General features: G+C 43.2%; 1 protein-coding gene across 1 annotated transcript; it reads left to right on the top strand.

Annotated features, from left to right (window-relative positions):
* Positions 1 to 30,005: 30,005 nt before the first annotated feature.
* CDH9 (cadherin 9) lies at positions 30,006 to 113,329 on the top strand. The gene is made up of 11 exons (XM_033154403.1): positions 30,006 to 30,301; positions 55,145 to 55,439; positions 73,671 to 73,790; positions 77,049 to 77,216; positions 89,151 to 89,338; positions 94,836 to 95,089; positions 95,965 to 96,101; positions 98,133 to 98,254; positions 106,271 to 106,388; positions 106,485 to 106,736; positions 112,161 to 113,329. The coding sequence occupies exons 1-11, from the start codon at positions 30,074 to 30,076 to the stop codon at positions 112,649 to 112,651; spliced, it is 2,373 nt and encodes a 790-aa protein (XP_033010294.1). The 5' UTR covers positions 30,006 to 30,073; the 3' UTR covers positions 112,652 to 113,329.
* Positions 113,330 to 144,179: the final 30,850 nt, after the last annotated feature.

Genomic DNA, 144,179 nt, shown 5'->3' with positions numbered 1-144,179 from the left:
GGATTTCATCCCAGAATGTCCCACTTTTCCTTAGGATGCTCCTATTTTCATTGGAGAAATGTTGGAGGGTATGGAGTTATCTGACCCCTGAGCCATCTGAAGGCAATCCTGTAAAGGGAAGGTTTTTAATGTTTTATTATATATTTATATATATGTTGGAAGCTGCCCAGAGTGGCTGGGGCAACCCAACCAGATGGGTGGGGTATAAATTATTATGTGTACCGTTTTATAATGAATTGTTGGGTCTCTGGACCGTAATAAAGATTTTATTATAAATTATTATTATTATTATTATTATTATTATTATTATTATTGAATAGGACATCCCTATTTTCATCAGATAAATGTTTCCTACAACACTGACAGATTGTTACTTCCTGCAAGGCAAACCACAGATCAGAAATAATATGTTGTGGGATGACAGGCTAGCCTAGCAAGTGTTGCAATACAGTACACAATTGTACACCACAATGCACAAAAATGGAACACAGGCAAACTCTCTCACTCACATGGACCTGAGCTTTTATTCTTGCTGTTTCAGCCTTGCCCTTTCCCATGTTAATGAGCACAAAGGGGTCGGGGAAGTGCAATGGCCCTGCTGCATCTGCAAATGAAAACAGTTTGTGGTGGTTAGGGTGGAATTGAAAGGCTGCATTGTTTTCAACTCAGCAGGGTGTTCAAAAGATGACCCACACTTTCACTGAATGTTTGGCCCTAATAAGGAAGACACGGCCCCTTCCTTCTTCAATTGAGGACATTCCTGCTGCAACTGGGCACCAAGGCTTGCTTTTCACCAAAGGACCAAGTAGGAGGGAGAACAGTTACAGAGAGTTTACAGGAAAGATACCGTCAATTCCAGATACTCACAAAGACATCGTCAATGCTAGTCCTCCTCAGAGTTAATAGACAGGACTGAGGGAGCAATCCTAGCTATGGGTGTCACACAAATTTGGCCTACTTAAAGAGGACACAATGGACAATGCCCTCTTATCATATGGTACTATGTAGCCATAGTGGGGGCGAGCACGTGTAATTGTTATGCAAGCCAGGATCAACAGCCAAATTAGTATATGGCACTCAGGGCACAGAAACGTTTTCCCTCACAAAACAAATAATAAAGTTCTGGAACCCACCGTCACAAAAGCAGACCCTCCAAGTGTCCCTATTTTCGAGGGATAGCCCCGGATTTACAGAAGACGTTTCTGATTTGATCCCAAAATACCCAGCTTTTCCTTAGGGCATCCCTATGTTCACCAGAGAACTGTTGGAGGGTATGAGAGGACCAGAGGAAGGTGCGCACAAGGGGCAGGGAGAGAAACCGTGGCTCAGGTGTGCTGCGGGCCCAGAGCCGATTGTGGGGCCAGCGTGTGCCAGCTGCATCCTTCTCAGCTGCCCTCTGGCAGCCAGGGAGAACGCAGCAGCTCAGTGCCCTGTAAGCACAGCCCCAGGTCGTGCTGCTTTGGGGAACATGCCATGCTCTGGGGCACCAGGACTGTGGGCATCACCTTGGGCTCTGGCGTGCTGCCCCCAAGGTAAGTGGCAGCCCTCAGCTACGCGACTGGATAGGAAGTCCTTATTTTTATCAGAGAAATGTTGGAGGACATGCCATGGTCACTAACTCAGATAGTTTCTAATTCCTCTTTCTAAAATAATCATAATAATAATTCTTTTAGAAGGGATATAGTAATAGGTTTTAGTTTTTGTAGTTGAATGGACCTCCCTGTTCAGTGGTGATATACATTTGAATATCAAATGCAGGAGGAGACAAGCAACAGAAAAAGGGGTTTTGCTTCCATGTTCTGCTTGCTAGTTTCACAAAGGTATTGAACTGCTTGCTGCTTGAGACATAGTGATGAACCAGAGGCAGTTTTGGTTTTATCTAGTAGGATTATTTATGATTTTTTTTTAAAGCAGGAACCAGGAGCATGTAAGGATGTTCCCTCCCACCCATAAACACCTACAGCTTTATGAGGTAAACAGTGCTATAAGTGCACCTGCAGCCAACTTAGGAAACAAAGCTATTTCTCAGAGCTATCACAGGGAAGTGCGACAGCTACGTGGCTTTCTCCTCCACTGCACAATTAGTGTTTAAATTATGGGTTTGTGAAGTATCGAAAGGCTCCAATACAAAACATATTCTATTTTATTAAGGGACATAATTGGGGAGAGGTTGCTGTAAAAATGTAACATAAAATGAGACCCATTAATTTTCTGCTCCCCTCACCTCAAGTTGATTAGCACAAATTAAATTTCATGCTAGTCAGCCTGGGCACTTAGCAGGCGTTAAAAGGAATCCTGAATTTCAAAAGAGATTGTAGCAAAGCACACACATCGGAAGCGCCCGTTGTGACAGCATAAGAAATGTGCACATCTTAACAACAATCAATGAAATGAGGGATTCATTCCAGTGGGTATCATATAATGAGCCATCCTTATGACTCTTTTTAATCAATGCACCTATCACTTAATGGCAGAGAAGGCTGGCATTACACCCTGAGCACAACATTCTTATTTACTCACATTTTGATGTGCCCTTGAAAGATAGCATCGGTAAGGTTAAGGATAGTGCTCACTGCAGGGGGTTGGAATAGATGACTATTGGGGTCCCTTCCAACTCTCATATTTTATGATTCTATAAACCTACAAGAACTGTGATTCATTCTCTCTCTCTCTCTCTCTCTCTCTCTCTCTCTCTCTCTCTCTCTCACACACACACACACACACACACACACACACACACACACACACAGTGATGTCTACAAAACATTCTATATACCAGGGTGGCTAGTATTTTTTAGCTTGACGGCTACACCACATATACAGCACACAAACCTACACAGACAGTTTACACACTCGCCAAGCATGCAGTCACACAACTTTCTCTTTCACTCTCACACACACAAACATGTTCCTCAGTCAGGAGAAATGGCAGGATATAAACTCAATCAGTCAATCAATCAATCAATCAATCAAATGCATGCATGCATGCAGTCATATACTTGTACACGAAATATACTTGTACAGTCATATACTTGTAGATGAAAAACTCGCTAGACAAAAGGCATTCGCTAATGAAAGGGTGACTCGCAAGACTAATTTCCCTATGGCCGTGACTCGCAAAATGAAAGCATTTTGCGGTTTTTCTTTTTTTCTTTTCATTAAACCGCGCTTCCTCCGACCGTGCTTCGCAAGACGAAATTTCTGCTATACGACAGCACTCGTGGAACGAATTAATTTCGTCTTGCGAGGCACCACTGTATTCACTCACACTGTAGTGTGATGCATACAACTTCCAAAGGGGGAGTGTGTAGTGTTGTGGTATAAACCACTGAGCCTCTTGGGCTTGCTGATTGGAAAGTTGACGATTTGAATCCATGTGACAGGCTGAACTCCCGTTGCTCTGTCCCAGCTTCTGCCAACCTGGCAGTTTGCAAGCACACCAGTGCAAGTAGATAAATAGGTGCTGCCACAGCTCGAAGGTAATTGACGCTTCTGTGCATTCAGGCACTTATCACGGTGTCCCGTTGGGCCAGAAGCAGTTTAGTCATGCTGGCCACATGACCTGAAAAGCTGTCTGCAGACAAATACCAGCTCCCTCGGCCTGAAATGAGATGAGCGCTGCAACCCCATAGTCACTGTTGACTGGACTTAACCATCCAGGGGTCCTATGCCTTTACCTTTTACCTATAACTTCCAAAGGTGCCACTTCCTGACTTTGTGCTCCTTCCTGTTCCTGGGCCCCTCTGACCTAGCAGTGGCAACACACAAGAAGAAAAAGAGCTTATTGCAAGGTCAGAAAGAGGTGCGTTTGGAAAGTATCAGATTGGCTGGGGGGTTCACAGGTCACCTGACAAAGCTTGGTGGGCCTGATCCAGTCTGTTGTCCATGGATTCACCACCTTGCCAGATAATTTTGCCTACCAAACAACAGAAGTAGAAATATGTTCAAAAGCCACATGCACTGTCAGCATTTTGCTAAAAAGTGATGCTCATATTTTCATTTCTATTCTGATGAACGGGCTCAGTTATCAACATCTGCGAAAATGTGTACAGGAAGAGCTTCAATGTATTAATAGGTACTGACATAGCTGTACGATACTTGTTTTGGTATTATAGTGGTGAGTCTCACAGTTCGTATATATTTCCTTCAGTAAACACGATGCCCATCTATTGATAGGGCTAATGATGGTTTCTGTGGATAGCATTTTTGACACAGGACATGAATGACAAGATTATAATTATTTACATAATAATGAAGGGTGGCTATTCCCTCTGACAAATTTCTTAGCATGTAGCAAAGGGATCTGGAGGAAAGCCACTCCAAAATTAAGCCTGAGGAAAAAATGTGCTTAAAGAATGACAGAAGAGTATCATGTTTCATTCATTGGAACACACATGGAAAACATGGTGAATTAAATATCAGTGTATCTATTGATACAGATATACACGCCAATACTCATTTAGCTCCTTCTACTGCCAATATCACTCTAGCCATTGTGGTGCTGACTTGCCCCCCCCACATTGTGGGGACGCATCATGTGATGTGTCATGTTACACATCACACAACATGTCCCACCCCCCACCTAGTGCACAAGTGTTCAAGCACCAGGCCAGGGTGTGCAGGTGTCCTGCGGCCGTGATGCCAGCACTCATGCACTGGGTGGGGAATGGGGAACATGGAGGGCCTACTCCTCCCCTTGTAAATTTGGGAGAGTAGAAGGAGGCGGAGCGGGGCCCCAGGATTTGGGGGGCACCCAGCCCCCTCATTGAAAAATGGGGGGTGAAGACTCTTTAGCCCCCACCACTTGGCATGCCCGCTAGCCATTAATATTTGCACTGGGTTATTGCATTCCACATTTGTAGCACAAAGAGCTCAATGGCCGCATTGATCTTGACACTAAACATGACAAGGCCCATTTGCAAATGGGGAAAAGGGGAGGAACAAGTTCTTTCATAATCGATTAATCTGTAAAGGGGTGTGTGGATATATGTACACCACTGATGCAGAAAGCTAATAAAGATTAGATCTAAGACTCCAGCGAAGTGAGTGTAAAGGTAAAGGGACCCCTGACTGTTAGGTCCAGTTATGGACAACTCTGGGGTTGCAGCGCTCATCTCACTTTACTGGCTGAGGGAGCTGGCGTACAGCTTCCGGGTCATGTGGCCACCATGACTAAGCTGCTTCTGGCAAACCAGAGCAGCACACGGGAATGCTGTTTACCTTCCCGTCGGAGCGGTACCAGGGGTCCTATGCCTTTACCAGGAGCAGGGACTGAGCAACAGGAGCTCATCCCATCGCGGGGATTCAAACCACTGACCTTCTGATCAGCAAGCCCTAGGCTCTGTGGTTTAACCCACAGCGCCATAGCTGGCAGCAAAACAGGACATAATCAGTGCATCCTGGACACGTGTGCAATGGGTTGCTGCTATCACAAAATCAGTGTTGGGGGAGGGAGGAACCAATCGGACGGCCTACATAAAATGGAGACGGTCTGCATAGATTAGAAGCTGGAGTATTTTGCGGCATTTTGCTGGCTTGACCACTGTTACTCAAACCAACCAACCAACCAACCTGATCTTTACTGAGAGTTAGCTGGTTGGTCACTGTGAGAAATGAAATGGTGAACTAGAGATAGCTGATTCAGTGTGGTGAAATACGTTCTGTTGTGAGAACTGGGGGCAATAGTATGTTGGTCATCACCATGTACTGTAGTGATCATGCTGGAGACATGAAAATAGGAGTCAGATGTTGCTACAGCAGCAGCAGCAGCTATCTCCAAATGGAGCCTGAAATGGCAGCAAGCTCCACCTCCGCTAAGAGTTGCTTCTGCATTTAGAAGGGCCCAGCCAGTTTTTTAGTGGTTGTTAGCTCTGATGGAGGAGGGGAACTGTCTAGGGTGTCAAATGTGAGAGAACATTATGTTCTTGAGCCAGAGAGGTGCTCGCTCCACAAACTCTTATTCCTGTCAGTTAGGTGTTGTGAGGGCCATTTCCTCTCCCACTCTGAATTGCCAGCTTCATCCTCTTTGAAAAGGGGGCATTTGACTTCAGGGTCAGAACAAAACCAGCATCAGCATCACATGCAGGGCTCTTTTTCCCAGCTGGAATTCATTGGAATTCAGTTCCGGCACATCTCAGTTTGTTGCCATTGCCATTATAAAAGAACAAGGGTTCATGGTGAGTTCTGGCACATCTTTTTCTAGAAAAATAGCACTGAACGTATGTATATATTGAACCTACTCCAAGGGGCCCAGAGCAGCATATATGGGTTGTTCCACTTTTTCCACACAACAATAAAAACCACTATTCCTGAGGAAGATTTTCAGGGTCTGACGTGATGTGGATAATGAAGGATAAACTGGATCAGTAGGTTTGCTTCTTCTGCAATTCATGGCGCCCTCTCTCTAACTTGGCTTGGTCAGATTCTGACAGCAACTTTGGGACTGTACTACCAGAATCTGTTTGGAAGATGTTCCACACTTTAGATCCCCACAAAAGAGCCTATTTACTGCAACATGCTGAACAATTCAGAATGTTGGGGTTTTTTTTTGGGGGGGGGGGGGAGTTAGCTGATGCCCATACTGATCTGTTCTGTGTAGCCTGCAGGAGTTTATTATCCGTAAGCAATATGTTAAGCAATAAACAAACATGCTTTTCTTAAACGACACATTAAAAATATATGCTGAGGGTGTAAATTAAGGCAAAGAAAAGAAGAAAAACTGAAAATGACTGATCTGCATTAGATGCCGTGAACTCAATGGGAATCTCTCTAATAAGCCCACCTGGTGTTCCATGAATGCCTAAGGACTGGTTTTCAAAGGTGTCGTGCTCACAAGCATAAATAAAACAGTGCTGCTCCTATTTACCAACCAACTGAACTGTTCTGTAAATGCGAGCAAAGGTGATTCAATTAAAACAACACTCACTGCTCAGCACTTTTGAGAGTCCAGCTCTCATATTGGATGCCAAAAACCTGGCCGTTTGCTCTAAGTCTTCTAAAGCTGGGAAACATCAAAATACATCACAAGAAGAAGCCATAGCACACCCCTGGAAAAACAAAGTCCAAAAACAACACAATGAGAGGCAGTTCTGGCATTGCTCATTCCAAATACAACCAGCAGGAAGACCCTTACTTGCAGCCATCTTTACCCAGGGGTGCCAGACGCCCACCACTGAAGCCATATAAGCTCTTCACTCTCTACCTGTTATGAAATAATAAATAATTTTGATCATGCTAGAAAAAACAAAATACTGCTGTTTCACTAAAGGACTTTCGACTTTGTGCGCTCATTATCAAAGATGCGCCACACTAGTCATTCACAGCAGCGGGCGCTTGTCAGACTCAACGACGGCACTTGTCATTCACAATGGCGCCGTGCATGCGAAATTAACTCTTACATCAAAATTTGGGGGTGCTGGGTGGATCTTTGCACCCCGGAGGTGCATATGCTAAAGACAGCGCTGTATACAGTCCACATGGTCAGGATGAGGAGAAACATTTCAGAGATCTGTATCTCATGCACAGTCCCCAAGACTACGCATCCCGCCAAGAACTGTGTGCAAATGGCACCTCTAAATTCTCTTACCTTATTTGTGTCCAGAGAAATTGGGGGAAACATTTCCTCTAATTTCTCCAGGGAGAGCAGCATTTCTTCCAGAGAGGCTTGCAATTAGAAGTGGCACAGCAGTCCTTTCTTTCCCGCTGCTGCAAGAAACCTTCTTTGGGCATTCTGAATAGGGGTTATTTAAGCCTGTGAGGAGTGGGGATCATGCCCGAGTAGGATCACGCAACATCCATCCCTGTAGCTCACTGCATGGTTCAGCTGAGAAGACTCCTGTACCTGTGAAAGCTTTTGCATGTTCGGGTTTTCCAGGATTTTGAAACACACGGGATCCTCCCCAGCCTTCCCCATTGCATAGAGTCAGGGAATCATAGATTTGCAGAGTTGGACGGGATCCCAAGGATCATCTAGTCCAACTCCCTGAAATGCAGGAATCTCAGCTAAAGCATCCATGATGGAGGGCCATCCAACCTCTGCTTAAAAACCTCCAAGGAAGGAGAGTCCTCAGTGTAGGCCACCATTTTGCAATCTACACAATGTCTCGAATCTAGCATCGTTCTGGAACATTAGGCAGGGAGAGGGTTTCCACACACAGGAGTATTCTTTGTAGAAGCACCATAGTGAAAAAATCCAAGTTAAGTTGGCCCTTATCATAATTCCCAAACTTATGTGGAATAATAGGAATTGTGCTGGCCCCAAGGGTTGTCCGTGAAGCGAGGTCCAAGTCCAGTCCTGGGTCTAGGGGTCCAAAGGAGGTCAGTCCGGCGGGGAGCGAGGCAGGGAGCAGGTCGAGGTCCAAGGCAGGTTCAGGCACAAGGTTGCAGGTTGAGCACACGCTTGCAACTAAGTTGCTCACGCAAACTGGGCTGGGTCTGGCTGGCTTTTATCTGACCCTATGCTTAGGGCGGCCCCGATCCTCCGGAGATTCGCCTCTCCTCCGGGCCTGGAGGCGAGCACTCCTCCTGTAGGCACTTAACTCCCTTCGCCTCTCTGCCCTGAGCCTCTGTAGCTCAGGAGAGGCTGGTGGGTTACTGGACCCAGGGGCTGCCTCAGCTTCCTCTGAAGAGGCTGGGAGTGGAGCACCTGCAGGCAATGGGTCCTCCCTCCCATCAGGAGCCAGAGCAGACTCTGCTGATGCCTGCACCTGGGGATCCAGCACAGGTGGGGATCCTTCAGGCTCAAGCCCTGGCCCCGGCTCAGCTGGTTCTGGAGGCGGGGAATCCTGTGCAGGCTGGGATCCCTCAGGTTCAGCATCAGAGTCTGACTCCCAGGCCATCACAGGAATGCAGTTTTTGCTTCCTCGTGTTACATTCTTTAAAGCGTAGGTACTATACAAATGAGACAAACAGGAGGCCCACAGATGAGTGACAATGAAGATGATTAGTACTGTAACTTATCAAATTTATTAGACAACTTCTCTCAGCACAGGCAACTCAAAGTGTCTTTACAAAAGAGCCCATCTGGCTCCTTATGCAGTCAGTGGGTTGCTACTGCCAGAACCATCCCTGTATTCCTCTTGGCATAGGGTCACCCTATCCATTTCTATATAAGAATATTGTTCAGGCTTGTTTATATAGTTACATGCTCGGATGCTTCCTTGTTACCTTTTAAACCAAGAAATAAATTTCACAAGGCAAAAAGGAAAGAAAGAAACCTTGCCAACCAAATGTTGTTATTTTCTTTCCTTTGCCAAAAAAGCAAAACCACTAAGGCTTCATTACCACAAGGTAATCATAAGGACTGACTCATTAAATCAGAGCAAGGTTCATCGAAATTGAGTCTTTCATCTCCAGCCAGAAGCTCCAGGGAAATTCACATACGGGACATAAGGGCCACCCACATTTTGTTTCCAGTGCCTGGAACTCAAAAATATACAGTGAATAAGAAGGGTCCCTTCAGTTGTCATGGGTGGCTCATAACCATTGACTAGCCAGTCCTTCATTAATTTGTCTTCAAAGAAATCTTTAGGGCTTGCAGTATCTGTAATAGAGGAATACAGTGGTGCCTCACAAGACGAAATTAATTTGTTCTGTGAGTACTGTCGTTTAGCGAAAATTTCGTCTTGCGAAGCACCAATGGGGGAAGAGCAGTTTGACGGGGAAAAAGAAAAAAAATCGGAAATTTTTTCATCTTGCGAGGCAAGCCCATTCAAAAATTCGTCTTGCGAGACAGCCTTCCGCTAGCAAATGCCTTTCGTCTAGCGAGTTTTTTGTCTAGCGAGGCATTCGTCTAGCAGGGCACCACTGTAGTTGTGCAAAGGATTTTTTAAAAATAATATATATATATATAAATACTGTTGTGTTGCTTTAATGCAGAAGCTGACCCACTGAGTTCAATGAGACTGAAGCATTCTACAGGTACAGTAGAATGAGGTGCTGAAGTCCTGGCCAAACAGACCAACCAGCGGGTAGAGAAATCACATTTTGAATGCTGCCTTACATAAACGATGGGATGGTGGAATCTAGCACAGGAGGGAGAGGGTTTGGTCAACCACTCACCCTACTTTGCTAATCTTCCATTGCAGCGAGTTTTGTTAAATACAAGAACATTTGAAATCACATCTCACACCTGCAGTCTGACATGACACAGGCCATTCCAGGGCTCGGCCATCTCATTCTGCTACCTGCAGAGCCAGAGCTGGTCCAAGACATTTTGCCACCTGTGGCAGACCCCAAAATGGTGCTTCCAGGGAAGAAGGAAGATCTACATCGTGAACAATGGGGGAAGAAAGATCAACATCAGGATGTGCTGCCCCAGTGAATCCTGCTGGTTGACCAAACCCTAAATAGTAAAGTCCTTCTTCTTATTATGGAATAGGGTGTCCTTATTTCCATCAGAGAAATGTTGGAGGGTATGATGGACATGTGGAATTCAGACACAAGAATAACTTGAGTCCTTAAACCAGTAGGTCTCTCCACAAGTTTACATGAGTTTGAGGTGGCCTTTGTGGCACATAAATGAAACAAGCGGTTGCCATACAAGATCTTTTTGTAACTTGATTGTACACCACATAGAAACCACAGTGTTGTGCATTGCTGAAATAGATGGGGCCTGGAGCCTGGCACGTATGCCAGCTTGGCACACTGCCCCTTCATTCTGCTGCATATGTAGATCCAGCTTTGATTCCTCGTAGGGACTGCAGCCATCAGACAAACACAAGGTCAAAATCATGGCCTCTTAAAGCGTGTGTACATTGCCCAAGCCTATAAATACAGACAGAATCAGAAAGGGAAGGGATTCAGCCTCTCTTAAATGGGCTCTGTATTATTCAAAGGGAGATCAGAGGAAATTTATCGTTAAGCTAATATGAACATATGGATTATAGAATTATTTATGAAAAACATTCAGTCAGATGTATTGATCAGAGCAGCTTAAAGAACCACTGCCTTTTCAGCAAGCGCTACAAAGCCCTGCGGTTTATGTTCTACAAGATTCCATCGGTAAACAATGATTTGTTGCAAATGTGAACATTTGCAACATGGAATGCCTAATCAAGTGTCTTCAGAATATTGGCTCCTTAGACGAACGTTGACACTTCAGAAGCAAATGACTACAAAGCAAAACAGCAACGCCGTTTCTCCTTCTGAATATTAATACCCAAGCGAGAATGTGGTGGAAGCAACAGAGAAATATATGAAAGGAAAATCCTCATAAGTCCTGATCAGAAAAAGAAGGCTCCCTAGACATACTAAACAGCCGCGTCAAATTTTAAGAAAGACAGGGAAAATTCACTTGCCGTTGGTCTCCAAATTAAAGAATGAAAAGCAAGAACTTTATATTGCATACCCTCCAACATTTCTCTGATGAAAATAGGGACATCCTATTCCATGGGTGGTGGTGGTGAAAATAATAATAATAATAATAATAATAATAATAATAATAATAATAATGCTATTTATACCCCACCCATCTGACTGGGTTGCCCCAGCCAATCTAGGTGGTTTCCAAAATATATAAAAACATAATAAAACATTTAACTTATTTTTAATCCCTTTACAGGAATGCCTTCTGTTGTCTTCTAAAGGTTGTATCTCTTTATATCCTTGGCTTGGAGAGGGGTGTCACATAATTCCGTACCCTCCAACATTTTCCCAATGAAAATAGGGACATCCTACCATACCCTCCAATATTTCCCCAATTAAAATAGGGATGCCCTAGGGAAAAGCTGTGGTGCTGTGGGTTAAACTGCAGGGCCTAGGGCTTGCTGATCAGCAGATCGGCGGTTTCAATCCCTGTGACGGGGTGAGCTCCCATTGCTCAGTCCCTGCTTCTGCCAACCTAGCAGTTCAAAAGCATGAAGTGCAAGTAGATAAATAGGTACCGCTCCAGCGGGAAGGTAAACAGCATTTCCGTGTGCTGCTCTGGTTCATCATGCTGGCTGTACGCCGGCTCCCTCAGCCAGTAATGCAAGATGAGCACCGCAACCCCAGACTCATCCGTGACTAGACCTAACAGTCAGGGGTCCTTTTACCTTTACCTTTAAGGAAAAGCAGGAATTTCTGGAATCAAATCAGAAACCGGGATGGCTTCTGTAAATCCAGGACTGTCCCTGGAAAATAGGGACACTTTCAGGGTATGCAAACATAGCAGTTGCTTCTCAGATTTAATGATGGATTTTGATTGTTTGGCTTGGGCTTCCATGGATTTTTATGCAGTTAAGCTCTTTGCAAACATTGCACCAGCATGTGGGTTTTGCTGAGTTACAAGGGTGGGACAGGGATCTCTTATGAGCACATAGGGACATCCTAAGGAAAAGCGGGACATTCTGAGATCAAAGCAGAAACCAGGACGGCTTCTGCAAATCCAGATTGTCCCTGGGAAATAGGGACCCTTGGAGGGTCTGATACTGCAGTATGCATTCTGTTTACCGGTATGTGGCTAGAATCAGCTAGGGCCAGATGGACATATCAAACTGTTTTATGCTGACCACCTTACTGACAGAGGCTCTCCAAGTCCTCAGAAAATGGTCTGCCCATCTCTGCTAACTGAAAATGCCAGGGATTCAGTCTGGGACTTTGCATGCAGAGATTGTTCCTCACTCCTGAACTGTGAGCCCTGTCTGGTGCTCCTCGGTGAGGCACCCCACGGGATTTGAATCAGTGCCTCGTTGCAAGGCACTGAGGCATGCCTTCATTCTGTCCCTTGCTGCCCAGTTTTCTACTGTCACTTTCTGTTCCACATCCATTTATTTATGTGTGATACCGCAGGAGCAGCCACATATATGCTCAGTGTGTTCCTATTTCTCATGCCATTAATTCTCAGTTTACAAGGGCGAGTGGCACAAATGTAAGTCTGTGCAATAAGGATGGCGCAGAAATGTTGGTTCCTCTGGCTCTTGAATGATGTCGCCTACTTCATACCTCACAAGCTACTACACAGATTGGAATTTAAATATCCATCAGATTCTGAATTTTATAATATAGTTCTTGGCTCAAAAAAAAAATATAACAGCAGCAGCAGCAATAACAACAACAACATTTTTATTTATTGCCCCCAATCTGGCTGGGTTCCCCCAGGCACTCTGAGCACCTTTGAATACATATAAAAACATAATAAAACATCAAACATTAATAGTAACAATCTGATACAATGTAAAAAAAATCACAATAACTTTAAAATAAACAACTTATATAAAATAAAGCAACATCCAGTAATCGATTATAATCTAATCCTGAACAGTAAAATTAAACAACAGCAAATGAGAAACAGTTTACACATATCAATTACAATAAAAAATTGCTAATCTATAATCAATAAAAATAACAGCAAATGCATAAAATGTGTGGGGTGGGGGGAGAGACACCACAATATATTAGTGTAAAATGCATTAATCAGTGCATAACTCTGGCTGCCCAACAACAGTGGCCATTTCTGTTCTTCTCTTTAAAAGAAATATTTCTGTTTAACTTAGTTTTTGCTCTGCTGCCACAGTCAGCTGTAGAATTCTCCTCAACAATTGTCTTAAAAAGAAAGAAAGAAAGAAAGAAACCAGAATGCCCTGGATGGAGAGAGAGAGAGAGAGAGAGAGAGAGAGAGAGAGAGAGAGAGAGAGAGAGAGAGAGAGAGAGAGCTGCCATCCATAAACTTTTGAGTAATTTTATCTCCCCCACCAAAATAATAATAATAATAATAATAATAATAATAATAATAATAATAATAATAATTTAAAAATCACTCTAGATTGGAGAGACCTTAGCAATGCCACACCCCACCTTTTTGAGCTGAAAATCCTCACTTGAAACCTTTCAACAATATATGGCTTATAAGGCCATTTTCAACCCCCCCCCCAAAGTTTTATTCATATTAATTCCTGATTCCTAACTTAATATTTTTCCCCTCCGCTGTACAAAATAGGTTAAGGTTACTTATCTTTAACAGAAGGTTAAATATCTTCATACCAGCTCAGCGCAATAATAAATAACAAAGTGCCCCAAACATTGGTTCTAGCCATACGTCATTTTGCTCCTTCTTGCAGCAGAGCAATAGAAAACTCAACTGCGTGTTCTTACAGTTACAAATGGGATGGGATTAAAAAAGAAAAGAAGCTATGGAAAGTAACCTAAAATTCAAGGCCTAGCAAAGTCCTGTGGCTCCCTCTTTTGGACGACACATATTTTGAATCCAGCAATAAAAAAATAAAAAAGGGGAAAAAAAACGCACAAAAGTGACATTTCCTTAGCATCGCAAAAATGAACTTCTGTTTGTCTAAAGTGGTAAACAGAGTGAATAAAACATGTTTTTCTATAACAGATTCTTGTAAAGTATAATCATTCTGTACACAGAAAATCTGTAGCCTGTATAAAAATAGACATCCTTTTGCCATTTACTGTTGTGACAAGATTTTCCCAGGCAGGCAGGGTCTTGCGAGAAGAGTTCACTGCACATAAAGAGTGCAGGATGCAGGGAGAAAGAAAAAGGGAGATTGCATTGGCTGACACCTTGTTTTTAAGCGGATCAGCGCTTACTTTTTTAAAAAATGAGGCCGAAAGAAATTGCACATGCCCGGCACAAATTAAAAGCCACTTGCGTGTGGGCTGCTTTTCACACCTATCAAAAGAGGCATATTCTGGTGCTCCCAACTGACTCGCTCTGCATCTGTAAGGGAAGAGGAAGCGAAAATGGCCAAACTACTTTTGGAAAAAGAATGGAGGAAAGAGGATCAAAGGATTTCAGTGCATCCCTTTTGAAATGCTATTAATAAATATTTGCATTAGGTACACAAGGATGGATAGATCTGTCTATTTCAAGCTTGTGCTACTTTCACGGGCATTCGTTTGTTTGGAAGTCTGTTCCATTCATTTCTGCATTAACTTGCATTTTAAAAAATCCATGTGAAAATTCATATTTATGTACTCCTTTCAATACATATTTAATTGTGTGAAGCTTTTAGTACGTACTTTTGAGCGAAGAACCGAATTGCAAAAACCAGATAAGTGTGAAACATGCATTGTAATATGTGCAATAGTCTAGGAGGTGCTGATCAGATCAGTGCACACAAATTCACAAAGGAGACAGAACACATCTCTATCATCTCTTAGACCTGCCTGCTACCCAATCTATTTGAGTATTGTTGTCTACTCTGACTTTCCAGAACCCAGCCAGAGATGGGTTCCTTCCCATCACCTGCTACTTTTAAGCGAGGATGGCTTTAGAAGAGGATTAGACAAATTCAAGGAGGACAAGGATATGACTACTAGCCATAATGACTATCCTCTGCCTCCACAGTCTAGAAGAAGCAATGCTTCTGAGTACCAGCTGCTGGAAACCATAGGAAGGGAGAATACTCTTGTGCTCAGGTCCTGGCCTGATCCAGGGGTTTGGGGATTGAACCTGGGAAGAAAGAAGAAGAAGAAGAAGAGGAGGAGGAGTTTGGACTTGATATCCCGCCTTTCACTCCCCTTAAGGAGTCTCAAAGCGGCTAACAATCTCCCTTCCCTCCCCCCCCCAAACAAACACTCTGTGAGTTGACTAAGGCTGAGAGACTTCAGAAAAGTGTGACTACCCCAAAGTCACCCAGCAGCTGCATGTGGAGGAGCGGGGAAGAAGAGTTTGGATTTGATATCCCATTTTTCACTACCCGAAGGAGTCTCAAAGCGGCTAACATTCTCCTTCCCCTTCCTCCCCCACAACAAACACTCTGTGAGGTGAGTGGGGCTGAGAGACATCAAAGAAGTGTGACTAGCCCAAGGTCACCCAGCAGCTGCATGTGGAGGAGTGGAGACACGAACCCGGTTCCCCAGATTACGAGTCTACCGCTCTTAACCACTACACCACACTGGAGGACCTTCTAACTCCAAAGCAATTTGATCTGCCCACCCCATATACAGATAAACCATTTCACATTTCAGTGGGTGTGTGGAAAGAAAGTCTGCAGCAGTGCCCAAAGGTATGTGTATACGTTCAAGCTTAAATCCCGAAGCACTGATGCCTTTTAAAGAGCCTTTGTTTTCATAGCTCTTTATATTTCATGTTAATGACACTCTTACCAATAAACAACAAAGACAACAGAGGGACTAGCTCTAAATGAAATTCAAAATCTGAATCTGCAGTGATTCCTCTGAAGATCAAAAGCTCATGCCACAATAAATCTGTAGGTTCTTCAGATTGCGTGACTCTCTCTTTTTTTTTTTTTTACTCTAGAGTCTAGAGTAATAGATGTCAAAGAAACAAACTCCAAATGATATCCAACTGAGATTCACTTTGAGCTTTTATATATGGTAGTACTCTGTTATAATGCAGAGTGGTAGAATACTGGAGCCAGGGCTATAATTCACTGACGAACAACGAGCAATGCACACATAGAAAATATATAACCTTTGCTCGTAAACCAAAAAGAAAAAAAATTCCACCCACAATAGGGAGAAGAGAAGCACTTGACATGATTGTCTTGAGATAAATGAGAGCACATCCTTGGAGGCAGATGACTTGCAGAACAAAGGTTTGGATGTGCTCTGAAAAGTTGATTTAAAACCCGCTCTTGTAAACTCAGCACGCTTCCATAGCTTCTGTGCAGGATTACCGTATTTTTCACTCCATAAGACGCACTTTTTTCCTCCTGAAAAGGGGAAATATCTGTGCGTCTTACGGAGCGAATGGTGGTCCCTGCAGCTGAATTGCCCAGGGGCCAAAAGAGGATCGTGCTTTTTTTATTTTACAAAGAGAAAAGGGGGTGTTGAAAGGACCCCGCTCAGCAGCTGATCAGCAAGAGATCGGGAGAGAGATAAGAGTCCCGGCTCCCTTTCAGCCCCGCCCTCCGTTGTTGAATGTGCTGCAGAGGGAGGTTGTTTGTTTCCCCAGCGACATGGGACTGGCGGATTAGATTATCTGTCTGGAAACTGTAGAAAAGGCTCCCTTTCCTTTAACAGCTGCAGAAATGTGAGTTAAACCCCATAAAAATGGGGCTTTTCCTCTTTGCTTTTCCCCTTTTGCAAAAGGAGCTTTGCTTTTCCCCCTTTGCAAAAAAAGCTGCAAAACATTTAGCTGATCCTCAAAAAACCAGGGCTTTTCCCTATGCAAAAAAGCTGCAAAACCTTTAGCTGATCCTCAAAAAAAAAAAAAAAAAAAAAAAAAAAAAAAAAAAAAACGCACACACACACACACACACACACAACAGGGCTTTTAGAGGAGGAAAACCAGAAAAAATATTTTTTCCCCTAGTTTCCTCCTCTAAAAACGAGGTGCGCCCTATGGTCCGGTGCGCCCTATGGAGCGAAAAATACGGTAATTCTTAAAAGGGATATTAGAACACACCAACAGGGCCAAATAAGATCAGCTAAGCTGACCACTGTGATTGATAGTTCCAGCATTCAAAGTACCAACGAGGTCTTAGCAACACCGAAATAATGCAGCCATGCTGTTTAGGGAACTTTTTAATGTTTGGTGTTTTATTCTGTTTTTAATCTGTTGGGAGTCACCCAGAGTGGCTGGGGAAACCAGATGGGCTGGGTATGTATAAATAAATAAATAAATAAATAAATAAATAAATAAATAAATAAATAAATAAATAAATAATATCCTGGATAAATTGGGACTTCTTTCTGATTTTCCTTTAAGCAAGGCTGCCATGGGACACTAATTTGGGACTCCTCATATGTGACCTCAGACACTTAGTGTTTGGGACTCATTGTAGCAGTCCCCATGTAACTAGAAGTAGCACTGGAAGAGTGAGTTTTTCAAACACCACTACTTGAAACACTTCTTTTCATGGAAGCCACTGCTAGATCATAGACTCTTCCATGAACAGAAGGGCAACCCTGGTTACAGCCCAAATGTCTTTCAGATTTTGCTCTGTGTAAAGTTTACTCACAATTTCAACACTCCTGTGGTGGTGATGGCTTTGCATGCTTTGGATAATTTCCCATTTGCTTTTCCTTCCGGCATCCTTCATTTTGCCTTTATGGAAATGGTTACATAAAGGAGAATGGAGAAGGATCCACTTGCTCCTGTCCAATAAAGTTCATAGCACTTGTGTAAGATTCTACAGTATTTTTGCACTGATTTCTTAATTTTAAGCACTGCCCTTCCCCATTACAGAATTATCAGGGTGCCATGCAAGGACTAATATTTAGAACATATTACCTGGTTAATTTAGGAAAAGGGGGAGGGCAATGCTAGGTAAAATAAAATGAGAGTTCTCTGGATGCCTAGATCCTGGTTTGGAGCAAGTACTCTTTTGTGAGAAAGCCCCAGCAGAGATTTAAAATCACAAAGCATGCAGCAAAGTAAAGCATGGAAATATAGGCTGTTAGGCGTTTAGAATATCCCCTTCTAAGTTGCTTGCAAAGCTCCCCACTTCCCTTAGCGTAGAAAGAGACTGCACATTTGGTAAGATAAAAATATGGTTTGCTTGCAAACTCTTCAAAGCTCAGATTCCTGTACTTTTCCATACAGCTGGAAGAAAAGACAGGCAATGTAATTTAGGAATCAAAATGGTAAATGCTTTTAAATTATTTGTATAGAAACACAAAGATGGCTTGCTTATGCCACGTGGTCTAAACTGGGAGAATCCAGCTTAGACCTTCTTACTGGTAGGGTTCACATGGTGGAATGGAAGAACAAAGGCTTGATCACCCTTCCTACGAAGGTGAGGGGAAGTGACCTAGCTAAGCCAGGCAGAACAGCTTACTTTGAGCCAGTGTGGTGTAGTGGTTAAGAGCGGTAGACTCGTTATCTGGGGAACCGGGTTCGCGTCTCCACTCCTCCACATGCAGCTGCTGCGTGACCTTGGGCTAGTCACACTTCTCTGAAGTCTCTCAGCCCCACTCACCTCACAGAGTGTTTGTTGTGGAGGAGGAAGGGAAAGGAGAATGTTAGCCGCTTTGAGACTCCTTCGGGTAGTGAAAAGCGGGATATCAAATCCAAACTCTTCTTCTTCTTCTTTGTGGTCTTAACCCCTCCAAGCAATGCTGGTTATATGAGGCTGGATATTCCACATATTCTTCATCACTAGCAAAATGTTGGTAATTAGGCGGATGTGGAACGATGCCTTGTATATGGAGGGCTTATATATGGAGAAAGGGACTATAAATGGGATCCAGAAGCAGTTTGTCTTTCACTTTCTCTGCAGACAGACATCATTCCCCATTTATTCTGGATACATTGTCTTCAGGAGCAGACCATCTAATTGCTCTCACAGCAGAGTTCTTCTCAGGTGCACTTATTTCATGGCTGTGGGGGGAACGTAATGGAAAATATTCGCTTTTAAGGACAGAATGGATGGGCTAAGGAAAAGGGATGTTAAATTTGTCACCAGCCCCCTGCAAAGCTAAGGATCAAGACATGAAAGTTCCATCTCAGTTTTTCCATCTTCATCTCACTAGTGTGATGAAGCACGCACACACACACACACACACACACACTCCGAGCTACTTAGACTAAGGGACAGATTATATGCATCCGTAGACATAAGGTTGTTGCAACAATCTAAATTTCCCCAATGGTATTATCTCCCCACACACCCCAACTCAAGGAAGACAAAAGAAGTAACAAAGATCTATTATCTAGGAGAAGACACTGTGTTTTCCCTCCGGAGGACTTTCTTAGAACTATTCCTCCTGCCATGTTGAACAGCAGATATAGACAGACACTGGTTTCCCAAAGGATTTGCATCTGTAATTTAAAACAGTTGGAGAATGTAACCCACATTGTATTGCAATATCATTTGTATGATCGCCCAAGGGAAAAATGCTTGAGAAATATATATTTTTTTCTAGTTACCAACCTATTCCGACCAAGAAATTATCTGTTTTGTCTTAAAATATGTTTATTCATAGACTGGTTGTTGACATCCCTCTGTCTTAAGAGACAATGGTGTGCGCCTCCAGAGGTGAAGACTAGTACTGCATGCTTTAGGGACAAAGTAACTCCAAGCAGAAGTGAACTAGTGCAAAGTAGGAAGTTTTAAGAGTGTGCTCAGTTTAACTTTACTTTAAATTGGGTTTTACTCCATGGTATTTTATGTTTCATATAATCATCTTATTGTTAATTCTTTAATGTACTGTACTGTTTACTTCTCTTGTCTTCTCTATAGATTAGAAATTTTCAGATTGTGTACTAAAGTTAGCACGGCCAATGGCTAGTACAAGAAAAAAATATGAGGATGATGATGATGAATAGAGAATGTGCAAAAATACCAGCCATTCTGTACATTCACTGGGTATTGCAGGGAATGTGCACAAATTAACAGCATCAATGGAGGGTTTTGCATTTTGCCAGTCAGGATGCATAGTCCCCATGTAATGTTTAGGATTGGAGAAGATCAGTCTACATCCCAATCCCAAAGAAGGGCAGTGCCAAAGAATGCTCCAACTACCGCACAATTGCACTCATTTCACACGCTAGCAAGGTTATGCTTAAAATTCTACAAGGCAGGCTTAAGCAGTATGTGGACCGAGAACTCCCAGAAGTGCAAGCTGGATTTCGAAGGGGCAGAGGAACCAGAGACCAAATTGCAAACATGCGCTGGATTATGGAGAAAGCCAGAGAGTTCCAGAAAAACATCTACTTCTGCTTCATTGATTATGCAAAAGCATTTGACTGTGTCGACCACAGCAAACTATGGCAAGTTCTTAAAGAAATGGGAGTGCCGGATCACCTCATTTGCCTCCTGAGAAATCTGTATGTGGGACAAGAAGCTACAGTTAGAACTGGATATGGAACAACTGATTGGTTCAAAATTGGGAAAGGAGTACGACAAGGCTGTATATTGTCTCCCTGCTTATTTAACTTATATGCAGAATACATCATGCGAAAGGCTGGACTGGATGAATCCCCAACCGGAATTAAGATTGCCGGAAAAAATATCAACAACCTCAGATATGCTGATGATACTACCTTGATGGCAGAAAGTGAGGAAGAATTGAAGAACCTTTTAATGAGGGTGAAAGAAGAGAGCGCAAAATATGGTCTGAAGCTCAACATCAAAAAAACTAAGATCATGGCCACTGGTCCCATCACCTCCTGGCAAATAGAAGGGGAAGAAATGGAGGCAGTGAGAGATTTCACTTTCTTGGGTTCCATGATCACTGCAGATGGTGACAGCAGTCACAAAATCAGAAGACGCCTGCTTCTTGGGAGAAAAGCAATGACAAAGCTAGACAGCATCTTAAAAAGCAAAGACATCACCTTGCCGACAAAGGTCCGTATAGTTAAAGCTATGGTTTTCCCAGTAGTAATGTACGGAAGTGAGAGCTGGACCATAAAGAAGGCTGATCGCCGTAGAATTGATGCTTTTGAATTATGGTGCTGGAGGAGACTCTTGAGAGTCCCGTGGACTGCAAGAAGATCAAACCTATCCATTCTCAAAGAAATCAGCCCTGAGTACTCACTAGAAGGACAGATCCTGAAGTTGAGGCTCCAGTACTTTGGCCACCTCATGAGAAGAGAAGAATCCCTAGAAAAGACCCTGATGTTGGGAAAGATGGAGGGCACAAGGAGAAGGGGACGACAGAGGATGAGATGGTTGGACAGTGTTCTTGAAGCTACTAACATGAGTTTGGCCAAACTGCGAGAGGCAGTGAAGGATAGGCGTGCCTGGCGTACTCTGGTCCATGGGGTCACGAAGAGTCGGACACAACTGAACGACTGAACAACAACAACAATGTTTAGGAAAGATACACAATCTGACAGATAAATAAGGTTATTCTTTCATTGCACGGTCACTATGCATATTGTCTGTCAGGACATTTTGCACATGTGCTGGTCAGTGCATATATCCTACAGCATTGCTTGGAGATTATTCACACTGACAGGGCAATGTGCAAAAATCATGTCTTTTCCCTAAACTTGTGCACACTGTCCATGAGGTCTCTCAAATGTAGACAACCAGTTTTTTATGCACAGACTCTTTTCAATTCACATTAAAGCCAACATATACTTATATTATATTGAGCATGGACCAGCCAAATTGTTCAAAGGGAGAGTTAAGCACCTGCCTTTTTAATTTAAATGATCTGCCACCACAGTGTTACTTTGCTTTTCTCCATTTTAAACTGATCTGCTTCCATCTGTTATTATTTTGGCATCATAATACTTTTAGACTGCACATAGGTTATTTAGTTAATTTTGTTGTTATAGTTCTCAGTATAAAGCTGATCAGTCTGACAATCTTCAGTGATCAATGTTTTTTTCCCCATGATTCCTGAACCACTGATCAGATTTGCCAATTTTATGCTGTTGTTTTTAGCTGGTTGTCTGCAGATTTACTGGCGGTCTGCAACTGCAACTGGTTAAGACAGCATTTGAGCATCCATAAAGAATTGAGGAATAAAGAAACTTAGTATCACCACCATGAGGTCTGGAAAAATTACATGTCACAATGTTGCTGGAGGTGACCCCCATCCATTTCATGGAGAGATGCTCATAATATCAGACAGTTGTAGAAAAATAATGCTGCACACCCCTCTGTGCTGTTCTGCTTAGCATTTGGCAGACAGAAGGTTACAGTGTTTGTGAAACACCAAAATGCCTTAAATAACGCTGAGTATCAATATCGTACTTCAGACAAGCTGTTTATGAGTCAGAGGGCTTGTCACATTGGATAAAAGCAGCATTTCTACAAGGGAAATAATAATCTGCAGGAAGAAGAGGTGATACTCTTGTTGTTTATGAGGCAATTTGGTTTTTTTCCTCCCTCAGCCTCTTTTGGGAGCTTTGAGGAACTGAAAACCTCAACCAAGGATAGGCAGAACTTCTAACATATGCACAGTTCAGGCAATGGAAGAGCAACTATCCAATTTGGTCAATTGAGTCGACTGCTGCCAAATGCCCCATCAGTCCCTGCCCCCCAAATACCATTACTGCATTATGTGCTTCTGCTTTCTGCTCAAGATTTTGAGAGAGGTGGTCTAGAAATTCAAAACAGGTAACTTTAGACAAACAAAACAAAAACCTACTCAGTTACTGTACATTATAATAGCCCATTCACTGCTGCCAGTAAAAAGATTGGCTCACATCTGCAAGGCATCTCTATTCAATCTGTTTAAGAGCTTAGGTATGTGTGTATATATATATATATATATATATATATATATATATATATATATCTCTTAAATAGCTGTTGCAGCAAAATCAACAGTTTCAAGTGGAACCCTCAAATTAATCTTTAAGGGGCCCCAAGAAAATGTTTTGTTTGTTTGTTTGTTTGTTTGAGAGTCTTTAGGGCACCAATGTCCTCTATAAGCTTATCCCCTTTCCTCAGTCCCATGGAGTAGTTTTTAATCTTTTCTTTTTATTCTTTTCTTTTTTTATTCTTTTAGCATGGCTTGATGGAAATTGAGTTCTTGAAGCTAAGGTTTTTGTCATAAAATAGGCTCCTAGCTATATTGACTACCTCCCCCTTCCCAACCCTTTCTGATTTGCCAGCAGGCTACACTTAGAATCATAGAAGCATGGAATTGTAGAGTTGGAATGGGCTCAGAGGGCCAGCTAGTCCAAACCACTACAATGCAGGAATCTCAACTAAGGCATCCATGACAGACGGCCATCCAATATCTGCTTTAAAACTTCCGAGGAAGGGCACTCTACCACCTTCTGAGGGAGTCTGTCCACTGTCAAAATCCACCCACCCCCCCAATGTTTAGTTAGAATCTCCCTTATTATAACTTGAACCCATTGCTTCAGGTCCTTGACTATGGAACACTAGAAAACAAGTTTGCTCCATCTTGCATGTGACAGCCCTTAAGATTTTTGGGTACCCAACTCATTCAACTGTTGAGGAAGGTTTGAATATGTTTAGCCTGGAAAAGAGACTTATGCGGATAAGATTTGGTTTCCAGACCCTTGATCATCTTGGTCACCCTCATCTTAGTGTGCTCATCTTGGTTTTAGGGCAGTGTCACCTATGCGACCACCACACACTGGGCACTGCCCTGCAAGGGACACTAAAACAATGGAGTGCAAAGGGGGGGGACTGAGTTTCAGCATCACACAGGGCACCACTGAAATTTGAGAGCCCCAAGTTTGCTGCTACTAGTTCTCACTAAAGTGGCATTGTCTGGGTATAATTCATACCCAGATTGAGGGAGAGTCTTTCTTTAAAAAACAAACAAACAGATGTTTCAATGTCAGAGATAACATTGCAAAGCACATGCATCTAACACAACCCACTGGGTGATCTTGAATGTCACCATCCCTCAGTCTGCTTTTCTTCAGAGAAATCCTTATGGCATAATAGCATTTTGCAATGTGCAGTGAGCCCGCAAAATGAAATGATAGAAACATCCAAATTAATAAATGGTATTTTTGTGGGGGATTTTGCTGTCTTCTAATAATGTGTGGGCTGAGTTTTATTTTTTGTCATCCTTGTTAGAAAAGCAAGAGAACAGTTCAGCAAAATATAGGGAAACAGCTCAGTGGCTTCCTGCAGTGACAAGATGCTGAGCTCTAAAGCATGCTGCAGAGTTAAACAACAGGAAGTAGAATGTGGTTCGTTTTCATTGTCAGCTGACTGTGAGGGTCAAAAGGGATTGTTGCTAGAGGTTAGCGTGAACTCTGTATCAGGCTTGTGTATGACACTGCATAACTAATTAAGCACATTACCATGGTGATTGCTATAGTAACATTTAAACTGACATAATTGCTAGCAAATCCCCACGACTGATCTCAGCAGGGCTTGCTACATCTTGGTGCACCTCCAGAATCTGAAGAGAACCTTTTGCACTAAAATACCTTTGAAAGATGTAGCACCACAAATATATATGTATGCCTAACCCTAAGCAATTTTACTTGGCTGAAATCCACCCTTCACTACTCAGAAAATAAATGTTGAATTTATTCATTGTTAATATAATTACCCAATTTAAATCATCCCTCCAGAATGACTGACACATTAGAGTGATGGCTGATCTCCAAAATTAAAGAAAAGACCTGTTCAAGCTTCTGCGGAAAAACCACAACCACCTTTCATTATGAGAACAAAATGTTTCGCTCAAAGTTATTTCCTGCTGAAAAACCCATTGTCAGGATGAGACCATAAGAAATAGCAGGAGCAAGTGGCAAATATATTCCTGGACTGTATCTCTAGAGACTGTATCTCTAGAAGCATAGGTGAGCCCTTAGTCTCTCAGACTTTAGCCTCATCCAGGCATTCTTAAATTGCATCCATTGAAGGGTCTGCAGCATTCCTTACAGCCCTTAGGTAGACCTAAAGAAAATATGGAAACTATAGTCAGGAGGAAGAATGGGTGGCTGTTTGTTGTTTTCCTAATAGCTGGAAGCAATATGATAGAGGTATTCTTTACTCTTCTTGAGCTCACTCATTCTGTTGTGTTCTTTTAAGTAAAACAGTTATTTTCAAATCTGGGTAGTGCTTTGATCAGGAACGACAGTGGGAGAAATTCTCCTGCTAATTTGAGTTCTTTGTTTACAGCTTTTTATATAGTGAAATGAGGTGCCGTTTGAAATTGCTATTTTATAGCCATAGATCTTTATGTGTCATATATGTTCTTTTGGCCACGAAAAAGAAACTAGCATCTCTCAAATACTGCCGTTATGTAGAGGCACCGGTTGAAATACATTGCACTTCCTTTTAAAAATAAATAAATTAAAATAAAGCTACAGCATGATCCGCCTTCATACACTCTCAAGACACCAGCAAGCACCAATTGGCTCCTTGACCATTACCACTGTTATTCCAACAGTGACATAGAATGGCCACAGTCATCTATGGAAATGAACAAAACAAAGGACTTAGTATCATTTGCTTCTGAAATGAAAATTCACTGAGTGAACTGTGCCCCTAACAAGCAAAATAAAGAAAAAGGTCAGGAGATGGGTTGAGACTAGCAGTGCAAACCTAACCATGCCTATTTTTTGGGGGGGGGGGGAGGGAGGGAGATATTTATCGGATTCAACAGCGTGGAGTGCTGTTGGCAACACTCTTTTTACAGCCTTGTTGCTTGCACACATAGGGTGGAATGTGGGAGCAGTGGCGGAGATTCATGCTCCAGCACCGGGGGGGGGGGCAGAGAGCAGGCGGGGGCGGGGCTGGTGTGCATCCTGGGGGCGTGGCAAGCTGCCCTCAGGGGCATGGTGGGGCAGCCACTATGGCACCCCATCGGGATCGCGCTGCCGGGGGCTGTGCGCTCCCCCCGCACTCCTCTTCCTCCGCCACTGTGTGGGAATTGAGATTAGAATGTCTGTTCACTTTGCCAGTGTTAGCAATTTCACTCCTCTGATGCTGCATTTGTGATTGGTGCAAATCACATGCCTATCTGAGAAGAGTGTGGGAAACGGAAGACAGTCTTATCTCTTCTGCTGTATGTACTCTGTAATGTTGGCAGTTTGAATCCCCGCGACGGGGTGAGCTTCTGCCCACCTAGCAGTTCGTAAGCACGTAAAAGTGCAAGTAGATAAATAGGTACTGCTCCGGTGGGAAGGTAAACGGTGTTTTCGTGTGCTGCTCTGGTTCGCCAGAAGCAGCTTTGTCATGCTGGCCACATGACCCAGAAGCTGTACGCTGGCTCCCTCGGCCAGTAACGCGAGATGAGCGCCACAACCCCAGAGTCAGACACGACTGGACCTAATGGTCAGGGGTCCCTTTACCTTTAGTATGTAAATAAATAGCAGATTAGCTCTAGGATATCTCACACTTCTTGCTGTGTTCTGCCAGAAGCTTAGTGTGCATATATCATTATGATGTATGTCCCTAGAAGCACACTGGAAGAGAAGAGAGGTGCCTTTTTCAGAGCTGCGCATACCAGAGGAAGCTCAGAGTCCTGGGGGTTTGCAGGCATCCCCAGGGCGTTTTTTTCCCAACAGCCAGCTCCCAAGCTATTTACACCAGGGTGGCACAACCAAAAAGACTTGGATTGGGCTCGTTGCAATCATGTGCTGGTTTGACCCCACCATGCCTTCCAAACTACCCATTTCGGCAGTTTCTGTTGGCACCATTTGCAGAGGTGCATTGAGGTGTTCCTCTGTTGACAGCTGAGCTCCCTAGATGACAGAAGCCAGTAGAGCTGTCACCCCAGGCAAACCCCTTCCAGCATGGCAGGTCAGAGGTCTGGCTTACTCTGCATCAATCCATCCTCAAGAATTATTCATTGTTCAGCCTTTAAGTCTCTTCCTCCAACTCTTTACCAAACCATCATCCCACACAATATGTTTTCATCTGCTGCCATTGCTCATGTCAGACAAAAGCACATGAATTTACACCTGCAATCAGATGCACTGCTATCCAATATAATCTTTGCCTGTTGTACAGATTCTTTAGGGAGGAGTTCGAGCCACCCATGGTCAAAATGTTGGAGACGGATATCTAGCAACCATCAAAGGAGGGACCCCCCCCCCAATCTAAGTAATTTTGATTTATCCCTGCACGGAAGACTTTTCTAGCTGTCACTCCTACAGGAGATAACACCCACGCTCAGGAAAAATAACTGCCTAACGGTTCAAGCCGGATAAGCAAACACAATCAGCATATGTTACGCTGTGTGGATTGTATAATACTGTAAAGTATGCAAACATGACTAAATTAATACTCTTCAGTGATCTCTAATTAAAGTCTTTGTGGTGTTTTTCTTTAACTCTGTGTATACAACCACATTCTTGTTTGCTATTGTCCCAACCTGCATTCTTTTAGACAAAACGTAACAGGATGCACAGATTTTGACACTTTCAACAAACCAAAAAATTCAACATGCAGAGAAGTACAATGTGCTATGGAGAGGTAAACAACACTTATAATAAAAGTGTTGTTTACCTCTCCATAGCACATTGTACTTTGATTTCTAAACAGGAATGCTAGTAGTAACATCATTTACAGTGCAGCTTCTTATGTGCAAGAATCAATATGCATATTTATTTTTAAATAGTCCCCATGAGATTGTGGATTCATCGAGAACATGAACCGTTAGACTACACAATCTTCTTTTAATAACAAGAGGATTTACAGGTTTAAGCTAACAACAGAAGGGCTCCCCGGTTGAAACAGCAATTCTCTGAAGCAGGAAACACAACAGCTACGGGTTATTTAGTACAAAGCCCCTAATATCTATGATTGCTAGGGTTTCCTAAACTTGGTCTCCAGCTGTTTTTGGACCACAGCTCCCATCACCCCTAGCTAGCAGAACCAATGGTCAAGGATGATGGGAATTGTAGTCCAAAAACAACTGGAGACCCACCACTGCTGTCCAAATTTGTGAGAGGAGACTGTGAGAGAAGTTGGGAAACAGTCCATTGAGGTAGCATTATTGTAAAATATCTCTGTGCATGCTAATTCTAAAAAAGAATATACTTCTCAAAATATGCTCACGCTACAGTAATCAAACACAGCTTCTCGGTGTTACCCCTAAACATTTTGTCAATCTAAGTTTGGCCTCATTGAGGGGCAGTATTTCAATATGAGTAGGAAAATGAGAGTTCCCCTAATTTTTTTTTAGAAAAAAGCACAGCATGTAGGGATCTTTTCCTCCAAACAAGCCAGGAAACCACAATGCACACATCGGCAACATATTCACATCAGATAATTAAAACAAAAATAAGCTTCCAGCAGAATATAAATAAAACATAATAAAACATCAAATGTTAAAAACTTTCCAACACAGGGCTGCTTCCAGATGTCCTCTAAAAAATTGTGTAGTTCTTTATCTCCTTGACATCTGATAGGAGACGTTCCACAGGGAAGGTGCTACAGCTAAGAAGGCCCTCTGCCTGGTTCCCTGTAACTTTACTTCTCGCAGTGAGGGAACTGCCAGAGGACCCTTGGGCTGAATGATGGGGGTGGAGATGCTCCTTTAGATATACAGGGCCTAGGATGTTTAGGGCTTTAAAGGTCAGCACCAACACTTTGAATTTTCATGAGGACCCTAGTAAATAGTGGTGGAAAGACTCTATTGAAATATACTCGGAGTCAAGTGTGAATTTCATGCTCTTTATTCAGCTCATAGTAGTGAGGAATGCAGTTCCTCCAAAAACGTTTGCTTTATATACACTATTTACACAATGGGCCCCACGTGATTGGCTAATTCCGGGATACTCCTGTATGCCAATCGGAGTGCGGATTCACTTCCACCTGGAGCTGGATTGGGTGGCTCCTGCGGACCAATCAGACTGCTGCAATCTCAATCCTATTGTTCTGGGACCAGTCAGACTGCTGCAATCTCAATCCTATTGTTCTAGGACCAATCAGACTGCTGCAGTTTGGATCCTATTCAACTCAGTACATAACATCTATCCTTCCCTCCCCACCTGTGATCCTGATGGGAAAGGTTAAATCTTCCTCATACTACAGTCCCAATGGAAAATGGTGTGGGAGGCACACATCGTTTTTTTTTAAAAAAAAATCCCCTGACATGGTTGCCATCCATGCTAGGTATGGCTATCCTGTGGACCTCTAAATGCTGTTGGTCTACAACATCCATCAAAACCTGCCAGCATGGCCAATGGTCAAGGGTGGTAGCAGTTGCCATCCAGCATAATCTGTAGGCTAGCTACCCATGCCCTCAGCAACTGTATTACAAAGAGTTGGAATATTTGTCATGCACAGCCATCTTGATTTTGCTCAGACTATATTTGTAAGACAGTGTTTTTCAAGCACTGATCTGCGAAACACAGGGAATTGATGGAAACTTAGCAGGAGCTTCTGTGTGAGAGAATCATTAACTGGTCCAGAAAGAACAAACTCGCCCTGCAAACTGAGCTGCAGGAAAATCTTGCATTTTCATTCACTTTGTTCAATGGTGAGGCCTAGCAAACCTGGCCAACATTTTGTATAAGAAGTTGCAGCCTTGAAGATGAATCAGAATCCACAGCAGCTCATTACATTTCTTGGGCAGATGCACTTTGGCCCATAAATCAATTTAGGAATGGTTCCCCGAAGACAGACAAGTCTGAAAACAACTTAGGTTGTACATTTGGACTGTTTCTTTTAAAAGTTGTTCTTAAATTCACCCAAACTTTTATCTGTTTCACAGATCGTTTGAAAAAGGAATACAACATTATTTGCTCAGGATTTTCCTGGCTAAAACAAGAGACGTATTGAGCCTAGAGGACTCTTTGCAGAAGGAGTAAACGATGAGAACTAGCTATTGCTTGTCATTTCTAATCTGGACTTGTATGATTCACGAAGTCCACACTTCACCATCGCCGAAAAGGACTAACATGTACTTGCAAACTGAACGGATAATGGGCTTGTCTAAGGACCACGGAAAAGCACTTCATCGAACCAAGCGAGGATGGATGTGGAATCAGTTTTTTTTGCTGGAAGAATACACCGGTCCAGATACTCAGTATGTGGGCAAGGTAAGCACTGTGATCAAAAAACGATTTGATGAGATGACAGAATTCTATAATAAATGTAATAGAATTTTTGTTTCTCGGCAGCAGCATTGAAGCAAGGCAGATTGAATGTAGCTTTCTACTGGAGGGGGAAAAGGAATTTACACCTCTGTTTATGGAATGTGCCTGATTTTTGGAAGAAGACAGATAACGTGGAGGCATTCCCCACAGAGGAGGGGGAAATGCTCCTCTGCTACCACAGCACATTTTTGTAGGAGAGGACCATAACAGTCACATAACTTTTCCATGATTATAAAGAACAATCACACCAATTAGATTCTGAGCGAGCGGATGCTTAATTGAAGCATGGTATATAGAATAAATGCTTCTCCGTGCAAAAAAAAGAGAGAGAAATCGTTTTACCAAAAAAAAAAAAAACAGGAAAAGCTTAATCATTTTTTGAGAAAAGAAAAAGGATAGGTAGATAATTCAATTGTGTATGGAATGATAATTGAGTATCCATGAGATAAGTGACAAATAGTAATTAACAACAGTATAATTTGAACAAAATTATGGACAAGATGATAAACAATGTAACAAGATATAAAATAATGCCAAGATATAAATCCTTCTCCATCAGCAGGATGGCTCACGTGATCTTCCTGAGTTGGGGGGGGGGGGTGGAATGGATCTTCCTATAGTGCTCATAAGAAATCCACACACACACCCCTTATAACTCAGCAAATCCCGCATTTTGGTGCAATGCTTGCAAAGAGCCTAACTGCATAAAACCCCATGCAGCCCCAAACCAAACAATCAACATCCAAAATTAAACCTGAGAAGCAATTGCTGTGTTTGCAGGCCTTCCAAGTGCCCCTATTTTCCAGTGACAATCCCGGATTTACAGAAGCTATCCCAGTTTTCGGTTTGATCCTGGAATGTCCTGCTTTCTCCTTAGGGCATCCCTATTTTCACTGGGGAAATGTTGGAGGGTATGTCCCTATTTTCACCAGGACCTGAGCCAAGGAGATAAGTAATTATTCAACCTTTAGAAGACATCTGAAGGCAGCCCTGTATAGGGAAGTTTTTTTTAGTGTTTAATGTTTTATTATGTTTTTATATTTGTTGGAAGTCACCTAGAGTGGCTGGAGCAACCCAGTCAGATGGGTGGGGTATAAATAATAAAATCATTGTTATTTTTAGAGAATAAAGGTAAAGGGACCCCTGACCATTAGGTCCAATCGTGTCTGAATCTGGGGTTGCGGCACTCATCTCGCTTTACTGGCTGAGGAAGCCGGCGTACAGCTTCTGGGTCATGTAGCCAGCATGACAAAGCCGCTTCTGGTGAACCAGAGCAGCACACAGAAAAGCCATTTACCTTCCTGCCAGAGCGGTACCTATTTATCTACTTGCACTTTGACGTGCTTTCGAACTGCTAGGTGGGCAGGAGCTGGGACTGAGCAATAGGAGCTCACCCCGTTGCGGGGATTCGAAACACCGACCTTCTGATCAGCAAGCCCTAGGCTCTGTGGTTTAACCCACAGCGCCACCCGCGTCCCACCCGTGTCTATTTTTAAATACAATGTACCTATTTTCATCAGAGAAATGCTGGAGGACATGTGTTTAGTCCTATATGAAGTGAAAGTTACATACATGTGTGGACATTTAGTAGCCTCAGGTATGTGATACATATATGTGGTGGGTGGGGCAGGAAAATATGATCTTGCCTTCACTCCAAGTAGTAGCCTCTACCAGTGACATCTGCTGCCCATTGGGAATGGTAGGGAGAGACAGAACCAACGAAGGGCAGAACCAACTACTTCTACTTTTGTCCCCATCCTCCTCCCTACATGGGTAATACTGAGGCGAAGGAAAGCTTCATCTTTTTCCAGGAAACGTCCTCTTTTTCATAGGTTGATTCGTCTTAACAATCCATAGTCAGAAGTAGAAGTTGGCAAATGTGTCCTCTTATTTGCTCTTCAAAATATGCCTAGCCTAAGAAAGAAGGCAGGTCAGGTTGTGAGATATGAGCTTCCAAAATGCTAAGTAAAAGGTTAATACTCACAGGGGCTGCATCATTCTAAGAAATAATATTTTGAGGTAATATACCTTGCGCCTGAAGCAGCTGTGTAAATTGGCACAGTTAATAACTGTCTTTTTGTACTTTAGTCGGTTTGGAGTAAGCTCAGCAGTTATAGTTTATAACGAGAAGAATTTGAAATTTTAAATAGTTAGAGGAAAAAATAGAATATGCAGCAGGAATGGGAAACTTTAGGGAATCATGGAAGGATGGAGGGGAAGCTGATGGAATAGAAATATGGTTTGATGTAATCAATGTCTAATTTTTTTTATTTTGTTTCTTCCTTTTCTTTCACTTTCTTCTTTTATTTTTCAGTTCTGTATATTGTACGCTTATACAGTGGTGCCCCGCTAGACGGAAATAATTCGTCCTGCGAAAATTTTCGTCTAGCGGGTTTTTCGTCTAGCGAAGCGGCAATGCAAGCCACGTTTTTGCTAGACGAAAAAAAAGACGAACATTTTTCGTCTTGCGAGGCAGCCCCATAGACTTTTTCGTCTTGTGGGGCTGCCTTCCGCTAGACGAATGCCTTCGTCTAGCGAGTTTTTTGTCTAGCGAGGCATTCGTCTAGCGGGGCACCACTGTAAATTTATAATTTTTTATTTTTTTTTTTAAAAAAGTGTTTTTGTGTTGTCAGAGCAGCTGAGCAGTGGTTCTGTTCAGTTCTGCTGCTGCCTGCCTCACAGTTAGTCAGAGTCTGTAAGAGTTTTAGTCTTAATGATAAATTTATGTAATACATTAGTAAGCTAAGTAATACCTGCCTGCCTTGTACATATATATTTAATCGAACAAGTGCAAGGGCGATGTGAGTTAAAGTTATTGTTATTTAAACTTTAAAAGGGGTTTTATAGGAGGGAAAATGGATCAAATACAAGAGTTAAACAGCACAGCCTCAAGTTTCTGCATAAGCTCTGTTAATGGGAATTAAATATAATTGCTAAATAAACTAATATGTATTAAGCTTTGCAAGTGTGAAACAGGAAAGATAACATTAAGCTAATTTATTTTCCCTAATTGAAATCTAATTCCCACACAGGTAAGGACTGACTAAGGGCAGAGTGAGGTTAGTGGGGCAAAGTCTCATTTGCCCTACTGGATTCTTCTCAGTGAGAAGATATTACAAACCGGCTGCATATGAACAAACTGTGGCAAATGACAGTATCTCATATAGAAACCATGTTCATCATACAACGTAGCCTTTTGCACAGACTAAGAATCAGGTTTGGTTCTCAACCAAATGGTTGCTTTTGTGCCACTCTCGGTAATGTATGGATGAACATGGGCAGGGACAACATCAAAGGTATTTTCCATTAAGGAAGGACAACACTGGGCTGGGGGGGGGAGTTACTGAAACAAGAATATTGAGGGGTCCCTTCATGGGGTTCAGCTTCTTAAGGAAGACTGGACCTTCAGAGAGAGCATACCTTTTAAGGCTAAAACCCGGTCAGGAAGTGAACAGAGACCAGACCAGGATATACAAAAGCAAAGCATCTATAAGCCTGATCTTTATTAACTGTTGCAACAGGGTGCTCACTGCCACACGCAGGAGGCTGGGGGGACCCAGGACAAAGGTGTGAAAGCCCTTATATAGACTTTTGAACCGCCCACCCTGGAGCCCAAGACCACCCCTCCATACATCATACGTACATCAGAGAAGTGGTAGACTACAACAGAAATCTGAGTGCGTTGTTTTTATCCTGTCTGCCAGGTTACCTGATTGGATTACCCGCCCTCCCTGGTGATATATTGTGATGTTGAAAATCAGATATCACCCAGTCATAACGCACACACGTGCACACATATCCTGATGCAACCATATGTATAATCACATTATGCATGTGATTCCACCAGAATTCATTTCTTATAGTGTTTTACTGATACACCCATGCACTTCTACACATTTACTAAAATGTGAAGCAAAAATAATCTTGAAGCAACTATATGATTGTGTGAATTGAACACTGAAAGCTGTGGAAAATTGTACAAACTCCGGTTCTGGGATTTAATTTTAATTTTAGAAAGTTTGCTAATTAACCCAGAATTCAGGGATTGTGGAATGCAGAATGACCCATAGAACAATGGAGAAATGGAGTAGGCTGGTCTAAATGGGAGGCACCGGTGATGCCTGTCACTTACATCAGAAGGCAACGAATGATCAACTGACCTCTATTTTGCAGATGTTCCCAGATGCCGATCTTTTATTAAATGGGAAGTACCAAAGAGTCATTTACTGACTTCCTTTGGTTTAGCTGGTACGAGAACAAAGGTTGTTCAGAAACCTCTTCTGTAGTTTTAGCTCGTGGACCATTTTTGTTTTAATGATATTTTACTTTTGCTCTCTGGGAAGAGAAAGCTGTTTTATAGGTGTCTTGCTATTGAAAAACTGTTTCATATGTGTCCATTTTATGTGGGGGTTCCCCCCCCCAGTTTCAAATGTGTGATATTTTGCTAATTTAACTTTCTGCAATGGTATGTGGTATGTGAGGGTTATACACCTGAGGGCAATTGCCAGGGCTGATGCGCATTGCAGTCCGGCAACATTGGAAGGGAACCAGGTCATCCATCCCTATGCTAGATCAAGACACCTCAAATATCCACAAGAATTTCTTAATGCCATGCAGGGAAGCAAGGAACACAGAAATGCATTGCTTATCCGCACTCCCAGGATTATGCAATGCCTTTTTGCTCTTCCACTTCATTGCAACAAATGCTATTTTGCTTGTAGAGGAAACACAGAAAGCCCAACAACTTTTATGTACTATAGTACTGTTGAAAGTTAGGTTGGCTTCATCCGTGTAAATAAGTGGTGATGGAATAATGGCAATGTTCCTTAATGACTGCTGATGATTCACCCAAATTGACAATTTAGCAGGAGGGTTTTTCTCTCAGACCAATGGTGAACATCACATGTGGTAGTGTGAGAGAGGAAAACATCAGCTTGAATGGAGAGAAACGATAGTGTGTGTTGTGTGTGCGCGCACACAGTGTCTCTAGCAATATAGGTGCAGTATAGGCGAGAGTGACTGCACAGGTTGTTCTCTTGTGGGATCTGCTGAAGGAGTGCTGACTTGCTTTCAGTTCATTCTGCTTTTATATTTGTAAATAGAGCAAACATTGCAAAGATGCCATATGATTCCAGTCAAGGGAGCCAGCGTGGTGTAGTGGTTAAGAGCAGTGGACTCGTAATCTGGTGAACCAGGTTCAATTCCCTGCTCCTCCACATGCAGCTGCTGGGTGACCTTGGGCTAGTCACCCTTCTTTGAAGTCTCTCAGCCCCACTCACCTCACAGAGTGTTTGTTGTGGGGGAGGAAGGGAAAAGGAGATTGTTAGCCGCTTTGAGACTCCTTAGGGTAGTGATAAAGCGGGATATCAAATCCAAACTCCTCCTCCTCCTCCTCCTCTTCTTCTTCTTCTTCTTCTTCTTCGGGCAGAAGGTGCTTCAGTCCCATTAATATTGGTGGGCAGAGGGCTGGGTCCCCTCCACGTGCCCCAGACCAGAAGCCTGGGAGCCCAGGAGCAGGACTGGGGTTGGGATGAGTGAGGGCAATGATGAGGGCAAGGAGAAGCCAGGAGGAGGGAAGGAGGGAGGGAGGAGGCGCTGCCGCGGTGTGTATGAGGGAGAGGGGGGAATGGCATAGCCCAAACGATCAGAATCCCCACGCCAATCCATGCGGCATTTCCGGACTGTCCATGGGCCAGATCCAGAAGGCAATTGGGCCGGATCTGGCCTTTGGGCCCTAGGTTGCCAACCCATGTCCTAGGCTGTCCAGAGAACAAGACCCTGCTCTTGGTCTTGTTGATTTGGTCCAAAGGAAAGCAAAACAGTATTTCTGGCACCAGCTTGGCTGCAGGAGTTGCTGGAAGGAGGCATACAAGATGCAATCAAACTACCTTAAGGACTCCACTCTGGGTTTGTGTAGGGCTTACTCCTTGGCTTCTGCTGCTCCCAAAGATGTCCTGCAAGGCAACCGATAGATATTTTCCCTCAGGTTTTACTCCTGAAGCTTTTCCCATGAATGAGCTGCAAAGCAGTGGAAGTTTAAGGCCAGAGTTTTGTTTCTCCTAGATGGGCTGCCTTCCCAGGTTAACAAACCCCATCTGTTTCTCACTTCCCTCTACAGTGTGTGCAGAAACTGCCTTCTTGGTTGTTGGACCCACTATTGGTCTCGTCTGCTCAGTGTGCTGGACCCTGTCTTTGTGTGCAAGTGGTAAACAAATCCCTAACTCACCAAGGATTTAAGACTCATCGGTTACCCTCACCTGGTTTAGCCAACCAGTCAAAGCCATTTCCTGCAGTTGCAGTGCCGACATGGTTGCATGATGTCAGGGACCGTGCTGAGGAGGGCTGCACTGAGGAAGAATGGTGGGAGCCACCCCCTCCCCCTGATCCTGAATCTTCCCAGGAGGAGGAGGACAGTATAGATTTGGAAGAGTGGTTTGCAGAGGGGCATAGTTCAGAAGGCAGAAGCTCGGAATACTGGATGGAAAACAGCTAGCAGAAGAAACACTAGAAGAGAGAGAGCTAACAGATTCACAGCCTCTGGACAGCATTCACACCTACCCCTTCCCAAAAGACATGGAGAGCTCAGAAAGTGTTAGAACTGAAAGCACAGAGGCTACAAGCTCATATTACAAAATGTAGGAGTGATGTAGATTTAATGGGGAGGGAGGGAGTGAACGTTAATTTCTAGGTAGGTGTGTTCTTTTCTCTCTCACTGTGATTATTAAAGAATCTAACTGGTAAGACATTCCTTTCATTTGATCTTCTTATTTACTGCCATGGGGGAGGAAAACAATTCCCCAAAGCCTGACACATGATGACAGATTCTAGGAGCCACAGGTGAGAGCTGAGTGCAGAGCAGGGACCAAAGGGGGATGAGCTACCCCAGAAGGAACATGGCGTGTTCCCCTACCAGACGTTCTGCCCCTCCCCTAACACCCCATACAACGTGTTATTGTTATACAAAAAGAGATGCCAGAACACACCAAGAATGCATCTTTCATGGCGCCCACCTGAGAGGTGCTGGAACTGAGTTTTTGCTGGGGGAAAAGCCCTGCCCATATATACACTGCGGATCAAACTTGATACATAGCTGTCTGAAAATGCATGCCACACAAAATGCATAGCTATTAAACATGGCATGTTATGTACTGTCCTTGCGCCATCTAACAACTTACTATATGGGCCATCATGGTGCCATGGCATCCCAAACTTTCCCACCACCATCAGCCCATAATGTGGCTCGGGCAGAGCAATGTCTGCAGAAATACAAGTTCTGCAGCAGCCACACTTGCTTAGAAGAACACCTGGTTTCACTCTCAGCAAGCCTCCCTGACTACATTGCAATATCAGCTAAAGTATTGCAGCTATTATGGTGGCATATTATTTGCCAGCCGAATGCAAATCAGGTAATGGGAAGCCTGCAAGAGCAAATACCAGTACATAACTGACTTTGCAGAACCTTCTTCAGAGGGTGCTTATTTTTTCCAGTGACTTGCTTGTCTATGTAAGGCCTTCTGTTTCGTCACCTTGAAGAAGAAAAAGAAACGCTGTCAACAAGCAATTGTCACAAATATCTTTACAAATGCCTGGTACGTCTGATGTGGCTCTTTTTCTGAGGGTGATTTTTTTTTTGTTGCAAGAAATGCTATGGCAAAACTGAAAGACAAGTGCAGTTCATTCTCAATAGTAAAGAGCAAAAATGCTATTATGTGTTTATCCATCTATGTGTGTTGACCTGTGTCACTTTCACATACACTAAGTCCCTAAGCCTATTCTACTCCTTCTCTCTCTCTCTCTCTCTCTCTCTCTCTCTCTCTCTCTCTCTCTCTTATATGAACATGCATACATATATAAAGACACACTCCAAAATGTGCATTTAAATACCTATTTCAACACATGCCTTAAATAGATTCTCTCTTAAAACATGCATTTCCTCTTAAAATGCACATTTTAAAATGTTTTGGATGGTTGTTTTTTTATATAAAAAAAACACGCCGAACTGCATTGAAATGTTTGGGAACTGCAAACACCCCAAGTGTCCCTATTTTCCAGGGACAGTCCTGGATTTACAGAAGCCATCCCAGTTTCTGATTTGATCCTGGAATGTCCCACTTTCCCTTAGGATGTCCCTATTTTAATCAGATAAATGTTGGATGGTATGGGGTTGTCTGACCCCTGAGCCATATGAAGGCAGTCCTCTATAGGGAAGTTATTTTTAATGTTTAATGATGCTTTTGTATATGCTGGAAGCAGCCAGAGTGGATGGGGCAACACAATCAGATGGACAGGTAATAACAATAACAATAATTGACTAGGACGTCCCTAATTGACTAGGATCACTGAAAAATTGATGCTTTTGAATTATCATGCTGGAGGAGACTCTTGAGAGTCCCATGGACTGCAAGAAGATTAAACCTATCCATTCTGAAGGAAATTAGCCCCAAGTGCTCACTGGAAGGACAGATCCTGAAGCTGAGGCTCCAATGCTTTGGCCACCTCATGAGAAGAGAAGACTCCCTGAAAAAGACCCTGATGTTGGGAAAGATGGAGGGCACAAGGAGAAGGGGACGACAGAGGATGAGATGGTTGGACGGTGTTCTCGAAGCTACCAACATGAGTCTGACCAAACTGCGGGAGGCAGTGGAAGACAGGAGTACCTAGCGTGCTCTGGTCCATGGGGTCATGAAGAGTCGGACACGACTAAACAACTAAACAACAACAACAAAGGCCATCCCTATTCTCATCAGAAAAAATGATGGAGGGTATAAAACTGCAAAAGACGATGGATTAGTTTCAACCTGAACATTATTCCAGAAAGGATCAGGTCAGCTCATCACAAAATTCACAAAGATTAAATTCCACAGTCATTCCAACTATGTTCATGACCACATGCATGTGCCTGTTTTTAAGACTAAAAAAGAAATTCTATAAAACACCTCATTGCAACAAATGTATCTTACAATTTAGCATACCAGAATTATTACAGTGATTGCATTGACCACCTTAAGTATGTTGTCATGCAGTTTAACAGAGGGCCAAATCCTGATTTCAGTTTCACTTTTTAGACCAAAGATGTTGGCAATGGAGCCAGAACAAGAGCGTTTCAAACATTTCATAAGTTTTATTTCCAAACATTTCCTTGGGCAGGGGGGATGAAACAAAATCTACATGAAAATTTGGACTTAATTGGAGGGGAAATAAATGTATCTGTCATTTTGAAGAGGGAGCTTGCTGCTTACCTAACCAGGTGGCCCAAGGTTTTGCATTTCTTTTTGAACTTGAGAAAAGCCCTATGCTTGGGATGCTTGGGATGTCTCCACAAGCTCTTCCAGCTGTATTTCCTTATGAGAGTAAGTAAGCCAAGTGCCAATATTAGCACCCTGCTCCAAATAGGGGATTAAGATAGAACAGAGGCGCCCAAACTTATTTGGCCTAACGCCCCCTTTTTAGCAGAAAAAAAAATTACTCAGCACCCCCCTGAAAATCTACCTTCTTTAAAGCAAACAAACAGAAAAATGCAGTGACAAATTTGCTTTATGTATCTATATTTCTGCATATGTCCTACAACATAGTAAAGAAAGATTTTGCAAATAAGACAGCTTGAAGCTTGAAATTATAGAAAATTTATTAAAATAATTTCATACATATTGCCTATTTATAGTATCGTATTGTGAACATGCATTTTCCTTCTGGTGCATGCTAGCCTTCCCCACAATGCACAACGTGCTCGCCTGCCAACACTTGCTTGTTAAGACCTGCCAGCGGACCTGACCGCTGATCAGTTATAAATTGCACTTTGTGCGTCTATTTGGAAAATAATCACTATGACTTTCACTCCATGTTACACTGGCAAGTGTCATTACACAACAGATGAAACATGTACGAATGGTTCTTTTTCAAAATTTTCTTCTTTCTTTATGCTTCCACCACCACTGGATCGTTCCAGTGCCCCCCAGGGAAATACTGAGAGGGATAGTGGCTGCCCCAAGGCCACCCAGTGATTTTTTTTATAGTGGCAAGACTGGAAATCCTTTCTCCCTGGTTCACAGTTCCAAGACCAGCTCCAAATCTGAGATACCCTTGATGTCAGGGTGGTGTCAGCGGCTCCCAGCTGGTTGCCCAGGAAAATATAAAGACAAGGAAAAGTTTCTTACCATCCTTTTTTATTTCAATCTTTACAGAGAGAGGCTATAGAACCCATCCTCTTGGATAATGGTGTTGTCCTGAGTGAATCTCCACCTCCTTTCTCTCCCACTTCCTCATTCATCATTCTCATCATCTCTTCTACGGGTGCTGCTCTGTCTTTCAGCTCTTTGGTCTCCTACTTTAAAGGCTTGCCGGGTTCTGGGAAATGGTGTGTCTGGAATGCTTTCTAATGAAAACGTGTCAGCCAGGTGTTGTTCTGATTCCCATGATTTTCCAACTTTCCCCCTCATCTGCCTCTGAGCTGCTACCTCCCTCAACCCCCTGTTGTAAATCTAAACGGTATTCCTCTTCCTGGAATGGTCAGGATGGGGAGAAGATATCCACTGTTCCTCCTCTGCCCAGCCCCTGATGATTAGTTTTCTTTAACAGTGGAAGCAGATTTTCAGATTATACACAGCTCTTCTTCAGGCTTTGATTATGAGAGCAAAAAAATGAACATCTAATAGTCTAGATAGAAACAACTGGGTAGTCAGGCTGATGGTTACTTGGTTTCAGAGGTTTACTAGACATTGCTGTTGGCATGGAGATAGTCTAGGTTGAATGCAAACATGCCATTCTGATGTCATGTGTGATGTCACAAAGAGGATATGCTTCAAGTCTTGGTAAAGTAAAAAACAGTTAACAGTCAGACTGCATCTCAGCACTGTCAATATGGATCTTCATAACAGGTGATGAATAGTTTTATTTGGGGGATATATTAACTTTTACTATTGGGAAAAAGTTTTAGATTGGTTTGCCAGTTTGTAAGCCATCAAGTTGAGGCCAATGAATATACAGTCACAACCCTGTAACCATCAAATAATCGACTTTATGTGTGAATTTGGGACTGATTCATACAACCACATTTCCTTTCTCAACTTTATAGCAGCTTTTTCTCTGTATTTGAAAAATAATAATCAAGAAGCAGAAGATAAGTAACCAGGAATACATACCCACTGTCTTTGAGCTCTTTGCTCTCCTACTTTTAAGGCTCACCAGGTTCTGGGAGATGGGGGGGGGTCTGGAATGCTTTATAATGACAATGCATCTGCTGGGTGTTTTTTCTGGCTCTCTCATGAATTCCCAGCTTTTCCCATCATCTGCCTCTGAGCTGTCACCTCCCACAAACCACTGTTGAAAATTTATACTGTCTTCTTCTTCTTCCACCCTGGAAGGGTCAGGATGGGGAGGCAGTCAATGGAGGCAGGCAGGGCTGGCAGCAGTGCAACAGGGGGGCAGCTGAGGAGCTAGGGTCACAGGTCACGGTGTTAACCACTACACTTCACAAATGGCATTCAGCCTATGAATAAGACTGAAGGCAATTCCAGTGCGGAGCAGTCACATTAAGATATCTCGGGATCTTTATGGTTTTATATGTTGAACTCGGTGAGCATGAAAGCTGAATGCAAGACCTTTTCAAATATGTTGTGTGGAAGAAAATGGAGTGGCTTTTTTATATTATTAATGCTGTAGCTGTCTACATTTTTATTTACTGACCTCAGCAAGCAATCCCGTTTGAAACAGCTTCCAACTATGTTGCGTGAAAGACTTTATCAGTTAAAAGAATTATCTTTCAGAACTTCATCGGTGCAACTTGATTAGTATTGGAACCATCCTACGGAGCTGTTTAAAATGTTTCATACACAGTAGTAAGTAATAAAAATGATGACTTACTGATAACAGTTATTTGATTCCTTTGACAGTTTACAAATGAATGTGGATTTTCTCCTGTTTCAAATTAGCATTTGTGATGGATAAACACCATAGAGCACCGGGTGGTTAAATGCCTTTAAAAGCTCTCATTTACCCAGGGAGGGAACCTGTGATCATATGACCAAATTAGCAACTGAAAGAGGGAAGAAATGTACATGAATTTACCAGGAAGGATTTTTATCACATCTTTCGTGAAAATTAAAATGCTGGCACATATCAATAGAAGCCACAAGGCACAGAAAATAGACCAAGAGGTGATGCCCATGCCTTTAGCCTTTCTCCAAAACCATGTGAGCATCTCCTATGCAGCTGGGAGAACATTTAAATGACCCAAGCACATGGGCATTTGTTTTACTGGGTTCTTTCCCACTAATGAACTCCTCCTGCATTTCCTAATAATGCAACAGTACCTCTGGATTTTACTTTCTTGGGCTCCATGATCACTGCAGATGGTGACAGCAGTCACGAAATTAAAAGACACCTGCTTCTTGGGAGGAAAGCAATTACAAACCTAGACAGCATCTTAAAAAGCTGAGACATCACCTTGCCGACAAAGGTCCGTATAGTTAAAGCTATGGTTTTCCCAGTAGTGATGTACGGAAGTGAGAGCTGGACCATCAAGAAGGCTGATCACCGAAGAATTGATGCTTTTGAATTATGGTGCTGGAGGAGACTCTTGAGAGTCCCATGGACTGCAAGAAGATCAAACCTATCCGTTCTTAAAGAAATCAGCCCTGAGTGTTCACTGGAAGGGCAGACCCTGAAGTTGAGGCTCCAATACTTTGGCCACCTCATGAGAAGGGAAGACTCCCTGGAAAAGACCCTGATGTTGGGAAAGATGGAGGGCACAAGGAGAAGGGGACGACAGAGGATGAGATGGTTGGACAGTGTTCTCAAAGTTACTAACATGAGTTTGGCCAAACAGTGAGAGGCAGTGAAGGATAGGCGTGCCTGGCATGCTCTGGTCCATGGGGTCACGAAGAGTCAGACAGAAGAGTCAGACATGACTGAACGACTGAACAACAAACCTATGGATTGTGGTGGTTAGCATGGCCTCCTCTATTGTGCACTTCAAGCACTGCATCCTACACATGGCAGCTCTGTTTACACCCCAAAACTGAATGTGGGTGAGCAGTGCTGTACAAAATCCTTGTTTCCAGAGCAGTCCCACTGACTTGGAAGGAGATTGAGAAGTTTAATGGAAGCTTTAGCCTCTAAGGACCAGGGAATTTAATGTGCCCTTCAAAAAGTTGTTTGGACATTTAGAATTTAACTTTTCTGAAAGGAAAGAAAGGAAAGGCAAAGGTCCGTTAGCTTTAAATCAATGTCAAATGATATGATAGAAACAGACAAAGTAGCGACTCTCTTAAACCTTCTGCCCTTGCACTCCAAATCTGCTCCCAGAAGCTATAATTTTACCAGATGGGCCAACAGCAGATACTAACAGCTTCAAGGCCTAACTTGAAAGGATTGGACTTCTAAGTATTTGGACTAGTTCAGCTTGAGGTTCATTGTCATGCTTCACACCGCTGCCCTTTCCCTCAGATTTCATGAAAACAGTCAAAGCCTATTTTATTTCTGCCTGTTTTATCCCCACAACAACAAACTATTGAGTGGTACAAATGCTACTGATTACTCTTTCAGAAACAAATATACTTCTTGCTGTAGGTACTCCACTTGCCAAGAAAGCTAAAAGGAGAGAGAGAGAGAGAGAGAGAGAGAGAGAGAGAGAGAGAGAGATTTCCATATGCCCTGTTCTAGGTTCCACTCACATAGCAGCTTTCACCGCTTCCTGATCCTTATTTTCATGTAAATATTTATCACATTTTATATCCTAAACCTTCTCCAAGGAGCCTCAGGTGAATATGCATGAGGTCATTTCCATTTTCTCTTCGTAATAGCCCTGCAAGCTTGGTTGGCCTGAGCTAGGTTATCTGCACTGTGTGTTGCTCTCCGAAAGGGAAAAGGGCCTAGATTTCCCTCAGCACTGGGGCAACGTCACAGTTTCTTGACCTGGGGAAATTTAAAACTGGAAAACCTGAGAAGCTGGGCCAGAAACAAAAGGTAGTATCTGGTAGCATGAGTCTGTGCAGATATCTCCCCCGTGACTGGACTGCGCAATCTGCATGTCCCTCAGCAACCCCAAAATTCTGTGAGGAGGGCAGGGGATCAGCATAGGTTGTGTGAAAGTAGCTTGCAGGACCTAAAGTACGGAATCAGAGAACGATTCCCATTCAAAAGAGTGTGGGCACACCTTTTGCTGTTTATGCGGCTAAAAGACCTGTAAGGAGAATGACGCATGAAACAGCATGCCCTCATAAAGGCAACATCCGTTACAAACCCAGATAAACTACTTACTAACTCCTGATTGGAAATTTAATCCTAATCGACCGTTATGCTTTTCTTTAGAGAAATACCCCCCTCCCACGGCCCCTGACAGAATGAAATGCCAATATTCTATGCCTCTGGTGTTATTTCACAGTCAATGTAAGCTTACCCATCCATTAATAACTTTATACTTGGATAGATCTGAAAGCAAGAGTGGAATGTAAGACGGTCCAATTGTTGTTATCAGGGATGGTTCCTGCTGTTCTTGCCTTCAATCTCTGCTGGAGTGTGTGTGTGTGTGTGTGTGTGTGTGTGTGTATACTGTATGCGTTTTTCAGGTGGGCCACAAGGATTCAATCCATAGAGTGGATGTCTAGAGCAATTCCTACTCTTACAGCTTCTCCACTTCATGAAATTTGTCAGACTCCCCAAAGTGTGCACATGTGCATTATATTACACATTTATTTATTTTTATTGTTTTCATTTAACATGTTACCCTGCTCAATAACATGTCCCTGTTTACTAAGGACAGTCTTTTTTTGCCCCCACCCCCCCCCCATTTTTTTGCCTCCTGGGGATGCATTTCTAAAATGATTTCGTTGAACATGTGCTAGAGATGTTTGAGCTTCAAATCCTTCCCTGGGTCTCTGTAACAATAAAAATATCTGAAAGGGGTTGGAAGGCTAGATACATCTTGGCACCTGGCTATTAAATGCCAGTGGAAGGGGGTGGAGCTGTGGTCTAAATCACTGAGTCTCTTGGGCTTGCCGATCAGAAGGTCAGCGGTTCAAATCCCCATGATGGGGTGAGCTCCTGTTGATCTGACCCAGCTCCTGCCAAGCTAGCAGTTCAAAAGCACACCAGTGCAAGTAGATAAATAGGTACTGCTCCAGCAGGAAGGTAAATGGCACTTAGTCATGCTGGCCACATGACCCGGAAGCTGGCAGGAAGGTAAACAGCATTTCCATGCTCTCTGGCAACATATATTTTGTCATTTCCTCAGTATTATATAAATCACAAGTCTACTGCACAGCAGTAATGCATGCCGATGGGTTTGCCTTCAGAACAGGAGCGCCAACTTGACCCCACGGCCATGAGTGCCATGCAGTGGGTGCCAGCCCCTTCTTGGGGAATTTTGTGGGTGTTCAGGGTCCCATGGAGCTGGCACCTATGCCTCGGAACTATTCAGTCCAGCAAGGGAAATGCACACATTGAAGCAGATTTCTATGAACAGAACAGCTGAGGATATTTATCTGAATATGGACAGCCATGTGCATCATGGATGGGTTCAGACAATGAGATGAACCCTTCTAATATCAACACATATATATTCAAGTTAAAACAGCTGGTAACTATTTTGCAATATATTTAGATATAAATCACTTCTATCACCCTGACTGGTAAGAATCCTTAGTTTCACAATCATTCAGAAATTTATGAATATAATGAATGTTGCTATCTGCATAAGAATCCCCAGGTGTGTAATTGTTCAGAAACTTATGGAAATACTGAATGTGATCAGTTTAATAAGGGGAAAATCTAATGGCAAGGTCCACTGGGATGAGCAGATTAGGATGCAGCAGAGCTCTGACATAGTTGTCTCATTCCTGGTGCGGTCAAAGCTACACTTGCTGAGCCCAGTTTAGCTGGGTCAAGGACAGTGCAAGTCCCAAGAAGGAGCATTATGGAGGTGAGACCAGAGAAGAGGGATTTAAGATGGAGCATAAACTCATCTAGCTCAGTCATGTGACATGGCAATCAAACATAGAACGCGATTGTAAACACTATTGCCATGTTCAGGCAGATCAGCAGCAGCCCTAAAGCTGAACAGGGTTTGGATCTGCCGTAACTTTATGTTGGGTTAATTTACACCCGCTTCCTTTACATCAGCTTCTTGTGCAGAGGATTGCTCCCTAAGCAGACATCTAACCTGGTAATGGGACAATGAATGGTACCATAACTCCAAATGTCACCACCGTATTACCACTTTGCCCACTGTTAAGGACTCTTGCCTGTTGTGGGCCCTTCATTGCTTCCTTAATAACATTCATCCTCATCTGCCAGAAAATGTTCACCTTGAGTCAATTTAAAGTGAACTCTGTGTGTGTGTGTGTGTGTGTGTGTGTGTGTTAATCTCTCCTCGGGTAAACATCAGAGGAATTTTGAGGAGAGTCAAGGGTTTTGATAAAATTGATCACTTTTCTTACAAGGTTTCCCCAGCTCTTGAAACATGAGAGCATTTTGTCCTTTCTTCATCCTTTGAGGTAGAATTATGTGCATTAAGATGGCTCTGGAAATGGCAATTTCCTTTCATTTGCTGCAGTTGTAGAAATATGGCCCTGTACAAAACATTACCCGGGGCTGGCCTTGAGAGAAGTGAAACACTATTCTCTGGGACTCGTTTTAGTTTAATGTAGTTTGCCATTTTACTCTCTCCTAAAGTTCATATGAAATAAAATACGGCCATCCTTTCTGGAGCCTGAAATCTGAGCTCCCACCCCCCGCCCCAAAATTTGGTTAACAGACTTGAATAGTCCTAGTTATTTTATTTTTATTTTGTGGAGTAGGGGCTGATTAGGACTAGAAAAAAAACTGTTCCTTGTTATATTATGGGTATTGTAAAGAACAACAAGATAGACTCATAGAGTCATAGAACTATAAAATTGGAAGGAACGTGCATATAACGGAAGAAGAGTGAGGAAATCAAGCAGTCTCTGATGGTGCTCTTTACTAAGGCTTAAATTATGAAACCACTTACCAACACATGGCTCCCTTGGAGCCAACCAACTAAAAAAAGAAAGTAGTTAATTTGCAGCCTGCTTTCCAGTCAGTTCTGCTTCATCAAACCCTGACAAATACAGATCTTCAGCAGTATCACTAAAACTCCTTATTTGCCATGCAGAATGAAAGTTATTGCTTGGTGTGCAACAAAATAATTCATTGGGTTCAGCTTTTGGCTCCAGCAATCTCTGAATTCATAAAGTCTGAAAGCTTCATAACCAAAGTTGGATGGGAAGGTAACAACGAGGAGTTTCGGCAGCTTTACTTCACCACAGAGTATTTGTTTCCTACATTGGTTTCTACATACCACTGAACACTGCTTCAGAGCCCAGGTTGTAGTAATGGGCTGAGGTGGGATTTCAGGGCAGGATTAAACAGGGGATAATTTTTCATGCATGGGCACATGCACACAGGGGCGTAGCAAGGTAAATTGGTACCAGGGGGCAAAAAAAAATTGTCACCCCCCCAGAGGTGTAGGGAGGTCAGGTGGTACCCGGTGTGGAAAATTTCTTGTCACCCCCCCATTGATCCCCCCCCCAAAAAAAAATGGTTCTACGTTATTTCATATTTTCTTACAAAGGAATAATAACAAGGAATAATAATAAAAAACTTTTATTTATATCCCGCCCTCTGCAGCTGAAGTCGGGTTCAGGGTGGCTCACATCAGATACATAACATTGGTATAAAATCAAACAATAATTAAAATACCTCCTAAAAACATCTCAAAATCAAATTAAAGTCTAATTAGATGGCTTTCCACAGGGTTAGGGTTGGGAACAGTAAGTCTCCACTGAACTGAAATTTCAGCCTTCACGACATAGGAAAACAGCCAAGTAAACAGCTATTTTGGTGGAGGAGGGTCATGATATTAACCGATATGCATGAAATTTCATATATAGCTATATAATCCCTAGTATAGTAAGATAAGACCTTTGGAGCAGGCATTTTCAAAAAGAAAGTATTTTATATGAACCACCCTAGTAAGGTAGTAATTGTTCCTTGATAATTTGTCACCCCCTCCATTATGGAACATGGGACGGTCCGCCCCCTATGCCCCCCTTGATATGCCCCTGCATGCACACATGTTGACACCAAATGGGTTGGTGACCATACAGTTATTTAAGCTAGCATCTCCCGCCTTCTGACCACTTTGTGTTTCTGGCAACAAAATAAAGGTAATGCATCTTGAGTCACACAGAGGGATAGATTTGTGTGTAGCCTGGATACCTGCAATAACATTGTCAAGTTATTATGGGTCACAGTGTACATTGGGAGAGTTGTTGTGGGAATCAGAATCAGAAAAGAAGAAGAATGGAGGACTCGTCTTCATTGAAAGTTTTAATGAACCATCTCCATGAGGGACCTTTGTGCATTATGGGAATGGATTCATTCATGACGAAGTGCCAATTGGAAGCAGCCTTCCTGAAACATGTCACAGGTGGTAGCATAGGTAAAGGTAAAGGACCCCTGGACGGTGAACTCCAGTCAAAGTTGACTATGGGGTTGTTGCATTCATCTCGCTTTCAGGCCGAGGAAGCCGCCATTTCTCCACAGACAGCTTTCTGGGTCATGTAGCCAGAATGACTAAACCGTTTCTGGCACAACAGAACACTGTGACGGAAACCAGAGCACACGGAAACACCGTTTTTCTTCCTGCCGCAGCGGTACCTATTTATCTACTTGCACTAGCATGTTTTCAAATTGCTAGGTTGGCAGGAGCTAGGACAGAGCAGCAGGAGCTCACCCCACTGCGGGGATTCAAACCGCTGACCTTCTGATTGGCAAGCCCAAGAGGCTCAGTGGTTTGAGTCTACAGCACCACCCGCATCCTGGTTATGCCTCCACAGAGATGCCTCCACAGCCAGGCTGATAAATAAGTTTCCCAATTTCCCTACTTTCCTCTTGTGGACTATTGTGCGAAACACTGTGGAAGTATCCATCAGGACAGCAATAGCAGAACACAAATAAAAGAAGGCATTGCACAATAATTGCATGTATTCTTCAGGAAGGGGGAGAAATCAATTTGTATTACCGTAATATGCCATCTTCTCGTCTGTGGTGTGAAGCCTCATTAAACAAGAGTGCCACAAGTAGAACTAGTGACACCCTGGAGCCTGTTACAGTATATATGCAACTCCCCATGCCTTGTGGTAATTTTGCCTTGGAAAGCAATAGCACACATGAACCTCCACATGAACTTTGTACAAATCAGGATGAATGCTGAGTAAATAGGTCATCTGGAGAAGTCTTAAATCTGTTATCGCATAATCAATGCAGCTGTAAATAAGGCTGTAACAGTGTTACACAGAACTAGTTGTGAGCCAAAGTATGTAATGTGTGTCGTTAAGTGAAAGGCTACATCAGAATTGGAAGTAGACTGCTGTCCCCCATATGGGGGGATCACTGCAAAATGGCTGAGGAAGAGCCCACATTATCAGTACCGGAAGCATTTCTATCACTCTAACAACTTTAATATGTCCTCAGGATTGAGGCCAGTACATTATCCCTGATTGGCTGGGAACATTAGAAAAAGTAATGAATTAGAGCAGGCATCCCCAAACTCGGCCCTCCAGATGTTTTGGGATTACAATTCCCATCATCCCCGACCACTGGTCCTGTTAGCTAGGGATGATGGGAGTTGTAGTCCCAAAACATCTGGAGGGCCGAGTTTGGGGATGCCTGAATTAGAGGGACAAAGTGATAAAAGCAACCATACATGTGGGAAAAGGAGCACAGTGGTTACTAATAACCACAGAAATAGATAGGATTGAGGGAATTTTCCTCAAGGACTGCCTCTTTCCATATGAACTTACTCGTATCCTAAGATTATGTTCTGAGGCCCTTCTTTGTGTGCCTCCTTCGTGAGAGGTCTGAAGGGTGGCAACACAGGAATGGGCCTTGCTGTAGTGGCTCCCCGTCTGTGGAATGCTCTCCCCAGGGAAGTTCACCTGGTGCCTTCATTATACACCTTTAGGCGCCAGGCAAAAATGTTTCTCTTTAAGCAGGCCTTCGGTTAATTAACATTAAATGCCCTTTTAAAAATGTGATGAGTGGTTATTGGGTTCTTCTAGTTTTTATTTTATTTTGATTAAGTATTTTGTGTTTTCATATTAAGATTTTATCCAGTGAACTGCCCTAAGGCCTGCGGGTATAAAGTGGTGTACAAATTTAATAAATAATAATAATGATAAATAATTTTCAGGAGAGTTTTCCGTTCCCAGAAACGTATACTTTTGAGGTAAAAATCAAAGCAGCTCTGCACAACTGCTGTAAATGCAAACAGTTCAGTATTTATTTCATTTACACCAGTCCACCTACCTGAACAAAAATAGCACTGGTGATGTGTTTTTTTTTTTTTTAACCCAGTGTTTCATTTCAAGTAAAGCTGACAAGATAAATATATAAATTAAAGAAAAGGATCCTGGATAACTGCTCAGACAAAACCAGGGTAATGATACTTCCTCCTGAAAAGCAAAGCTCAATAGAATATGCTTGAATGCTTGGCAGTACAATCACATACCTTAATTGAGGTATCTGTATTTCTAAAGTGAAAGCTGGGGGTGGCGGGAATCTCACATCTGGTAGAAAGCAAAAGGTATTGTCATATTACTATGATTGATTTTATGTTGAATGATTTTACTGCTACTGGAGAATAGAGATGGCTTGCATGACTAGGATCTCAGTGAAAATGAATGTTCAGATCATGGCATATTTAGAAATTCATACCTTGGATAGCAGGTGGTGCATGCTCTGTGCACTGACAATGCCACTGTTCTCCCTGATAGATGGGCACTGCTAAACCCGAAGCATCACAACTGCAATCCATCTTTTATCTTTGGGTGGGGTTTTAAAAGTGAGCTTAGAGATCACACATGCTCATAGAAGGAGGAACAGATGGGAATTAGAAGGAATTAGGGTGGGGTGAGCACTGATTTACCTTGTAATGGTGTGGACATGACAACCTGACTTTCCCCAATATGGTCTTCTTTCATGAGAGCTGGCAGGGGTTAGGAAGTTCAAGGTGTTGTGTAGGTAGGTAGATAGGTAGGTAGGTAGGTGGATGGATCAATAGATATCTATATCTATCTATCAATCCATCCACCTACCTACCCACCTACTTTTCTATAGATAGATAGATAATTTTTGATGATATGCAATGTCCAGACTCTTTACATTGAAAAGAACTTTGCGTTCATAAACATAACTGAGAAGAACATACCTACAATCTCACACTGATTCACTTTGTTCCTTATAGAAAGCACAGGTTTCTCCATATTAACATTTAGGGATCTTCCTCTGCCTTCTTCACCCCAGACAGACCCAACCGACACTGTTCTCAGCAGCATCCAGAGAAACAGAAAAACGGTTAAAAATGACAGTTACTTGACTAACAGTCACAACAGAATGGAAAGCCTCTCTCTTGTGACTCACAGTCAGCTGATCACATGAGAGAGCTACTGCCAAAGGGGGGGGGGCATACTAAACATACACAGCAATTCAGCATAAGCGAACATCCCCATTTAAGGAAATCAAACCATTATCCTTAACACAAGGCCATCAGAGACACTGCATACTTTTAATGAGTGGGACAGATCCTTACAACAATCTTGTAAAGTGTGTATCTATCCAGTTGAAATACACATTCAAAATGCAGGTGGTGGGGTCATTATGTTTGAATGTTCCTCCATGTGGGGTGGGAGGATTGCTTGCACCCAAAATATAAATTTTATGGGGCGAGAGCTGGGCTAAAGCTCATCTGGCTGTTTTCCCCGCCACCACCTAGTCCTTCATGGAGTTTTTGATGTAAGTAGTAGTGGCAGAAAGTGAGGAGGAATTAAAGAACCTTTTAATGAGGGTGAAAGAGGAGAGCACAAATTATGGTCTGAAGCTCAACATCAAAAAAACTAAGATCATGGCCACTGGTCCCATCACCTCCTGGCAAATAGAAGGGGAAGAAATGGAGGCAGTGAGAAATTTCACTTTCTTGGGTTCCATGATCACTGCAGATGGTGACAGCAGTCACGAAATTAGAAGACACCTGCTTCTTGGGAGAAAAGCAATGACAAACCTAGACAGTATCTTAAAAAGCAAAGACATCACCTTGCCGACAAAGGTCCGTATAGTTAAAGCTATGGTTTCCCCAGTAGTAATGTACGGAAGTGAGAGCTGGACCATCAAGAAGGCCGATCGCCGAAGAATTGATGCTTTTGAATTATGGTGCTGGAGGAGACTCTTGAGAGTCCCATGGACTGCAAGAAGATCAAACCTATCCATTCTCAAAGAAATCAGCCATGAGTGCTCACTAGAAGGACAGATCCTGAAGTCGAGGCTCCAGTACTTTGGCCACCTCATGAGAAGAGAAGACTCCCTGGAAAAGACCCTGATGTTGGGAAAGATGGTGGGCACACGGAGAAGGGGACGACAGAGGATGAGATGGTTGGACAGTGTTCTCGAAGCTACTAACATGAGTTTGGCCAAACTGCGGGAGGCAGTGAAGGATAGGTGTGCCTGGCGTGCTCTGGTCCATGGTGTCACGAAGAGTCAGACACGACTGAACGACTGAACAACAAAAACAACAAGTAGTGGTCTGAGTGGTGAGATGGAGTTATGGACCCACATTCTGAACATCAGCTTTCCTGCAGCCTCCCTGGATGGGGCTGGGATGGGACAGGGTGGTGGCAAGGCCAGGCCTGCACAGGCACACCAACAAAATCAATCCAATGTTCCTGTCCATTGCATCCACACAGTTGCATCCATCCAGTGCATCCACACAGCTGCAGTCTGGCTGCTGCCCTCCCTCATGCAAGCCCCACAAGCTAAGCTGCAGTGATGCCAGTCTTGGGAGGGCAAGTGCATGACTCCTGCCTACCACATGGGCTGCTACTGGATGTAAAAATTAAAATTAAAAGGATTTTAAATACGCAATCCCCCCTTGCATTCTGAATCTGAGCAGTCCAGGAAGAGCTAAACCAATTGGCAATGCTGTTGGTTTTAATGGGTGTATCTTGCATCATGTACTGCTTAGCATTCTTTCTGACTGTCTCTTAAAAAGCCATATTGAATTTTCTGCAGAGGGGCACTCTAGTCTGGCCCTCCTGTCCAATGCGGTCCATGGAAAGTGGACCCGTCCTGGATGGCAAACAGAGCAAGCAGTCGGGACAGGGAAAAAGTTGGCTGATGGTGAAACCGTGGAGACTGTGTGTGGTCACAGTCTTGAGATGGAATTTGGAAAGATGGAGCAGATGTTCAAATAAGACTCTGTTGTGTGCTCTGCTGGTTTCGGGTGGCACCTAGCACAAGGGTTATCACTTACTGCAGAAATAAGGAAAGCTTTTCAGCCTGAAGATCACATTTCCACACTGAGAGGGGGGGGGACATTCAAATGGTGGACAGGGACAGACCGGAAGGTGTGTGGAGACTGAGTTTTCTATCTGAGAACGGGTGTTTAATGCTCACATGGAGGTGACACCTGCATTGCAGGGAGCTGGGCTGGATGATCCTCAGAGTCTCTTCCAGCGCTACAATTCTATGATGATAAAGCAGTTGTACTTTTCAACCACACAAATGTCAGGGCGTTCTAGGCATGCAGTGCGTTATCCAGGCAAGCAGGAGTTGGGTGGTTCAAGAACATACACCGGCCAGGCAAAAGGAGTCAAGGAGGGTGCAGAACAAAGTCAGTGAGGTCTGGGAAAGGGGAGGCCTGGGGAGGATACTCAAAGAGGGTTGGATAAAGTGGCTTGGATGGCTGAATTTGAATCCCCATTCCCACCTGGATCTGCTCACTGCTATTTTAACTGTGAACATTCCAATCCATATATAAAGGCAAAGGTAAAAGGACAGCTGACCATTAGGTCCAGTCGCAGGTGACTCTGGGGTTGCAGCACTCATCTCGCTTTATTGGCCAAGGGAGCCGGCGTACAGCTTCCAGGTCATGTGGCCAGCATGACTAAGCCACTTTTGGCGAACCAGAGCAGCACACAGAAATGCCATTTACCTTCCCGCCAGAGCGGTACCTATTTATCTACTTGCACTTTGACCTGCTTTTGAACTGCTAGGTTGGCAGGAGCAGGGACCAAGCAACGGGAGCTCACCCCATTGTGGGGATTCGAACCGCCAACCTTCTGATCAGCAAGCCCTAGGCTCTGTGGTTTAACCCACAGCGCCACCCATGTCCCTAATCCGTATATAGCACCCACTCATTACAATTCTACAGAAACGGGTCTTGGGTTGAAAGCAAAACATTTGACTAATTCTGCTTGCCCAAGGGGGCTTTGAATTTGTGGCGCTCAACAGCAGCTTCCACTGTCAAATGACAAAAGCCACTTTCAAAATTGAGGGGGAGTTTCGAAAACCCTCAGGTACACCTGGAGTAGCTCTTTGGATCCTGACCTAGATTTCATTTCAGGTTTTTAACTTAGCAAAAGCTTCCCCCTTCCCAGAAGGCAATAGGTTTCAGAAATACTGTTGTGAGGCGGGAGAGTTACATTACAATTGCCATCATATTGTTTAAATGCTGCCGCCTTATCTTCTATATCCTTTTGTGTCCTTTATCAATTTGTTCGAGCTGCTTTGCATGTGTGACCAAAATCTTACTTTTGTAATTTTTCCCTGCAACAGTGAGGCAAAAGATAACTACTGCTGACCTCAATTGCAGACAAGATTTGTAGAGACTTATTCATATGTGCTGAAAGATTTGGTCTGTAATAACAATGCATATATTTATAGAGTGTTTCTTTCTTTCCCCCATTTCTTTCTCTCTCTTTTTTAACATCCCCGAAGCTACACACTGACCAAGATACAGGAGATGGAAGTTTAAAATACATATTAACAGGAGATGGGGCTGGCAGTCTATTCGTTATAAATGAACATACAGGAGATATTCATGCAGCAAAAAAGCTGGACAGAGAAGAAAAGTCCCTGTATGTGCTACGTGCCAAGGCTATAGACCGAAAGACTGGAAGACAAGTGGAGCCCGAATCGGAATTCATCATTAAAATCCATGATATCAATGACAATGAACCTAAATTTACCAAGGAAATTTACACGGCCAGTGTTCCTGAGAAGTCCAGCGTTGGTAAGTATAACTTATTATCATATTAAAAATGAATTTTTTTTAAAGAAAGAAAAAGATAGAAGGTTACGCCACTTCACAACAATACTCTAGAGCTTATTTGTGGTTTTTAAGTAGTAATAAAAGCATCTGTAAATATCAGTTCACCAGCTCCTGTCTGCCATCAATATCTGTCTTTTTCCACCCCATAGGTTACCATATGGCTTCCATGAAGCTAGCAGCAGTCAAATGGAAACTTCTAATATGCTGTGTGATCGTAACAATTATTGCCATCCAGTAATGAACCACTGAAAACAATACTTAACAGGCTCATCTGTGTGCATGATCAGCAATGGCAATTTGTTTGACACCTTTGTACTTTTGCATCCAAAGTTGTGTATTGACAAAATGTTGATTCCCCCCCCCCTCCTTCTAGGAAAAAGAACTGGAAATATTCTGACCTCATGCAGAATCTAGACTCATGTAGCAATTTGTTGTCCTTCTTGAGGCCAGAATGTGAGATGTGTATCTCAAATGGTGGTAGCAATATAAGACTGTGCACTGATTCTGAGTGGAAACATAAACAAGCTGGACTTGTAGAATTCGTTACTTCCAAGAAACAGTGTGCACCAAGAGGCTCATGTACTTATTCCCCTCCATATGCTTTTCAGTGGTATCACACAAATTCCCTTCTCTCTTCCATGGTTTGCTCTATCCATGGTGTAGTGTTACGTCCACATTAGTATTAAGTATTGATAACAGTAAGCAGCAGCATTGCCCTTCTAATTGTACTTTGCAACTAATTGGCAGCAGTGCAGTCAGTCCAGGATTAGTGTACTATGCTCAAACCATCTTGCCCCCCAACCCCAGTAAGCAACCTGGCTGTTGAATTCTGCACCAGCTGAAGTTTCTGCACCACCTTCAGAAGCTGCCCTATGTATAATGTGTTGCAGTAGTTCCTTTGGAAATGGAAATCCAAGTTGTACCAATACAAAGTGGCGTCATCCACCCCTAACACAGACAGCCATTCTAGAAGGATACATTTGTTGACGGTATCGAAAGCTGCTGAGAGATTGAGGAGAATTAACAGGGACACATTTCACCTGCCTCTATCCCGACAGAGGTCATCATTCAGGGTGACCAAAGCAGTTTCTGTGCCAAAACCAGGCCTAAACCCTGATTGAAATGAAACAAGAAAATCAGTTTTCCCCAAGAGTGTATGGATCTGGTTTGTGACCAACCACTCAAGAACCTCGCCTAAGAAGGGCAGATTGGTGACTGGCCAGCAGTTACTTAGATTTTCCAAATCCAGGGAGGGTTTCTTGAGCAACAGTTGTACCTCTGCCTCCTTCAAGCTGGAAGGGAGCATCCCTTCTTGCAAGCAGGCATTAATCAGCTCCCTAGGCCAGACAGCTACCCCCTCCGTACTAGATTTATCAGCAAAGAGGGGAAGGGTCCAGAACACAAGTGTTGTTGAGAGCCAGTGTGGTGTAGTGGTTAAGAGCGGTAGACTCGTAATCTGGGGAACCGGGTTCGCGTCTCCGCTCCTCCACATGCAGCTGCTTGGGACCTTGGGCTAGTCACACTTCTTTGAAGTCTCTCAGCCTCACTCAACTCACAGAGTGTTTGTTGTGGGAGAGGAAGGGAAAGGAGAATGTTAGCCGCTTTGAGACTCCTTCAGGTAGTGATAAAGCGGGATATCAAATCCAAACTCTTCTTCTTCTTCTTCACTGATCCAAGCACCTTGTACACACCCTCGAGTCTTACTAACTTAATTACTTACTTACTTACTCATTGAACACAACAGGAGAATACACTGCTCTGAATACTACTACTACTACTACTACTAATAATAATAATAATAAAGCGATAAAACATTGAACATTAAAAACTTCCCTAAACAGGGCTGCCTTCATATGTCTTCTAAAAGTCAGATAGCTGTTTATTTACTTGACATCTGATGGGAGGGCGTTCCACAGGACGGGTGCCACTACCGATAAATATTTGAATGAATAGTTGGGTTTTGAGCCCTGAATTATATTGTTAATGGTCAAGGTTCTTTCTATACACTACCTGGCAAAGATTCATAGTGGTGAATTTTTGTACAATATTGTATTGTAGAGGCAGCATAGCCGTGTATGAAAAGTATAGAGAAAAGCCACCCTCATAAGCATTTCATAAGCAATAGAAATGAGAAGCAAATATGCTACAGGTACCATTAGGTATGCAATTTCCAAGTAAACGTATAGAGAATTCCCCCCCCCCTTGGGTTTGACAATTAGTCTACAGATGCATGAAGTCCTTGGTGCTTTACTTTATGTTGCTGGATGTCAGGGAAAGAGGGACTACTCAGGAGGAGAAGGGAGAGAGAGGGGAGCAAGCCAGAGCTGGGAGAAAATATAGCAACTTATCCAGGGAAGGGGGGTCGCTGGGTTATAGAGAACAGCCACCCATAATCTCCACAGATTCATCCTCCTCCTCCAGCCCCCGTCAGGAAATGTCTCCGGAAGAGAGGGAGATGCCAGGCTTGATGATGACCGAGGAGAGACCCAGCACCGTCAGTCACAGACAGGAAGATGAGCCGAGGGGGGGGGGGAGCCGCAGACGTCATCTCAGGGTGCCTAGCTGTTGGTGGTGTTGGCGGGTGTGCGAAAGCCCGCCACTCTGAGAAACTGAAACTGACTGAGCAAACATGACTGCAGAGACTCTGTAAATTCATCATGGACAATAAATAATTATAGCTTACCTAAAGGCTTGTCGTTACTCGTGAGCAACATCCAAGGGAAGGAGGATATCCCTGACAATATACTTGCTAAGTAATGAAGTACTAAGCACTCTGTGGACTTCAGCATCAGATCAATGAACACAAGGTGCATCTGCTGTATAGTGTGACATCAACTAGCACGTGGTGGTTTGATCATTAGGCAGATAGGCTTGAAGCTGCTCTATCTCCTTGCAGAGGATGCAATCCTTTGTTAGAAGTGAGTAGTTGCAAAGTAGCTTTCTGACATTTTCGAGTAAGATCCGTTTGTATAACTCCTGCTCTTTCCATAAATGATATTTTTTACTAGAGGCTTATGTGAATTGCTGAAACAGGCACACAGCCTAAAAGGTAAATACAAATATATGTATATATTGTCATTTTTAGGGCAATTTCCTGTTTGCTTCGAGCCTTAATTCAAATTTCCGAATAGTTATTCTAAAATTCAGTTTACGTTGCTAGACATCATGTGAGAGGAGTTTTTCAAAACTAAAATTAATCAAGAGTTATCTTAGGTCCACTATGAGTCAAGCTCGGCTCTCTGGCTTAGCCATGTTGTCAACTGAAAACAAAGTAGCGAAAGGAATTGCTTTTGACGGTGTGATTTCAAAATTTGCAGAGAACAAAGTTAGGGGGGAAAGGTTTTAAGTGCTTATGCTCACAATGTTAGGTAAATAAACCAGAAAATAACACTTGCAACTGTATCTTATTTTCCCTTCTTTTAATAATTTCAATGTGTGTGTGTGGGGGGGGGGGTTGACCATAAATTTTCCACACTGGGTACCACCTGACCTTGCTATGCCACTGCCCACAGGACTGGGTGTCTGAAGTGTTACCACAGCCATGGAGGAACTACTCACAGGAAGACAATTTTGTACACCACCCTAATCTCTGAGCACTGTGAGATTCAGGGGGTTCCAGGTGCTTACCCAGGATTTGGTTTCCTTGGAATGGGGGACAACGGAGACCATGGTGTCTTTATGATATATGGTTTATTTACACATATATACAACCAGAGCCTAAGAAGGAGCGGCTCACAGCATTAACACTCCAGAAAGTCTTGCTTCTCCCATAGTCACTGCCTTGGAATCAAGCAAAAATCAAGCATGGCTCTCTCCACAGGAGCCAACTCCTAGGGATTGATGGGTCTTTGGGCACCCCAGTAAAATATTAGAGGGGGCTGAGCTGTCGCCCCCAAGTTGATGGGCAATGTCATTCAAATGGCTTGTGTGCACTGCATCACGTGATTATGTGGGGCAGGGCTTACCTGTCCCTCCCCCCATATTTTATTCAGGTTGGCACCCCGGCTCTCTCCCAACATCTACCTGCTTCTAGCATGCTCTCAGGTCACTAGCACTCTGTCTTTCTCCCTACCAGCCAGGTGAGGGAGGAGGTCCACCCATTTACCCTTTGGCACCAAACAACCCACTTCGTTATATTAACAACCATACTTAGGGTCATTAACTCACCAAGAAACCTGCTTGGATAGTTCAGCAGTAGAATCCTCCACTAGATTTTTAACCCATCAATTCTTCCCATCAATTAACAGATTATCATTTGCATTTTATTTCCCATCATTTTAACGTCAAAACTAAGAGAGCTGCCACAGCTGACTAGTTTAAGCTGAGAGTGACCTTTAAATCAACACTTTTTATCATACTTGTGCTCTGCAATTATTTGACAGATCCATTTCCCTACTGATTTTTATTGGAGTACCCCACCCCCACCCCATCAACTATAATTCTCTAATCTCTGGACAAAAAGAAGAAGAAGAAACATTACGGGCTCAAAGTCCACACCTCAGCACTTTTCACTCATACCTAATGCTGACGCTGCAGTACAGTGCTAAGGGATGTGTTCTGCGCAGTTAGAGATGTCGTCCTTCAGATAAGACATTAAGTCAAGGTCCCTTCCTTTCAGCTCTGATACGGCTGCATGGGACAAAATGAAAAATCCCAGTGGCATTCTGCGAAAGATGTTAAGAATCGGATAAACTGCCACGAGAAGAATTCCCTTTCTGAATGTAACAGTTTCTAATGTTAAAGTCTTTATGCATCTAGTGAGAATTAAATGGTGCAGTGCCCCAACTAATCAATGGACAAATATGTGCAAACTCGTCGGTCTCAAGAGACAATGGAGTGCGCCTCTGGGAGTGAGGTCCAACTGCTGGAGCATCACAGTACCTGCTGCAGCTGCAGAGACCAGTAACTCATAACTGCTGCATCCTGCATCATTTTTGCTGCTTAGCTGGACTGAAGTGACCTCTCAAGGGGGGAAGCCTGGGCAGTGTGTATGGAGGTCTTGAGCTGCCCGAACTACAAGACCTTTCTCTTGGTCTCACTGATGTGGTCGAAAGAAAAACAGCGCAAGCTTGGCTGCAGGAGTTGCTGAAAGGAGGCTCACAAGACACCATCCAATTGTCTTGGGGACTTTACTCCAGATTTGTGTAGTGTTTGCTCTTTAGCCTTTCTTATCCTGAAGATGTCCTACAAAGCAGAAGGTATGGGTTCTTGGGGTTTATTCCCAACACCATTCTCACAAATGAGTGTAGCCTCAAGGCAACAGAAGTTTATGATCAGAGTTTGCCTTTTGCATAGACAGGCGGAGTTCCCCAAACCCCAGGCGACCCCTGAGCAGAATAATGACACAAGACAACGTGCTATGGGATTAAAATTGGCCACAACTTGATTATGATTCAGATGTAGGGAGACATTGGCTCAGGCATTGGGTGTTTATACTTCCCAGTCCTCAGCCGGGGATCTGGGAGACTTCAGGGTTATCCAGAATGTGTGGGGATTGGGCTGGCTCTGGAGAACATATGTTCAAGCAGAGAGCCTGCCCCCCGTTCGCCGCCGCTGGAGGGGGAGAGCAGTGACAACTTCTCGGCATATGGCCAATGCCTCCGCCCGCAAGACCCCTTTAACAGGGAACGCTGGTATCGCTGCCGCAAAGGAGGCTAGGGTCAGCCCCTCCCCCATTTAGGAAGATAGACTAAAGGATTCCGCCCAAGGACTGAAACTGCCAAAGTTGTGACGTATTGCTATGGGAAAGGGAAAACCTGCCAATGTAGGAAAATTCCTTTCCAACCCTTCAACAGTGGCCTTGACATAGCAGTGCCTGCGTACCTGTGGAGAAGAGGTTAACCTGCAAAATAAGACTTAATTGAGGGAGTGGAGGGTGAGAGAAGCTCTGGAGTCAGACTGCCACTGCCCAGGTAAGCTACACCTTCTATTGTGTGGTCCCTGCCCTTACTTGGCCAATACCCTGGCAACGCCTCCCCAGGCGGGACTGGGCGGCTGACTGAGGTATCCTGCCTGGGGAGGATGAAGCCAGTCCAAACTACCAGGAGCCATACTGGGATCCAGGGGGCAGCACGTGACCACGCAAAAGTTCCCCCCTATTTGATGTGGGGAGAGGTCATTCCTACATGGGCTTCCTACCCAGGTTGACGAGCTCTATCTGCCCTCATGTTAGGAAAATAATGTTATATCACAGCAATTCTCAGGTGCTAAGAAATTCTTTGTACTGTACTTCGGTTTGTCTGCTAAGGAGCCTGCACACATTGCTATAAAGATTCTGGATGGTATTTTTGGAGTGCAAACTCAGATTATGCAAGTGACTGGCTGAATATTTGTTGTTGTTGTTGTTGTTGTTGTGTGAGAGCACAACCTATAGTACATACAATGGTTTCCTTCTGCTGAACACAACAGGGGAAGATGCATAATGGCATGTGGATGATATTATTAGAAAGCATATTTTTTCTTCTCTTTGTGACTGAAAGTCAAGGAATGAAGAAAGTAATCAATCAAGACTGGATACATTTTCCTTTTCTTTGTTGGCGTTCCTATTTCCCACTAGCATTTTAAATTGTAACACTTCATTGCAAGATTCTTCAGATTTCTAATTAAAAGCTAAAGGCTGCATTTCATCTGGTTGAGTATATTTCATAAGAGCTCGGCATTTCATAAATTGAATTTATTCTATAAACACCTGTTCTGTTAGCTGAATTTTGTGTTGCAGCTCTGAAACTGAAACAATGTTTACCAAAAAGGACACATATTAGGGGAAAGTGTCCCCAAAAGTTATATATTAGTGAAAATAATATATAGAAATGCATTATATTAGCAAAAAAATTCTTGCAAAAAGTGTGCATGTCAAAACTGAACACAACAATGTGCTTATTAGGGGAAATCCACACCAAAACTGCTGGTTAGTTTTCAGGAGGGTTCCCCCCCTTCTTCTAATGTAGATTGCTTCAGAAATCCAGAAAACTGAATTTAAGATTAGACAAATGAGAAACCAAAACTGGCAGATCCTTTCTGCACGAGACCATTGAGACTAAGGAGGAAGGGGTTACAGTGACACCTCTTTGGACTGGTTTTAAGTAGGCAGGGATGTGGGGACTTCTTAATGAGGTTAGTGGTGCTGTGTCACATTTACCCAAATGGGCCAGACTCTACTGCCATAATGACTAGTGGTTGTGGGTAGCTCAACCCACATCCAGTGGATCGTGGGACCTAGAACCTTTGTCGAAGGTATCATGAGCAGAAAATTTAGTCCTTTGGCGCTTCAGAAGAAGGCAGAGAGCATAGTCTTCATATCTAAATATTATTTGGCCTTCAGCTACATCATTTTAATAGGCTTTCATGGAAATGGTGTACCTTTCCATTATTGTTGGGGTAAGGGGGGAATGTAGAAAACAAAGAAATATATGCTATTACTAGGGGATGAGTCACTGTTCGCTTCACTCATCAAACTCACCCACCCCATTCCTTTACACCTTGAAAAAACCTTCTCTCCCCTTAGACGTTGTCAAAACTCTCTTTTGTGGATTGGGCCACCTGACCACTGGCTTACTTCTTTGGCAGCCACACAAACTAAGGAAAGTACATATTAGGACAGGCTTCCTCAACCTCGGCCCTCCAGATGTTTTAAGACTACAATTCCCATCATCCCTGACCACTGCTCCTGCTAGCTAGAGATCATGGGAGTTGTAGGCCAAAAACATCTGGAGGGCCGAGGTTGAGGAAGCCTATATTAGAAGATACACAGAAACAACATTACTTACATTTAAAAAGTAACATTATATATGTCCTTCGTGAAGTCTGTAAATCAGGACGAAGCAGCATGTAAAGTTTCTAGGAGTTTCCTTCCATTCCTTACCTGGTAGCTAACTTTATGCGTTCAACATTGAAAATGTCAGAAATATTTTCTAACTTGTGAAAAAAAATATAGGCATATCAAATGGGAGCTGTTTTGAAAGCAGAATGCAAAGACAATCTGTATTATGCAGACCCACTTCAGAAGCACAAAATATTTACAAAGTATGCAAATAGGGCTTCAGCATAGTCAGACAATGTGCTTCAGCTTTTTTTTTTTTCTAAGGCAACATAAATTATTGTGAAGTCTCTTTCACATACGTAGATAGAACACACAGGCAAAGAGTCTTTGAAAGTGGCCTCCAAAACTCCAAGGAGATAAAGGACAACACAAGTAAAGTAATCAGGGCTTGGGAATGAAGGACCACATTCTGACACTCAAAGAAAAGGACAGTATCATCTGCACACGATGGAGCATCTGCACACGATGGAGCATGTCATTCTTCAATGTTGGGGCAATCTATATTTGTCCAGTACACATAAAATGAGTTGAGTTAGCACATGGGATCAATTTGTCAGCTGCTCAACAATTTGGAAAGCAAGGAGCAGCAATCTCTCATCAACAAAATACTGCTACACATGTATTTTGCTGCAACTGTATGGTTTGACCTGCGCCCAAACTGTTTATAAAGTCATGAACCAAGTGTGACATGTGGACTAGGGAGACCTGAATTTGACGCACCACACATCTAGCTCATTGCATGGCCAAGGACACAACAGGCTTTAAGTCTCACCTACTTCATAGCTTGAATGTTGTGAGGACAAGATAGCATAAATCCATACCGTACATCACCCCAGGCTCTTCATGGGAAAGGCAGCATGCATATCTAATATATTAATTGCATAGGAATAGCCCTGATGTATCAGCTTAAAGACCTATCAAGTCCTGCATCCTACAGGGGCCACCCATATGCTGATGAGAAGCCCACAAACTGTACTTGAGGGCAACAGCCCTTTCCTACTCTTCTTTTTGAGCAACCGGCATTCAGCGGTATGCCTCTAGTGATTATCTTGGTATTATAAAGTCTTATACAGTGGTGCCCCGCTAGACGAAAATAATTCGTTCTACAAGTGTCTTCGTAGAGCGATTTTTTTGTCTAGCGAAGCACCAATACAAAGTAGTGGTTTTCGCTTAAAAAAAAATATTGTCTTGTGAGGCAGCCCCATTGACATTTTCGTCTTGCGGGGCAGCCTTCCGCTAGCGAATGCCGTTCGTCTAGCGAGTTTTTCGTCTAGCGAGGCATTCATCTAGCGGGGCACCACTGTACAGTGGTACCTCGGGTTAAGAACTTAATTCGTTCTGGAGGTCCGTTCTTAACCTGAAACTGTTCTTAACCTGAAGCACCACTTAAGCTAATGGGACCTCCCGCTGAAGCAAAGTTCTTAACCTGAAGCGTTATTTCTGGGTTAGAAGAGTTTGTAACCTGAAGCGTATGTAACCCGAGGTACCACTGTAGTGCCCGCTCTATAAGAAAACAAGAGCACAGCCCAATCAAAAAGCCCCCAATCTCAATTGCAGCCACTAGTGCTTATTACCCCAGCAGGAAATGGCATCCGAGACTGAACTTATGCTACTCAGAAAAGCAAAGGAGTGGAATGCCCTCCAACATTTTGCAAGTAGACAAAGCTGCACTTGTGTGCTTATCACCCATTTAGTCTCACAACAAGGACTGCTGCCTTTACACTTTGCTCTCCCATTCTGCATCACATAATGCTCTTCTCCCCCTGCGTTATGCTACATTCATTTAGTCTTCAACAGCTTGTCCTTGAGAGAAGCAGGGTCTGCTAGTAAACTAGCATTTTTTTTTATAGAAAAAAGAGGTTTAATGAAGTGTTTAACATGGATATGGTTATATTTGTTACAGAATAGCTGCAATGCACACAAATGTAGTAACATACTTCCTGGACAAATGGTTATGGGCTGAAGGAAACAGTGCACTTGATGGGGTGAGCTCCCATTGCTCTGTCCCAGCTTTTGCCAACCTAGCAGTTCGAAAGCATACCAGTGCAAGTAGATAAATAGGTACTGCTGTGGCGGGAAGGTAAATAGCATTTCTGTGCGCTCTGGCTTCCGCCAATGTGTCCTATTGTGCTAGAAGTGGTTTAGTCATGCTAGCCACATGACCAGGAAAGCTGTCTGTGGACAAACACCGGCTCCCTCGGCCTGAAGCGAGATGAGTGCCGCACCCCATAGTCACATTTGACTAGACTTAACCACCCAGGGGTTCTTTATATTTTTTCAAAAATACACGAATGCGCATTTACAACATGGGTGTGGAACTTCTGGCCCTCCATATATTGTTGGACTACTACAACTGCCATCATCCATGACCATGGTCATGTTGGCTGGGATTGGAGGGGAGTTGGAATACAATAACATCTGGGCCATAGGTCACCTACACATGATTTATACACTGGTAGAGAATTGGAAAAAACTGGGACTGAAACCTAAAGAATCGAATCCTGTTGATTTGGAATAAATGGGGCTAAATCCTGACTAAATGAGTCTGGATACAATCTATACAGCCATGCAAATCAAACTTGCCTTCAAACACAAACATAGAAAAGTTACTTAACAAGGTTAATCCCAGAAAATCTGAACTGTTTCTAAGTCCCTGTCTGGTAAACAGGGACAATTGGAACAGACAAGATTTGTTGTTGTTGTTGTTGTTGTTGTTGTTGTTGTTGTTGTTGTTGGGTATGAGTAATATAGCTACTGGGAACATAGGAAATTACTAAATGCATTAAGATATGCAAGTAAACATGTGGAAAAATAGTTAAAAGCAACACAATTTCTTCTATGCATATGATGCCAGTTTGAGAGGTTTTGTTACAATGCTAAATTGTTCATAGTTGGCAATTTCTGAACAAACAAATAATAAAAATTCTCCAAAGTTTATTTGAAAACTGCAACAAGTCGAAGAGTATAAGCTTTCACTAAATGAATCCACACAATAAAAGGTGGCAGAAGGCATGCATTTCTGGGAACATGATGACTGGTGGGAGCAAATGGTCACATTTCAAGGTTATGGCTCCTTATTTCTGGAAAACCTTGAGCATGGGTGTCGAGCCAGGATTGAAAGTTATAGTGTGAATATGTATTCAGGAAATAGATAGGAATAGTCTTGTCCTGGCTTTCAAACTACAGATAGAAAAATAATTACCTCATCCTCCTCAGTCGGATTTTCAAAATGGTAGCATGAATCTCCTCTTCTTGTCCCTTAAAATGGTGATGAGATGCTCTTGCCCAGCTTGATACTGCCACACTTTTTTATAATAAAAAAAACACACAAACTTCCTCACATACACATATTAGCCATAGTCACAAATATCCAATGCAGGTCAGCCCACTGAACTGAACACCATATTCTCAAGATCAACTGTACGGGTGGGATGGGGAGGCTGGGAGCGTTAAACACAAAATATAAATTCTCAAAATGTACAAGAATAAGCCTCAAATTGGTTATGCTTCAGACTTCGGGTTTTCTGTTGAACCTACAGTCCTTTATTCTGCTGTCCACAAACTGAGAGCCATAAAATATCTTAAGCATGAAAGCAGCCAGATGTTTCCTCCATGACTTCCTTGATAAATTACTGGGAGAAAAATCTTCCCCATTTGGAAATAATATCTTAATTTGACTGCAGTCACGACTATTTGCAGCACTCATAGCAATGCTTTATCAACGAGCAAGCAGGAGTCCCCTTCACTGACTAAACACACCTCTAAATCAAATGCAATCCACAGCAAGGGCATTTCAGAGTAATAATAGCCCCATGTTGTACTCACGTCACCATGTCAAATCCAATTTTATACAGAGAGCACAAAGCACTGGAAGACTGAAAATATCTGCGGCTCTGTGTGTTGCGCTGTCTTTGTTACAGGCGCAGAATGAGCAATAACGAGCAACGGCTCTTCACAAACAAAACAGGCAAAAGTGAGAGAGGGCCTCAGAGGATACGACATCCTGAAAACCGACAGGTTATCAATGGAGATCTAGAACGAAGATGCCAAGCTCAGAACTCACTCTCTCTCTCTTTTTTGGGGTGGTGGTGGTGGGGTCATACTCTCTAAATTGTGTTCAGGAAAGTTCAGACATCCACGTATCCAGCCGAAGAAAAGGTAAATGACGCAAAGCAATTAAAACAGTAACGTTGCTGGAGACCTTGCAAGGCTGGAGCTTTTGTACTAGGAATGCATAGGATTTCCCTGTAAGTGCTTGCAGCATTTTTTATTTTGAAAGAGAATGGTGACTGGAACCGCGGTTGTAGAGGTTAATAACATTATTGCATGGGTAGGCAAACTAAGGCCCGGGGGCCGGATCTGACCCAATCGCCTTCTAAATCCAGCCCGTGTACGGTCTGGGAATCAGTGTGTTTTTACATGAGTAGAATGTGTCCTTTTATTTAAAATGCATCTCTGGGTTATTTGTGGGGCCTGCCTAGTGTTTTTACATGAGTAGAATGTGTGCTTTAATTTAAAATGCATCTCTGGGTTATTTGTGGGGCCTGCCTAGTGTTTTTACATGAGTAGAATGTGTCCTTTTATTTAAAATGCATCTCTGGGTTATTTGTGGGGCCTGCCTGGTGTTTTTACACGAGTAGAATGTGTGCTTTAATTTAAAATGCATCTCTGGGTTATTTGTGGGACACAGGAATTTTTTCCCCCTTCAAAATATAGTCCGACCCCTCACAAGGTCTGAGGGACAGTGGACCAACCACCTGCTGAAAAAGTTTGCTGACCCCTGCATTATTGTGTGGAAAGAATGAAGTGTTTTTTCTGTCATGACACCCTGTGAAAGGTGCAGTTGCTCTTCAATTAGACACCATACCGTACATTTTTAAAGCATTTTATTGCACTTTAACAGTTGCCACCCGCCCCAGCCCCTGAATCACCCTTAACAAACTACAGTTCCCTGAATTCTTTAGGGGAAGCCATGACTGTTGAAGTTGTATAATAGTGCTTTAAGTGTATGGTGTGAGCCAGGGGTGCCAACCCCCCACCCCTTGAAGGGGCCTGGTGTCACATGACATGCTCGGCCCCTGCCCGGGGGCTTGAGCACTCTCCCATCAGTGGCAGGGGAAGGGGGCACAGTGTGATCTTCACCCTCCTTGTGTCCCGCCCAGCTTCAGCCTTCTCCATATTTTCGGGCAGAGGGCTGAGCCCTCCCCCAATTTTGAGAGGGTCACCATCCCCTGCCACCGCTGGGCAAGTGCTTGCCCAGCGGTGTCAGGGGAAGGGGGCACCGAGAATGATCTTCACCCTCTCTGTATTGCCCCTGCCTGGCACGTGAGTACTCGCCCGGCAGTGGTGGAGGATGGTGACCCTCTCCATATTGGGGTGCTCAGCCCCTTGCCCACAAATATTGAGGGGGCCCAAGCTCCTCCTGCCCCCTATAATTGGTGCCCCTGGTTTGAGCAGAGACCTTTCACTTCATTTTGAGGTGAAACCAGAGATACAAGGAAATAAGATCAGCCCATCTCATGGTCTTGGAACGAAAGCTGCCCATGTAAACCAATGATGAGATCCAGGATTTTAGCATAGCTGTGATTTGGAAGCAATGTGTCTTCCAACAACCCCCCCCCCCCACCGCCATCCACAAAAAGCAGCCCCAAAGATTTCATTGCCTTTCTAACTTGTCTCATTTCTGTTGATTTTTATTTTATTTTCTAAAAGCTATTTAAAGCTATTTATTTTATTTTTTAAAAAGCTATTTAAAATGGGCCCATCAATATCAACACTGCTCTCAACTTTGTTTGCCCCCTATTTTGAGGAGGGGAGACTTGTGGTCGTGAGGGAATAGCTGAAATCAGAGCTCTGCGGTGGATTGCTTTGCTACTATGGCAGGCTAGAAGTGGGGCTGAGGTTGGTTTCTGCAAAAAAATACATCTTGTTACCATAAATATTGTTCCGAAACCTCCCTCAACCCTTTCTCTCTCTCTTTTTAAAATATATTTTTATTAAATTTAAACTTATTTTCCGCACAATATTTAACATCTCTTCACATCTTTTTTTGGACTTCCATCAACCACATCTAAAGATTTCCAATTTTCATATCTTAATATGTAATTTCATAATTTTACTATTACTTTAAGAATCTATAACCAATTTTCATTATCTTAAATTTATCATATAATATTACATTTAATTCTCCTTACAAAACTTCTTGCAAACCTACTAGCGTAATTTGTTGTTTACAGTTATTTTTTCAAATAATTCTCAAATTTCTTTCAATCTTCCAAGAATCTCTAGTCCCTCCGGTTTCGAATTCTTCCTGTCATCTTATCCAGTTCTGCATAGTCCATTAGCTTCATCTGCCACTCTTCCAGTGTCGGTAATTCTTCTTGTTTCCATTTCTGTGCCAATAATATTCTTGCCACCGTCATTGCATATAAAAACAGTTTTGTTTTTTTTTATCTTGTCTATTAATATCCTCCCTTACAATGGCCAGTAAAAAGGCTTCTGGTTTTTTTTCTTTTTTTAATAAATGTATATTTCAACATTTTCTTCATCTCATTATACATCATTTCCCAGAAGCTTTTTACCTTCTTACATTCCCACCACATGTGATAAAACGTTCTTTCCTTATCTTTACATTTCCAACATTTATTACACATTTTATACATTTTGGCTAATTTCACTGGCGTGAAATACATCATTTTCATTACATTCTCTTTCAATGTTATACTTGAAGTGAATCTTATTCCTTCTTTCCACAAATTCTCCCAATCCTATAACTGGATATTATATCCAAAATCTTTGGCCCAATGTAGGCCCTATCATAACCAACTTTACCTCCTCATCTTTCAAGTGCCATTTCAGTAATATCTTATACATTTTAGACAATATTTTACAAATATTACTTAATATTTCAATTTCAAATTTTGATTTATTATCATCAAATCCATTTTCCTTTAGATTTTCCTTAAACATTTCATTAATTTGGCGATAGTGCAACCAGTCATTTACATACTCCTTTACCTCTTCTGAAGATTTCAATTTCCACCTATTTCCTTCTTTCCTTATTAATTTTTCATATGTAATCCAATTTCCATGCATATTTAACTTTTTCACACTCATAACTTCCAAAGGTGAAAACCACCAAGGTTTTTTCCATTCTAATAGGTTTTTATACTTATCCCACACTTCAAATAAGAGATCTCCGGAAAATAGGGTTTCCAAATCCTTTATGCACTTTTGTTTTATTATACCATAAATATGCATGCCGAACAAATCTGTTATCGAAACCTTCTAGATCCAACAAATCTGTGTTTTTTAACAATATCCATTCCTTTAACCAACAGAGGCAAGATGCTTCATAATATAATTTCAAGTCTGGCAGAGCGAAGCCCCCTCTTTCTTTTATATCTGTTAGTAATTTAAATTGAATTCTTGGTTTCTTCCCCTGCCAGATAAATCTTGAAATCGTTCTTTGCCATTCTTTAAATATAGATTATTTGATTATTGGAATTGATTGAAACAAAAATAACATTTTTGGTAGCACATTCATTTTAATAGCTGATATCCTACCCCATAGGGATAGTTTCATCCTTGCCCATATTTCCAGGTCTCTTTTTATTCCATTCCACACCGGTGTACAGTTCTTTTGAAATAAAGCTATATTATTTGATGTCAACCAAATTCCCAAATATTTTACTTTCTCCCTCACACCCTTTCTCAGTTCAAATCCCGGGCTCCTTCACATGCAGAAGGCTTGCACTCCATTTACTTACGTGTAGATGCCATGCACGTTTTTATCTTTTCAAAGCAACCCCTCCCTGCAAAAACCCACTCTTTTATCCTTTTGAAATAAGACCCATTTAAAAAAAAAAAACCACAGTATGAATTCATGTCTTTACTGCTAACTTTGGTTTTGAAGGAGAGGTGTGCTACACAGCCCTATCAGAACTCGGCTAAAATCCTGGATTTCTTCATTAATTTCTATAGGCACTCCTGCCTCAGGGGAGGAAAAAATCCTCAGCCGCTCAGTGGGTGAAGTTGAGCCTTGTGGGTGAATCTAACTATTAAGTCTATGGGTGGGACGACTGTGGGACTTTATTTTCCTGCTCAGTCAAGCCTTCCTACAAAGTGCCACATAGTAATTACAATCAATATTACTGCCCTTGCAAAATGACATACCCTCCAACATTTCTCTGATGAAAATAGGGGTGTCCAGTGCTATTTTTCTGTGGGAATACACTTCGTGGGTTCCTTTGAACCCGTGGTTATTTGCTTTAAGTTAATGTTATTTATGCACTATTTTATGTATCCTTCCATTTAAAAGTGAAAGCGAAAGTAAGGCTCAGTGGCCATCTTGCCACTGAGATTACTCCGCCTAAAAGTTTAGTTCCAGAGGTTTGAATTTGTCAATGATCGTTTATTCTGCTTCCCGCCTTTTTGGGGGGCAGCAACAGTGTTTCTATTGGTAAATATATCGATCATGACGTTGCAATTGGTTGTCAATAAAAGGCTGCGGCTCCCCGTTTTGGGCGTTCTTTCTTTTACTGTTCAGTTCAGTTCAGTTCAGTTTAGTTAACGGGTTTTTTGGGGAGCGGGTTGGATGGGTTGGACGGGTTGGAAGCGCGTGCAGGAGGTAGTTAGGTCTTAGCTTGTGGAAGATTTGGCGGTAAAGGTTTAGATAGCTTTAGTTTTAGCATAGGCTTAGATCGCGGAAGATTTGGCGGTACAGATTTAGTTAGCCTTAGCATTGCGGAAGATTTGGCGGTGCAGGGTCTGTTAGCTTAGGAAAAGCTTAGAATAGTGATAGGTTTAGTGAAGTGTAAAAGCCTATGCAGGTCAGCCAAAGCCATTCAAAGAAGTAATGTGTCTGTCTTTATTTCATCTTAATTTAATTTTTTTGGGATCTACTTAGCCTTCATGCTTGGTCGTAACTTTAGCCTTATTGCTTGGGTATGTAACTTTAGAGTAATTCAGGAGGTCGCAAGTATTTGTAGACACTTTCACGAGGCATTTTCATCCGAACCACTCACGCACCTTCAGATTTAGCCTAGCAAACTGCGGCACGGTGTGAGTTAATGCTCCGGAATTATCGGCCGTTCCGTTCGCAGACTTGGCCGGCGCCCGTGCGGAAACGCATGTGAGGTGCTGGCCGCAGATCCCCGGCAACTGGAATCCCGTTTGTAGGTGGCCTAGACCTACACGCGGGAAGCTCCAGCAAAGAATCCCCGCATTTTTCTAGAAAAAAAGAAGTGCCGCAACTAACACCTCCGCCATTCTCTTAGAATGGCAATGGCGTCCACCTGAGAGGTGAGCCCTGTGAACATCTTATTCCACACCCTCCATCATTTCTCCGATGAAAGTAGGGACGACCTAAGGAAAAGCAGGACATTCCAGGATTAAATCAGAAACCAGGACGGCTTTTGTAAATCCAGGCCAGCCCCTGGATATTGGGAACAATTGGAGGATCTGAAATTACTGTGATTTAATTATTCTGCCAATGCTATTAGTCATCTTGAGTTTCCTTTGTGAAGGAAAAGTGGGGGGGGGGTATGTAACTTGATTGAATAATATTAGAACAAAGTTCATTGGCATGATTGCCAAGCTAAGGCCCAGCTCAAAGGTGGGCTGACACTTTTGTTGCCTTCTGGAACTTTTCTCCTCCTTTCCCTTCTCCTCTCCTAGGCTTCTTATTATTCTATATTCTCCTTTTCTCTCTCACTTGATTTCTTAATATTTCCTCGGTTGCCTGCTGTGCTGAGTGTGTGTGTGATCTCTTGTCATAACAGGGTTTTTTTTCCTATTCAGTGATGTTTTAATGATTTGTTTAAATCCCTCTCCTAGTACTTCAGGGCGAGATCAGTGTTTCCTTTCCAACTGACTTTACAGACTAAACTGCAGCCTCTAGATTGTTTCCTTGGTAATTTTTTGAACCTGCAGCATTGACTAGCATCCTTTTGGCTGCTTCTAGGCAGGACAGGGTAGGGCCTACAGGCCTTTGGTGTCACAAAGCTGTCCTTAGAAGACCTGCAACAGCATGATTCTGGTTTATTTGGGTTAGCCCAGACTGATGTCCAGCAGGAGCCAAGAACTAAATTCTATCAAATTATCTCACTTCTGATGAGTAAAACAATACCTTTTAAATTGTGTTTGTATATATCCTACCTCTGTTCTGAGGTGCTCAAAGCAGCTTACATGGAGTTTCACCCTATTTCATCCCCACAGGTAGGTGATTGCACTAAAGCACTCGGTGGATTTTGCTACGGAGCAGGAATTTGTACCTGTGTCTTCCCAGTCTAGTACTATGCCCAATATACATAACCTCATTTCATATTGTGGATTTTCGCCACCCCATTGTTGCTCTTTTGTTCCTTATTCAGGTACTTCTGTTATCCAAGTGACAGCTACAGATGCTGATGATGCTAACTATGGCAACAGTGCCAAAGTTGTTTACAGCATCCTCCAGGGCCAGCCGTACTTCGCAGTGGATCCAGAAACAGGTGAGAATGTCCATTGGCTTGGCTTCCTTTTATTTACGCCAGCTTTGCTTTATTCTAATTATTTGGAGTTGTTGCGTGTCGAGGTCCCCAATCACCCCTCAAGTAAAACACACGTCACACCATATATAAGTTTAAGGTTTTTGGCATTAATTTGGCCACAACTTTATTGAATACAAAATAAGTGAGTGGTTGCTTAGGCATTGGTTAAGACTATCTGTCCCGCTGGGGACAGAACTGACATCCACCCGCCTGTGGAGTCAGTATAGGGGAAAACACTTTGGGGAGAGAATGTGCTCCCGTTCTCCCCAAATGCTCCCAGGGGCTCTTGCATGGGCCCTGTCCCCCGACCGGGGGAAACGGACAAGCATGGTGAGCCCCTGGATTCCTTTAACGGAATTCCCCTTGCAGCAGCAGCCTTGAAGGGGCAACCACAGCCAACCTGCCCCTTCGCAGCATAGGAGGGGCAACCACAGCCAACTCTGCCAACTCCTAAACCAATTTATAACCAATGCCTAACCGCCAACCTTACAAGTTGTGACTAATTGCTACGCAGTAGGCGAAAACCAAATGGCACCAGCCAATCAGCCAAGTGGAAAAAATTCCTACCAGGCCCCTGCTACAACGCAGACGGCCCCATGACAGGCATAGCAAGGTCAATGCAGAGGCCTAATAACAGGGCGGGAGGGCGGGCGATCCGATGCACGAAGCCAGGAGGGCTCCGACGCTGAGTGCAGGGTCATTTATAGGCTCTGGACTGTCCATCAACAAGTTGCAACATAGAAATCTCCCCAACGACAGCCAGACCCCAATCGCAGTAGTGGCCATCCATACAAACCTGCCCAGCAGCAGAGGGGTGACTTGCTAGCCCCCACCGCAACACACGCTCTCCATGAAGGAGAACCCGCTTTGTCAGTCCTTTTCGTATTTCTTTCTTATATTTCCGCCCAGTTTTCTTTTCTTTTTTCAAAGGTTTTTCATTGATATATCCATATACTATTCATGTTCGTCCATTATTTGGTTGGAGCAGTTACTGCTGACTCCACCTTTTTGGGTGGAGGGAGGGGAGAGGGGTCCTTGGACAAGTCATGCTCTGTGGCCCCTAGTAACCTGGAAGAGGCAGGTTGAACAAAAAGAGCAGCACCGGCCCGAATTTAAGCCCTGGGAGTGGACCAGAGTGGAAACCTCAGCAGCCCCCCCCCCCAAGCCACCATGGATTGGCACAATTCAAACCAGGGCTTGGTGGGAACCCTGGAAGCATTGCAGAGGTCAGCGGAAGTGGCCAACAGGCAAAACAAACATGATGTGGCTCCGAGGGAAGACAGGAGCCGCCATGCCGGGTTGCAAGTGCCACCCACCATTGGACTGTAAACTGGCATTATTTGGTTGGAGCAATTACTGCTGACTCCACCTTTGCGGGGGCACAGGGATCCTCGGACAAGGCATGGAAGAGACAGGTTGAACAAACAGCAGATTTCCTCATAATGTCTCTTCTTGTGTGTGCCGCACAAAATAACAACAACAATGCTTTTTGGGTTGGAGGGACATTTGCTGATTTCAAGCGCCCATCAAATGGCCAGCTTGCACCCTCTTCTTTAGCTGGCTCTGTTGCAAAGCTATCCTGCAGCCACACTGTGAACTATAGAAGGACAGCTGATTCGTAAACCTGGCTTCATTTGCATATCATTTACATGAGCGTGGCAAATGCCCAAGCCACAGCTGCTGGATTCTGCATCGGCTGTGTGATATTTTGGAATAGCTGATGCAAAATGAGAGAAAGAGGCAGGGAGTGGAACCTTCTGAGCCAGCTCAATAAAAAAAACCATGACCCACTTTCAGAAACCATACCATTTGAAAAGAAAAGAGGAATTGGGGGGGGGTTGCCATGTGATTTCTAAATTGCACACAGCCCAATCAGCGCAGAAATGATGATATTGATAATGGGTGGAAACAGTGCATTGAAATGAAGGAAGCTGCATGCTGTTTTCCTACCATCCCAAAACCCCACCTTCTCATTCCATCCTGGCTGTTCTAAGAACCATCAAGGTTATGCAGCCATCTTTTTTTGCGGGGTGGGGTGGGGGGACGATTTCCCCTGGTTAGGTCTTCCCATACTGAAAAATGACAAAGTACAGCAAATTGGCTGTAAGAGTGGAAGAGTAAACTGTATTGCTTCAGACTGTAGTTGGTGGGTACTGGTTTGGATTGCTGCCCTTTCCCTGGTGTAACAATATGGCATGGCTGTGACCCTATTTTGTTTGTAGGAAACTAGCACAGCAAACAAACAAACAAACAAACAAACAAACACTTAGCATATCCTTTTCCTTGATGTGTGCATTTCCTATTTACATGCGCATGTGTGTGTGTGTGTGTGTATATGTATATAGTCCCTCCTTAACTACAGTCTGAACTGTTGTTGTTGTTGTTGCTGCTGCTGCTGCTGCTGCTGTTGTTGTTGTTGTTAGTGCTTTAAAAAATGTTTAGGGGGTACTCTCATTTTCCTACTCATATTGAAATACAGTGGTGCCCCGCTAGACGAATGCCTCGCTAGACGAAAAACTCGCTAGACGAAAGGCATTCACTAGTGCAAGGCTGCCCCGCAAGATGAAATTGTCAATGGGGCTGCCTCGCAAGACGGAATTTTTTTTTGCATTGGTGCTTCGCTAGACGAAAAAAATTGCTAGACGAAGACACTCGCAGAACGAATTATTTGCCTCTAGAGAGGCACCACTGTACTGCCCCTGTGAGGCCAAACTTAGATTCGCAAAATGTTTAGGGGCATTTCGTCCCCCCAGAAAAAAGCACTGGTCATTATTATTCCTCCACCATATTCAGCTGCATGTATAGTTTCAGTCCCTGCCATGATTTTGGAGAGGGCTGCAAACTCCTGTTCATTGCAGCCTTTCATCCTAAATGGAAAAATAACCACCAGTCAAAGTTGTTGTTGTTTTCAGAAAGCTTTCATTATGACAGATGTAACCATTTTTGTTTGTTTTCCCCCCCAGAAGGATAATTACATTGATTTAGTGTCAATTTAAAAACACTGAGTAATGGGAGCTTCTTGTTTCCCTCTTTTCTTGCTGTGACATTAAACTAGTCATGGACTGAAAGCCTTATTTCAGTGCATACACCTTCAATTTTGTTTATTTGCCGTGGATTAACTGGCACAGCATATCTGACACAAATCCATTTTAATACTCTCCTCCGACCTACTCCCACCTTCAATCTCACATTTCCTCCCCCTCTTCTCTTCCCTATAAGGCATCATCAAGACTGCTTTGCCCGATATGAGCCGAGAAAACCGAGAGCAGTACCAAGTGGTCATCCAGGCAAAAGACATGGGAGGCCAGATGGGCGGATTATCAGGAACCACAACGGTGAACATCACGCTTACCGACGTCAATGACAATCCACCTCGATTCCCCCAGAGTATGAACCATTTAATACTTCAGATGTGTTCAAAAAGCCTCTTTAAACTCTGTAGTTGAAGCTTCACCATCTGGGGTCGTAAATGCAGATGCACTTCTGGTGTTGCAGCTATTTAAGGTCACACAGGAACATATACATACATACATACATACATACATGTGTGTGTGTGTGTGTGTGTGTGTGTGTGTGTAATATTTCCAGAGGAAATAAACAAAAGCTTTCAGTTTGCCATGTTAACTCCCACAATAGTGTTAGGTCTACAAACAAAAACAAACCAACCAACAAAAGCTAGAGGTGCACAAAGCTTTCCTGCTTGTAGAATTATAATCATCATCATAATTTTATTATTTATACGCCACCCATCTGACTGGGTTGCCCCTGCCACTCTCAGCGGCTTCCAACAAAATATTAAAAAGCACAATAGAATGTCAACTGTTAAAAACTTCCCTGAACAGGGCTGCCTTCAGATGTCTTCTAAAAGTCAAATAGTTGTTTATCTGTTTGACATCTGACGGGAGGGCGTTCCACAGGGTGGGCACCACTACCGAAAAGGCCCTCTGCCTGGTTCCCTGTAACCCCACTTCTCTCAGTGAGGGAACTGCCAGAAGGCCCTTGGAGTGTCCAGGCTGAACAATGGGGGGTGGAGATGCTCCTTCAGGTATACTGGGCCAAGGCCATTTAGGGCTTTAAAGGTCAGCACCAACACTTTGAACCACTACCGAGAAGGCCCTTTGCCTGGTTCCCTGTAGCTTCACATCTCACAGTAAGGGAACTTCTAGAAAGCCCTTGGAGCTGGACCTCAGCATCTGGGCTGGGCAATGTAGATGGAGACACTCCTTCAGGTACACAGGGCCCTGAAGAGTCAGGTGCTAGCTTTAAGCTTGATTCTGCGCAGCTCATAAACCATGAAACAGAATGCATCAACTCCAATATATTGTGACCTGCCAAATGTCCAATTTTATTTTCAATCCCAGGCATGAAGCAAAACCAGGACATTTAGCCACTGAGGGACCCCCTTACATGGGCAAAGGGTTGCGTTCTGCTTGCTGAGAATCTAACTTGCGCACAATCTAGGTCACATCCCAGTCACATAACTAAATAGCCACTACTGTCCTTCTCCATCCCATGTGGTTCACAAACTGCACAGCACTTGATGGTGGTGCTGTGACAAAGGGGAAATTATCAAAACTTTGTACCCAGGAGCTACAGCCGGCATGATGTGCCTGATCACTGTAGCATATGTGCTTTCACACATATGGGTGATCCAGCAATACAATTCACAACAGCTTTCATATTCAGGTGCTTACTCTCACAAATGGAGCAGCAAACAGTGTTGTTAGGCTGATCAGAAGGTCAGTGGTTCGAATCTGCACGACAGAGGTTACTCTGTCCCAGCTCCTGCCAACCTAGCAGTTCTAAAGCACACCTGTGCAAGCAGATAAATAGGTACCGCTGTGGTGGGAAGGTAAACAGAGTTTCTGTGCACTCTGGTTTCCATCACGGTGTTCCATTGCACTAGAAGCGGTTTAGTCCTGTTGGCCACATGACCCAGAAAGCTGTCTGTGGACAAATACCAGCTCCCTCGGCCTGAAAGTGAGATGAGTGTCGCAACCCCCTGGTCGCCTTTGACTGAACTTAACAGTCCAGGGGTCCTTAACCTTTTACCTTTTGTACCCCACCCCGGTGTTCTTCAAAAGCCACAAAGCCCAACTAAATTACAACTTTGTAACCTATCGGCCACTCTCTGCTTTCTACTATTTATCGGTTTTGTTCACTTTTTTATCATGCTTGTAAAATATATGTATTCACTTCTCCTCATGACTTAGCTCAGAGGTCTGCTTAAAATGCACGGGTGTGATAGAGTAATTAATCACACTGAAGTTGGAGAACCCAAAGTAGGCTAGTATCACATATATTTTGCCATACTGTATGTCACTCAGTGACAGTATCATAATGAGGGTGAAGACTACATAGTGGAAGGTACCCATAAAGAAGCTTTGATATCAAGGCTGCCATTGTTGGATTGTTGGTGTTTTTTTTTTAATTTTTTAGCTCTTACTCTTCCCTGTGGCTTCTTTGTGAGCACAAAAGAAATAAGAGCCTATGGAGATTGGTGTGCCTTCTTTTTAAGGTCTTAGATTATTTTAGTTACAGCCTCAAATAACAAGTAAGTGTGCCCTTTATTCACTGGCATATCAAATCACTAAGAGTCAACAAACCTATTGTGGCATAAGGTTTTGTGCTCCCGACAAAGAGGGGTTGGACTCACGAAGGCTCATGTCATCATACAGTTGTTCCAATGTATGAAAACTCAGTTTTCATATCCTGACAGCTGCTTTGTTTGTGGAAAAACCGCCTTGGAAAGAGCTAATTTAGAGTGGAGATTGAAAATATGCGTTTTTAACTTTTTCTTGCCCAGTGTTACTGTTGCAAGGCACACACCCCTCCCCGCAAATTGCTGTCCCTACCAAGAGGTTCCAGGTTCTCGTGCACATTGAGATACATATGTTAGGAAACCTGCACAAAGAGAAGTGACTCAAGGGAAGGATTTGTAGCAGAAATACTGCGGGTGGAGAAAGGGAACCATACCCTCCTGCTGCCACTTATTTGTCTAAATCACCCTGTACTAAAGTTTGTTTTCTGAAAGGAGGGTGGCTGTCTGGATTTTGAGTGTAACATCCAGCTCGGGCTTTATCTGCACTCCACCTGTGAGGGCAGGGCCAGTGTCAGAAATAGACCGCATTGGGCACTGCAATAGCCTACATCACAGCAGATGGGCAGGGATCACAGGAAGATAGGAAGGTGCCTTACACACCATATCTTTAAAGCACTCTTACATCACTCTAACAGTCATGGCTTTTTGCAAAGAATCATGGGAAGTGTAGTTTTTTAAGGGTGCCACGAGTTGTCAGGAGACCACTTGCAGAGCTCCTGCACCCTTAACAAACTACACTTCCCAGGATTCTTTGGGAGAATGTGTGGCAGTTAAAGTGACATAAGGATGTTTTAAAGTGATGGCGTGCTCTTGGTATACGTCAGCTTCCTATGTTGCAGCGTATGGTGTTGCCGTGACCCAAGGCGATTTTTTTAGGCCCCTCCAAATTAGTATTGTCGACACTGATTGGCAATGGCTCTCCACGGTTTCAGACAGGGCATATTCCCAGTGAAATCTGGAGCTGCCAGAGATTGAACCTGGAATCTTCTGCATGCGAAGCACATGCAATACCAGTGAGCCCTTGAGCCCCTTCACTCTTCTTTTTCTCCTCCTTCCTATCATTGCTTCTTCACCTGTCCTCTTTGAGCATGCCAGCAATGGCAAGACATAAGAGAAAGAGCATCATCTTCCACTTGACTTGAACTCTGGGCAGCTATACCGATTGGGTAAGTGGATGTATTGCCTTGGCGGCAGGTGGGCCCATTCAGAGGAGGCACCTAGCCAACCCCCCTCCCCCCCGAATGACTACACACTTGCACATATGTAACAGATCCAGGGGATCATTTATCAAGCCATAATCTTGACTGACCACTGAACGATAAATCTCAAGGGTTATATGTGGGCTGCAGTGCCCATCTTCCTCAGAGACCTATATCCAGGCGTGTTAATTATTTTTGTTGCTGAGTAGGCTAGCTGGGCTTCTTCCCATTCTACTCCTCCTGAGAAAAGAGAGGAGTAGGGATTATTTTAGAGTCAAGAAATTGGCTATTAAGAGTCAGGTAGGAGTTGCTGAACTGGAATAACAATCAGAGTGTTAGTGACAGATAATAGGCTCTCAGGAAGGACAGCTTTCTTACACATTCTGGGACATGTGTTTGTACCCGTCCCAGAAACTCACCCCCCCTATCATCATTACATATATCCAGGAGAAAAGTCAATTCCACCATTACTCTTCTTCCCCCACATTATAAAGCAGGTGAAACTGGTGGAAGTCAAAGGAATTTGTAACATCCAGCTATTCTGATACTGGTCCAATATGAGGAATTTGCGAACCAGCTTTTGGAGCTAAAGTTACAATTCCAATGCCTTCTTCCATTCTTGTTCTTATTTACCCACTTCCCTACCCACAAAGTTAAGATGGATGTACATAGGAGCAGAGGAAGCTGCCTTATACTGAATTAGATCATTGGTCCAGATAGTCTATAACGACTGGCAGAGATTCTTTCAGGATTCCAGACAGTGTCTCCTCCCTGGAGATGCCGAGAACCTAATCTGGGACCCCGTGCATGCAAAACAGATGCTCTACCACATGGCAGGTCCTAAATGAAAATGTACCTCGCATTCACATAGGTTTCCTTCTTCAAATTTCCCTCTGTTTGCATAAGAATTTAATTTTCTGAAACAAAGTTTCCTTGCGGGTTTATTTTAATGATTTTGGAACAAATGTCTACGTGCTAAAAAAATGCAAAATCAGCACAAAGAATTGCCCGAGCATCTCTCATCATCTCAGATCAATAACTGACCATATCTGCTTCTAGCAATATTTTCTTCCATTGTCTGAGCAAAGCAGCGCCCAGGTATTATATATAATGTGTGTGAGAGAGAGGGACAGGCAGACAGACAAAGATGGAAATGCATTGTGATCAGAGAGTGGATTCACAGAGAACAGATATTTGGAGCCACCAAATAGATGCATGAACTACAGCTGCCTTAAAAAACTGAAGAGGCTTGGCTGCTACTTGCTGTTTCCCTAGAAAAGTTCACATTTCCCCACTATCCCAGAAAATTTATTTTATAACAAGGAAAATTTCCCTCACCTTGATAATCCATATTTAAATTATGTGTAGTGAGCAGTACAGCTTATGTTCACTTCTGGTTATTATGCTCATAGTTGTCTTACCTTTCAAAAGAGTGAACTGCTGACTTTAGACCAAACTCTTTCTGATTTTTTTGTATGCTGAAGGCAGCTAATGGGCACCTTGTATGCTGACTTAATTGTAGGTACAGCTCCACATCTCCCCCTAAAGGGCCCTTTCCCCTTTACTAAATCTTGGTTGGATGCTTTTACAGGACTGGTATAGTGCAATCAAGTTGCTTGCTTTAATTTTAAGAAAAGCAGTTGTTTTAACATTCAAAATGTGTCCCTTCTTACACCGACATTTTATCAGATTTCTTTTGTGCTCCTATGTATTTGCCTTCACTGATTTCGAGCTGTTTCAGCTTTGTCTCTTGCCACTTGAAATTCAAGCTCCTAACACCGAGTGGTGATTACATGGTATTGCTTCTGTTTATTGACTGTGTGAGCATGAGTTTAATTAGGTTCTTGGTGCAAATGCAGGTAGAAAAACACACCTTTCAAATCCCACTGTTTTTCAGTCATCATGAAATTCCTTTGCTGCACCTGACATGATAAAAAAGGGCTGAGGCTGGACTCTTCCAGATGGTCATAAAACCGGATTAGATTTCTATGTCGATCGCATTTTCTGCCATGCCCAAGCTGAGGTAATCGGCAAACAGCATCATCTCAAAAATAGTACTGCCATCATAGTTAAAGAAGCTGACAGAGAAGAAGCAGTCATCATTGTGAACGATTCAGACATGAGGCTGAGAGGCAACACCACCATGACATTTTATAGGCCCCAATTATCAGATCTCACTGGGGAATACCAGAAAGATCTACACAATCTGATGAAGGAGCTTCCTACCAACGTGCAAATCAAAAGCCATACATCTCAGGGGCCTCAACTAGACATTTTCTATTTGCTACCCAAACTACAGAAACCACGGCACTTTGGGTGCCCCATAGGTTTAGGCTTCCGGTACCATCACAGATGGGGTGTTTGGATATACGGAATCTGTTTGCGGGCCACATGCCCCCAGTACTCGCGCTTGGTTCGGAATACAACCGACTTTCTGAGGAAATGACAATCCAGTGACAAGCTTCCAAAACACACTACCCTAGTCTACACCAATATCTCCACAAGGATGGGATATAAGCAATGAGTAATACCGTCCTAGATGGAGTTCTGGCCACTAAACTTTGCCACTTGGTACTCACATTCATTTCAGATTTAGGGAGAACATTTATCTTCAGATCAATGGCTCTGCCATGGGCACTCTTAGATGGACCCAAAGTATGCCAGCATCTCATGGCTGATTTAGAATACCCCATTCTCATTGCCTGTCTCCTAAAGCCTCTCCCCTCCTTGAAACACACTATAGCTATATCTATATCTACATATGTCTATGTCTATATCTATCTATCTATCTATCTATCTATCTATCTATCTATCTATCTATCTATCATCTATGCTACCCATCTGGCTGGGTTTTCCCAGCCACTCTGGGCAGCTAATAACACACACACACACAATCAAACATTTTAAATAAACAACAACAACAAGCAACAAACAAACGAATAAATCAATAGAAATCAACAGCAACAACAGACAGTTTACACTTATGCCCAAATTAAAATCACCAACTCCAACTAAACATTTAACCAACACCAATCCGACAAAAATAAAACAAAATCAGAACCATTTAAAACATTTTAGCCAGTTGTCAGTTGCCACATTTATGACATCTTTATCATCTGGACTTATCAACAGAAGACAGTTTGAGCAGTTCTACCCAGATTTCAATAACCTTCAACCTGCCATCAACTTGAGCCTTGACCTATTCAGACAGCAGGTTCACTTTCTTGAAACTACTGTAAAATTATACAATGGACATATAAGCATCACTATACATAGGAAACCAAATGTCTGCTTCACCTACTTGCATGATTCCAAAGTGCATCCAGAACATGCACTACAAAATCTATCGTCTACACCCAATCTCTATTATATAATTGCATCAGTTCAGATTCATCAGACAGAGACTCACAAGATAAAAAAAAAAAAAAATTACATCAGGCATTCATCAAACCATAGCACTCACCCATTGAAGTGGGAGATCAACCAAGCCCGATTGTTACTACTACAGGACAAACCTTGAAGAAAAAATGACACAACTCCACTTGTTGATATTTATAGTTCCCAGCTGAAACCACTCAAACATATTCAGTGATCTATAGGCTATCGTCAGTGAATGGCCTTGGGTGGTAGGTCTGTACTTACAGAAAGCCCCAAACAACTACTCCAAAGCAAGCACTCATCAGCAACAACAGGCCACATAACAGAGACATGGGGCCAGACCCTGCAGTAAACCCAGATGCCAAATCTGTTCCCCTTTCTGCTCTGGCAACACTATTACGCCTGTCACACAATCAGTTGTTCATTCACCTGTTCATCTTCCAGTGTGATATATGTTATCTCCCAGCAGCGGCTTTCAGCATTCTGCATAGGACAGAATAGCCCAGTCTCTACACAAAAGAACCAATTAATATGATCCAGGAAAGCTTATGAAATAATAAATATACTGCAATAAATATAGTGCCACAACACTCTTTCTTGTATCTGCTGCAACATGCTACCATGGCTACCAATCTGTAAACCTCGTAACTTCAGACTGCACATGGTCACAGTATATTTTAAAATATGTATTTTAATATAAAAATAACCTTATAAATATTCCCAGTTATAAACACACCAACCCAAAGAAAACTAGAACATCATCAGGAGTTAGTCAAGCCCTCTCCTTCATGTTCTCCTTTTGTACAAAGAGGGAAGTTTGGAGTTTTATATGACGGAGCACTAAAATAGACCCTCTGACATGCACCATGAACTGGCATGTTCCACATCGTTTGGTCTCTCACTTTGCTCTGCATAAAGTGATCTTGACTTCATCAACATAGTTTGTTCTGAAAAGAAAAGAACAACCAATGCTTCGCTGGTGACATTCCAATGTCATCCTTCATAACCTTTTTCTTATGACTGTGGCCCACAGACAGGTCACTGAGTATTTCAGGCCTCAAGTACTCATGTAACCAGTGCCAGATTTACGTATAAACTAAACACGCTATAGCTTAGGGCTCCACTCTCTTGGGGGTCCCCCCAAAAAAATTAAAGGAAAAGAAAAACTGGATGTACATTTCCAAAATATAAGATAAAAAACCAAATAAAATAAAACCTACATACAGCAACAGTGCTTTGTGTTGTGTGGGCCCCTATGATGTAAGTAGTGGGCCCCGCCTGCTAGCCTGCTCCCTGAAATATCACTTGTTAGCTCATTTCTATATATAGGGTGACTATATTCTGCATGTACTGGTTGCATACTTCTTCTTAATTGTATTTCAGTTCAACAATTACTTTGATAAAATACATATTTCGTTATGTGCAAATGGCTTTAGATACCTATTAGGTCCATAAATTTGTTGTTGTTGTTGTTCAGTCATTCAGTCGTGTCCGACTCTTCGTGACCCCATGGACCAGAGCACGCCAGGCACGCCTATCCTTCACTGCCTCCCGCAGTTTGGCCAAACTCATGCCAGTCGCTTCGAGAACACTGTCCAACCATCTCATCCTCTGTCGTCCCCTTCTCCTTGTGCCCTCCATCTTTCCCAACATCAGGGTCTTTTCTAGGGAGTCTTCTCTTCTCATGAGGTGGCCAAAGTACTGGAGCCTCAACTTCAGGATCTGTCCTTCTAGTGAGCACTCAGGGCCGATTTCCTTGAGAATGGATAGGTTTGATCTTCTTGCAGTCCATGGTCCATAAATTACTATATAGCATATATTCAACACAAAAACAGCTGCAATTTGTTGTTGACAAAGGACAGCTGCACATATAAAGGCACCCATTACCTTCAGTAGCTTAGGGCCTCATCAAACCTAAACCCGGCCCTGCATGTAATGCCTTTTTTTCATGGCTCTGCCCTATATGACAGTGTTCAGGAGCATCTCTGTAGTCAGAGCTAGTATGAAACAGGAGCCTAGCACTCTGAGATGGGCTGCAAACAGCAGATCCCACTTTTGGTAGCTTCTCTGAAACAGGTGATTGTGTTGGTTGTGATCAACAAAGCATCTGCTGTAACACTGGGCTACAAACTTCAATGTCCACATGTGTAGAAGCTTCTCACTTTCTTCTATGAAGGGAAATGCTTATTTGTCTGCACTGTAGGTTTTCTATATTATATGCTAAAACATTCTCCTGAACATGAAAGAAAATGAGGGAAACTCTGGGCTTATAGACCTCTGTGCACACATCTGAACTCCTGCATAACCGGCTGATTGCTATGTAGCATCCAGGACTGATTTATTCCCAGTGTCAGAAACATGACACATCTCCTCAGTTCTGAGATTGGATTGAAAAAGAGAACTCAAAATAGAAAGAGAAATTGCCCCTTTGTTTCCGTGCCTTTTGATCAAAGTAGGCATGATATATTCATTCGCTTAATTTTTAGTTCACCTTTCAGTTCAAAGAACATCTCCAGCATAGTTCCTAGAAAATAAAATTAGGCTTTCTAAACCATTCAATTATTAAAACAGCTAAAATATGCAATTACTATATGCAATTCAAATCACCAATCAGCCACAGCAAAAATAAACAGGAGCACACAGATATTCATTATCAACTAACTCGAAGCTTTAAGAAACAGAAATCTTCCCACCCTGGTTCAGCTTCTTAATGCAGGGATGAGATACATTGGTAGATTTTCTTAGGCAGGGAGTTCCATGGGGAAGAGACAACTACTGAAAAGACACTGCTTCTTTTAAGTGCCTTATGGACACAAAAATCTGTAGAACCCAAAGTAGGGCCGAATCTAATGACCTAATCTTACAGGGAAGTTCATACAAGAACAAACATTCCCTTAACAGCGAAAGCCTATGCATGCTTATTCAGGAGCGTGTCCAATATTATCCAATGGAACGTGGTCCCATATATGTGGGCACAGAATGTCAGCCTGGCAGAGCAATGCTTGGGCTGTGTGGCTTGGACAGAGGTGCTGTCAGGGCCGTCTTACCCATAGATGCTAGGGGTGCAGGGCACCCAGGTGCCGGGCTCTCAGGGGCACCAGGCTGAGAGTCCGGGGCCTGAGAGTTGAGTCCGGGGAAGAGCCCGCCCATCGGGGAAGAGCCCGCTGTGGGTTTGGCGACAACTGAGCCAGCAAGACACTGAGGCGGCTGGCCGGCTCCGCCCTCCTGCAAGCCTGGGACTGGGCAACCTGGGGGGGGGGGGCGCCGGGCGGATCTTTGCACTCTGGCACTGCATTTGCTTAAGACAGCCCTGGGTGCTGTCACCCCCTCCAACTAAACTAGCCTCCTGCTAGCCACTACCAACAGAGGGATGCAATCCTCAGTACAGCATTCCCCTACTGCCTATCAAACAGGTAGGTGGCAGTGCCATCAGTGGGATTCCCATTCCAGAAAACAGCAGGAGGCCTTGAAATCAGGCCTTCTGGAGGCAGGGTGAGGCTGAGATGGCCTGGGGTCCAATGGATCCCAAGCTGAGCACACTGATGTCATGTGATGGCCGTGAGCCCATTCGCTGTGCCAGCTTGCAAACAATCGTTCCACCATGAGTTGTAAAGATGCAAATGGAGTGGCAAACCCTCACCCACTGGGGACAGAAAGTTTGGATTGTGCTATAAGGAATTTTGGGCTGCTGTGATGTTGTGCATCCTTCACTTTGTATGGGAGCACTCGGCTTTTCTCAGAAGTAATGAGTGACAACTTCAACCTTTACAAAGGATTATTTGATCTAAGCAAGTTTTTCAGATGTACTCAAATTTCCCCTACAACTCTGAAGGCAACCAACATGAAAAGTGAGCAAACTGCTATGCTTAGGATTCTAATTAGAGCCCACATACTGAATGCCCCACTGCTTGCTCGGAAAGCTGATATTACTTTGAACTATGTAATATCCACACAGATCAGCTGAATGTTACCTGACTTTCCCCGCATCCTTGAGCAGAAAGGTGACAAACCCTACTGAGTAATGTGGGCTTATTTACATTAAAAAAGAGCCATCCAAAACCACCTCAGATTTTGCTTCAGGCAAAATCCAGTGGCAGTTCCATTTCCAAGATCCACCAGTTTCTGAGGCTATGTAAACTAAAGAAACCATTCTTGTTTTTAGATTTAATTTTCAAAATATGGGGTGGAGATCATTAATGCCACTAGCAGAGCCGTCTCATCCATTGGGGCTGGTGGCGCGGCGCGCCAGGGCGCAATGGCCTGGAGGGCGCCTCCGTCCTCCAGCCCCGCTGGCAGCGCCTGCCGGCAGCGCCCTCTGACTCCCGGCAAGGGAGCTGGCCGGCCACGCCACGCCCTCTGGCTGCCCAGCAGAGCACAGGAGCACAGCTCTGCGCGCCCTTCCAGCGCTTCCGGGACGGGAGGCGAGGGCGGCCGGCTCGTGCTCCTGCGCGCAGCCGGGTGGCGTGGCGCGGCGCAGCCGGGCAGCTCGCGCTCCGTGCGCAGCCGGCCGCCCACCCGATGGAGCACAAGCTGCCCAGCCGCGCCGCCCGGCTGCGCCGCGTCATCCGGATGCGCGCGGGAGCGCGAGCCGGCCGCCCTCGCCTCCCGTCCCGGAAGCGCTGGAAGGGCGCGCAGAGCCTCGCGCCGCTCCAGCGCCACGCCCCTCATCCCCCGCTCGTCCACCACCCTCCCAAGGGGCGGCAAGCGCGGGAGGGAGGCGGCGGAGAGGCGGCATGGCGGGGGCGCCGGAGGGATAGCCGCGCCAGGGTGGCAGATCCCCTTAAGACGGCTCTGGCCACTAGACAGTTAGTGCCATAACCACTGCAGGGTTCCTATTTGCATTTGAATTTCTAAACATTTGCAAGAAAAGTAGCAGTAAGAGGCTTTTTGAAGCAGTACAATATTTTCCCACCACAAGAAAAACCAAACAAAAAAACCCTTGTCTCTGACAGGTACTCCTTACCTCTGTGTTCAGATTAACTCTTGCCTTGTGGTGCTTTCCTCAACTCAACAGGCCACTGAGGAGCCTTCTCTGTTTCTTCTCATGGCATTTTAAAATTATGCATGCAGATGAAACACCTATGAATGTGCGTGCACACTCTCTCTCACACAAGTTTCTTGTGTTGTTGTTTTATTTCCCAGGCACATATCAGTTCAGCTCCCTGGAGTCTGCACCACTCGGAACTTCGCTTGGCAGGATAAAAGCCAATGACCCCGATGTGGGTGAAAACGCTGAGATTGAGTACAGCATAGCTCCCGGCGATGGATCGGACGTCTTTGATATCATCACTGACAAGGACACACAGGAAGGGATTATAACTGTCAAAAAGGTTTATTTTTCCTCCTTCTCTTTTATTGGACTTAGCACTCCAGGTCTTAGGGTGTGTGTTTTCTCCCAGACAGGAGGGAGGAGAAGGTTCCCTGTGAGGTCAGCTGCAGAGAAGCTAGCATATTATGTCTGTTCTTCTTCTTTTCATTGCCAGGTAACCGTTAAACTTCAAAACTTGAGGTGTTTTTTGTTTGTTTTGTTTTGAGTATGTCAGTTCACCCATAGAGATATCCTTGGGAGCTCAGGCCTGTCAGATGCATTCAGACGTCCCTGCATGACAACTTCTGAAGGATGGATATGTCAGGGTAAGGGAGGTGGGTTAGCTTCACAAAGCAGCCCACCAGGTGAACTCTTGCCGTTTGGTTTGCAGTGAATGGACACAGCCAAACTATGAAATCTGGTCCTGAATATAAGAGGTTTGAGGAATTCCAGCCTCTAATGAGCACATTCCATGGGCAGCCTTTGGTCTACTAATGAGACTTTCCCTGCTGCCAGGACTCTGTCAAATTTATATATATCACCACACATAAATTTAACGTGGCCTTATAGCTACTGCTTTTCCTTTAAAGGAGATGGGCACAAATTGAAATCGTGTCAGCAATACTTGGGTTCTAAGGCTTCCTCTCACCTTATTAATAAATATTTTGATGGGATCTTAACAGTCTCAAGCTTTTTGGGGGGTTGCCTCATCCCTGTGTCCTTCCTGCATGCCTGTTGGCTGTCTTCTCCACTCAAATAAGGAAACACCTGCAGGTCAAGAAATTCTGTGGGCAAATTCCTGTAAGGAACTGCTGGCTCAGGGCATCTGCTTTCAGGTCTCTCATGATCTCCCATTGGCTAGCATACAGATGACCTTTACTCATAGGTTATCTTAAAAGAGAGAGAGAGAAATAATAATTTGTGAGCCAGAGCAAACCTATACCCTGTCTCTCCATAGAGCAAGGAGGTTGAGGGATAGACATATTATTTATATTTAGCAGTGTGGTAGCTAGAAGACGCCTGCTTCTTGGGAGAAAAGCAATGACAAACCTAGACAGCATCTTAAAAAGCTGAGACATCACCTTGCCGACAAAGATCCGTATAGTTAAAGCTATGGTTTTCCCAGTAGTAATGTACGGAAGTGAGAACTGGACCATAAAGAAGGCTGATCGCCAAAGAATTCATGCTTTTGAATTATGGTGCTGGAGGAGACTCTTGAGAGTCCCATGGACTACAAGAAGATTGAACCTATCCATTCTTAAAGAATCAGCCCTGAGTGCTCACTAGAAGGACAGATCCTGAAGTTGAGGCTCCAGTACTTTGGCTCTGGTCCATGGGGTCACGAAGAGTCGGACACGACTGAACGACTGAACAACAACAACAACAACAGCCAGCTCGTAGCTAGGCATGGGTTAAATTGTATACACATTAGAATATTTGGACAGCTTTTTGCCATAGTGGGGACCACATGCCCTACCATGGGCATAACCCAGATTTATGTTTGGGGGGCAGAACATTTGTTGGGAAAACAATGGTATATATGTGTCCAATACAGTTATCCCATTAGTACAAGGAATCCCACATGTGCAACGAGACTTCCCCTCTCTCCTCTCCCTGTGCACACCTGTGCCCCCCCCCAAAAGACTGTTCTAGGATTTCCACACACCCCAACCCTCCAGAGCTGATTAGGAGTTGGGTGGGTGGAGAGAAGAGGGAGATGGAGTCCTATTGTGCAGGCCAGGGGCGTCGCTGGGGAGGGGCGGTGGGGGCGGTACGCCCCCAGTGACAGGGTGAGCAGCGGCGGGTGGGGGTGACAAGCAGCGGCCCCTCCCGCCACTCCCACGCGCCGCTGCGCCCTCCGTCACCCCGGGAGCAGCAGCACACAGATGGGGTGCTGCCGCCGCTTTTTTCGGCGGGGGGGGTCGACCAGCGAGGGGGGTTGTCACGCTTGTCACCCCCTCCTCGCTGGTCACCCCCCCGCCGAAAAAAACCGCGGGGGGCGGGGAAAGCCTGGAAAGGAAGCAGAGCAGGCGCGTTTAAGCACCGCTCTGCTTCTTTTCCAGGCTTTCCGCCCGCTATTTTTCGGCGGGGGGGGGGCGACCAGCGAGGGGGGGTCGCGCTTGTCACCCCCTCCTCGCTGGTCACCCTCCCCCACCGAAAAAAACCGCGGGGGGGAAAGCCTGGAAAGGAAGCAGAGCAGGCGCGTTTAAGCGCCGCTCTGCTTATTTTCCAGGCTTTCCGCCCGCTTTTTTTCGGCGGGGGGGGGCGACCAGCGAGGGGGGGTCACGCTTGTCACCCCCTCCTTGCTGGTCACCCCCCGCAGAAAAAAACCGCGGGGGGGCGGGGAAAGCCTGGAAAGGAAGCAGAGCAGGCGTGTTTAAGCGCCGCTCTGCTTCTTTTCCAGGCTTTCCGCCCGCTTTTTTTCGGCGGGGGGGGCCCGACCAGCGAGGGGGGGTCACGCTTGTCACCCCCTCCTCGCTGGTCACCCTCCCCCTGCCGAAAAAAAGCCTCGGAAAGGGGGAAATCCCCCTTTCTGCATACACGTGCGTCGTGACGTCATGATGACGTCACGACGCACGCGTCGTGCCCCTCCCCCAGGGGGGTGCCCCTGCGCTGCCGCCGCCCCCAGCAGCGCAGAGGCTAGCGACGCCACTGGTGCAGGCAGAAGAGCAGGTTACAAGAGAGTAGTAACCCAAAGCACAGGTTACCCATAGACTACTATAACTCTTCACTGGTTCATATATTGAGCTAGAACAGCACTGCAGTAGCTTGGTGGATCAATGCTCTCCACTATACAGATGGACCCTGCTTGAATTGTGCCCTTCACACAAGCCAAATCCGTCAAAATGGAAAGCCTAGAGGAGATCATGTGAGATGCAGCATGGTGTGCCTAATCCAACTGCGCACAGGGCAGGCCCAGTTCATATCGGAGGCTGTGTGCAGAGTAGCTTGCACTGCTCCTACACCTCTGCCAATTCACCATCATCTCCCAAGGAATGTAAGAGCCATAGTAACAGTCACCCAATTAAAATCACGAGTTTAAGTGACAGCAAAGCAGGAACGGTTTTACTAAAATTCCAGTTGCCTTTCTGGGTTTAGATTTACTTTGTCAGTACAACATCACATAGTTTTACACTGTAATTCCAAGGGCTGAACTAAATGTTAATGAATGTGCCATTCACAACTCCATATTCCCTTTGTAATATTATTATGAGGATTGTCAGTGGCATTTTCTGGGTTAAGTGGGTGAATAGGAGGACACCTGGGCAAAGCTAAACATCCTCTGTTCTTTCCTGATCTTCCCCTGATGAACGTTTTTTTCTTTCTTTGTTGAGTTCAGCTTTAGTTAAAAATGAGCATCCTGAAGGTGGCAAGATTTATCCTAAATGAGAACAATTTCTGGCTCACATATATATATATTCCACTGATTGTTACAGGACTATGTTTAGAATGGGTGTAATTTTGAGTCAACAGCAATTAGTAATTGATTTTGTGGATTGAAGCTAATGGTGCATGCAATGTGCAGTGTGTTTTGGCAGATCTCAGAGAGATGAAACAGTGATTTGTATTGATGGATATATAAGAACCAACACACCCACCCCAAACAAAACTTTTAAAATGCCACAGTAGGCAAAATTAAGTTGACGAGGGGCACTTTATCAGAGCCATTATTATTTCAGAGATCATTATTGCAGCAATTAAGGCTGCAGTCCCTAAGCCCATTCACTTGGGTAAGTAAGTTTCATTGATTTCAATGGAATGTACTCTGAAATAAATACCGGAATTTTGTATGGGTCTGGTGCATAGGTTTTGAAGATTGGCATGACAAATATATAATGATACTTAGCTCTCACAAATTTATGCTGGATGGATGAAACAAAATTGTGAGTGTACTTCCCCAAGGTGACATTGAAAATTTGGTTCATGCATTGTCCATCATGTGCGGGTTATAAGAAAAGTCTGAAAATGGGATATTTATTCACCTCTGTGCTTCAAAAGCTGTGACAAGAAATAGCAGCCAGCAACTGCAACAGAGGACAAGAGGAGATGGAAAGTTGCTTGGTGAGAGTTCCCTTCCACAAAATTTAAACTATGGAAGTGTCTTCACAGTGGTAAAGGGTGTATCTGTTACTGTGGAAAGCAGGAACTAAAACGAAATGGGACAAACATACTAGCACAGTAGTACCTTGGTTGTTGAACTTAATCCATTTCGGAAGTCTGTTCGACTCCCGGAACCGTTCAACAACCAAGGCGTGGCTTCCTGTTGGCTGCAGGAGCTTCCTGTGCTCAATCAGAAGCCATGGAAGCCATGTCAGATGTCTGGCTTCCAAAAAACCAGAACACTCATTTCCGGGTTGGCTGCGTTTGGGAGCCGATTTGTTTGGGAGCCAAGCCGTTTGACAAGCAAGGTACCAAAGAATGGCAGAAAACATTTAATTAGATATTGGTAGTGATATATAGCGGTGGAAGTCAATCAATGTAATTTTAAAAACTGAATCATTCTTTTATTCTTTTACTTTCTTTTTTTCTTTTTTCTTTTTTTTCTTTTTTCCCTCTTTCATTCTCTTTTATGTAAATCTGTATATTTATGTAAAATTTATAAGCTTTTGTATACTTCTTTGCAATAAATAAATAAAATTTAAAAAAGACAACCAAGGTACCACTGTACTTGGAAATGGGATGTGTCACGTACAGTAGGTCTTACATGACCGAGGAAGGAGAATTTGCAGTGGGAGCTAGGAACATAATCCATACCTAATGTTGGATTATGACCGAGGAGAACCAAGTTCAACTCCCCACGCAGTTATGAAGCTCACTGGGTGACCTTAGGCCAATCCAAATCTGTCAGCCTAACTAGCCTCACAAATTCATTGTGAGAATATAATTAGAGGAGGCGGGAACAGGTGCACCACTTTGAAAAGTGGGACATTGTATTAGTAGCTAGCTCTATACCTTTTTTCCACTGTCTTTAAAAATTATCTAAGCACATCAAGCTAATAAAATAAAATTTACCAAGAGTAAAAATGTAGCAAGATACTGCCTCGTTTATCGTCTTTCCCCCACAAGACACTGTCAGAAATTTAGAAAAGGCCACTGAGAACATATTACCATGTTTCTCTCCCCCCCCATCCTCCATCATTTTGTTGTGGTGCAATAGAACAGTTGGAAAGCTGTCTTGGTGGATGATAGATAAGAACATAGGAATCTGCCTAATAGCAAGTCAGGCCATTGAGCCCTGTATTATCTGCCCTGTTTGGAAGTGACTCTTCACATTTCCAGTCTTACCTGGAGATGCAAGGACTTGAACCTGGGACCTTTTGCATGCAAAACAGGTGTTCTACCACTTAGTAGTATGACTGGGCACAGGACAGATAGAAATTTCAGAGTTAGCAAAAAGATTTATATCAAGTGGTCTCCAACAATACTAGTTCTACTTAGTTATCCTACTGAAATGTAGTTGTTTTTCTATGTGACATTCTTTTCCATTTCTTCTCCCCCACCCCACCTTTGACTGCAAGCAATTAGATTTCGAAAAGAAGAATCTATATGCCCTAAAAGTGGAGGCAACCAACGTTCATCCTGACCCTCGATTTTTCTACCTGGGACCATTTAAGGACTCAGCCTTGGTCAAAATTTATGTGGAAGATATCGACGAACCGCCAGTGTTTAGCATACCTTCTAATTTACTAGAAGTAGATGAAGATGCCAGGGAAGGTAGTATCATCGGGCAAGTGGTAGCTCAGGATCCGGATGCAGCAAGGAACATAATAAAGTAAGTCAACTTCCACAAACAGCACAAATATGCATCGAATGTGCAATGTCCTTGGATTTCTCTAACAAAAAAAGGAGGCATAAAACCTTAAATCTTGCTTAACAGCCATTGCTGAAATTTTGTGATTTGAAGATATTATTGAAGTGCTTACTAATTTTAATAAGGATAGGTCCACCTTACTATAATTATTGCTATTAATGTCATTAGCATTTTATTATTATGTGTTACACTAAGGAGGTCAGAATGGATTATGTATGGTTCTTGTGTGCCACTTTGAGCATTATTTGGAAAAGTGACATATAAATAAATTGGATGAAGGTAGCTCAAAAGTAGTCTCTTATCAAGGCAACTTAAAAGGCCAAAATCATCAGCAGTAAAACTGCAACATGTGACTTCCTACCATTTTTCTAGAACAGTCCATATAACACTTCTTTTTGAATAGTTATGTTTACTTCAGTGGAAATTCACATCACTGTTTTGTTGTTACAGAGTTGTGAATTTCATTATTTGATGCATGACTCAGTAAGAATCTTGGTTCTTCACATATTGTGTTTATATTTTATATTATATGTTCAGTTTATAGATTCACCTGTTTCAGTTATAATATTACATAGCTTTGACATCTGGCATTCAGTTGTTTGGATGTTTGGATTCTGGTTTCTTCTGCCCTTTTACTATAAGGTTCAACTCCATTTTTATGTACTGTAAAAATATTTAGTAACGTATTTTGGTCAGCACAGCAGTTAAATTTTTTTGTACATATGTACTGGTTATAAAGTGCAATATTTTAAAACCTCTGTTAAATGTGCAAAAAATTAATTAAAATCACAGTATGACTAGAAGACCAAGAGGAAGCATGTGTTGTAATTTGACAGATATACTTTGGATCGGCACACTGATTTGGACAGAATATTCAACATCCACTCAGGAAATGGGTCCATATTTGTCTCAAAGACACTTGACCGAGAAGCAGCCCCATGGCACAATCTCACTGTCATAGCAACTGAAATCAGTAAGTGGCAGGTGCATCCTGGTGCATGGTTTTAAGTGTTTCCATATATATATATATATATATATATATATATATATATATATATACACACACACACACACACACACACACACACACACACATACACACACGCACAATATCACACCCAGTACTGCAACAATATATTCTGGGCAGTATCCAACTAAATAGCTATGATAGTGTAATGATTTTTAGCTGCACAATGTAACTTCCACACTACCCTAAATCTGCTCTGGGTTTCTCCCCAACCCTCTGGAGAAGATGTAGGTGACATGTGGGGAGGTGTGGGGAGGAGAGAAGCAGTTGGGGCAATTACTTCATACAGCTAAAAGTTGTTGGGTTAGTGTAAATGTTATGTTAGAACCCCCCCCCCACACACCCACACACACACATGTGTCACTTATAGTACTGTAACAATATATGTGGTTTTGAAATTGTACAGATCCGTGCAAAATGTATTGTTACAGTTTAACGCTTAGACTACAATGCTATGTACACTTCTCTGGGTGTAAGCCCTGCTGAACTCAGTGGGACTTATTTCTGAGTAGACATGCAAAGGGTTACATTGTAAATCGTAAAAGAGAATGCAGTGGTACCTCAACTTACCGAATGTTCCGAATGAACATTTGTAGGTCAAAAAATCCGTAAGTCGAAAAATGCGATTTCCCCATAGGAATGCATTGGAAACGAAAAATTCATAAGTCGAGTAAACCACATCTAAAATTTGTAACTTGAGTAAACCCCATCTAAAACCGCCAACGGATGTCCTTTGGATGTCGAAAAATTCGTAGGCGTGCGGTCACTTTTTTCATTCGTAAGTCAAAAAATTCGTATGTTGAGTAATTCGTAAGTCGAGGTACCACTGTATGCTGTTTATAGAACCACTCAGGGGTTGAAATGGTCTCTTGTGTGTTACTGTAGTTTTTATCAGGGGGTTCAATAACAACACCTAATAATATCATGAGATGGTTCCCCAGTTAATATTTAGAGGCCCTTTTGTGTATCTTTCTTGAGAGGACTAATATATCTATTGCCAAACTGGTAGTAAAATATGTGTATGTTGACATGTCTCTTAGATCTGCTCAACTCTCTCTCTCTCTCTCAGTTCTATTCTGGCTGTGGGAGGTAGAAAAGGAGTGGTGAGGTTGGTGTGGTGCTAATACGTTGACAGAGCCAATTTGGTACTCTCACAGATGTGTTTGCACTACATCGACCTCGTTTCTGCCTTATCTCACCCCCTCTGATTCTCAGTATGCAGCAGTCACATGAATGACCACAGGTCATGTGAGCAGCGGCTGCCCACCAAACCACCCACTACTGGGAACAGCCCAAGAGTTTCAGCAATAAACTTTTTCCCTTCTGAAAAATAAAGTCTCTGGCAGATGAAGATACAGGGGAAGGTTGGAACCCCAAACACCAGCCTTGCTCAGATATAATGCACAAAACCTTGGTGACTTCATATATCTCCTTTCTCGGGCAGGGAGGCTTCCCCAACTGGGAAAGTCTTCTGATCTGTGAAGGTACACTTTGGGCCTTCAGGCAGGAGACTACCCAGTCCCGGAGAAGGCAGAGTTTTGAACGTAGTAGTAGTGCAGTGAGAGTAACGGGGACAGGTTAGGGAAGCTCTGGTGAGCTAGCAGCTCAACGACTTGCTGGGGAGAGAGTAGGGATGGGCTGTGCTTGTGTCCTCATCTCTAGCTGAGATTCAGGTAACAGACTTGTTAGACTTCAGTTCCATTCCTCTTCCCCTGTTCTGCATATGAATGTACACATGCACCCTTTGTTCCTTGACCTGCCCATTCAGGATTTTGGGGGAACTTGGGTTGGTTTTTTTTTTAAAAAAAAAATAAATAAATTATGTACTTCTGCAAACCTTGGGGTTCTGCCAGATATGCTGTTTCCTCCCTCTGGCAAGGTGGGTAGTTTTTGCTACATAAGGATCAGCACTCACACTGGAACATCAGAAATAGTGGGAATTATGGTATAAGATTGTGGTTATTGTTTCTGTTTCAGGCAACCCCAAGCAAAGTACCCAGGCTCCCATTTTCATCCGGATTTTAGATATAAATGACCACGCACCAGAATTTGCCAAGTACTATGAAACGTTTGTTTGTGAAAATGCAAAAGCAGGACAGGTAAATGCATATTTACTGTTACCAACAAGCTTGTAGATGAAATCTCAACACTTTCTACACTTAGATTAATCCATAGTGGCAGTCTGACCTGCGCTTGATTGGTAGAGATGGGGGAAAGGGTCATATTTTTGTATCCCCCTAACTCACACATTTTGTTTGTCTAAGCATTTTGATTTCATCTCTTTTATAACTGGCCACACTGACTATTTGATAAAAAGGCAGTATTTAAAATTACGATAATAATTGAATACGTGTGCTCCTTTGAGTGGAAGAGTGGGATATAATTACCACTGCTGCTACTACTATTAATAGACATAACAACATCTTACGACTGTGGAAAAAAAAAGTTACTGAATTAATTGTTCCATTCTATAAACCAGTGGTTCCCCATTAGCTAAGCACTGCAGATCCCCTGTTTTTCAAGGGCCAAACCATGGATCCCATACTTTTGAAAATTTTGATATCTCTGTGATAGTTTTTGTTATGTATTATAAGAAATAATAATCATAAGGTGAATGGTGCTACGGACCCCCTGAGGTCCACAGACTACCAATTGGAACTACTGCTTTAAACTGATATGTGTCTAAGGCAGGGGTAGTCAACCTTTTTATACCTACCACCCACTAATGCATCTTTCTTGATGGTAAAATTTCCTTACTGCCCACCAGTGCTCGATGGAAGGAGGATTCAGCTTGTGCCATAGAACCCACTACCGCCTCCCCTAGAATCCCGAAACACCCACTAGTGGGCAGTAGGGACCAGGTTGATAACCCCTGGTCTAAGGACTATACAGTCGTACTTTGGATCCTGAACGACTTGGTACTTGGACATTTTAACTCCCAAACGCCGCAAACCTGGAAGTGAGTGTTCCGGTTTGAAAATGTTCTTTGGAACCCGAACATCCAACGGGGCTTCCACGACTTCTGATTGGCTGCAGGACCTTCCTGCAGCCAATCGGAAGCCATGCTTTGGTTTCTGAACGTTTTGGAAGTCAAATGGACTTCCAGAACGGATTCAATTCGACTTCCAAAGTACAACTGTATAGATTTTGACGATCATCTAACTAATGCAGACTGCTGTGGGGTTTTTTTTTGTCATAAGCAAAAGCAAGAAGGGAATGCTTCTTTTTAAAGGAGTTCTACTTTCTTGATAGTTCAATGTTACTGCATATGACACAAATCTGTATTCAAGACCCAAACATTAGTATCTGGGTCCATTTTGCCTACCTAAGATGCATCCACACCAAGACCGCTGAAGGGAAAATATTGCAGCTTGAAAGAGACCTAGGCTTGATGAGGGGTTTTGGAGGGTCTATCCAACGTGAGGCAGGTAATCAATATCTGCCTCAGGGTGAACAGGTAGAATTACATGCTTTGGCTAACATTACTTTGATACTGTGTGTATATTTTTCAGGGTAAAGACTGCCAAAGGGTTAGTTAATGATAAGCATGGGGGAGGCATTTGATTCAGTTCACATTTAAAGATGAACCAGCCTAACTCTCTGAAACAAAGCACAAACCAAAACATAACCATCCTTCAAAATTTGTACTTTTCCTAATTCTTGGATAACAAAACTGCATCCTAATAAAGACACATGCACAATATCACTATTTAAACTTAGTTCCAAAATGCACATCACCATAAATAAATGCCAATTTGCTGTGCATCAATGGTGCCCCGAATCCAACACCTGAGCTTGCTAAGTCAATGTACTGTGTGGTGTTTTTTTAAAAAAAGTAAAAGGTGTGGTATGAACAGTCCACATCCTTCTTTTTTGTGTTTCATGATACAGCAGTCACATAAGCTTCCTATGCTTTGCCTTGATTGTGGACATTCATTGTGTGCTAACCAAATGCATCATCTTCACTTAATCATTAGTGGAAAGATTATGGTCTTGCAAGTCTTGGAAAAACTGAAAGGCAGGATATTGGCCTTCACAGCTTCATAATAGCCCATGGTTATACTTGCTCAATTGCAGTGTTTGGCAACACAGAATATCAGACATTAAATAGACAGATGTTTAATGATATTGAATACAGCATCTCCAAGTGACTCCAGCTCAATTCTTATTTAACATGAGAGGTAGGGTTGCTTGTATTTCGTGCTGCTCTGGGAATGCACAGAAGTGTAAAAACAACATGGAGTCCAAGGCTGGATGCAGGAGGTAGGATGTGAGTGGTTTCCCCTATGGTTTATCTAATTGCAATGAAGGCAGGAAGCAGCAAACACACTGGCCCCATAAGCCTCAGACCTTTAACAGTGAAACAAATGTACAGGCCTGGTGCACACCAAAGTTTTTTGAAGTGTTGACAACAATAGATGCACCTCGCTAGTATAGCTTCGTTTTTCCGTTATGCATAAATTTACACTGCCGCTGCTTCAGCGAGAAACAAACTTTTATTCTTAAATACTGTAGACACAGATAATGAGACACTACACTAGAAAAACATCTTCGCAAGTAAAATTGATAAATCAGACACACAAACACCCCCCCCCAAAAAAATAATAATATTGGTGGCACTTAACAGCCACACGATGACACAGGAACTGCAAACTTCCAGTAACATTCCCTACATTTTCAGAGTGGAGGTGGGAATGCTTGTAGCTCACTTACTTAAAGGTACATGAAACAACATTTAGGGCCTCATGATCAACCATAGTTTATCATGGTGGAAATGAACTGCTGTGAACCTTGGCTGTTCCTCCTCTTCGCTGCTCTGCTTTTTCATATAATATATATGATAGTGGTATCATATATATTATATATAATTATATATAGTGGCATATATCATATATAGTGGTATGGCTGCTGGGATGGGTTTTTTGGGGTGTGTGGGTGTGTGTTGGAGTCTGACAAATAACATCATCATTCATCAGCTAGTATTGCAGAATATTGTACTAGCTCCACCCATTTCTTCTACTGAGGAAAAAAAACCCCTGACTTTTGTGAAAGAGCCAGAATCTATCCTCAATATTTTCATTTGTGTAGCATCTGTACAAGCATTGTCCCAGATTGTGTGTGTGTGTGTGTGTGTGTGTGTGTGTGTGTGTGTGTGTGTTTTGGGGGGGTGAGGGTGGAATGTGGTTCAGCTTTCATTTAATGCTGATTTTACCTGATTCACACTTTCCAAAACCAGGACTTTTTTCAGCCAGAACTTGCCGGAACTCAGTTCCTAATAGCTATTGCCATTCTAAGACAATGAGGGAAGTGTTAATTGTGAGTTCTGGCACCTCTTATACTAGAAAAATAGCATTGTCCAAAACTATATGCACATTGAAACACAGCAATCCTTCAAAATTCCCACTTCACCAAATTTGACAGTGCAGTTCCCCATCCAAATGTACAAAAATGCATATATTAGGGTAAAGAGTTCACCAAAAAAATGCACAAATTCATGAAAATAACACAAAACATATCATGTTAGGGGACAATGCTTTGTGGAAATGTATACATTAGGCAACATTGCTTACTATTGTCTGTATTGGGAGAAAATCACACAAAAATGCAGATAAATTTCCATGAGGGCCTTTAAATGATGATTTCAAACTGATGTGGAAATGTGGAGAAGTGAATTTAATATTGGGAAACTGAGAAACTGAGAGAAACCATAATCAACAGATTCACCCATCCCACGCTGGGGGGCCTAAGAGCCTTATGATAAATTGTTAGAATTTGTCTTCGAGTTAGACATTTTCTCCTTGCATTCCTCAAGGCAGTAATTGCAGGGATCTAATTACATCCCTTTTAAATTAACTTGCTTATCTCAGTTTTGTTGTTTTGCAGGCCTCTACAAAGGGGAAGTTTTCTCTTGCTGTTTTGATGCTTATATGAGAGGACTTTTTCCTGTATACTTCAAGAAACATTGCAGGGCTTGATCATGACACAGAGGTTGAAAATGCTGACAGCTATTTGACCCCCACCCCCTCATCTAGGCCGTTGTACTTGCCATTTTTCTTGCTGCAGGGGGAATTAAACAGGTAGCAGCGACTCTGAAAAAACCAAAATCAACAATTCAAATAAAGGATCAGCTTTGACAATAAGGTTGTTTTATGAAGCATGGAGGATTGTGGAAACATATTCAAAATGTGTGTTGCCAAGTGCAATATATTTCTTCATGGCCGTGCCACAACTACATTATGTGGGTGGATGACTCACAGAGGAGTTTTTTCACCCTTCTTCTTTCTCTCAATTGCAACAGGAAAGCCTTATCTACAAAAATAGAGATATGCAGTGAGCAGGGAATGACACTTTCTGGTGATCTTATATTAAGATTTATGAGAGGATTTTTTTTTTGTTTTTTTTTTTTTTAACTTACTAACTTGTCTAAAAATAGCCTGTTTATGAGAGAGAGATAATTTCGCCCAGAAACAATTTTTCATGCTTGCCTAGGTTTTGGGTCATTTCTTGGCAAGAGGTGTCAGTGAAAATGCATTAACATCCCATTTCACCTGTTCTGTGGCTTACTCATAGAATACACAATTGCTGCAGCTAAACCCAGGTGACCACTGACTGCAAGATGAAGATTTGTGTATTTATAGCCGGAGCTGTTTATACTCCATGCTGTTGTTACTGTTGTTTTTTTTTTAAGTGAAATGATGTGTAAAGTAATCCTAATTCAGCACCAAGGAAAGCTCAATTCTTCAATTTCCACATCAAATGAATTTGCATCTTTTATTCTACACAATTGCTTCTGCTTTTTTTGTTTTATTTTACTGTCTTGCATAATTGGCTGTGGGTTTGCTAGTCATGCAGAGGAAGTGACAAGGAGCTATGCAGGAGACAGAAGCACCCCCTCCTTCCCCTAGAAAACTTTCTGAATATGCAAACCCTCTGATTGCCAAGATTTTAGCAAGCCTTGCCTTCCATGAACAGCAGACAGCATGGTAGGTCTGTGCCACTCATCTGGCCTTCCTCTGTTTGCATCAATGCTGTATGCTGGGAACAGAAAGCTTGGTACAGTGAAAACACACTGGCAGGTATGCTGGATTGGCATTCTTCTCCATCGGCGTATGCAACATTGATAGAAACAGAAGGAGTTCAGGTGAGCAGTTCAGCCCCATCAAGCCATCAACTACTTCCCTGCACATTTCCACATAGATAATAATAATAATAATAATAATAATAATAATAATTTATTTGTACCCCGCCCATCTGGCTGTGTCTCCCCAGCCACTCTGGGCGGCTTCCATCAAATATTAAAATACATTTAAAATATCACAGATTAAAAGCTTCCCTAAACAGGGGTGCCTTCAGGTATTTTCTGAATGTCAGGTAGTTGTTTATCTCCTTGACCTCTGATGGGAGGGCGTTCCACAGGGCGGGCGCCACTACTGAGGAGGCCCTCTGCCTGGTTCCCTGTAGCTTTGCTTCTCACAGTGAGGGAACTGACAGAAGGCCCTCGGCGCTGGATCTCACAGCCATGAAGACTGGAAACTTGCTCCTGTATTTTTAAATGGAACCTGATGCTCAGCAAACTAAATTCTAGACCCAATAAACTTTCTTCAGGTTTCCTTCCCTGAATTTCAGCATGCACCCAATACTAAAGAGACTCTTATTTTCATCCTTTGTTGGTCCTCCACCAGTCTTTTGAACATAATTTAGTGCATGAGTATCTATGTGTTGAATGAAGACTTAAAGACTGCAAGGGCCCCTACACACAGATAATGGTTCTTATGCTTGTAGGATCATTGTTATTGTAAGCATTTATGCCCCATCCTCCCTAATGCCTGTCAGCTGCTTCCTCCTCCTTCGTCTCAGTATTGCCTCTGTAGAACAGCAGGGAGGAAGGTGGGGGCAAAACTAGAATCACTTGGCTCCAACTGTCATCGTCTCAGTCTCCCCCAACTGTTTGGGCTACCTGCATTGCATCCCACTAGACTTGATGGGCACCAGCCACCACTGAAAGGACCAATTTCATAGGCAGGAGCATGAAAGGAGGACTGTTTATTTATTTATGGGGGTGAATGCTTGCTAAAGGGGTTCTTGTAATGTGGTGGATGTAGACTCTAGCTATTAAGAATCAAATCTGATCCCATCTTGGAGGCAATGAATACGCAACGTTCTTAACCACACTACTTTTATTTGGGAGAAGCAGCTGTGGGGTTCCAATCTGGAACATGCTCCTGATCCAAAGCTGAGCCGCTCGCTGGTTTTCTCATTTATTCACTCTAAAGCAGTGTTTCCCAAAGTGGGCGATACCACATCCTGGGGTGTGTGTGTGTGCTGGAACGGTCCAGGGGACGGTAGTAGCCTCGGGTGCAATTGGGGGACTTTGAATAAAAATAAGCGGGCAGAGGAAGTATAAAGAAAGAAGAGAAGAGAAGAGAATTTTGAACAACCATTTGTACAGTTGTATGCTGTGTACTGATGCTTACTGCCAGGTCAGGCACCATTGCGGGATGGCAACAACACCTCCCCTGGATTCAGCAGTTGTGCTAGAGTCAAGGAGTTTTACTGTGCTGGGGTGAACCATTTTTGGGTTCAGCCAGGCCCAAGAAGTGGATAGCAACTTCACTATGTTGTAGGACGTAGGTAAGGTAAAGGTAAAGGTACCCCTGACCATTAGGTCCAGTCGTGTCCGACTCTGGGGTTGTGGCGCTAATCTCGCTCCACAGGCCGAGGAGCCGGTGTTTCTCCGCAGACAGCTTCCAGGCCACATGGCCAGCATGACTAAGCCACTTCTGGCGAACCAGAGCAGCACATGGAAATGCCGTTTACCTTCCCGCCAGAGCGGTACCTATTTATCTTCTTGCACTTGATGTGCTTTCGAACTGCTAGGTTGGCAGGAGCAGGGACCAAGCAATGGGAGCTCACCCCGTCATGGGGATTCGAACCACCGACCTTCTGATTGGCAAACCCTAGGCTCTGTGGTTTAGACCACAGCACCACCCGCATCCTAGGACATAGGTCAAAATATAGAAACATAAAAAAACACAAATTTCTAACTGCATCTTTCTGTTTGTTAGGTTAGAGAAGTTGGATTTCCAGGGGCACTGAGTTGTTGGTGTTGTTGTTTTGGAAAGGGGGCAGCAGGCCAAATAAGTTTGGGAACCTCTGCTCTAAAGCATGGCAGAATATTGGGAACTAGTGTACGTATGTATGCATAGACATACAGACACCAAGACATTTCAGTACATGTTTGGCTTGTAGGATTTCCCCTGCTACTTCCCCATGCTCGCTCTCAGCATTTCATGTCAGCTCTTTTGTCTTTTCAGATAAATATGAAGTGGACTAGCTTGTCTTTTTGAGTCTGCCAGTATCTCCCCTCAGCTAGCATTGCATAGGGCTTACTTCTCCCCCTCTTTCCGTCCCCTCACAGCTCCAGCTGAGCATTCTGCTTCATCCCTGTGACTTGAACAGGGACTTGAAATCTACTTGACAGTGGGTAGTGCACGTGGAGTGGCTGTAATTGTAATGTGAGGCATTAGAAGTGGCTGGAGATTCCAGAAGGTCACTGTTGAGCCTGCCAATCAGGGCTTTGAGAATTATTCAGAGCGCCAGGGGCTGCCTGCTGAAGCTAAGAGCAAGCCATTGTTTGTGTGCTCTGAGGAGGATGCAAAGTCAAACAACCTGAGTTGACATATGGGTGCCACAAATAAATGCATGGGTGGGGGTGGTTATGCACCCACTGCAGTGGAAAGTGGAAGGCAGGGATTTCCAAGTGTGCAGAGACAGAGATCTGAAGCATCAGGAATGCCATTTTGACACAGGGAGGAATTTACTGGTCCTCTTATTGAGTAACTCCTTATAAATTTCCAACAAACCCCATGGTTTTCTGCAATACAGTTTGAAAAGAACTGTGCCAGGGCAATAGATGGCAGGCAGTGAGAAACATTCCCTCACAGGTGTTGTGAGTTGTGCCTTTTCCGTAAACCAATCTCTAGTATGAACTCCACACAACAGTAGTAAAATGTCATTGATCTGGTTCTTCTGAAGTCATTTCAGGTATTTCAGAATTAGAGAGCGAAAAGGTGGTTTTTAATTTTCTCACAACATGTTCCAATGTCTCCTGGCAGCTCATACAAACCATTAGTGCTGTGGACAAGGATGAGCCACCGCGTGGACACAAATTTTTTTTTGAGCTGGTGCCAGAATACACAGTCCATCCGAACTTCTCTATCGTGGACAACAAAGGTAGGCTCTAATTATCAGCTCTAGGTGCCCTGTTTTCATCCCTGCATGTAAAGATTCCTAATGTGAGTTTCCATTTCTCTTGGTCTTCTGGTTCAGATAACACAGCAGGCGTTATAACAAGAAGGAATGGATACAGCCGGAATAAAATGAGCACATATGTCCTGCCAGTGGTAATATTTGACAATGACTACCCCATCCAAAGCAGCACCGGTACACTGACCATCCGGGTGTGCGCCTGTGACAGCCGAGGGAACATGCAGTCTTGCAATGCTGAAGCTTTGCTGCTTCCAGCGGGTCTTAGCACAGGAGCGCTCATTGCCATTCTGCTCTGCATCGTGATTCTCCTGGGTAGGTGATTCAGTCCCCTTCTCTTGCTTTACATCTGAAAAACGATTAAAATGCCCTAGCAAGGGGAAGAGGATATTTGCCCTAGGGGCCAACTTCTCGTCATTCCTTTTTCCAGACCTGCACAAATTGTAACCCATCAAGTTAAGAGGTGATTTAATATGGGGATAGGGTGGCTCAGTTCTGTAAGGTAAAGGTAAAGCCATAGCTGTCAACTTTCCCCCTTTTTTTAAGGGAAATTCCCTTATCCTGAATAGGATTCCTCGCAAGAAAAGGGAAAAGTTGACAGCTATGGGTAAAGCACCCCTGGACAGTGAAGTCCAGTCGAATTTGACTATGGGGTGAGGAACTCATTTATGCTTTCAGGCCAAGGGAGCTAGCGTTTGTCTGCAGACAGCTTTTGTGGGTCATGTAGCCAGCAGGACTAAACTGCTTCTGGTGTAACAGTACACCGTGATGAAAGCCAGAGCACATGGAAATGCTGTTTACCTTCCTGATGCAGCGGTACCTATCTATTTACTCACGCTGTCATGCTTTTCAACTGCTAGGTTGACAGGAACTGGGACAGAGAAATGGAAGCTCAACCCTTTGCACCGATTCAAACTGCTCACCTTACAATCAGCAAGCCCAAGAGGCTCGGTGGTTTAGACCACAGCACCAGCTGCATCTCAATGCTCAGTTGTGTAGGTCAGCTGTAACCAGCTGATAGCTTAGAGATGTTTTGATACTAGTGAGGGAACATGCAAAACAACATGTTGTACTTGCTGAGACTCGAAATTGCTGTTGTGGAAAAGCAACATAGTTTACACATCCGAAACATATATTGCACATGCTCATTCTTTAAACTGGCATTTTTGGAAAAATGAAAATAGTTCATACGTGGGTTCAACAGTACCTCTGTATAACCCACCAGGTGGGTTGTGTGCCATCCTATGTCTCTGATCAACAGCCCCAAAGCTCACTGAAAAGAGGTCAGGGGAATTCTGCCAGATTCCCATAGTTCAAATATCAACTGAGATATAAGGATATAGTTATATTTAATAATATTGCATGCTATCTAACATGCTGAGGGGGTGAAAGTCATGATGTATGAGCATCTCTGCTGACATTGACATACCAATGAAGTGGGAATGGCCTGTGTCAGGATTCAGGAATGATCTTTACTTTCTGAGGAACGGCCATGTCTCTGCTTTGCTTGCAGTGACTGTGGACAATATTGCGCCTTGGCTATGTGTCAGCCTGAAGATCTGCCTCCTATCATCCATTGTGATGTCACAAAGATAGACCACAAATATTTGCTTATGTGTAACTTATCAGCACTTAGATCAAAAGGAAGAAACTTTTGACCTTGTGGGGTCAAAAGTTGAAAAAAAAAGAGAGGCATCTTAGTTTGATCCAGTTCTGTGCAGCATACAAATTAATACAAGGTCCAATTCAGGTGGCCTTCTCCCAATTAGTGGTTAATTAACAAAGCTAGAAAAATGAAGATCCTTGCCGTGTCTAAGATCTGTAGTATCAAATTAGGAATTGACACATCATTCTATTTCTGGTCCACATCACTTTCTCGTGTCTTCACCCATAAGTCTACTTCATCTGGTTTCCGATTACATGCAGAATTCAAAAGAAAAACCGTAATAAAATGTGCATATAATACATATATAAATACATATTTCCATATATAATATATAATACATATATAATACATATATAAATACATATTTGGGGGCGTGACGCGGAAGCTGGGAGTTCTAATGATTTGGGCAGCATCCCTCTGCCCACAGCCGGGTCACTGGGAGGTCTTGGGTTGCCGCCCGCAACGCAGCACCCCCCCAAAAGGGAGCCGTTTTCTAAATATATTTTCTTTCAAAATATGCATTTTTAAACATACATTGTATTTATTTGGGGGTGAGTACTGCTCTCAGGGACGTGGGTGGCACTGTGGTCTGAACCACAGAGCCTAGGGCTTGCTGATCAGAAGGTTGGCGGTTTGAATCCCTGCGATAGGGTGAGCTCCCATTGTTCGGTCCCTGCTCCTGCCAACCTAGCAGTTTGAAAGCACATCAAAGTGCAAGTAGATAAATAGGTACCACTCCGGCGGGAAAGTAAATGGTGTTTACGTGTGCTGCTCTGGTTTGCCAGAAGTGGCTTAGTCATGCTGGCCACATGACCCGGAAGCTGTACACCAGCTCCCTCGGCCAGTAAACGAGATGAACGCCGCAACCCCAGAGTCATCCGCGACTTGACCTAATAGTCATTACCTTTTCTGCTTCAGAAGATCCAGGAATGATCTCATCAGGGAAGCATGTCTGGTGCCACCACAACTTTCAGACACCAAGAAACCCTTGCTTGCCCATGCTTCTCCTCTGCAGCCCTCTGCACTGTTCTGTGGCTTTTCCCAACTTCCCAGAACCAATTTAAGGGCAGGCATGGTGGGAAAGGAGAGGAAGGAAAGCCATGTTGTGTTAGTGGGACTTGGCACTAGCACAACGGTGGCACTAACTTAGTCATATTCATCAGTTTCAATGGATCTACCCTTGAGTAAAAGTTCACCAAATACCACCCAATAATTATAACATTATAGTTTGTTTTGACGGTCAGAAAGCAAACCACCACCAAAGGAATGTAAGCGTAGCTGAAGATGAACTAAAAGCACTCTGGCATGTTGCGTTGTTTCCTGCTGTTTAATGCAGCAATTAAATTTATGATGAGCTTTTACAAGTTCATAAAAGTCCCAAATACAAATGCAGAAGAAGCCACTTCTCTAATAAGAGGGCACCTCCTCTAAGGATCATGCTTTTAACTGTAGAAGTATGAAACTTAATGCGTCGCCCATAACAACAATGAAGAAGAGTGCTAAAGGGGGATAACTGAATAGACTGAAAAGCCACCGAGAGTATTCTTTGTTGTGAAGGCAAAAAGGAAGTGCCAAGGTGAGAAGTGGATTCTCTAAAACTTGTTTGTGAAAACAACATGAGTAGAATAGACCATGCACATTTATTAGTTGACTTGGTTCAGCAACATCCTCACTACAATATAAGCTCGGTTCAGTCATTTGGCGCCCATGGGCACCAAATGCATGCAGATGGTTCTGAGAGCAGGCCAGCTAGCTTTCCCTCCTAACAGCCAGCACAGGTGCCATCCCACCCCACCTGACGATGCTCATAGGTGCATAGGAAGCTGCCTTATATTGAGTCAGACCATTGGTCCATCTAGTTTAGTACTGTCTACAACGAGGACCAGAAATTTCTCGTTCATGAGGCTAATTAGCCCCTTGAGGCCTCCCCACTTGGCCCACAAGGCCATTTTGACCAAGCCATGCCTACCTGACCTACAATGGGTCTGCTCTGCCTGCTCATTCCACTTGCCACTGAAGCATAGCTGTCAACTTTTCCCTTTTCTTGCGAGGAATCCTATTTGGAATAAGGGAATTTCTCTTTTAAAAAAGGGAAAAATTGACAGCTATGCACTGAAGGCAAATGAGCATAATGGTCACGAATCCAGGATTGGCACAGTCCATAAGAAATCCAGTTGCAACAGACTTATCTTAAACTTGGCAATAACTTATAATAAGACTAAACCTTAACACTATAGCATACAGAACAGAACAGAACACTGCACCAGGACAAAGAGATAGAAAGAGAAAGTGTGAAACCCAGGCTCCTCCTGACCTGACTATTACGATAACAGAACCAGTCTTAAACCAGCTGTACTCAGCTTCCCAGAAGGAATAACCCAAACATCAGAAACCTTCTGCCTGCTTCTTTCACATTGAAAGAAACCTTCCAGAACACTCTTGAACTAAGTAGAATAGGAAAGACACATCAGACCAATACTTTCTGTACCAAGAAATGCAAACTGACAGTACTCACCAGCCCCACTTCCCCCATACCCTCTTCCATTTACACCTGACCAAACCCTTTACATATTACCCTCCCCCTCACCTATCCCCGCACAGCTTGTCACAAACCCTTTTAAAGGAGGGGCAGGCACTCTGGAAAATGGTTTTCTGAATCATCTCCCTTCTCCATTAAACCTTGCCGTATCAATGTTTAATAGAGGGAGAGAAGCACCTCACAGAGCACTCTGCCAAACCATTCTGTGACATGCCTTCCCCCTCCATTGAACCTTGATGCAGCTGCATTTAACAAAGGGTGGGAGGAGCTTCACAGAGCAGTTTGCCAAAGTGTGCTCTGCTTTCATGAAACATCACTGCACACATGTGCAGCCAACCCTCCTCCATTAATCAGTTCTAACATGCTAGAGTTGGTGTGGCCACCAACTGGCAAACTGCAGCATGACGACAGCCTTACATTTTTATGTATAGAGGGAAATATAGGATGTAAAAAAGCAAACAAAAACAAAAAACTGGTTCAGTGCAAATTTCAATTTGAATTTTCCAAAGACCTACAATCTGCTGATTGTCAGATCATCATAAGTCCCTTTCAAAGCACTGTGCAAGATGGCTCTTTGAAGGGGGATTCTATAGAAGGCAAAAGGGTCAACTGTCTCCTCCCACCTCTCAAACTTAGCTCAGACTAACACATTTCTCCACCCCACTCTATACTGATGGGCAATGGCTCTCCAGGATTTCAGACAAAGGTCTCCCCCAGCCCTCCCAGCCCCATTGGGGATTCAAGCTGGAATCTTCTGCATGAAAAGCTCTGAAACTAAGCTGCAGCACAAACAATATTAGCCTGAAGAGGGCACTGTGCATATGTAGATGTGCACCTATATGGCTCCTTCAGGGGGGAGGCGAGAGCATTTTCAGTGTTATTGTCCCATGGAGGGAGTCTGTGCACACAAATTGACACTGATTGCACATCAATATCTAGTGAGACTGTCAGGACTCACTTCAGGATTTCAACAGATAAATCCTGTGGTTGCATACTCATAAGTCTGATTGAATTCAGTGAGCTTTACTCTAAATAAGCATGTACAGTCATACCTCGGAAGTCGAACAGAATCCATTCCGGAAGTCCGTTCAACTTCTGAAACGTTAGGAAACCAAGGCACGGCTTCCGATTTGTTTCCGATTGCGCAGATGCGCCAGAAACAATAGTGGAAGCCATACCAGATGTTTGGCTTCCAAAGAAAATGTTCGAAAACCAAAACACTCACTTCCGGTTTTTGATCGTTCGGGAGCTGGAACGTTCGACTCCCAAGTTATTCAGGAGCCGAGGTACGACTGTATATGATTGACGTCCTAGGTCCCATTAATTTTAATGGGAGACTCAAACACACACCTATTGTGATCAGTGAGGCTTTTGAACTGCTTTGTCTCGGTGATGCCCTTTCAATTTGCTTTTCAGTATCCACCTGCTTATTTAGCCTGTTGTTTATTTATTTAAATTTCTATACCGCTTTTTATTTTTAATAAATATCCCAAAGCGGTTTGTCTGTTCCTTACTTGTCTTTGTTTGCTCCTAGTTTTAGTCGTGCTGTTTGCCGCAATGAAGCGGCAGAGGAAGAAAGAGCCCTTGATCATTTCCAAGGATGATGTCCGAGACAATATTGTGACCTATAATGATGAAGGAGGTGGCGAAGAAGATACTCAAGCCTTTGACATTGGCACGCTAAGAAATCCCGAAGCCAGAGAAGAAAGCAAAATGAGGAGAGATGTGATGCCAGAAACTATCTTCCAGATAAGGAGAACTGTGCCACTGTGGGAGAACATTGATGTCCAAGATTTTATCCATCGAAGGCTAAAGGAAAATGATTTGGATCCAACGGCTCCTCCTTATGATTCTTTAGCAACATATGCGTATGAAGGGAACGATTCTATAGCAAATTCTCTTAGCTCTTTGGAATCACTCACTACAGATGGTGGCAACCAAGATTACGATTATCTCAGTGACTGGGGACCTCGGTTTAAAAAGTTGGCAGATATGTACGGCGGAGATGAGAGTGACCAAGACTGACATCCCGATCCAGGGATTCCAAGCGCAGATGAAAGGTTCCATGTGACGAGCCAGATCTGCCCCCATCCTTCTCAATGACAATGTCTCTGTGCATACAGCCCCGGTAAATATCTGCAGAGCACTTCTCAAGCTTGTAGAGAATGGGAGCAGTCCTACATAGAAGGAAGGGGCTTGTGTGCTTACACTGGAGACCGGGCAGCCTTGGATCATGGCCTAATAATAGCATTTTGTGACTTGGTAAGTGTTGATGGGATTAATGCCTCTGTATCTAGATAAAAGTGGCCTACATTCTCTTACTTGGAAAAATACAAAAAAATAGGTGTTTGTCTTAGTAAGGGTTTGCTTAACAAGTCTACGTGAATGAAACTGGTTAGATTTTATAATTGCTATTTTAAGACAAAACTATATTTCACCCTCTCTGCCTAAGATGTTGGAAAGAAGATACTCAGCACTTATGAAAAGATACCTAAAAAAGGCTTTTTGTGCCTTTAATAAACAAGTTGGAAAGTATAACTTTTTTTTTTTTCTAAAGGAACACTTTGCTTCACTTTTCCTACGGCTGTCTGGGACAATATGTACCCATCTTATAATCTGATTACACCTTAAAAATAAGAATGAATATTACTGCCATATTTATTGAGTAAAAGAATGTCTGTGTGTCAATTCATGATATTTTTATATATGTATATTTATATTTTTGTATTTTTATTAAATAAATTAGTATTGATAAATAGATGGCTGGTTTCATTTGCTCAGCATGTGGGACGCTTGAGTCAATGATAGGAAATGCATATTATAGCCTTTCCCAACCCAACCTGGTGCTCTTCACGCGTATTGGACTATGACTCCCACAGCCCTGGCCAGCATGACAAATGGTCAGGGATGTTGGGAGTTAATCAACCAACTCCAAAATATCCAAAGGGCACCATACTAGGCCAGTGTATTGTAACCATTTATGGGGGGCAAGTTGCTTTTCTTTTCAGATGTATGAATTAGATGTAAATAGTTCTTGTGCTCAGGACACCCCAAGAATGATTGGACTGTGTTGTGGAACTCTCCACTTTGAGGTTTGTTGTCTAGCAGAGGCCAATAGCAGGTAGCAAAGCAGAAAGGATTTATTATTGTACAAGAATGGTGTCCCATCTACCTGGCTGTGCAGACAATTGAGGCTGTCTGCAGGTTACATTTTTTAAAAAAAAAAAAAATAGTCGTCCCCCCAGTGTTGTTTTTCCAGGGGGACTCATTACTGGCACTCCCCCCCCCTAGAAGAAAAGCACTGGTTTTCCCACAATGTGATACACACATCTTTCATTCCAACATGCCCCTGTGTGCCACCCAATCAAAAGTGTCTCCAATCCAGCTTGCCCCACTTTTATGCAATGTTATACCCAACCTTAACTATGCATTTTGGGAACTATATCTCCCTGTCACCCACTAAGTCCTCCCTAACTTCCTTTGTTCTTCTGTCACTTAGCACAATCTACTTTTAACACATAGCTCAGTCACAAGCTTTATCCATTCATTACCTTCCGTTTAAGAGAGTTTCATGTTGTTGCCCGGAACAAGGTGTTCAGAGAAGCAACTGTTAGCTGCTTACAAGCAGATGTTGCATTTCTCAGAAACAGGCCCTAGATTTAGCCTGGGGCATATTCATCTCCAGCTTAACTATTACTTCCTCTTTAGCTCATTTCTCTCTTTCTCCTCTCTCTTTGATATTAATATTTTATTTGGTTTCAAGATTCAAAATTACATTTTGACACTCAGTAATTATAATCCTATTCTGCAACACTAACAACTCCCCTCTCACCCATCTTCAATCTTTATAAGTCATTTAGCTAATTTCTCTTGACCAGAGTGCCTCTATTTTCCAACACAATTCCAACCCCCCTGTGAGGACAGAAGATCAGGTGACAATATTTTATCCTGCCTTTTCACTATGTCGTTCAGGACCATACATGATTCTCCCTCTTCACTCCCCACATACTTTTATCCTCACAACCAGAACCGCTTTACAATTGAAGGCCCCAGAAACTGAGAGTTGTATCCAATGTTCCTTCTACCCAGAGTAGACACAATGGTATTAATGGACTTGACTGACTTAGCTCCATTAATTTCAGTGGATGTACTCTATGTAGACCTTAGGGATACAACCCTTAATGTTCATTTGAGGCACATCTTTCCCCTCCTCTTCAGCTTGAGTGTCCCATTGGGCAATGTCGATCATAGCCTCTTCCAAGTGTGATATGTGAGACAATTGCCCATTTCCTGAAAGAAAGGTGTCCTCACTGCATCCCTGTGAGGCAAATTGGGCTGTGAGAGTGTGATTAGTCCAAGGTCAAAAACTGGGCTTCAGTGTTTGAGAGTCACATAGCTCTGAGACACATTCAGTTACTCGGTGGGAGCAGTCTACATAATTGCTCTACTTAATGAAGAGGATAAAATCCTCTGGCTCCACCTTCAGAGTGGGTGGAACACTTTATGTTATCTCATATAAACAGCACACAGGCAGAATCAGAAGGCAGCTGTGTCAATGGCCCTGCAGTAATCTTGCCATAAACATCTGGGGCACCGGTTGTCACTGAGTGAAAATATTAGCCTAATAAAATATAGAAAACCCAACAGAAGCTTGGGAAAACATTACTGGTGGGCCGTGGGGGGGGGGCTCAAAGTGCTAGAAATTAGATTTATTCCAGGCCTGGCATATTTTGGAAACAAGTCTTTCTTGGGGGAACATTTGCTGCAGCCATTCTCATAAATACATCTAATTTCTAGCACTTGGGAGTTTTTATGTCCCCCCCCCCCTAATAAATTCTAGACCAGCCTTTCTCAGCTCAAAGATGTGAAGAATGAAAAAAAGTTTGTAGAGAGTTAGGCACATGCACACTGTCCGAATCCAAGAATGCCAGGTGAACCTGTTCTGTTTCCCATCCTTTGTGCATTGATAGGAAGGTTTCAGGTGGGCTGAACATGCTTAGAAGCTGTCTCATGACCAGAGACCTTGATAACTTGCTCGGGAGCCCCCTTTAGACCTTTGCACTAAGCATGCAAAAGTCAGGGATGGAGTAGATGGCATGTTTTGGGAGGTTCGGGTCAGAAAATTCCAACAGAAACAGAAATGGTTGGTCTTTACTTATTTGTCCTGCATCCATAACAAAAATCAATTCAGTGAGTACAATTGATGTCTGTCGATGTTGTTGCTTTAAGTCTGCAAAGATGCATACATGACTATGCCTCTCCCACACATTTGCACTGTGTTTCCTTTCCATTGAAATGCATAGGTTGTCATAAAGTAATGACAACGTAACTTACAAATTTATCCACAGTAGACAGAAAGACAAGTAACATAGTTTTGGGCAGAAGAACTGCAGCAGAATGGAAACAGTGCTGCGGGTGAGAATACAAGGCAGAACAAAAAAAAAAAATGTGTCTTATGATATCCCTACTCAGGATATAACATTTCATCCCTGTCTGTTCTTGCTCAATGCCGGAATAGGACTAATATCCACTACATAGGCTGTGACACAGTTTATAGGTTGTGTGCATGAAACATTCCTTTCTCCCATACTTATGCCTTCAGCATGGGTTGTGAGAATGCTAATATTCAGACAAGTGCAATTTTTCTTCTCCTCCGCCTCCATATATACTACCCAGATCTCTTCATTCCTTCTCTCTGGAATATCTGGAACCACACCCTGGAGGAAAAAAAATCAGCTGGAAATTGGAAGGCATGAAGTGACTTTATAGCAAATTAGACTATTTGTCCATCTAAATCTTCAGGCTGTTGTTCAGCAGGAGATGCTGACTCCTGGCCCGTGACAAGAATGATATGGGGAAATGTTCAAAATGGAATGTCTCCTTTTGTGGAGTTGAGATGAGGAGAGACGGCATGCTTTTTGTATGCCTGGATGTTGTCATAAGCAAAAGAGCAAGGCCATTGGGAACAAGTTGGCCACGCTACCCATAATTGAAATAAATATAGCTAATGGAAGCCATTGTCTTTTCTGTACTGGGCTGTATGTCAAACCTCCCACCCCTCTCGTTTCCATTCCGAAGCAATAAGCAAATGTCAGCAATCCAAGAACGTCTGCAGCAATCCAATCTAATACACTTTTAAAGACTATTAAGCAATTAAAGATTTGTCACTAATGGCTTTTAAAACGAAGGGGAAGCAAAACAGGGAAACAAAAGAAGCTTGATACTCTAAAAATAGGTTACATTGTGTATTCCTTCAAATAAAACATCTTGTTAACTTACACAGAAACATTTTGCTTTCATGCTTTCAGTGATCTGGTGCTAATGAGGGATGCATTTCCTTAAAAAAAGAAAAGATGATAATGTATATATTAAAATATGCACTGGGTTTATGAGATTATTAACCATTCACTAACTTAGCAAGAATAGGATTTCACACATAATGGAATTAGTGATGCTATCCTCTTCATTCGGGAGGCCTATATTTGCTTGGTGGTGGCAAATGGATTAAAGCTGGTCATGTACAATTTTTTATTATTATATATATTTTTTACATTTATATCTGACTTTTCTTCCAAGGAGTTCAATGTGGTGTTGATGGTTCTTCTCCCCACTGCATCCTTACAACAACACTGTGTGGTGAGTTAGGCTGTGAGAATGACTTACTCATGGCCACCCAGTGAACTTCATGGCTAAGGCTGGATTGGAACCCTGGTTTCCCAGCTCCATTCATTCAGTCTAACTTAGCTCCAGTAGTGGTGGTTCTTGATCCATCTCCAACCACACAGAATGACTAGAGCAGCATTTTCAAACTGCCAATAACATCTGGACCACACTTTTAATTGAAATAAAATAATCATCCTTACCTTCTCTCACTTGGTTTGGTTTGGAACATCCCCAGGCAGGATCCCACAGGGCGAGGGCATGTTTGGGTACATCTCTGCTTAAGGCAGCAGTACCCAGGTTCCCCTCAGGCTTACACAAGAGTAAGCCAGTTGCTCCCTTTGGGGCAAATATGGGCTGCTGGTGGCAAAGGGTGCCACTGCTACTCTCTGGAGGCCTAGCTGGGCTCAGGGGATTCATCCAAGCTGAAGCCTCTTTCTCCCCATCCACTCTGAAGTGAGGTCTTCCCTCTGCCAGCAGATCCTTCACTGGCATGTGTACTGTAAGATCCCACCACTCTGCACAGAGGTCACATAGTTGCTTATTATGCCACCTTGTTTGTTCACAGGCGCTTTGGACTCATTTATTTATTTGACTTGCTGATTACAGGTAAGATCAATTTAGTGGGCAGGAATGGGGAATGTCTAGATGCTGTTGGATAACTACTGCCATCACCCGTCAGGCTGCCAGAAAAGCCCCTCCGTATGACGTCTGTAAGTAGAACCAGGCACAGTGCTTGCAGCAATCAACTTGATTGCTCAGTAATCAGGGAGTCAGTACACGGCACATCACATGAGCATTGCAGAAGCTAAAGTACCCTCCTCTCTCCTCCTCATTTATACCTCCCTCCTTGCATTTTTTCATCATGACTCAGCTTTTTCCTAATTGTTCTAGCCTTTTCTCGACCCTTCTTGCCTGTGCTGAGAGTGAGGGAGTTGAAGGAGCTGAATTGGGACTGTATTGCACAGCGGGAGACACAGCCCCTTCTCATTCTCTATCAGCATCTGTGGCTACCTCAAGCTTCTCCACTTTCACCCTCACTCTCCTCTGATAATTCCTCCCTGTCCCACCAGTCTGAACCTGGTTCAAAGTCCCCTTCCCCCCTCAGGTGCCTCCTGGACTACTGACTGCCACCACTCTTCCTCGTCCAGCCAGTCCCTGATATCACCCCCTCACCGTTGGCCATACTGCCTGGGATGGATTGGACTTGGAGTTTAACAACTTCTGGCGCAACAAGGTTATCTATCCCTAATGTTGGAGGAAGGACCATAGCTCAGAAGCAGAGAACATGTTTTGTATGCAAAAGACCTCAGCTTCATTCCCTGGCATCTTCACATGAGGCTTGGAAAGAATTCTTTCGATGAATGACCTGAGCTGGTATAAGGAAATCTCCTGTGTTTTATTATATGGAATCCAGCCTCGTCAGTTATTGAAATGTGCAACACTGTTCCAAGCATGTTTCGCCTTGTCCCCATGTCTTAATTGGGATCATCGGGTAGTAGCAGAAGCTTGGGGTGCAGGGTGCTTCACCAAATCCATTAGGTTGCTTTCGCCTCCCTCTTCTGTTTTATGTTGACATGAAAAAAAGAAAACCACTATCCCTGCCTTTGTAACTTCAAGACCTGGCTGTAATTCATTCTGAGTAGTACTACCTTTGAAGACAGTTCAGAGGCTGCAGCTGCTGTAGAATGCTATGGCTCACCTGGAATGTTTGTGATGGGATAAAGACCCTATAGCTTTGGGCTCCTTTTGGAGGAAGGGTGCAATATTATCAATGTGTACCAGAGTGAATGAATGAATTTATTTTACGGTCACAGACCAACTCACTGTGTACCAGAGTGACAAAATGCTATGCTTTAAATAACATGTTGATCTAAACATATGCTGCACTCCCTAGCTGTGATTCCTACATTGCTGAAGGGTCTTTGGGTCCCTTTCAACTCTACAATTCCATGATTATATTATTCCCTCTTCAAAAAGAAGGAGGAGGAGGAGGAGGAGGAGGCACTAGCTGGTATGAAACCTGAGTGTGGACTTTATTCAGTGCTGACCAATATTTGGGTCAATACAATAACTGCATAGAATACACACACACACACACACACACACACACGTTTTTTGCACAACTTTGAAAAGCATAGGTCTGTTTTCTTTCCTGCATTATCTGCTCACCCAAGTATCCAATAATGCTTGGGTCTTATTTAAATATAAAACACTATGAATGCTTCTATAGTGATCAAATGGAACTGATAGTTGTTCAATGGGTATCAGGGCTCTACATGCGTCAGGCATCAAGGAATCATGCCCATCCAAGTTGGGTAGGAGAACAAATCCTCACAGCAGCAATAAAAGATGAGAAGAGCCAGAGGGAAGCACCAAAATCCAAGGGAGTAAGGGCTAAACTGCCCCAATGCCAAAATAACGGGGAAACAGATATTAGAACTTCTGGTAACCCAAATTGCTCAGATTAAGAAGAACTGCCTGAGACACTAGAGCTTCATAGGGTCCATTCGACAGGGGTCGGCTCAGGAAACACAGCTGCTATGCAACCAGGTGGCATATGCTAGTACCGCAGCCTAAGCACAGAGTTGAGTCTCTCGAGTTTGAAGTTAGTGCAGTTGTAAGGAATGGGGGCCAAGCCGCTGGAAAGACTAGCATGAGATAAAACAAACAACCAATACCTCACTGAGTTATCTATAGTATGCACCTTTGAGGTCCTCTGAAAGGCAAGCTTCCATAGGTTCCCTTTCCAGTTGAGCTTCAGGAGAAACGGCCCCTCTTTGGGCCACTTCACACTCTATGCAGGAGCAGATATGGGTTTGGCAAACAGCATGCACTCAACAGAGAGTTACAATGTTATCATCCAGTTATGATGTTCTCAGTTATGATGACCCTGCCTCCACCCACCCACTATTGTTTTCTTTTTTTTTTTTATAAGAATTTATTGACATTTTTACTTATAACAACATACAACCTTAACCACACCTACATTTATACACAAACAAAACAAATACAATTACACATACAAAGATTGCCATGATTTTTCTTCTTAATTGGACATCTGCAAAAAAAAAAATTCCTTTTTCCAATCTTGACAGTTGACTTCCCCTGCCTTTTCACCTTCGAGTTTATATCCATAATCTACTTCTTAACCTCTTCATTTAAAAAAATTAAACTTAATTATATATATAAAGTAACACATTCATCTTAGTCTTCATCTTAGTCTTAATCATCTTAATCTATAAACTTAAACCACTTAAAATGACTTCATTTATACTACATCCTCATAAATCCTCACAAATCATCCTCATCAAATCTATCTCTTCTATCCTTTGAACTGCTGCTAATAACATAAAAACTTGAAATATCTCTTTTCATATTCAAACAAATAATAAAACAAACTATTGTTGACAGTGTTCACCCTCCGATTTCAAAATACCATAACAGATTGCTTTAGATTTTACTTAGTGCTTCACCCCACACCCCCTCTGTCCATTCTTCTTCTCCTGATGGCATCAGCACTGAGCTTCCATGCAACTTCCCTCTCCCAACGTCCACAGATCCAGGCACAGTCCAACACTCTCCTTGCCACGAGCTCCGAGGTATCCAACTCTCCCTCTCTCAGCTTCTCCGGTTCTTTGTAACATTCCTTCTCTTCTTGTAAATACCTTAATTCTCTGTCCCTGGCCCCCGAGCTCACACCTCGGGGACTGGATATAGCAAATCTTGACATCGCCTTGGGGCTGCCACCCCCAACAAGCGAATTTCTTCTCCGAAGTAGCTCATTCATTTCTTCCCATCTTTCCATCCATCCTCTCAGCTCTTTGACAAGCTTTCCTTCCAAAGTGTCAAAAGTTTTGTTAGCCTCCTCTGTGGGCAGTTGGTTCCATTTCAGACCCCCACACAAGACTTTAACTTTTCTGTAAATTAGTTCCACCTTCAAGGCAGTGAGCCTTTGTTCATCTGTTAGTCCAGAGTTCAATACCAGTTCAAGGACGAAACCCAGCATACTGGCAGAGGAGGAGGAAGTGGGTATCATATTTCTTCTCCTGTCTCTTTGTTCGTCGCCATTTTCCTAAGCTGGAGCGCAAACACCGCAACTTTAAATAGAGATATTTTCCGCTAGTTAGCTTCCCAAGGAAAAAGTTTGCCAGTCTCATGTGTCGATTTTAGATACTTTATAACCAGTTCTGTGGCAGCAATCCCTCAAATTGGTTAGTTTCTTAGGCTCGAAGGGAGGGAGGCAGGCTGCCTTTCTCCTTCCCCCCGGATCGTTCCAAAAACACGATTTCTGCCAAGATTATTTACTCACGACCACCGGGTTCCTTTAGCTCCATTCTTCACAGGTAGAACTTGGACGCTCACCGCGGGCTTTGCCGCCGCATTTGCATCCCGGTTGGGGCATATCCCCGTAAGCCCGGCTCCGTTGTCCCTTCACCCCCACTCCCCCTTTACAGGGGGGTAGGGGAAGGGTTCGGAGCCTCCGCGGGCACAGCCGGGGAGCCCAGGGTGCGGGACGCTCTTCCCGCACCCCAACCGGAGCCGCGCGCTGCGGTAGCGCGGCTCCTAACCCCCGGGATGGATCGGGCGCCTCGCAGCCGAAGCAGCCCCGACCACCCGCTATGGCGTCGCCAGCCGGAAGTCCACCCACTATTGTTTTCTGAAGGAGTCAAATACACCTGTATCACATTATTTTTTAAGTGTACAATTAGAATATCTTAGGCATGTACCCCTAAAAAGTAGATGCCTGGCATCAGTGGTCAGCCAGGTTGGGCACTGGTCAAGTCCTCTAACAGCTCAGAAGGGCCCCTCGCTGGCTTGACTAAGCTGTGCCAACTTATCATGCCTTTTGCCAGGCCCCTTAGCAACCATTTTAAGATTCGGAAGTTAGCGGTACAGCTTTTGAACAGGAGCTGGCTCCCATCCACAGTTTCCATACCCATTGTTTTAATTTACCCACAATGCAATGCCCCAGCTCATAGACATTGAGTAGAGAAGTGCTCAAGGAAGAAGGAATTTGTATCAATATTTGTTTCTTATTAGTTTGTATCAATGCTTTTCTAGTGTATTTTGTAGCATTTGTTGCTGTTTTAGTTTGCTGTATTAGAGATTTATATATATATATATATATATATATATATATATTAAGTAGTATAGAAATGTCCTAAATAATAATAATAATAATAATAATAATAATAATAATAATAATAATAATTTATTTGTACCTCACCCATATGAATACATTTCTTGATGCTTTAAACATGTTTTGGGTAGCATCCTTTTTTAAAAAAAATATTGTTGAATGACTGGTGATGCCTTTTGGATAAGCAATGATGCTTCATGGCTGGGTGAGGACTAGAATTTGCAGGTCCCTCATCCTAGTTCACCACTCTAGACCACATACTGGAACACAGGAAGCTGCCTTATATATTGGTCCATCTGTTTGAGTGTTGTCAACCCTGACTGGCAACAGCTCTCCAGGATTTCAAGCAGGGATTCTTAATTCCCAGCTCTGCCCGGAGATGTCGGGGGTTGAATCTGGGACCTTCTGCAAACATGCAGAACATGAGCTCCACCACTGAGCAAGGGCCCTTCTCCTTCCTGCCTCTCTGAATGTGCTTTTATTCATTTAGCATGCTGCTTTTCCAAGCAAGAGGGAGCTCCAGTCCCATACAGAAAAAGCGGCAATGTGCTTTCCACAGCAAGATACCGCTGCCTGCTGCCCTGTGTTGCCAGTCTATTTCGTGTCACTGATGTACAGCCAGCTCCGCAAGGCTTTACAGCCAATTGCAATATTGGAGGCAGAATTTCACCTACCGTATTTCACTTCCAAGTACACTGATTCATTGCCAGAGCCTCCAGTGCCAGCAGAGAGCATTAGCTGTGATTTTGTCATAATACTCTGCCGTGTAATTTGCTGGAAGAAACAATGACCCCATGCTGACACAGTCCTTTTTCACAGCTTGTGTATCCCAGCTTCAGAGGGAGCTTTCAGATTAGCTGTAAATATTAGCTCATGCCTGGAAACCTATTGGTCTGAAATTCTTTCCCTCCCTCCCTACCCCTCTCATTGCAATAGTCCACATATCTGAGTTTAGCCATGAAAACTTTCCGTCTTGTAGAGAATCCTATAAATTCCGTGCAAATTTTGAGGGTTTTTAGAACAGACTGCAACTCTCCATGAGCTGGTATCATTCAATAGAAAGTGGCAGAATTCTCTTTAACTACATATTAACTACAGCTACAGAATAGTTGAAGATACCTTTCTCTATCAAGGTCCTCCTGTTCAAATATGAAAAGAGTTGATCCATTCGCAATAATGTAACAGCCTGTCACAGACCCTCCAATGGTACCTATTTTCAAGGGCTAGTCCTGGGTTTACAGAAGCTGCCCTGGTTTCTTATTTGATCCCATAATGTCCCACTTTTCCTTAGGATATCCCTGATCTCATCAGAGAAATATCTGAAGATATGGTGGATGTCCCTATTTCCATCAGAGAAATGTTGGAGTGTATGGAGTTACAGGACCCCCAAGCCAAGGAGATAAGTAACTATACAACCTTTAGAAGAAGGCAGCCCTGCATAGGATTTTTTTTAAAATGTTTAATGTTTTATTATGCTTTTTATATATGTATCTGGAAGTCGCCCAGAGTGGCTGGGGCAACCCCGTCAGATGGTAAGGTTATAAGTATTATTATTATTATTATTATTATTATTATTATTATTATTATTATTATATAGGATGTCCCTATTTTCATCGGAGAAATGTTGGAGGATATACTTTCATACACAGCTCAAAAGGATTTATGGTAACAAGGGTACTCAACTGATAGGATGAGAACTTGTACTTAAGCCACCTTGAACCTTGATGAAAGGCTAAGTGTAAACATTTTAAATAACTAAATAAATATTTTTCAATTATCTCTGTGATGACGAACCTTTTAGAGACCGAGTGCCCAAACTGCAACACAAAACCCACTTATTTATCGCAAAGTGCCAACATGACCATTTAACCTGTGTATCCCGTTTTTTTTCATGTGTTTCACATTTCTTCTTTATGACTGCTGTTGTAATAAATAATCCATAAAAGTTATTGAATTACATTCTTCATTAAATTATATTTCCATTGATATATCATTTTATGGTATAAATCAGTGATTTATTTATTTTTCCTTTGAAAATGTTTTAACTCAAGAAAATCAACACGGGGGGGGGGGAATACAGTTCAAATTGGGAAAAATAAATACAGTGGTACCTCAGGTTTCGAACAGCTTAGTTCTCAAAGTACTTGCAGTGGCGAAGCTGCATGCTCCGCTACTGGGGGGTGGAGAGCAGGCGGGGGCATGGCTGCTGCCCCCAGGGTGTGTGTGACGCATGTCCTGGGAATGTGGCATGCCACCTGTGGGGGCTTGATTCCTGGCATGCAGGGTGTGTGTGCAGCTTGTGTCTGGGGTGTGTGCCGTAATGGCACCCTACTGGAATAGTGGTGATGGGGGTGGTACGCTCCCTCCGCACCCCCGTTCCTCCACCAGTGACTACTTGGTACCTGAACACTTCAAACCAGAGTGTTCCAGTTTGGGAACTTTCTTCGGAAGCTGAATGTGCTCTGTTCCGAGTATAACTTCCGTTTTGAGTGCCACACTTCTGTTTTCCTAGTGAGGGAAGGCAGGCCGGGTGGCAAGTGAGCCAACACCTGCTGCTCTCCAGCTACAACAGCAACCACCCCCTCCTCCAGCTCTGGCAGCCCCAGCGCTGAGTGAGGGAAGGCTGGGCTGGCGCGGCAAGTGAGCAGGCAAGGGATGTTGCTGCCACACACACACACCCCAGCCTGCTCCTGCTTGCAGCCAAATAGTAGTGGTATCGGGCTACTCTGCTAGGCAGCATTGCTGCTTGCATGGGAACAGGAACTGGATCAGGGCTGCTCAGCTGGGGAGGTGCAGGCTCCGTCACACTTTCCATTGAGGGGTGGCTGCACTCCCCTCAAGGGAGAAGTTTAAAGGAGCCCCCACCTCCGCATCAGATCCCCTGCAACCCAGTGAAGGCAGCCAGGCTGAATAGTCACTGGGGTTGGGGAAGGTTTAGGCAGCCCGGAAGCTGCATCTGAGAGCCCCTGCACCACCTGAAGGCAGCCAGGCGCTCCTCAGCTGAGCTGCCCACTCCTGCTCCTCCTTGTGTGCAAGCAGGAGTGGAGGCGGGGATCTCTCAGCGCAAAGACTCCACTCCACTTCTGAGAGATCCCCGCCTCCACTCCTGCTTATATGTGAGCCCTCCCCCCCCCCCCCGCACAGAAGCTATGGCCCTGTTGGGATGACGGCTTTGCCCTCTCTGGTACACATACCATAGGTTCACCACCATTGGTTTATCTGAACATTTAATAAAGAATTTGATTTGAAACATTATTCCATTCTTCTCTTGTTGGGTTCATTAGTTAATTAATCCATTTATCTGAGCTCCCGTTTCACACCATTGTGGAAGTTCAGTTAGAATAACATTGCCTTTTAAAAATGAAGGAAATCAGAATGTTATTGAGTTCATTAATTAAATGTTTATAAAAAGTTCATAAAGCGAAATCTCCAGACGTAAGCCCAAATTGACTTCAGTGTTTGCAATCTTTCAACTCAATAATCAGCTGCAGTGTTAAATCTCCACCTGTTTGACAAAGATTTCGCAAATCCTAAAGATTGTTCCTTTCTCACTCTGACTTAACTGTGCTTAGGCTGTAAAAAGGTAAAGGGACCCCTGACCATTAGGTCCTGCCGTGGCCGACTCTGGGGTTGCGGCGTTCATCTCGCTTTATTGGCCGAGGGAGCCGGCGTACAGCTTCCGGGTCATGTGGCCAGCATGACTAAGCCACTTCTGGCAAACCAAATTAGCACACAGAAACGCTGTTTATCTTCCTGCCAGAGTGGTACCTATTTATCTACTTGCACTTTGACATGCTTTTGAACTGCTAGGTGGGCAGGAGCTGGGACCGAGCAACAGGAGGTCACCCCGTCACGGGGATTCAAACCGCTGACCTTCTTATCAGCAAGCCCTAGGCTCTGTGGTTTAGTGGGGTACAAAATCAGTTTCCCCATTAAAATGCAAGGCAAGTGACATTCTGCACCTTTTACCTAAGCAGAGGGAAATTCAGAGCACACATTTGGAGAGCCAGAACCTGGGTTAGGGAGGAGTGAACCAGGATAGAATTTAGAGTAAATCTGTTTATTATTGACAGATCCAATTATTATTGTGCTGGGTCCATAAGAGAACATGCAATGATACAATGCTCAATTCACAGTGACTTCAGTTACAAAGCAACAAGAGAATCCTACACAAGAACTTTCCTACACAAATTCCTTCAGACCTCTGCACTGCTCAAAGCTGAAAGCCGCATGCAGTTTCACAGTTTTCTTAGCAGGTCCATCCACGACAGAAATGAGGGAAGTTACTTTAAGTGCTGGTTTCTTTAGGACACCTGCACATATTTTTTACATGTATAATATTGCATATAATATGCAAGGACTGTTCATATTTATATATTTAAGGATTCTTGTTGAGTTCAAAAACAAGAGAGAAATTAAAACAAAAATCTCTGCAGATAAGCCTGGCACTGAGATTTTCAGAAATATAATCCGTACTTCAAAGCGATATACTATATCGTTTCCCCAATGACTGGCACCTACTGTTAATTGCCACCCATTATTAGACTTCCAATAATGCAACAGCTTGAATCATAACAATAGACTTCCGGATTAATGTTGGTCACTAAAATCAGAATAGTCATTTGATGTGAAGGCAATTAACTGAGAATCCATGACACAGAGTTATTGGGTCTACTCTTCTGTAGGCCTAACTCTACTCAGTAATGGCAGAAATTCATATTTGGATTTCCAAATATATCTTCCCATGAGCTGAAGCAGACCATTAAATTCTCCATTTTCTATTCTGCTGCCAACTCTACTTTCTCCTCTTTTCCTTGCATTGCTCCTTTTCTGTCTCATGTTTGGTTTCAGTTCCAAAAGATCTTCTTACTGTGACATTGTAGTCTTAATTGTTTCCCAGGCAGCCAGAATCATAGTATCGGAACAAGAAGTCATACTAACAGTGCTGATGCGAATGGGACATCTGCATTTCCCCCTGCTACAAACTTTAAGTGGCTTTAGAGTGCCGAAAGATCATTACACCTACAGTTCCGACTTGCTCCTCTTTAGCCCTTTCCAGCAAACTAAGTTCCTGGGGTTGTGTGTAATGTAGCACTAAGATGAATATTCCATTAGTGCAAGGATTCATCCCTGCACAACAGAACACCTCCTCTCCTCTCCCTTACATGCCTACTAAGTATGTTCTGCCATGGATGGACCTGCTCACATATTTGTGGATAACACAGGACATACATGGAGGGTGGTGAGCGGGGGAACTCCATTGCACTAGAACTAATCCTTATCCTAGCACAACTGTTTAGTTGTATTTTACCCCAAGAATTTTAACAGCATAAAGTCAGTCTGGGAACGATATCAGTTCTGGAAACCCTGTGCTGGAAAATTTTAAGACATCAGTTATGTTACGTCAGGTTTCCCCACTCTGGTGCCCTCCAGTTCTTGTCAAATCCAACCCTCATAAGCCCCAACCAGTGCAGCCAATGACAGGAAGGGCCACGGGTGGTGTTGTGGTATACTGGTATAAGCCACTGAATCTCTTGGGCTTGTTGATCGGTAGGTCGGCAGTTCAAATTCCCGCAATGGAGTGAGCTCCTGTTGCTCTGTCCCCCAGCTCCTGCCAACATAGCAGTTCAAAAGCACCCCAGTGCAAGTAAATAACTAGGTACCGCTGCGGCAGGAAGGTAAACAGCATTTCTGTGTGTTCTGGTTTCCATCACAATGTTCCGTCACAATGCACCTGAAGCGGTTTAGTCATGCTGGCCACATGGCCTGGAAAGCGAGATGAGCACTGCACTCCATTGCCACTAATAATAATAATAATAATAATAATAATAATAATAATAATTTATACCCCACCCATCTGGCTGGGTTTCCCCAGACACTCTGGACAGCTCCCAGTTGAGTGTTAAAAACAATACAGCATTAAATACTAAAAACTTCCCTAAACAGGGCTTCCTTCAGATGTCTTTTAAAATTAGTATAGCTGCTTATTTCCTTGACATCTGATGGGAGGGCATTCCACAGGGTGGTGCCACTACTGAGAAGGCCCTCTGCCTTGTTCCCTGTAACTTCACTTCTCGCAATGAAGGAACCACCAAAAGGTCCTCAGTGCTGCATCTCAGTGTCCAGGCTGAATGATACGGTCACTTACCTTTGACCGTACCTAGCCAATGCCAGGGATGATGGGAGTTGTAATCCCCCCCCCAATCTGGTAGGCAGTGCTTTTTCTGGGGGGTGGGGGGTGGAGGGGTATCCATACCCCTAAACTTTTTGTGAATCTAAGTTTGGCCTCACTGAGGGGCAGTCAGAGGTGTAGGAAGCCACTTGGGCACCCGGAGGGGCAAACATTACATGCACCGGGGGCAGAGCATCGCTACATAGCGCGCATGCGCAGCATCACTACACACAATGCATGCTTCATACGTAGTGACGTCGCGCATGTGCGCTACGTAGCTGGTTGCCGCTGCCGCTCCAGCACCATGCGGATGGTGCCGGGATCCTCTGCTCGTTGCTGCGGCCACGAACGGAGGATCCTCTACATGCAGCTGCAGCCGCGAGCAGAGGATCCTGGCACCGTCCGCACGGAGCTGGAGTGGCGCTGCTGGCAAACCGCATGCCTTGTCACCCCTGGAGACGTGGCACCAGGAGCGCTCCGCCCCCCACCGCACCCACATTGCTATGCCCCTTGGGGCAGTATTTCAATTTGAGTAGGAAAATGAGAGTATCCCTGAACTTTTTTTTTTTTTTTTTTGAGGGGAAAAAAGCACTGCTGGTAGGCATCAGGTTTGGGAAGGCAGCTGTACATCCTGAATGCCTTCTGCGCCTCTCGGGCTCCCAGCACTCGCTACTGAGCATTGTAATCGCCAATCTTATAATTTATGAGGCTGTTCTCCTGCACACCTGCCATAATAGGGAGAATGCAGAACAATTAACCACAAAAGACTACATGCTTGATTTCCAGCTGCCTTTTCTTGAAGTCACACGGGCAGTGTAGTGCCGTAGGATTGTGGCCTGTGGTGAGACTCCGCTAGCACTGGAATGGGTAAGAGTGAAGTTCACAAAATGCTAAATGAGAAGACAGTACTATCGGTAGGGGGGCCTTTATATCGAAACTTACTGATTCCAAGTTTCCTGCATATTGAAGGGATGCTTAGTCTGTGCTTCAAAGCCTCCTGCGGTTTCTTTTAAGCTTCTCCTGCAAGCCTTGTGAAGCCATCGGGCTTCATCATAGAAAAACAGACAGCTGGTGATACCATACTAAATGATAATCCGGGTGAAAGCTGCCTATGAGAAACTTTGCTGTATTTCCAGCATTCCCCCACAAGTGGATAAGTATGTCACCCTCATAAAGGTCCATAAACTTAGCCTGAAAAGGGACACAGACAAAGCTGCAGGCAGTAGATGCCTCATCCATAGTTTTCCAGTGAAAACGTTCGATTTCAGCAGTACATTCGCCACCTTATGATAATAATAAGAATAATTTTATCATTTGTACTCCTCTCATCTGGCTGGGTTGCCCCAGCCACTCTGGGCAGCTTCCAACACATGAAAACATAATAAAACATCAAACATTAAGAGCTTCTCATTGCAGGAGTACCTTCAAATGCCTTCTAAAAGTTGTATAGCTCTATATCTCCTTGACATCTGATGGGAGGGCATTCCACAGCTCACACTGAGTTTTGAAGGAAGACTTTTGGTAAGACTACTGACACTTCTCAATGGAGTTCAGTGCATGCATATGTGTGATACCACAAAAGGGGGGCACAAAAAAACATTAATGACATTTTTTCCAATGCTGTGGGTGTGACATCTGTTTCATGCCAACACTGGCAGTTTTGATGGGATCTGAGGGAAGAAATCCTCCACTTAGCAGGCAAAGCTGGTAGGATCTGATGCTCAAAAGCAAATGGAAATTCACCGAAAGGGAAATTTGGAGGTAAGCTTGGAGGCTCCCGCACAGGGGAATAAAGCCAAACAAAGATGAGGTCAGAATACTCCTTAGAACAGAATTTGAGGGTTGCATAGCAGTCTGCAGAGAAGAAGAAAAGAAGCCATTTCCATCAACATGAGCAGAAGTCAATCACACAACATTGGATTCTGCCTAATGTGTTTTAAAAAGAGAAATTTACAAGAATTTTCATGCCAATTTCTCCAATTAACGCTCCGAAGGAGATGGAGGGGATCACAAGGACACACGGGGAGAGAACAGGGTGGGGAAGTTACACTGTGCAGCTAAAAGTCATTGTGCTAGCATAACAATTTAATTGGATACAACCCTTTTTATTTTCTGTTACAACCATAAACTTTGATCAGTTTGTTTGTTTGTTTGTTTGTTTGTTTGTTATATTTATTGGCATCTTCATAAAACACTGTGTGATTTTACATATCTTTACATTACTTATATTCTGACTCTCTCAAGTCAATGATTCCCCCCATCCCTCCCAACTGACTTTCTAACTTCCAATTATAATTTCATCCGCATTTCTCATCCCCCCCATCCACCTTTCCTTTCACTTCGAGATTCCTTATCATTGTAAATAAGTTTCTAATTTTAACTGACAAACCTTTAAACCAGTCCTGTTAGTGCTGTTAAGTGTTTACAATGTTCTTTCAAATAAATAATAAATTTACTCCAGTCTTTTTCAAACTGTTGGTCTCACTGGTCTCGGATTTTCCTGGACAGTCTTCCCAAGCTCTATATATTCAATCATCTTGTTCTGCCATTCTTCTGCTGTCGGAATTTCTTGCTGTTTCTACATCTGGGCTAAAAGAATCCTTGCAGCTGTTGTTGCGTATAAGAATATAGCATGGTCTTTCTTAGAAATCTCTTCTCCTAAAAAACTTTGACCAGTTTAATAACCATAGGAAAATTGGCCTTCTTGTCACATTGTCCATCTTCCTCTGAATTTATATTTCTTTTAGAAGGCATTGAAGGGTTAATGAATCCATGACCACAAATCACTCTCCATAATCTCCCATACGGCACATGGCATCAATGTTAAGTTGCCCTTCTCTATGTAGAGCCTCCTGGATGTGATTTTTGTTTTATTTATTTAAAAACATGGAAACATCCATGCGAACTCATGCCATGTTTCAGCTCCAAATAATAGGAGTTATTTTGGAGGAGAAATTAGTCGCTGCAGCAGCAGCAACTACAGAGTCAGTACATTAGCCAAAGTCCTTCTTTCCTTCGCTAATTCTCCTCAAAACCAGCATGGGGTCAGTCGCTCCTCAGACTCAGCATGGGAAGAAACACCATGCTGGGTAGCATAATTTTTTTTGGGCTTGTGAATCACCAAAATTATCTCTGCCATTACAGTTTATGTTCCAAGGCTATTACACTTTAAAGTGTTAAACATTTCTAACGTCCTTTGAATGTGTGTAATTGACAGGAATGTATTGCTTTATTATAGCACCATTCAGTTTTCCAACAGGTTCCTATGAAGCCACTCAAAGGGAGCAGGATGATTTAAAAAGCAGATCTAAATTAATCTAACCTTCACAGGAAAAAAACCCACACACATCTGATTCACCTTAATCACCAATTTGTGTCCTCTTCAGAGGAGGTTTTGTGGCCTCTTTGGAAGGTTTTAATAGCGCTGGACAGAATCTGATTCATAGCGGCAAACGCTGCAAAGGGATTTCATTAATCCTCAATCAATAGCAAAGCACGTCATTAGCTGGAAAGCAGTAACTTCCTAATTATTGGTGGCACAAAGGATTTCCTTCTTCCCAAAACAGGCTGCACAGGCCACTTCGACCGTCAACCATCCCTCAGAAAACTTGTTCCAGCTAGGAGCTAATGTCTGTCAAAGCAACAAATTGGCTGTGTGTTTTAGCTTCTTAGGCAGTGTATATCCACCAGAGAGCTTCAGTTAAGGTGCTCATAATGTGCTCACTCCAGTCTTTTCTTAGTCTACAGATGGGAGAATCTGTCATTTTTGGTTTTTCTCAGTTTCCCCCCTCCCCATTCTTAAATTCACTTTTCCACATCAGTTTGCATTTTTTAAAATCATCTTAAAAATTCATCAACATCCTAGTGCAAATTTCTCCTAATGTACACATATTTGTATACACATTACCCCAATATAACACATTGTTGTATGTTATACACAAATGCATATACTGGAGTAACATGCACATTATAAACACATACATTAGTGGAAATATGTGTTTTTAATGTGAGTGTTACTCTGGTCTATGCCTTTGTCTACCCATTTGTGAAAAAATAAAATAAAAAAAATGTAAAGGTAAAGGACCCCAGGATGGTTAAGTCCAGTCAAAAGCGACTATGGGGTTGCGGCACTCATCTCACTTTCAGGCCAAGGTAGCTGACATTTGTCCGCAGGCAGCTTTCCAGTTCATGTGGCCAGGATGGCTAAACCACTTCTGGTGCAATAGAACACAGTGATGGAAAGCAGAGTGCAGGGAGACACCATTTACCTTCCTGCCACAGTGGTACCTATTTATCTACTTGCACTGGCATGCTTTCAAACTGCTAGGTTGGCAGGAGCTGGGAAAGAGCAATGGGAGCTCACCCCATTGTGAGTCTTCAAACTGCTGACCTTCTGATTGGCAAGCCAAAGAGGCTCAGTGGTTTGGACCACAGCGCCACCCACGTCCCATCCATTTGTGTACCCATTACTTGCAAAATTTGGAAAGGAAAATTAAATTGATTCCCCTTTTAATGTGAACTAATCTGAATTTAGCAACCACCCCTACTCATGAGAAAAGGACATTATAGTGTCCTCCCATTAATGTGTTTTGCGTGTTCAGACCCAGAAATCTCCCCCCTAAATAAATTCACACTTGACTCAAATTTTAGTTTGGTTTTTTGGCAGATTTTGGTCACAACTTTATTGATTACAGCAAGTGAGTGGTTGCATAGGCTCCAGTTCAACTAGCTCCCTGATCCACAGGTAGCGCTGACCCAGGGTTCCAGCATAGGTCAGCCAAGGGTGAACACCTGGGTAAGCGGAAAGCCGGGAACAGGCTATGTCCTCCAGCCAAATGTCCCCCTGGACTCAGGCATGGGCACAACCCCATCTCAGGGGTTGACCAAATCATTGAGTCCCTGGATTCCTTTAACGGAATACCCTTCACATTGGGATAGTGAGACCATTCTCCCATCCCTATCACCTGAACACAACCTTACAAGTTGTGATGATTTGCTATGCAGCAGGTGAAACCCAAATGGAAACAGCCAATCAGCCAAGTGGGGAAAATTCCTTTCGTGCCCCTGTCCCAATGACAGACGACACACGATGGCATAGCAAGGTCAAGCGCAAAAGCCCTAAAAAATAGGGAAGGTGGGCTGGTGTTCCGAATGCACGCACCGAAAGATGAAGCTGTGGGTTATGTGCATGGGTATAAATAGGTCCCCCGATCCATTTGGACTGCGCCCCATTGGCCCAATTGAACCCAGCATCGAGGGACCTTCCAATCGGGTGTCGGTTTCCAGGTCTCACCGCAACACGTGCCCTCTTTGAGGGAGGACCCAATTTAAGGTCTTCAGAAAAGGACCTGTTTCAGGTGCCCCTCCATTGCAGGTGAGGGGAACGGCCACTAGAAGCCTCTCAGATGCATGCCCTCCAACAATTCTCCAATGAAAATAGGGACATCCTATAAGTTAAAAAAACTTTCAGCCCCTTCTTGACACTCCTAATCAGACACTGTCTCATGGTAGGGTTGGCCCAGTCCCAGTCATACAGCTGTCCTGTCATATACCTGAAGGTAGGTAGATTATTGTAGAATGATGGCAGGAGCAAACTTAGGAAAACAAGCTGCCAAGACAAATAAGTGAGATGCTCCTTGTTGGATGCAAACTTAAAAAAACAAAACAAAACAGAAAGCACACACACACACAATTATAAAAGACAAACCCTCAAGTTTCTAAAATAGTTACTTGTATGCATGCAGAATTAATATACATATAATCTTCATTTTGATGTGGTCCACTGCAACCCCATGTTCTTTAGAGTGTTGTACCCTCAATTTACCAAATATATATTGCCCTTGAAAAAATAATAATTTCTCTTCTCTTTGGCACTGCAACGCCAAATTTACAAGCCTGCTGTGCTTCTTATGCATTTATTTTCAAAGGGAACTCTTTATGCTAATGTAGGGAAATGCTCGAATTGGCCCAGTATGTGGCATTTATGTGTTCTGCTGCATTTCCAAGAAACATCAAAATATGGTGTTTTGTAGACCTTAATTTCAGTATTATACAGGGAACACTGCAAGAAAATACGAAACAATTTGATTATCTCAGGATATTATTAAACATGGCATTCAATGAATCTTCTCTTAACAGTGTACATTTAATGTGCCATTCCTCAGGATATAATCAAAGTACAACAAATCAGTTATGTGTCAGATATGGAAATTTTTAAATCTCAACAGTGTACACACACACTTTGCATTACTTATAGACACACACATATATAAATATTAGCACTTTCCCAGTAGACTTTTTCCCTTTTATTCTTTCTGAATATATTAGTATAATGTGCGTCTGATGCATATTTGATGTATTGCTACTATTGTGCTATGAAGTTTAGAGACTAATATAAACAGTGTAAAATAATAATAACACTTCTTCAAGAGAAAGGGAATAGCTAAGCCTTGCACGCTTTTGCTATTTCACCTCTGTAATAATACTAGCCTCCTTCAGATTGGTTAAAAACAAACAAACAAACCCCAAACTCACCCACATTGTCCAGAGTCATACCCTCTAATTCACTCATATTAACTCTCCTATTTTGAATCTCAAGGTCTGGCAAAATTAAGCATTTTAACTAGATCTATAATGTTTCTAGTGAGATCCTTCCCCTCATGAGATTTTAGCTGAACAAGCATGGGGCATTGTTGCAAACTGCTACTTTCACTGGCATCCATCTGTCTTAAGAGACAATGGAAGAGTGTGCCATTGCAAATAAAGTCAAACCATTGGAAGGTTACAGGGCCCTTTGTGGCTGTAAAGACCAATATGGGAGATACATGTTTTATTGTAGCCAGGGCAGATGAAGGCAACTTGTTTCACTGTTACAGATGCACCATGGTGTTTTCTCTCTGTGCTCCTCCCAGCAGTTATTTCTCCTCTGGTCACTGTTGTGGATGTTGTAATTCTTCCATTCTACCTTAAGTGTTGGACATGTGACTTGGGCTGTCAGTTGGAGTTAACTGCCAATGTGTGTGCTTCAAAAAACATCTATGCTTTTACCTCAGGTTTTGTCCTGATGTTTTGTTTAATAAAGATGCTTGATTAAAAACGTTCATACAAGCCTCTGTTGTGCCAACTTCTGCTGCTTAAGGAAATCTGAAGGCATGCCTGGCTGTCTGTAGACTAGGCCCATGATTTCCGCTGCTCCAGGGACGGAAACTTGACCGGCAGTTTTCAGCCATTATTGAGTGAGCTAACTGTGAGGGCATGCCAGTTGCTCTGGTCAACCTGGAATATCAATAACAGTGGATACCTAACATGACTGTCTGTCAAATCTAAGTTACACTGTATAGTAAGGTTGTTCTGCTAAGCAAGACTTGATCCAGAATATGTCTTATGCTGGGGGGGTTAAAACCAAATCAAGGGGCATGGGGAAAGAGGACTGGAAGAGTGGTTAGAGTAGCTGAGATCCTGTGCTCCATCAGGGATCAGTTAGGTACTCACAATGGTAGTCATTACTATATCATGTCTAGGGCTGGGCGATACATTGTTATATTATCCAAAGCCAGTTTTGAAGTCCATATTGGTTTCATAATTTTTGACCTGGCAATATACCGTGAATCATGGTGAATCATGGTATGTGTGTATACTATTCAAAAATCACAATGTGTGAAAGATTGTGAAGCCAGCCAATGCTTCTACATAGCTCTATCCTTATTTCACTCCCCTATCAACTGTTCTAGAGTCTCTTCCACCCATCCCCAAGTCAATTTTGGGGACACAGAGGAAAGAGAGTGGGAAAACTCCAGTTGTGCAAGTGGAAGTCTTTGCACAGGGCTTCTGCTACCACAGCTAGTTAGGTGAATCCTGCCCCCATGGGAGGTCTGAAATGTTGTTGTTTTTTCTGGACAAATACCACTACTGCTTATTTGTAGTGTTTTGAAGCTCCCAGAACAATTTGCTAAGCCTATGTTTTTGAAGGATCATATCCTACCAATCAATTTTATTCTAAAAGTAGCTGGCACAATCAAGTTCTCCAATACTATAAAATATCACAAAATCAAAAGGACAGGCCTACAGCTGAATAATAATAATAATAGTAAAAACAATTGACTTAGAGTTGTTAATATCATAGAACTATCTCTAAATTTTGAGAAATGAATATTAATAGGGATAAATATATTTGACCAGAAAAAAGTAGAAGAAAGGAACTTTGTAGGGGTCCAGAACAGATGGATGTGAGATGAAGAGAAGCTGCCAAATCTGAAGAATGGAAAGTCATTGTTAAGAGAAACACAGATATAGAGGTGATTCAGTAGAATTGAGTGAGCAGTGCAGTGAGAGAATGGACTGAGGTCAACATGTCTTCATTAAAAGAAAGAAGATGGCCACAATGACACTGAGAACAATGGTTGCCATGGTAGCCAGAGCAAAATCCAAACCAAAATGGGTCAAGGGTGCTTTAGTGATACAGGTAAGAGGACAAGTGGCTACCAGCTCTCTCAGTGATGAAGGAAAGGACAACAATGTTTGCCATCAAAAGCTGACATTTAATGACATGACGGTTACCTTTATGAAGTTCAGGCAAATTACAGGAGCCGAGCACTCAAAGGACACTGATAGAGCTAATAATTGGGACCCAGGACAGTATTTGTTGCTTGTGATAGCAAAAGAGTTGTAGATGCTGACTATTAGCATTAAAAAAAAAAAGTTGCTAGCAATAACCATCCAAGAAAGGGATATTGGGGTCATGGCAGAACCACTGCGCAATGGAAATCAAACAGCAGTGCTATCTATGGGTGTGATATGGCTGCAAACCTTCCATGTTTCCCAATGAACATTGGCTTCAAGGTTTGATGAGACACTGCTGCATATCCACACATATTCCATATTTGCTTTCCTTCGGCCATGCTCCTCTTGCAGTCAAGGGACAAACTTCCCAAGACCAGCCAAGTTATTTTAGCACCTGAGGTAATTCCGGAAAAGTTCCTCCTTTCCTCTGACTGGAAAAATACCATAATAATAAATTAACAAGTTCCCCTTTGATACCCCAAATCAGCCACCTCATGCAGCCTAATGGTAGAGCCCAACCCTGAGTGCCTGCCAGAATAACCACTCACGTGGGGCTCTAGGAGAATTCTGTTTGTCCCATGGCATAGGCACAGGCAGTTTTGGGAGGCTGCCATAGTCCTGTGCAGCCAGGAGAGGGCTGGCCAGTTGGTGTCAACTTCCTCCAGCCATGACAGTCCCACCAAGCTGAGAAGGTATCACCTGCATGACCAATCAGGACTGGTTGTTAAACCACTCTGGAAACTGTGACTCTTTGAAGGGAATAGGGGTCTCCTTAACAAATTACAGCCCCCAGGATAGTTTGTGGGATGCCTTGCCTGTTTAAAGTGGCATGCTTATCTTTTGAATATATAGTGAGGCTGGGGTATGTGGCTTCCTTGATCGGGAAAAGCATCTGTAAACTAATGCATAAATTGGGATCTTCTGTGCACATGCTGGATGCTTTAGGAATCAAAATGGGAAACACAGGAAGAGTGAAGTGCTATTCAGATTTGCTAGCTGACCACAGAACCGAAATGTATAACAAAATGTAGAGATTCACTTTCACTGTAATTGAAAGGAGGAGGGTCTCAAGCAACTGTGGTAATTTTATTATATTCAAATGAAATCTCATCTCATCATAAAACTGCCTGAGACATCCAGCAATATGACTTGTCGGTGTCTTCATGCAGAGAAGGCTTCAAATAAACATTAAAATATTTATCAAAATTGCAGAGCAAAATAAATGAAGTATAATGCTGGGTTTGTAGTCTATATTTAGGTTTGTTTGCATCTTTGTATTGAAAAGACATCAAAGTATTCAAAGGAGAAACACATTAGAATATTCATCAAATTTGACTGGAAAATAAACAATAACAATGCTGTATGTTATTCTCTCTTAGCTTTCTCAATTCATTATAATTTCTACAATGGGGTTTATATTTTATCAGACCAGTCCTTCCTATTATGATTGAATTGTTCCCAGCCATGGCTGCAAAAATGAAATGGTGCAGCTATTTTCATATCTGACCAGAAGATTACATTGAACAATTCTATCCCAAAATTAATCTACTAATTCAGCTCAAGCATGCCTAAGGCTGCAATCAAGGGATGGATGTCTGTCATCTGATGCTGGAGGAGGAGTTAGCAGCTAGCAGCAGTTCTATTTAGCTGACTGCAACCTCTGCGAGCTGGTGACCAGGACTTGTAAATGGAGGCATTTGTGAGGGTGTTTTGAGGGGGAGGCCCCAAGTGTTGTCTCACGGTGTACGTAGGGCCAAGAGACATGGGCGGGGACGGACCTGCTGCAGTGACCTGCAACATCTGTTCAGTGTTTGTCTTCCTCCCTAAGAATGTGCAAAGTTAGACCTGCAGATGAGGAAAAGCGGGTTGCCTTGCTGGAAGAGAAGGTACAGCAACTTGAGGCCCAACTATTCACACTTTGAGATACTGGGCAAGATGAGGAATTTCTCAACAGAGCAGAGTGGACTGTCCTGGAACAGAGGTGCAGGTGGGATGCCCCTAGGGAGGACAAAGATCTCCCATTGCAGGAATGAACCCCTAGATGAACGTGGCACACAGAAGCAGAACGTTCAGGAGCTATGATGTGTCACCGGAGCTGCAAAATCAATTCCACGTACACCAATTCTGGGCCAGAGGAGCAAGGACAGTAGTTGCAGACCTCAGAATACACCACTGAACATAACCCCATCCTTCTGATTCATGTGTATACAAACAGTGCTGCCAGACACAGTTTTTGACATATAGCAAAAGACTCAGCAGGAAGCGGAAGGTCGTGGCCAAGAAAGAGAGCGGGAAATACTGGAAGTAAAGCACTGGCTGCGTAGATGGTGCTGTTGGAAAAGGTTTGGCTTCTTGGACCATGGTCTCCACTTTTTTTGAGGAAAAACTTGTAGCAAGAGATGGGTTGCACCTCACAGCGGCTGGCAAGAATATGTTAGCTAAGAGTCTTGCCAACATGATCAGGAGAGCTTTAAACTAAATCCTAAATGGGAGGGAGACAATATTATAGTTGGCAGGGGAACACCTCACACTGGGCGTAAAAGCTTCATTGATGTACGAGAAACAGAGGTGGTACAGAAACCTGCTAAAGGGCCGGAAGCTACAAGAAGGAAGCTGCTGGAGGCTTGTGGCTTCACTTGTATCTATACCAGGGATCGGCAAGGTTTACCTCTCCTAGGCCGGTTCACTCTGTTGCATTCCTAAAGCAACAAATCACCACTATGTGTGGTTTGCATGTGTGCAAGTGATAAAAAAGATTTAGAAAGAAGAAGAAAAACAGAGAGACTGAGCTCCTGACCAGCAAGGCTCTGGGCTTGAGAGAGAGAGGGCACAAAGAAAGAAGATCCCTCTTCTCCTCCACCCAGGCTCTTTTATTCAAACAAAGGGAGAACACACAGCATTCAAACCAGCCAATCACATTCAGCCAGCAGTCTTCACGTGGTTGGTATCAGGTAACCAAGACTTCCATGAGAATCCCAGGAAAACCCCCAACACATCCCCACACATCAAAGGGCATCAAAGCATGTAATAAATGTATAGAGACAGGAACTAATAAACAGGAGATAGCAGAAAGGTGAAATCTAACATCCTAACCCTAAAACCAAGTTGTTTACCAACTCCTGAGATTGATCAGGCAATTCCCCTTCTGTGGCTTGGGGATCAAAGAGCTAAGTTTATCACAGGAATGCCTGACAAATGGAAACGCAGCATCTGGTCCCAGCAAGCACCAGCTTTAGTGAGAGCTTGCTCTGCCTGCTTAGAGAATGGCAAAGAGTGCATGGCCTTATGGGAAAACACACAGCCTTGTGGGATTTTATCAGATGTTTATGCTTATGAATCAGGCCCAGTAATGATATGATTCATATTACATCATTCCTATCATAATCCCCAAGTGACTGCCACATCACTCCAGTGGAGATCCCTCCGTGGGCCGGATTGCGTGCATGCTCGTCTGCGCAGACATGATTTCTGGCTTCTGTGTCTGTGCAAGAACGATTTCCGGTGTCTGTGCATGAGCAGACGCGATTTCCGATGCCATGGAAGCGATTCACCACACCACACTGCACCAGTTTAGCACAGTGCACAGGGACTCACTGAGTGGATGGCTCTGTTTGGGGGTGGCTTGTGGGCCGGTTAAACGACCCCTGTGGGCCATTTGTGGCCCATGGTCCTTAGGTTGCCTACTCCTGATCTATAGTGATGCACAGAGTATGGGAAATCAGCAAGACACTACAAGAGGACAAATATGACCTAATAAGCATTACTGAAACATGGTGAGATGACACTCATGACTGGAATGTAGAAATTGAGGGGTATAAAGTGTTTAACAGGAAGGGAAGATAAATAGCATTATATATAATGGATGTGTACACTTGTAAAGAGATCTGTGAGTAAAGAGATCTGTGACCTGGAACATGGAAAGCAGATTGAGAGTATATGGGTAAAAATTGTAGGAGAGAGAAACAACAGTGACGTTACTGTGGGTGTCTGCTATAGACCTCCAAGGCAGACTGAAAACTTGGATCATGCATTCCTACAACAGATAAACATTCAAAGAAAGAGAGAGAGATAGTAATGGGAGATTTCAACTACCCCAATATCTGCTGGAACTCAAACCTTGCCAAGAATGTAAGGTCCAACAAATTCCTCCATTGCCTCACTGGCAATTTCATTTCCCAGAAGGTGGAAGAAGCAACAAGGGGGTCATCTATCTTGGACCTGGTCCTCACCAACAGGGAAGAATGGATTGACAATGTGGAAGTACTGGAAACTCTGGGAGGAAGTGATCACGTCCTTGGGTTTCATGATACAGAAACAGGGGAAAGGTGAGTGTAGTCCGACAAGATGGGAGTTTCTCAAAGGTGAATAATGAGGACAAAAATGCAGACAATTACAACATGACTGAAAAGTGGGAGGCAGCTAAAGAAACCAGTGTGGCTGCATAAGGAGCTTGCAGATGAGCTGAAATTTAAGAAGACCATATACAGTATAAGAAATGGAAAAAAATTGTGACGGAACAGTATGCACAAGTAGCCAACAGGTGGGCCAAAGAAGATCAGGTGTGCCAAAGCTTAGTAGGAGCTCAGACTTGCAAGAGAGGTTAAAAATAATAACAGTGGTTATCAAAGGTGTTTACATATATTCTTAGGGGTTCCTGTTGTTGCATGCTGGGTGCATACTTGAGCACATTTCATTTGGAATCCTCTCCAGGAAATCATTCTTTTTTTTTCTAAATAATATTTATTGTATTTTCAAAAAAAGGAAAGAAAAAAGTAAACATCTACAAATACACACTAACAACAATAAACAACTAAACACAATAGAAAAAAGAAAAGCATCAAAAAATAAACACAAAAAGAAAAAATACATCATCATACTAAAAATAACTCCATTTTCTTATCATCTTTTACGGACTTCCTCCTGTTTCCCCTTATTTGCTTCCCTTAGGAATATTACACGTAACTTCCAATTTTAATTTCTCCCATATATATAAATGCTGACAATCTTGAAATTCAAAACTATTTAAATTTATACCTATTAACTATTAACCACTAACATAAATTCAAAATCTGTTTGTAAAATTTATAATTTCCTAAAATTCTTATTATTTACTTCAACCTGTACATCCAGGAAATCATTCTTCACCTGTTCACATTCCCTGGCTGTATCCATCCACCTTGCTTGTTGGGGCTGAACATCCCGGAATAAGAGGAATCAACGATAACACCCACCCATCCAAATTCAACCCCCCCCCCCCAGGTGGCAGAATAGCAGTGTGTTTTCCCCAAAATAATTGTTTTCAAATGTTCTTCTTCATAATAGAGTGCTTTTGAAAAAAAGGGGTGGATCATTGCTTTCATTCTGGTAAGAGGTAGAAGCATCTTTTTCAACAATGAGAAGTCCTAAAAAGAAACTCGACTTTAGCAGGGGTAGTGGAAAGGCAGGGAGACAGTGGGAGGAGACTGCCCTGTCTGCAGATCTGTGGATACTCTGAAAAACCTTTTCATGAGCGGTTCCAAAATCTGTTCATGAAGTGGGGCAAATTTATATATGGATGTTCCCTCAACCAAGCGAGATTGCATTTCCACAAGGAAAAGTATGCCACAGCAGTGGGACACTGTGAAAAGCTCCCACACATGGGGGAATTACTGGGCATGAAAACTGGGTGTAAAACATATCGAGAGAAAGGTATGGGCAGGCCTTAACTGGTGAAGTCTTCAGTGACAATCTGCATGTGACTCTTCTTTGTAAACCTTTGGGCAAATAACCTTTGGGCAATTAACTAGCCTGAAACTTTTGACTGTCACACTCTATCAAGTGTCTGTTAAAGGTACCTATCAACACCTTGCAATTGTATAATTCCACTCTACTTTGCTAAGCTTTCAGCACTTCCACCCACGGTATGCTAATTACAGGCATCTGAGCATCAGAACTGACACCTCTCCATTCCACATGATATAATGGTTTGTTTAGACACTTCTTTTGCTCTTCCACCTATCATTGCTGGAGACATAAATGTGGGGATGTCATCTCACACCTCACCCCTTTTCTCTTCTGCAGGGCTCCTTTCCTCCAACCCCAAATTTCTACTCCTACCCCCATTGCACCTACCCCCTCCTTGCAATGTGCTGTTTCTCCAGTGAACTTTCCACACATACTTCTTATTTTGTTTTTGTTCAATCTATTTTTATAACACCTTTCAAAGTTTATATATATATATATATATATATATATATATATATATATATAGCAATTTTAAAGCCTTTTACGGTTTAGCAAACTTGGGAGTTTTTATATCTAAACAAGGGTCAGCACCTCCCATCTATCTTCAAGAAAGCTGAGGAAATGGCCCTTCCCTGAGAGGAATTCCAGCAGCGGGAAATATCTATTTCTGCTGCTACCAGCCACAATACCTTGATTCTTTAAACAAACAAACAAAATAAAATCCTTCATTCATCAAAGACTATTGGCTATTCATAACAGCCTTGGTTCTGATAACCTTTGATGGTATTTGTGCAGTTTTTGTACAACTGAGTTGTCTTTTTCCAAAACCAACGGCAGCTTTGCTTTCTAAGCGTATATATGTACAAACGAATTTGTATATGGAGATGCAATCTGTGCCCAATTATGAACATTTAAGTGCAATTTATTTTTAAAGTGATAATTGCAGTTTAATACCTCACTTGAAAACATATTTACTTAGATGTAAGCCTATTTTATTTTGGTAGAATGTCTTTATGTGTAAGACCTGACTCAGAAGTGAGCAGAGTAATATGGGAGTTGACTTCTCCAAAGTCCACCCCATGATATTCTAGTAACATCTGAAGAAAGGAGCAGAGATTGCTACACAACCTTCCCATGCTAGTGTTAACACTCCATGTGATCAGAACAAAAATGTTACCTTGCTAGATCCAACCAAAGTCCAATGAGTCCTGCATTACATTTCCAACATGGAGGAACCAGAGACAGTAGCAAAGTACTGTAAATGCTCCACATACAGAAGGCACCAGGTTCAATCC

This window comes from Lacerta agilis, chromosome 7, assembly GCF_009819535.1.
Source record: "Lacerta agilis isolate rLacAgi1 chromosome 7, rLacAgi1.pri, whole genome shotgun sequence".
NCBI classification, from domain to species: domain Eukaryota; kingdom Metazoa; phylum Chordata; class Lepidosauria; order Squamata; family Lacertidae; genus Lacerta; species Lacerta agilis.
This window is presented reverse-complemented; position numbering and strand designations above follow the sequence as displayed.

Coding starts and splice junctions, on each gene's coding strand:
- CDH9 (XM_033154403.1), top strand. CDS start 30,074: ATGAGAACTAGCTATTGCTTGTCATTTCTAATCTGGACTTGTATGATT. Junction 30,302..55,144: donor ATACTCAGTATGTGGGCAAG/GTAAGCACTGTG, acceptor ACATCCCCGAAG/CTACACACTGACCAAGATAC. Junction 106,389..106,484: donor CTCTATCGTGGACAACAAAG/GTAGGCTCTAAT, acceptor CTTCTGGTTCAG/ATAACACAGCAGGCGTTATA.